The following is a 130,897-nucleotide window of genomic DNA, read 5'->3' on the forward strand; positions in this document are numbered from 1 at the left end:
AGTCAAGAAAATTCCTGACAGATCGCAATGTCCAGGTTTTTGCACTTACGATTCGCACATGATAACCCGGAACATGCGTGGTCCAGACTGGCATCTGTGCACCTCTTACGCACCCGTAGGGGCCGCAAATTTTGAAAAGTAGAAAATAAAATAGTTGAACTATTTCCCAATTAGAATTCTACTTCCTTGCTATTGGTTTTTAACTAACTATGCCCAATCAGTTAAGAGAGTTAAACTAAGTTGCAGTAAATGCGACAATTTTTAGTCAGCTGTCGACTAGGCAATTAAATAATCATTAAGCCTGGTATAAAGTTTTACTTCTTACTTGTTATTATGTAACTATATTAATGTCAACTCCAGGGTCATTCCTACTCCCTAGGCTAGCTGTTTCTTGAAGAAATTTCACTTACCGAGACAGTCACACACACAAGTGCGCACACTTGTACACATGTAGTCAGTGTCCATTCAGTCATTCACCCATCGAAAAAAAAACCCTGTGTAATCTGCGGTTCTTGTTCACTGTTAAGTGGTAATATTAATAGTTATTTTAGTAGAAGCTGTCTAGCTGTTTATGTAAAATTGAAATCTGTTTGAATGCTGCAACATTTTATAGTATATGAAATATTTTAGGTAAAATGAGGAAAATGCAAACGATTTATGGGGTTGAGTTTCACTATATTAATTACACAGAATTACATATAATGTACAGCACAGAAACAGGCCATTTGACCCAAACGGTCCATGCGATGTTTATGCTCCACAAGAGTGTCCTTTCCCCAACTTCATCGAACCCTATCAGCATAACCTTCTATTCCTTTTTCCCTCATGTGTTTATCTAGCTTATTCTGTAACATAAGTATCAAAAGAGAGGAGATTTGGCTGAAGACCACACCGAGAGTACTGCGTACAGTTTTGGTCTCTTTATTTAAGGAGGGATATATTTGCATTGGAGCCAGTTCAGAGAAGGTTCACAAGGTTGATTTCTGGGATGAAGGGGTTGTCTTATGAGGAAAGGTTGAGTAGGTTGTGCTGTACTCATTGGAGTTTAGAAGAATGAGAGGTGATTTTATTGAAACATATAAGATTCTGAGGGGGCTTGACAAGGTAGATGCTGAGAGGATGTTTTCCCTCATGGGGAAATCTAGAACTAGGGGGCATAGTTTCCGAATAAGGGATTGTCCATTTAAGGCAGAGATGAGGAGGAATTTCTTCTCCCAGAGAGTTGTGAAGGCTGGGTCATTGGATTTATTCAAAGCTGAGATAGAAAGATTCTTGAACTACAGGGGAGTCAAGGGTTATGGAGAACAGGCAGAAAAGTGGAGTTGAGGCCAAGATCAGATCATCCATGATCTTATAGCATGGCGGAGCAGGCTCAAGGGGCAAAATGGCCTACTCCTGCTCCTATTTTTTATGTTCTTATAATGCAGGATCATCATCCTGAGCTGTACATAAAAGTTATTTAAAGTTTTTGGTGACATATATGCTTGTTGCGCTTGAGACGATACTAAGAAATTGCATAAATGTCCAGCAAAAAGAGCAAATCATGAAAAAATTGCACATTCATTGAGCAAGCAGGCATGTAAATGGGCAGCAAGTTTGAAAGTGTGCTGCTGAAATCCAATAAAGGTAATGGTTTTTCGCCAGTATTATTTATATTGCCATACCATAAGTCTAGAGGATCAGAATTGCCCTGTTTTCCAGAATAATCTCAAATATTTTCACTATGATCCCAAACAATTAGGCCTGAATCATCCAGGTTCTAAGCAGAAAAGAACTTTGGTGAATCTTAAATAATTATTCAATGTTTTAATAATTCTGAATGAATCAGCATGACAACACTAAACAACATGCACCCATTTGTAATTATTTCACTTTCCTGCCATAATGGGGAAGGAAATTGTCTTTTCTTCAAAGTACTTCTTGAAAGCCTCGGCCTCTCCCAAAAGTCTGAGCTTGGACTTGGTAATGTTACCTAGAGTTGTGACTGTGAGCTGAATTTGGATTGTGCAGTCTGAGCATGTGCAGTGTATCTAATTCCTCAGGATACATCATAGGGGAAGTCATAACGGGGAACAAAGAAATGGCAGGCCAATTGAACAAGTACTTTGGTTCGGTATTCACTAAGGAGGACACAAACAACCTTCCGGAGAAAAAGGAGTCAGAGGGTCTAGTAAGAAGAAGGAACTGAGGGAAATCCTTATGAGTTGGGAAATTGTGTTGGGGAAATTGTTGGGATTGAAGGCCGATAAATCCCCAGGGCCTGATGGACTGCATCCCAGAGTACTTAAGGAGGTGGCCTTGGAAATAGCGGATGCATTGACAGTCATTTTCCAACATTCCATAGACTCTGGATCAGTTCCTATCGAGTGAAGGGTAGCCAATGTAACCCCACTTTTTAAAAAAGGAGGGAGAGAGAAAACAGGGAATTATAGACTGGTCAGCCTGACATCGGTAGTGGGTAAAATGATGGAATCAATTATTAAGAATGTCATAGCAGCGCATTTGGAAAGAGGTGACATGATAGGTCGAAGTCAGCATGGATTTGTGAAAGGGAAATCATGCTTGACAAATCTTCTGGAATTTTCTGAGGATGTTTCCAGTAGAGTGGACAAGGGAGAACCAGTTGATGTGGTGTATTTGGACTTTCAGAAGGCTTTCGACAATGTCCCACACAAGAGAGTAATGTGCAAAGTTAAAGCACATGGGATTGGGGGTAGTGTGCTGAAGTGGATTGAGAACTGGTTTGCAAACAGGAAGCAAAGAGTAGGAGTGAATGGGTACTTTTCAGAATGGCAGGCAGTGACTAGTGGGGTACTGCAAGGTTCTGTGCTGGGGCCCCAGCTGTTTACATTGTACTTTAATGATTTAGACGAGGGGATTAAATGTAGTATCTCCAAATTTGCGGATGACACTAAGTTGGGTGGCAGTGTGAGCTGCGAGGAGGATGCTATTGTAAAGTCCTGTCCCCTCAGTACAGATTCACACGAGGCATGTAGTGAAGTCAAGGTCACTCTGGACCTGCACCTTTATTTCACAGCTCTGGAATGCTGCACTTGCCTGAGACCTGTCCTTATATACCTGTCTCTTGCAAGTGCACCTCTGGTGGTAAGGTATGCTGGTGGTTACAGGTCATATCTTATTATAGTCATGTATAGTATGTTAGGATACATTTATATAATAATGTAAGGTACATGACATCACCCTCCCCCAAGGTCTTATTGTCTTTATAGGTTCAGTCTCTCAGGTGGTCTACACTCTCGCGTGGAGCGTCTGAGTTGTGGTTCAGTTGTTTGCCTTGGTGTCTGTTTTTCTTTGGGTGTGGTTGCTGGTATCTCGCCTGGGCTGTCTGTTTCGATTGGTGTGATTGTTGTTGACTCACCTGGGCTGTCTGTTGGGATTGCCCTTTCCTCAGGTTGTTCCCTCTGTCTGTCCACCAGGTGTTGTGCGAGTTCCACATTGTAGTCTGCCTCTGGTTCCGCAGTGTTGTTGGTAAATCTGCTTTTGACTTGGTCTACATGCCTCCGGCAGGTTTTGCCATTGTCCATTTGTACTACCACTAGCCTGTTTCTTTCCTTGCCCATTACTGTCCCTGCAAGCCATTTGGGACCCCTGCCATAGTTTAGTACAAACACTTTGTCCCCTATCTCATTCCATCTCCCCCTCGAATTTCTGTCATGATAATCAGTCAGCTTACGGCGCTTTGCCTCAATGATTTCATGCAAGTCTGGGAGGATTAATGAGAGCCTTGTTTTTAAAGTCCTTTTCATCAACAGTTGTGCGGGGGGATCCCAGTCAATGAGTGCGGACGAGATCTGTATGCCAGCAGCAGTCGCGACAGGTGACCCTGCAGCGTGGGACCTTGGATTTTAAGCATGCCTTGTTTAATGATTTGCACTGCTCTCTTCGCCTGGCCGTTGGAGGCCGGCTTGAACGGTGCCGTCTTGACGTGATTTATGCCGTGGTCAATTATAAAGTCTTGGAATTCTGCGCTGGTGAAGCACGGACCATTGTCACTGACCAATATATCAGGGATTCCGTGCGTTGCAAACATGGTTGCGAGGCTCTCCACAGTGGTGGAGGTTGTGCTCGAGTTTAAAATGGTGCATTCGATCCACTTTGAAAATGCATCTACAACTACGAGGAAAATTTTGCCCATGAATGGGCCCACATAGTCTACGTGCACCAGCGACCACGGTTTGGTAGACCAGGGCCAGGGGCTCAGTGGAGCCTCCCTGGGGGCATTGCTGAGTTGGGCACAAATGATGCACCTTTGGACGCAGAGCTCCAAGTCTGCGTCAATACCAAGCCTCCAGACGTGGGATCTGGCTATGGCCTACATGAGAACGATCCCCGGGTGCTCGCGGTGGAGCTCCCGGACAAATGCCTCTCTGCCTCACAGAGGCATGACTACTCAGCTGCCACACATCAGGCAGTCTGCTTGTAGTGATAGCTCATGCATGCGCCTGTGAAAGGATCTTAATTCCTCGGGGCAGGCATAGCGGGCCTCTGCCCATCACCGGTTAGGACACATCTTTTTACTGAGGATAACGTGGGGTCACTGGCCATCCAGGCTCTGATTTGGCGAGCCGTCATGGGCGAACCTGTGGACTCAAAGGCATTGATTGCCATGACTATCTCACAGTCCTGTTCATCAGATCCTTCTGTGGTCATCAGGGGTAGTGTTAGATCTCTTAATTTCCAATGAAATACGAACTCCGGTTGTAGTTTTAATGTAACTTTATTCTGGCAGCAGCAACAAGCTTCTGGCTTGAAGCCAGGCCTTTGTCCTTCTGAGACCACATGGCCAAAATGGCTGTACTTATACCTGGTTCAATTTACAGAAAAGAACTCGCCTTCTTTGACCTTATTAGCTCAATTGATAGTCTGTTAACCTTTAATTGGCTCGCTACACAAGGTCCTAAAATGTCAAGTTGATTGATGACTTAATGCAGTGTGGTCTGTGCTTTCTGAAAACTGCAGCCAGGCTGCAGAGCTTGAATTCTCGATCAATCCCCCTTTGATTCTTTCACAAACTGAATCATAAAACATCAGGTATCACTGGTTAAACATTCTACAAAATAATTTCATACATGCTAATAGAGTTTCCTTCTAAAATTTGTTGATGTGTTTCGCCACATGTCCGGACTAGTAACTTCCACACAAATTTACACCAACCCGAGTTCCATCGTGGCCACAATGGAAGTCTGGTTTTAGTAGGTTAATTAACCTTATTCCAATTTAATCCAAATCAATATCTTAATTCAACCACTAAACAACCTTCCCTTAAGCATAACATACCCCTGTGCCACGTACAGACGGTCTGCTGGGGCCTGCAAGGTGTCTCACCTGCGGGACAGCAGCTACAGCCGCCTGGTCGCAACAACATTTAATCAACATAAACAAACAATATAAAAGTAAAATGATTACAACAACTAGAATTAAACCTTCTACCAATGAAGTTCCTATTGAACCTAGCCATTCAGTGGCTCCACTCCACAAAGTGAATGATGGGGGTTGCTTAAGTTTTTCTACCTCCTTTTGGATATGCTCCGCTAAGTGGGTAATTTCTTCGGAGCTATCTGAGATATACGTGCAACACTCAGTTCCGAGTAGGGCGCAAGTACCTCCCTTTTCAGCCAGGATGTAATCAAGGGCCAGTCTATTCTGTAGGGCTACTGTGCGGATTGCGACCATTTCTGCATTGATTTTAATGAGGGCCTCTGAAGTATCATTGGCTACCCGTCCCACAACGGATGCCATGTTAATGGTTTCCCTTGTCAGTCTGGCGGTCCCATACCTGGGGATCAGAATGGCAAAGAACCTCTCTGTTTCTGTGATAGCTCTCTTAGGACGGTGTAAATGTTCCGACAGTGACTTTATATGATACATATAAGGCACAATGTCGGCTAAATAGCAGGATCGCGTCCAATTCTGGGGCAGCCAAGGGTAGGCCTTGTGGCCACACACCCAATAGGTGCCATTATATGCAATGAATGTTAGCTGTTTCTTTGTCAGCAACACTCCGGAGCCTGTCCAGGCTTTTCCATCTGTTTTATTCAGAATCCCTGTTATGTTAAAAATTCCCACATCGGCCCAGTTTGGACGGTTCCGTGGCTTGATTATATTATAATTCTGGGAGCAGTTACTATACCCCATATTTTCGCTGCCTTTGATGTTTCTAATCAGACAGACCGATTCCCCCGGTCTTCCTATTCCCGTTGTATTAGTGATAACAAAAAATGGGGGCCGTTTGGAATTATTGCAGCACGATTGGTATCCCCCTTCAAAGGTAGTCAGATTGTAACCTGCTGACTTCCATTTACGTGCCCAGTTTTCCGTATCCTGAAACGCATTGCCTGTTTTGTTTTGATTAATTATCCACTCAGCCATTTCCGAGATATTCAAGGGAACTGGCCTCAAGGGAATCCCTCCCTTTGAGTGAATAGGAATATGTGCACACACCCAACAACTAGAAATGTTACCTTGTTTGGCATAAATGTATGACATATATAAAAATGTATTTACATGTAATTCCCTTGCTACCCTACTATTTCCCTTTGGTGCAGAGGATCAGCTAGTAAGAAGTAGGCCTATGCCTAGAATACCTACAATCAGTAATACAGTAAATTTATACATTTTGGCAAAAAGTAATTGTCCTTATTAGATTTCAGCTTCAGTTACGGGTGCTCGTTTAATGTGTGAAGCATGGATCCAGGCTTTCTTTCCTTGGACTTTAACAGCTGCCTGGGTGGTCAATAACACTTGATAAGGTCCTTCCCACTTGGCACCCAAAGGTTCTTTATGCAACTTTTTCACATACACCCAGACTCCCGGGATGATGTCATGTCCTCCTTCGGGTGGATTACCCCAAGCTGCCGATACCTGTCGGGAAACAGAACTAATAGCATTGGTTAGGTTCTGACAGTATGATAACAAAGTGTCACTCATTAAGTGAACATCAGCTTTCCTTAAATCGATAGTTCCTGGCAGCGACATGGGTCTTCCTGTTATAATTTCAAATGGGCTTAGACCTGTAGTTCTGTTCGGGGTTGCCCTAATGCTACATGGTAGTGCCTGGGGCTTTGGTGTTCCTTCTTGGTGATATTTGGCAAGCTGTTGTTTCAGAGTTCGATTAATTCGCTCTACTTGTCCTGATGATTGCGGATGATAAGGACAGTGTAAATCCCACGTAATGTTCAGTAACCTACAGACTTCTTGGCAGACAGCACCTGTGAAGTGTGTTCCCTGATCTGAGTCAATGCTACTCGGGACTCCCCATCGGGGAATATAATCCTTACACAAGACCTTTGCAGTGTGATTGGCTGTGGCTCTTTTAGTTGGGACAGCTTCTACCCATCTCGAGAATCTGTCAACCATGACAAGAATGTTAGTGTATCCTTGGCATGAAGGAAGAGATATATAATCAACCTGCAGATGCTGGAATGGTCCGACAGGGGCAGGGGGCCTCAGTTGGGGCATTACCGTGATGGTCCAGAATTATTTTTCTGACAGACCACACAGCAGTCTGCTATCAGCTGAGCATGTTTTTTAAATCCCCGACCCCACCAGCTTTTCTGGAACCGTGCCGTCATCTGTTGTGAGGCCAAGTGTCCCCACGAGTGGATCTGTTGGGCTAAAAAAGGCATAAGCACTTGTGGTGCGACTGGCTTGTCGTAACTCCTTGTCTCCAGCCACCATCTTCGCATAGCTTAATTCCTGCCTCAATCCAGGTCCATTTTTCCTCTCGGGAGCACTCGCCTTGCATTGTTTGAAGGTCTCGTGTCAGAGTCCTGAGTGCTTTCAATCTGCACATCTGTGTTGGTTCTTCTGGGGGAACGCCCTGTGAGGCGGCATCTTTAGCTGCCTGGTCGGCTAGGGCATTTCCCTGTGCTTCTGTGGTATTTTCCTTGGTATGGGCCTTACACTTCAGAATGGACACTTCCTGAGGTAATTGTATGGCCTCTAGTAAGTCTCGGACTTCTTTTCCATTTCGGATAGGTGTACCAGCAGCAGTGAGGAATCCCCTTTTCCGCCATAACAGACCAAAGTCGTGAGCGACTCCAAAAGCATAACGCGAATCTGTGTAGACATTAGCTGTCTGTCCTTCTGCTATTCGACATGCTTCTGACAGGGCCCGTAACTCGGCCTGTTGTGCTGACGTTCCTGAGGGTAAACATCCTTTTGCCACTACCTCATATAAGGTTGTAACTGCCCATCCTGCTTTTCTGGTACCATTGTCAACAAAGGAGGAACCATCTGTAAACAGGATGAGGTCTGGGTTGTGCAGAGGCTCCTCTGCTGCTAAGGCTGCTTCTTCTGTTTCTTTTAAAATCTCCACGCAGTCATGCTCTTCACATTCTCCCCCCTCTTGCTCTCTCGATTCTGACATCGGAAGCATAGTTGCGGGATTAACCGGGCTGGCCCAGACGATATGGAGATTAGGAGCTTCCAAAACTGCTGTCCAGCGAGTCCATCTAGCTGCCATCACCTGAGACATTCTTTTCAAAGACAGAAAGGGTGTACGGTGTGGGGACACTTGACAATCAGCTTTTGGTCGAGGACTAGACCCGCAGTGATCATTACCGCTCGACATGTAGCTTCCATGGCCCTTAGGCAACTTCCCCATCCGAGGTCGACCGCATCCAGTTTTGCCGAATAATAGCCAATAGGTCTTTGCCGATCCCCATGTTCTTGTGTCAGTATAGCTGTCATATATCCTTCTTTCTCATTGACAAACAGGGTAAATGGCTTACCACTGTCGGGGATTCCCAGAGCCGGTGCCGAACACAAAGCCTTTTTCAAACTCAGGAAGGCCTCTTGCTGTTCCTTAGTGAGGGTGATGGCTTCTTTAGAGGCACGTTTCCCTTTAAAATATCATTCAGTGGCTGAGCAAGCTGTGTGAAGGAGTCAATCCAATTTCTGTTAAAGTTACACAATCCCAAAAAAGACCTTAGTTCCTGAATAGTGGTGGGTTTTTTAGCAGCCCGAATGGCTGCAGTTCTATGCTGGGTAAGTTCTCTTTTTCCTTGTGAAATCTTTTGTCCCAGGTATACAACCTCTTCTTGGGATATTTGTGCTTTGTCGATGCTGGCTTTATGTCCTTTCAGCCAAAGGTGGTCCAGCAAAGCTCGTAAATCTTGTTCATGCTGTTCTTCCGTGTTTGAAGCTAGCAGGATATCGTCTACATAATTGGATGACTGTGGATGACATGGGAGGTAATTCTCGCAAATGGCTTTGTAAAGCCATGTGGAATACCGTAGGGCTGCTGTGGAAACCCTGCGGTAACCGGGTCCAAGTATACTGTTGTCCTTGGACCGTGAAAGCAAACCACTGTCAAACCTCCAATGCCAGAGGCACCGACCAAAATCCGTTGGCCATATCTATAACCGAGAAATATTTATGTTCTGGTTTGAGGACATTAAAAATGGTGGAGGGATCTGCGACCAAAGGAGCTTTTTGATCAATACACTGGTTAGCTTTCCTATAATTGACAGTCAAACACCAAGTCTCATTAGATTTCTGTACCGGCCACACGGGGCTATTGGAGGAGCTATGCATTTAAATAAGCACCCCTTGTTTCTCCAATTGCTGAATAACCAGTAAGATTCCCGCGATGGCAGTTGGACTGATGGGATACTGTTTTGTGCATGGAGGCTTGGTCCCGGTAAATGACACAGGCTCCATCTGGAGTAGGTCACAATCGTTCTTATCTTTAGCCCATATCGGGTGTTCCTTCAATTCTTCTTTCTTCAAAGTTCTAATTGACCATGTCACCCGACCATTCTCGAAATGCAACGATGAATCTATTTGGATTAGAACGTCCATTCCCAAAAGGGGTTGATCTATTGGGCCTATCCAGACCGGCATGGTTAGTTCATGTGGAGCCAGCCCTATAAGTACCGGTGTTGTCCTTTTAATTTCCATTTTATGGCCCCCAACTCCAGAGGCTGTACGTGCCCTGCCATCCAACGGCAAAAAGTCTCCATATTGTAGGGGTAAGCATATTAATTCCGCCCCTGTGTCTGAAAGACAGTCCACATCCTTATCGCCCACCCTCACAGTTATATATAGCCCATCTCCCCTTTGTTGTATTAGTGCGAGGAGGTGGGCCAAGGTGGGCTCTAATCGTTTTTTGCTATCCCAAGTAACTCCTTCTGTTGTTGTATTGTCAGTCGCTTAAATGCTTCTATGAGGTCGTTATCTTGTGCCAAGCCTGGTTTGTTGGCTGAATTGTATCCCTGACTGCGTCCTCTTCCCCGGCCACGACCTTGCTGTTTTGCCCTACACGTCTTGGCCCAGTGACCTTCTTTCCCACAATAATGACATTTTCCGGGTAATTTTCCGAATAACTGTTTATCAGAATCCTGGGATTTCCATCCCACAGCCTGTATTGCTCGGACTTTAGCTCCCATATCCCGATCTAATTGGTTACATCGATCCACCAATGCTGCAAAGGTAGTTCCTCTAGCTTCGTAGTCCGGTAACACTACCTTAAGCATTTTGGACAGTTCTGCCTTTAGACCTGTCACGAAAGCTGCTTTCAGAGGTCCAAACATTTGTTCATCCATTTCCTCATCCGTATTATTCATATCCGAATGTTCTAGCCACGTGCATCTAAACCACTCATCATACTCCAGGACCTCCTCTATTCCTTTCTGTTGGCAGGCTGCAATTTTTCCACAGTCTGTCTTAGCTGGACTGAAGGCTTGCAGCCAGTGTTTAATCGCCTCCCAGCCTGCGTTTAATTCTTGCTCATCCTGCCCCAAAGCTTCTTCAACCTTTTCTTCCCTGTGTTTTTGGCACCATTATGGTCAAAATTTGCACTCCGTCCCAGGGATGAAGTTGATATATATTTCTTAAGCGGTCCAATTGGTCCCACGTTTTCACTCCCCCTTTCTTTGGATTGGGCAACTCCATGGACCATTTATCAATTTTCTCTGGGTCTGCCGGATCATGAAATAAGTATTCTGCATACACCCTTTTCCTCGTTTTTTTGGTTCCGCCCTCATCCGCAGTCTCTTCAACTCGTCTTTTTTTAAGCAGGGCAAAGCGCACCCCTAATTTTTCATCCTCCGACCCTGTATTGTCAGAGGATTCAGAATCCGTATCTATTCCTCGGTCGTCCTCGGGTTTGCGCTTTTAATTTATCCAAACATGGTTCCCTGGGAATTGACCGATGAATTTTCCTTTTCCTATTACTGTCTCTTGACCTAATGATTTTTTCCATTCTTTAATTTCACATTTAAGATCTTTAATTTCCGCTTCCGATTTTTCAAGTTCAAGTTTTTTCTGTCGCAGCTGTGCACAAACAGCTTGCAATTGGTCCTTTGTACTGGTCAGTTCTCGATCATGTTGGGAACGCATTATAATTTCATTACGCTTTCGGATCTGTCCCATAATGGCTAGGGACCATCTAGTTCACTCTTTATTTTTCATACGGGTCGTTTTTCCCCAGACCCTTTTAATCTCGTCTAAGGACCATTGTCCTTTGGAGGTTCCGTACTTTTGTTCGATCTTAATACAGGTTTTAGATAAGTTGAATTGTTGCTCTATGTATTCTTTCAACTGTTCGAGGATTTCAGAGGTGGTGCCCGCCCGCTTTTAACAGTTGTAGGCAATTCTTTGCTCTTATCTCCTGCTGCCATAATACTGATTTCTTTACTGGGGTCTCGAGTCACAGGCTTTCCAGCCGATCAGTAGATCGGAGATTAATTAACTAACACACCGCCAAAGTTAGACGTCTATGGGACCTCGAGCCGACTACCAACCGGAGGGTTCGCAAACCGGAGGCTTTCGGAATCGCGTAGAAGGAGAGGCGAATTTAGACTTTTGACCGAGGACTTTTATAAAGAGGAGTCCTTACCTCAGTATGTAGGTCCGATGTCCAAAATTCAGTTTCTTCCCTCAGTGATCGTGTTCGTGACGCCAAAATTGTTAGATCTCTTAATTTCCAATGAAATACGAACTCCGGTTGTAGTTTTAATGTAACTTTATTCTGGCAGCAGTAACAAGCTTCTGGCTTTAAGCCAAGCCTTTGTCCTTCTGAGACCACATGGCCAAAATGGCTGTACTTATACCTTAATCAATTTACAGAAAAGAACTCGCCTTCTTTGACCTTATTGGCTCAATTGATAGTCTGTTAACCTTTAATTGGCTCGCTACCCAAGGTCCGAAAATGTCAAGTTGATTGATGACTTAATGCAATGTGGTCTGTTTTTTCTCAAAACTGCAGCTCGGCTGCAGAGCTTGAATTCTCTATCAGGTAGCCTGCTGAACGCGTCGGCACAGTTGTCTGTGCCTTATGGTATAGTCGTAGGACGCCAGCATGAGTGCCCACCGTTGAATTCGCACCGTGGCGTTGGTGTTTATTGCCTTGCTCTCGGATAGGAGGGACAAGAGGGGCTTGTGGTCGGTTTCTAACGCGAACTTGGCCCCGAAAAGGTATTGGTGCATCTTTTTGACACCGTACACGCACGCGAGCGCCTCCTTCTCAACCATTCCGTACCCGCGCTCTGCCCGCGAAAGTGACCTGGAGGCGTAAGCTATGGGTTGTAATTTGCCCGCACTATTGACATGTTGCAAAACGCATCCTACCCCATACGCTGACACATCGCATGTGAGAACTAGCTTTTTACCTGGATCAAAGAAAGTCAAAACACTGTTGGAACACAGAAAGTTGTGTGCCTTATTGAAGGCGCATTCCTGGGCGTCCCCCCAAAACCAATCGCACCCCTTCCTGAGTAGCACGTGGAGAGGCTCCAGCAGCGTGCTTAAGTTCTGCATAAAGTTCCCAAAGTAATTGAGTAGCCGGAGAAAGGCGCGCAGTTCTGAGATATTACGGGGCCTGGGTGCCAGGCGAATTGCTTCTGTTTTGGACTCTGTTGGGCAGATTCCATCAGCGGCAATCCTTCTGCCCAAAAATTCAACCTCGGGTGCGAGAAACAGGCACTTGGATTTCTTGACTCGTAGGCCTACCCGATCCAACCGCTTTAGTACTTCCTCCAAATTACGGAGATGGGAGTCGGTGTCCCTGCCCGTGATAAGTATGTCGTCTTGAAATACAACCGTACCCGGGATGGACTTGAGCAGACTCTCCAAGTTGCGCTGGAATATGGCAGCTGCCGACCTGATGCCGAATGGGCATCGATTGTACATGAAAAGGCCTCGATGTATGTTGATGGTGGTGAGTAGCTTGGATTCCTCGGTCAATTCTTGCGTCATATACGCAGATGTGAGGTCTTGTTTTGAAAAAAGTTTACCTCCAGCCAATGTGGCAAATAAGTCCTCCGCTCTGGGCAGCGGGTACTGGTCCTGTAGGGAGACTGTTTATGGTAGATTTGTAGTCCCCACAGATTCGTACGGATCCATCAGGCTTCATGACTGAGACGATGGGACTTGCCCAGTCGCTAAATTCCACAGGTGATATAATGCCTTCCCGTAGAAGCCTATCTAGTTCGTGTTCAATCTTTTCCCTCATCACATAGGGTACAGCTCTGGCCTTGTGATGGACCAGTCTAGCATCCGGTGTGATGTAGATTTTGACTTTGGCTCCTTTGAAAGTGCCCACACCTGGCTGAAAGAGATGTTCAAATCGCTTTATAACTGTTGAGCAGGAGGTCCGTTCCTCTAATGACATGGCATGGACATCATCCCATTTCTAGTTTAGTTTTGCCAGCCAGCTTCTCCCCAGCAGTGCTGGGGGGTCTCTGGGGACAATCCACAGGGGAAGTCGGTTCACTGTCCCTTTGTGTGTGACAGGGAGCATGGCGCTGCCGAGGACTGATACGATTTCTTTGGGTGTGGTTGCTGGCATCTCACCTGGGCTGTCTGTTTCGATTGGTGATTGGTGTGATTGTTGTTGACTCGCCTGGGCTGTCTGTTGGGATTGCCCTTTCCTCAGGTTGTTCCCTCTGTCTGTCCACCAGGTGTGGTGCGAGTTCCACATTGTAGTCTGCCTCTGGTTCCGCAGTGTTGTTGGTAAATCTGCTTTTGACTTGGTCTCCATGCCTCCGGCAGGACTGGTACGATTTCTTTGGTATAGGTCCTAAGTTTGGTGTCGACCCTTGTGAGTTTTGGTCTGTCTCTTTTATGCGGCTACAGTTGTTCAAATTGTTGAGCGCCCATGAGAGATTGACTTGCTCCCGTATCCAGCTCCATGTTGACAGATATCCCATTGAGTAGGACCCTCATCATTATAGGAGGTATCCTGTTGTAGGAGCAGCGGCCATTGATCGTGTTGACCCGCTGTACATCGGTGTCCCGGGTACTGTCCCCACCATCTTCTGGTCCGCTTTCCGAACCATCCGATTCATATACCAGCCGAGCTGCCATTTTTTTGCACATGCCGGGCCAAATGCCCTGCATTTTCACAATTTCTGCAAACAGCCTGCTGAAATCGACATCCCCTTGATGAGTGCCCACCCCCACACCTCCAGCATAGACCTGTTCCATTGTTCAAAGTGTTCCCAAAGAATGAGCTGCGTCTGGCTGATCTCTCTTGAGCTTCTCTCAGTTTGTAGTTGATTGCTTGCATTGTGGGTTGATGAGGTGTGAACGGCTGTTCCTGTGGCCCTTGATGGCTTCTGCCTGCTGTCGAGAGCCTGTTCTCCCAGTTTTGTCTGTGTATGGGGGTAGCAGCTTGTTTAGTGCTGTGAACTTCTTCGTTAGTTGTCGTACCTGCATTGTAAATCAACCTCGTTTCTTCTTCCCCGACCAAGAATGTCTGTGCAACCAGTGCTGTTGCCTCTAAGGTCAGGTTCTTGGTCTCTATGAGCTTTCGGAATATGCCTGCGTGGCCTATTCCTTCAATGAAAAAGTCTCTCAGCATTTCTCTCCTCAGTTCATCGGAGAACTCACATAAACTTGCCAACCTCCGAAGTTCCGCCACGAAGTCGGGTATGCTCTGGCCCACACAGCGTCTGTAGTTGTAGAACCTGTGTCTGGCCATGTGTAGGCTGCTCACTGCCTTCAGGTGGTCTCTTACCAGTGTGCTCAATTCTTCAAACGACTTGCTTGCTGGTTTCTCGGGTGCCAACAGATCCTTCATTAAAGCGTATGTTTTTGAGCCACAGCTGATCAAGAGATGGGCTTTTCTCTTGTCTGCCTTATCGTCGCCTAACCAGTCTTTGGTTACAAAGCTTTGCTGGAGCCTTTCTATAAAGTCCTTCCAATTGTCTCCCGCATTGTACTTTTCATCTGATCCATTGTTCGCCATTTTGTGGATTCTGTAATCCTGTAACTCGTTACCACTGTAAAGTCCTGTCCCCTCAGTACAGATTCACAGGAGGCATGTAGTGAAGTCAAGGTCACTCTGGACCTGCACCTTTATTTCACAGCTCTCGAATGCTGCACTTGCCTGAGACCTCTCTTTATATACCTCTCTCTTGCAAGTGCACCCCTGGTGGTAAGGTATACTGGTGGTTACAGGTCATATCTTATTACAGTCATGTATAGCATGTTAGGATACAGTTATATATAATAATGTAAGATACATGACAGCTATGAGGCTGCAGAGTGACTTGGATAGGTTAGGTGAGTGGGCAAATGCATGCAGATCAAGTATAATGTGGATAAATGTGAAGTTATCCACTTTGGTGGTAAAAACAGAGAGACAGACTATTATCTGAATGGTGACAGATTAGGAAAAGGGGAGGTGCAACGAGACTTGGGTGTCATGGTACATCAGTCATTGAAGGTTGGCATGCAGGTACAGCAGGCGGTTAAGAAAGCAAATGGCATGTTGGCCTTCATAGGGAGGGGATTTGAGTACAGGGGCATGGAGGTGTTACTACAGTTGTACAGGGCCTTGGTGAGGCCACACCTGGAATATTGTGTACAGTTTTGGTCTCCTAACTTGAGGAAGGACATTCTTGCTATTGAGGGAGTGCAACGAACGTTCACCAGACTGATTCCTGGGATGGCGGAACTGACATATCAAGAAAGATTGGATCAACTGGGCTTGTATTCACTGGAGTTCAGAAGAATGAGAGGGGATCTCATCGAAACGTTTAAAATTCTGATGGGTTTTTACAGGTTAGATGCAGGAAAAATGTTCCCAATGTTGGGGAAGTCCAGAACCAGGGGTCACAGTCTAAGGATAAGGGGTAAGCCATTTAGGACCGAGATGAGGAGAAACTTCTTCACCCAGAGAGTGGTGAACCTGTGGAATTCTCTACCACAGGAAGTTGTTGAGGCCAATTCACTAAATATATTCAAAAAGGAGTTAGATGTAGTCCTTACTACTAGGGGGATCAAGGGGTATGGCGAGAAAGCAGGAATGGGGTACTGAAGTTGCATGTTCAGCCATGAACTCATTGAATGGCGGTGCAGGCTCTTAGGGCCGAATGGCCTACTCCTGTATCTATTTTCTATGTTTCTATGTTTCTATGTTTCTATGTTACTGTTCAGTTGGCTGTACTGATGGCATATTTACTGATAGCTTCGGTAGATTCTGCTCAAAAGCTTTTCTGTTTTATTTGAAGAATAGGTTGTTAGAAATTAGGGATACCTAAAAATATATGGTTTCGCGAATAAAACTGTGCCATGAATAATACTGTGTTTAAATGATTATATTAGAGCTCGTGACAAGTAAGGGGTTAATGTTTTACTGGAACTGCATAAGTTTTGTTTTCCTGGAAAATGAATATGAGAAACTCTATCCTTGGGAAGACAGGGCCAGATGAGACAAGGGGAAGACAATCCTTAGCCTGATGGAAGGTCATGATTGGTCAGGTACAGAAAACTCCTGAAAGGTGGGAGATAACAGTAGGGTTTGCCTCTTTCCATGGCTTAAACAAAGAACTTGACATACCATTGAGCACCTTGTTTAACGGGGCACCTCTCCACGTTAAATGTTCCTGTCAATATTCTATCCCAGGTCCACTCCTAAAAATAGATTAAAAGCAAGACCCGAAAAGCCCGAAGAGCAGACGGTGGAGTGAAGAGCTTCCAAGAGTGGAACGATAGTCTAATATTCTTCTGAAAGTGGACCCATGCTGACCTTAGTCTAACATGCTTGGGTAGTCCAAGAAGAGAGAGAGAGAGACATGAGACAAGAAGGAGAGCTGTTCACGCACTCCAGTCGTCTGTTCGATCAGGTCTGGTACCACCTTCTTGTCATGGTCGTATATTTTTGTTGTATAACTAGTGTGTTATATTCCATCCTGAACTCCGATTAAACACAATATACCCACCATATTGGTTTGCACTTGATCCTGATTATTTGAAAGATTAGAGATAAGTTAATCTCAACAAGGTTGAGAACAAATTTCAAAATCTTTACTCATGTAAAACATATATTTTTTTTTAAATCGAGAGTGTGTGTAATTAAAGAAAAATGATTATTGATTACACATCTGTTGTAGCTTTGTTTTGTGTTCTATAAACTTCCAACAGTATGTTAGGCTCAGAGAGAGAGAGACAGAAGGGCAAAATTTACACAACTATTCCACAGGAGTGCACTGGCAGGAAGGTTTAATTACAGCTGACAAGCCTACCTCGGAAGTTTCCATTATAAATATGGACATAGGAATTTATAACGGAAATATATAAATAAGGACAGAATACATGACTTTTAAATAGGGACTGAATTATATCCGCACACCCTGGGCCTTCTCACCCACCTTCTTCTGAAGACTGCACTTGGCTTTGACTTCCGTGTGCAACACTATGGGAGACCAACTAATGTTTTAAAAATTTGAAGAAATATCTTGAGGATTTTACTTCACACAAAAACAGAGCACTCTTTCCTTCATCTTTAAATAAGGAAATGTGTCACTCGTAAACAAAGGAAATGTTATCACCACAACACACACACAGTGGACTTTCTACGATGGTGCAAATACTTTTAGTAAAGCAATTTACAAATTACAATGTTTATTCTAGATGTGAAAACAATATTACTGCCATAGTAGCTATTGACATGGTTGACATATTATTGCTAAATAAATGAACAAAGTTCAGAAGTTGCAAGCATAGTTGGGGAACTGTCAAAAACACATCAATGATCTGCAGTGTTCACTGGTGGTGGCCCTATATCCTGCCCACTACACTGTCAGAGCTCTTGGAAGGGAAAACTTCACCCCATACATCAGAGGCTGGACCAACTTGTGGAAGTACTGAAGTATGGGTCCAATCGCATACCTTGGGGCCGTGGATATGGTCAAAAAATTGTTCAATATCATCAACATCATTGTTACATTAGATTGGCTCAGCAGTATGCGTGATACACATAGTTGTGTAACTGAGGACTGAGATCACGTTACTCTCTTTTTCTGATTAAGATCGTTTTCCTCTCCTCTATTTTAGACACATCATTCTCCTCACTATCTCTCCTCTTTGGTCTTCATGGGATTGCTCCCTCCTGGTGCCATTTTTATGTGTCCCAATGCAGCCAACATATCTTCTTGAACAGTTTCACCTCCTAGGCCACAGTTATTAACCTTGTCTCTACCAGATATATATTCTCCTCCAACTTATTGTTTACATGCTAATCTTTAGTGACATCATCCACACGCTCAGGGTCAGTTTTCATATGCATGCTGATGACATCCAATTTTATTTTATGATGATGCCTTCAACTCTAGGGTTGTTGCCGCACTACCCGCTGTCTGTCTGGAATCAAATTATGAATAAGTCAGAATTTCCTTCACCGCAGTGAGTTGTTCAGCTCTTAAAGCATCCACATGTCTCAACCTCCCTGGTTGTCCTCAGGCTAAACTTCATGATGTGCTATTTCAGCATTCTAAATGAGCCTGAGCTGAGCTTTAAACCCCACTTCTAGTTTTTTACTAAGTTAGTCTCCATTTCGCTCCCTCCGCTGCTGAATCGTGCCTTCATCACCTTGAGGATTGATTTCTCAAAACTCCCCTCATCAGCCTCTTTAACATCTCCCTTCACCTAATCTAAAATTCTTCAAACCTCCCATGCACAAAATCTCACACAGCCTTCACCAATTATTCTCACAACGCTCCACTGGCTCTCAGTGGCCTAGGGAATGCAGCAGGAGCGCAGCAGGAGCTCAGAGTGCAAAGGTAAGAGTTTGGTAAGTGGTAGAGTTTGGGCAAGTGGGAGCGGGAGGTGTTGCTTTGTCTTGTTTTCCCCACCAGTGCTGACTCCCCGACCTGGGAGGAAAAGAAAATGAAGTGTGATGTCACAGCCAAGAGGGTAAATGATTGGCTGGCTGATTGGTGAGTAGTTTTTCTTTTTTCCTTATCTTGTCAGTAAGAACCTTTTGGCATTGTTGCCAAATTAGGTTATTTTAAGAGCTAAGTCATGGCAGGAGAGCCCAGACCCGTGCCATGCTCCTCCTGTGCCATGTGGGAAATCAGGGACGCTTCCAGTGTCCCTGACGACTATGTGTGCAGGAAGTGTATCCAGCTGCAGCTCCTGTTAAACTGCATGATGGCACTGGAGCTGCGGATGGATTCACTCTGGAGCACGCGCGATGCTGAGGATGTCATGGATAGCACGTTCAGTGAGTTGGTCACACTGTAGGTAAAGGCTACAAAGGCAGATAGGGAAAGGGTGACCATCAGGCAGAGCAGGAGTAGGAAGGCAGTGCAGGAGTCCCCTGCGGTCATCTCCCTCCAAAACAGATATACCGCTTTGGATATTGTTGGGGGAGATGGCTCACCAGGGGAAGGCAGCAGTAGCCAAGTTCATAGCACCGTGGGTGGCTCTGCTGCACAGGAGGGCAGGATAAAGAGTGGGAGAGCTATAGTGGTAGGGGATTCTATTGTAAGAGGGATAGATAGGCGTTTCTGTGGTCGCAACCGAGACTCCAGGATGGTTTGTTGCCTCCCTGGTGCAAGGGTCAAGGATGTCTCAGAGCGGCTGCAGGGCATTCTGGAGGGGGAGGGTGAACAGCCAATTGTCGTATTCAGATAGGTACCAACGATATAGGTAAAAAGCGGGATGAGGTCCTACAAGCTGAATTTAGGGAGCTAGGAGTTAAATTAAAAAGTAGGACCTCAAAGGTAGTAATCTCAGGATTACTATCAGTGCCACGTGCTAGTCAGATAGGAAATATCAGGATAGCTAAGATGACTACATGGCTTGAGAAGTGGTGCAAGAGCAAGGGATTCAAATTCCTGGGACATTAGAACCGGTTCTGGGGGAGGTGGGACCAGTACAAACCAGACGGTCTGCACCTGGGCAGGACCGGAACCAATGTCCTAGGAGGAGTGTTTGTTAGAACTGTTGGTGAGGGTTTAAACTAATATGACAGGGGGATAGGAACCTATGCAGGGAGACAGAGGACAATAAAATGGGAGCAGAAGCAAAAGATAGAAAGGAGAATAGTAAAAGTGGAGGGCAAAAATCAAAAAGGCCCACATTACAGCAAAATTCTAAAGGGACAAAGAGTGTTAAAAAGACAAGCCTGAAGGCTCTGTGCCTCAATACGAGGAGTATTCATAATAAGGTGGATGAATTAACTGCGCAGGCAGCTATTAACGAATGTGATATAATTGGGATTACGGAGACATGGCTCCAGGGTGACCAAGGCTGGGAGCTCAACATCCAGGGTTATTCAACATTCAGGAAGGATAGACAGAAAGGTAAAGGAGGTGGGGTAGCGTTGCTGGTTAAAGAGGAAATTAATGCAATAGTAAGAAAGGACATTAGCTTGGATGATGTGGATGATGTGGAATCTGTATGGGTAGAGCTGCGGAATACCAAAGGGCAGAAAACGCTAGTGGGAGTTGTGTACGGACCACCAAACAGTAGTAGTGAGGTTGGGGATGGCATCAAACAAGAAATTAGGGATGCGTAAAGGTATAGCAGTTATCATGGGCGACTTTAATCTACATATAGATTGGGCTAACCAAGCTGGTAGCAATGCGGTGGAGGAGGATTTCCTGGAGTGTATTAGAGATGACTTTCTAGACCAATATGTCGAGGAACTAACTAAAGAGTTGGCCATCCTAGACTGGGTGTTGTGTAATGCGAGAGGACTAATTTGCAATCTTGTTGTTCGAGGCCCCTGGGGAAGAGTGACCATAATATGGTAGAATTCTTTATTAAGATGGAGAGTGACAGTGTTAATTCAGAGACTAGGGTCCTGAACTTAAGGAAAGTTAACTTCGATTGTATGATACGTGAATTGGCTAGGATAGACTGGCAAATGATTATTAAAGGGTTAACAGTGGATAGACAATGGCAGACATTTATAGACCACATGGATGAACTTCAACAATTGTACATCCCTATCTAGAGTAAAAATAAAACGGGGAAGGTAGCTCAACCATGACTAACAAGGGGAAAATTAGCGATAGTGTTAAATCCAAGGAAGAGGCATATAAATTGGCCAGAAAAAGCAGCAAACCTGAGGACTGGGAGAAATATAGAATTCAGCAGAGGAGGACAAAGGGTCTAATTAGGAGGGGGGAAAACAGAGTATGAGAGGAAGCTTGCAGGGAACATAAAAACTGACTGCAAAAGCTTCTATAGATATGTGACGAGAAAAAGATTAGTGAAGACCAATGTAGGTCTTTTCAAGTCAGAATCAGGTGAATTTATAATGGGGAACAAAGAAATGGCAGACCAATTGAACAAATACTTTGGTTCTGTCTTCACGAAGGAAGACACAAATAACCTTCCGGAAATTCGAGAGTCTAGCGAAAAGGAGGAACTGAAAGAAATCCTTCTTAGTCAGGAAATTGTGTTAGGGAAATTGATGGGATTGAAGGCCGATAAATCCTCAGGGCCAGATAGGCTGCATCCCAGAGTAATTAAGGAAGTGGCCCTAGAAATAGTGGATGCGTTGGTCATCATTTTCAAACATTCTATAGACTCTGGATCAGTTCCTATGGACTGGAGGGTAGCTAATGTAACACCACTTTTTAAAAAAGGAGGGAGAGAGAAAACAAGGAATTATAGACCGGTTAGCCTGACATCGGTGGTGGGGAAAATGTTGGAATCAATTATTAAAAATGAAATAGCAGCGCATTTGGAAAGCAGTGACAGGTTCGGTCCAAGTCAGCATGGATTTATGAAAGGGAAATCATGCTGGACAAATCTTCTAGAATTTTTAGAGGATGTAATTGGTAGATTGGACAAGGGAGAACCATTGGATGTGATGTATTTGGACTTTCAAAAGGCTTTTGATAAGGTCCCACACAAGAGATCAGTGTGCAAAATTAAAGCACATGGTATTGGGGGTAATGCACTGACCGTGGATAGAAGACTGATTGGCAGACAGGAAGCAGAGAGTTGGTCCTTTTCAGAATGGCAGGCAGTGACCAATGGGGTGCCGCAGGGTTCAGTGCTGGGACCCCAGCTATTTACAATATACATCAATGATTTAGATGAAGGAATTGAATGTAATATCTCCAAGTTTGCAGATGACACTAAGCTGGGTGGCGGTGTGAGCTGTGAGGAGGATGCTAAGAGGTTGCAGGTTGACTTGGACAGGTTAGGTGAGTGGGTAAATGCATGACAGATGCAGTATAATGTGGATAAATGTGAGGTTATCCACTTTGGTGGCAAAAACAGGAAGACAGAATATTATCTGAATGGTGACAGATTAGGAAAAGGGGAGGTGCAATGAGACCTGGGTGTCATGGTACATCAGTCATTGAAGTTTGGCATGCTGGTACCGCAGGCGGTGACGAAGGCAAATGGCATGCTGGCCTTAATAGCTAGAGGATTTGAGAATAGGAGCAAGGAGGTCTTACTGCAGTTGTACAGAGCTTTGGTGAGGCCACACCTAGGATACTGTGTTCAGTTTTGGTCTCCTAATCTGAGGAAGGACATTCTTGCTATTGAGGGAGTGTAGCGAAGGTTCACCAGACTGATTCCCTAGATGGCAGGACTGAATATGAGGAGAGACTGGATCAACTGGGCTTGTATCCACTGGAGTTTAGAAGAATGAGAGGGGATCTCATAGAAATATATAAAATTCTGACGGGATTGGACAGGTTAGAGGCAGAAAGAATGTTCCCATTGCTGGGGAGTTCCAGAACCAGGGGTCACAGAATAAGAATAAGGGGTAAGCCATTTAGGACTGAGATGAGGAGAAACTTCTTCACTTGGACAGTGGTTAACCTGTGGAATTCTCTACCGCAGAAAGTTGTTGAGGCCAATTCATTAGATATATTCAAAAGGGAGTTAGATATGGCCAATGTGGCCAAAGGGATCAAGGGGTATGGAGAGAAAGCAGGAAAGGTGTACTGAGGTTGAATGATCAGCCATGATCTGATTGAATGGCGGTGCAGGCTTGAAGGGCCGAATGGCCTGCTCCTGCACCTAATTTCTATATTTCTATGTTTCTGTGGAATTGATTTCAAGGTCTTTATTCTTGTTTTCAATGTCTGCCGTGGCCTCACTGCACCCTATCTAAGCAATCTTCTCAAGCCATATGCCCAAGCCCTCATTCTCTCTTTCTCCAATTCCAGATTACAGCTCATTTAACTCTGCTCCATCATCGGAGGCCAATCTTAGAAGCATAGGAATTGGTGTATGCCATTTGACCCATTGAGCCTGCTCCCCCATTTTGTTAAACATGACTGCTCTACTTCTGCAATCCTAATCTCAATTTCCTGTTCTGTATCCACATCATAAGAACATAAGAACATAAGAAATAGGAGCAGGAGTAGGTCATTTGGCCCCTCAAGCCTGCTCCGCCTTTCAATAAGATCATGGCTGATCTGATCATGGTCTCAGTTCCACTTCCCTGCCCACTCCCATAACCCTTTACTCACTTATCACTCAAAAATCTGTCTACCTCCGGCTTAAATATATTCAAAGATCCAGCCTCCACAGCTCCTTGCAGCAGAGAATTCCATAGATTTACAACCCTCTGAGAGAAGAAATTCCTCCTCATCTCAGTTTTATTCTGAGACTATGTCCCCTAGTTTTAGATTCCCCTATGAGTGGGAATATCCTCTCTGCATCCACCTTGTCGAGCCCCCTCATTATCTTATATGTTTCGATAAGATCACTTCTCATTCTTCTGAACGCTAATGTTTATGAGCCCAACCTACTCAACCTATCTTCATAAGTCAGCCCCCTCATCTCCGGAATCAACCTCGTGGACCTTCTCTGAACAGCCTCCAATGCAAGGATATCCTTCCTTAAATACGGAGACCAAAACTGCATGCAGTACTCCAGGTGTGGCCTCACCAATACTCTGTATAGTTGCAGCAGGATTTCTCTGATTTGTACTCTATATCCCCCTTGCACTAAAGGCCAACATTCCATTTGCTTTCCTGATTACTTGCTGTACCTGCATACTAACTTTTTGTGTTTCATGCACAAGGACCCCCAGGTCCCTCTGTATTGCAACACTACAACAATTTGCAATATCCTTCCTTCTAGCAACTACCTTTCAGTTGCTTTGCCTTTGTCCTCTGGAATTCTCTTTCAAAAACAGTTTGCCTTGCTGCACCTATCTACCTTCAAAGTTCTCTGAAAAATGTATCTCCTTGACAATGCTGCACCAATCCCACTTCCCCAGATTGCTTCTGCTTTTGCTCTGTCTCCATCTGTCCCCTCTAAAGTGGCCAGAGACTTTATTTTATATGAACATTACATAAGTGTATATTATTATCGCTGTTAAAGGAAAGGGTTTGCATTTATTTAGATGGAACCTTTCCAGACCTCAAGACATCCCAAAGTGCTTTTTATCCAAAGAAGTACTTGTGAAGTGTAGTCACTGTGGTAATGTAGGGAATGTGGCAGCAAATTTGTGTACAATAAGGTCCTAGAAATAGCAATGTGATACATGACCAGACAATCTGTTTTGGTGATGTTGGTTTGGGGATAAACATTGGCCAGGACACAGGGAGAACTCCCCTGCTCTTCTTTAAATAGTGCCATGGAATGTTTTATATTCATGAAGTGGGGCTTTTGAGCTCTGTTATAATTAAAGGGTTAAGAATGGATCTCTGAACTAAAACGAGCTAACATAGGCGTTTGTAGTGTCTAAAGGTGTTTAAAGAGAAATAACATGTTGGAATGATTGATTGTTACAAGCTGTGTAATCTGAGGACAATTACAAATAACCAAACTATTGAACCACAGGAGGCCTAGAGGGGCAGTTAACCAGGGCAAGGGGTCAAAAGTGACACGTTGGAAAAACTCTATTTGGTATGAGATATAGGCGCATGGTTGTGTGACGCGAAAGGAAATTAGTCAAGCAGCAATTGTGCATGTGGGCTTTGGGCCAATTAGATGGCATGGTGGGTGGGGGGTGTGCACGAGGCTGACGTGCATCATTAAGTGTTTAAAAGGTTGCTTGGAATGTTGTATCATTGGAGAGGCCTGGCTATAGACAACCAGCAGGCAAGCTCCCCACCGGTTAAAAATAAAGACGACTTCAATCTTCAAACCTGGTGTTGAGGGTTTATTTCAAATACTCCACTACAATTGGCGTAGTCGGCAGGATCTCAAGTGGATGGTGGACACCAACAGATGGAAGCCATGTCAAAGGTGTGAGTATGTATTAATTACCACGCACAGTTAGGACAAGGGCAGAAATCTGTCTGGTGTCAGCTGCCTGAGAGATTCAAATCTGCAGGTCTGGCCGAGACTTCAAGTAGTCAACGGAAGATCCCAGGTGAAACAATTATGATTGGTTATATAGAAGTGTGTCTGTGTAACGTTGCAATTGATAGTTGGTATAGGTTGCAAGTTACAGTCTCACTCGTGAGGAGTAAGTAAGGGACGTACCACTGACAACCAATATGTTGCAAGTATTGGTCTCACTCAGGGCGAGTAAGTAAGGGATGTACCGCTGACTACCAATAGGTTGCAAGTATCGGTCTCAATCGTGAGGAGTAAGTAAGTAAGGGATGTAATGCTGACAACCAGTAGGTTGCAAGTATTAGTCTCACTCAGGGTGAGTAAGTAAGGGACGTCGCTGACAACCAACAGCCATGGGAAGTGAGAAACTCGAGTTGGGACCAGGGGTCCCTGACATGGTACCTAGCAGACAAAAATCAAAAAGTAATTGAAATAATGTTTAAACAAAATTGGAAACCAGACGACCCACCCGCTGAACAAAGAAAATGGTGGGAGTCGGAAAAGAAAGCAAAGGAGGAGAAAGCCTTCGTTTTAGTCACTTGCGCGTATTATTAATTAAGTAGATGGACTAGACTATAATGAGGAAGTTGGGATGGGATCCAAACTGGACACCATCCCAATATAGAGTATTTTGGGATCAGCTAAAGAAAGGTAGCATCAAGGGCGATGCCGTCAAAATAATCTTGTGCCAGTGTTATGAAAACACCGCCAAGTGTCTGGGAGAAGCCATTAAACAAACCACTGAACTTTGACTGCGGACACTGCTGGAAACACAGATACAGGATTTAAGGATAGAATCAAAAGAAAAGGAGATACTAACAGATCAGTTGGAAAAGGAAGCAGAGCAGTTGAAAGATCAGATGATACGGAAAAATAAAGCTGGTAAATTTGAATGGTAAATAAGGGAGGACGAGCACCCCGGATACAATGAGGAGGAATATAGGGTTAAGCCGAGCGCTCCACCAAGTACGCCCCCATTAAGAGCAGCCCCGGTAGCAATGAGGCGATTTCCACAAAAGGGCAAAGCAGCCCCATTCGTAGTAGAAGATACCATCCATTCTCCCCATCTGAAAAAAATATTGGTAATGAAGGGACTGGGAAAGTTGGCAAGGGAGTCGCCAATTAGGGATTTCTGGAATAACTTGGAGTCCGCAGTACAACTGCATAATATGGCGGAGTTGGATGTGCATGGAATAATTAATATGTGTCCGAAAACAATTTGGGAGGCGTTACCGGCAGCCCTGAGAGGTGGGGCTTGAACGAATGCTCAGGGACGCACCCGAAGTCAAAGGATTAAGGGCCAGACTTTCCATAAAGGATCTCAATGCATGATTGCTTGCTGAGAAGGATCGCTAATGCTCGGCGAAAAAAACGGGCAAGAATTTCCATTTTGAGGGTAAAGGTGTGTGGAACTGATCGCCCGGCGAAAAAAGGCATCATTGCACACTCATTCTCGGTGAGTAAGTGGAAAGTTAGCCAAATGGGCGGTCGTTTCTAGAATGGACGGTAAGTACAAATATTTAGGCCGCGGCTGCGGTTGGGCCTGGAAGCGGAGAAAACCTAAAGAAAAAATTATTATAAAAAAAACACATACAAAACATTCCCAAGACAGTTTTAAGCCTAATCGGCATGGTAAAATTTTAAATAAATAATTAAATAACCTTTCACTTACCTTTCTTTGCAGGGCCGCCCCCGCTTACCGCAGTTTTTACAGGGCGGGTCTCTCGGCAATCTGGACGCCAGCAGATGAGCCCAAACTTACACCCTGGTGGTTATTCTCGGCGTTGCACCTGGGCGGTCTGGTCCCGGTGGGCGACTTCTGATGTGGGCGATACGAAGGAAAAAACTTGCGTGCAAACTCTCGCTGGGCAAAAAAACAGCTGTAATGCTGAGAAAATCACCGACAATGAAGCCGAAAGTCTGCCCCTAAAGCTTTTTGTGAGATCGTGTAACAAAACCTTGGGGGAGAGGAAACTAATGTAGGGATTGATTGTTGCGGTGAAACAAGGTGGGCAGAAGGACCCTGCGGAATCCAAAACGAAGTTCAAAGCATTTGTGTTTACTGTTGTAAGATTGTTTAAAAGACAGAAAAAGTAGAGAAGCATTTCTATGATTCTAAGGTGAACCTGACACTTAAGCTTCTAACTTTAGTGCCGAGAAAAATAAAACATAGAATTTGCCACTATGGATGTTTGAATAGTCATGGAATGTATTGTGTGTGATGTTTCAGTGTGAATGGTAAAGTTAAAAACATGTGGATGTTTATTTGTCTTGGTGTGTCTGTAGTTTTTTTCAACTGCCACTGGTTAGTTTACGATATTGATTTGAATAAATTTGGATATATTCAGGTTAATTAACCTATTAAAAATCAGATTTTATTATGGTCATGATAAAATTCTGGTTGGTGTAAATTGTGTGGAGAGCCTTTCACATCAATAATTGGTATGGTTTAAAAAAGAAATTCTGACCAATGTTTAACTGGGGAGAAAAGGATGAAATGCTATTGTGTGCAAAGTTGTTTTTCTGAATGTTTATTTTGAATGTAAAAGCACAGAGACTTTATAAGAGTAACAGATTTCTAACTGGAGAGTTTAAACTGAAAGGCTGCAGGCTGTGGGACTGAAGTCAACATTGATTGATGGTGTCTGTTTGTCGGCTTTCGAAACAAAGGAAGTTAACAACTTCACAGGCAGCTGTAAATCTGTTTTAACTCAATGGCCGAAACCTTTTGAATGTTGGAAATCTTCTTAATTTGAAGAGAATCACCAGAGATTCTCTGTTTCTTTTGTTTTAAATAGGTGACCATCGAGAAGGGGCAATGTTGTTTAAAGGGGTTATTGGATTGTGCCTGAGGGATCAGGAGGGCACACCACCGTAACCGGCTACATCTGGCCCCAAGTAAATCTCAGGAGTGGGAGGTGGGGGGCCAGGTAATGGAACAAAACTATACCAGGTGTTGGAATTTTTGAACTCCGGTACAAGGGACCATATATCATTGATAAAGCTAGTCCCATGGTATATGCAGCCCTAGAAGAATTAAATGGTTTAATATTAACCAGATTAAAATTTTTTCAGTTCACCAGCAGGCACTAAGACAAGAGCAAACAGTTATGAACATGGGGAGCAGGATTTGTCCTCTCCAGGGGAATGAGGAAGAAGGGATGCCTAATGGGATACCCCCACCTAATCAGGTACAGTATGATCCAAAGGGAAGTGGACAGGACACGGGAGCTGGAAGAATTTGCCCACAGACATACCTCGCAAACCCCACCAATCTCACAAAGTAATAAGAGACATATCGTGATTGGTAGAAGTAGGGACGGCCGAGGGTATAGGATAGGGGTACATTTACAGTGGCAGGGTAATCATACCACTGTAACCGTCCATTATATCAAGGGGTGCAAGGACAAGCAGTAGAGTTTTTTTTTAAAAAGACTCATCCAAAGGCTCCTTCTCCAACGAATAAACAGATTTGTGTGAAAAGCTAATTGTTTGTCATAAACATATCCCAGGGCAAACAAATGGGCTAATGGTAATCTCAACTCAGATGATATTGTACCATGATGTGCATCACGAAGTGGTACCTGTAATATTGAATCTGACCAAAGTGGGACTTCCTTGGTGGTGCAAGCCTAAAATAGCACAGCTACACAGGAGAATAATCAAGGGATTTTGGCAGAGGGCCAGTACAACCTGCACTGAATTCAGGGAGAGTAATCGGCTTGATTGTACCTTGTCAAGAATGGTGCCGAGACTATTAGGGAGAATCATAACAGAAGGCGGTGAGGCCTGATTAATATGTTGCAACCCAGTTTAATGCTAAAAAGTGGGTAAACCAGATTATAGAAGGGGAACAAATCGTCTTCAATGAAACGGCTCCAAGTAATGTATGGATCTTGGTTAGTGGAACAAGCCCAAGGAAACCTGCAGCATATTGCAGAGGGAAAGCTCTCTTCCCGAGTAATTGATCGAGGCCGAAGGCAATGTCCACTTATCAACTTACTAAAACTCTGTGCCAAGTCAGAAGGTTGGTACAGGTGTACCCGGTGGCACGAGTGTCATTTACAGGAACAGAATGACATCACCCTGTTAGAGATAGTACTCAATCACGCCTGAGAAAATTTAGTAGGATACAATGAACACCGGAAATGTAACCCGGTTGGATGGGATAACTTGGAACTGCACCATGAAGGTAATTGCGGGACAGCATTTTCCTATACGGTCTGTATAAAGAGGGAAGGGTGAATATTGTGTCAGCACAAACACCGGGAATACCAGTACGGTACCAATCTGACTTGTCCCATTGCAACAGGAACTTTTTGTATTACCCCAGTCCAAACTGTGAGACTTGGGACGCGGATTTTATAAAGTATTTAATTGCAAAGCTAAGTAAATATCACTGTAAGAAAGGAGTTAAAAGTGTAACTGCCAAAGGGAAGATATAATTAATTTGGATAGTTAATTGGGCCAATTGAGAACCAAGTACAATGGGCATTAAGCGAAATAGGGAACAGAGGATCACAATGGCTCGACGCTGAGGTGATACTTATGATACATATGATCAAGATAGTCCAACAATGAACCATGAGACGATGTGTAGTTTTCATGTTATCTATTGTCTAACAACAACCGACACACACTATCGGTATGCGTCGAGGGTGGCAACTGCTAACACATTTGACATAGCCAATATAGACAAAGAAATTCAAGGCTTAGCACAACATTACTAAAGGGAAACGATCGAACTTCGCAGTTGTCAGAAACAGGGGACGAGGTCGCCAGACAAATGCTGCAAGTCGAGGAAATCCGAGAGTCTCATGCCCAAACTATCAATAAGATAAGTGTGTGACTAAATGATCTAACCCAAGAAACACATAAAGAACTTGTATGTGCAATGTACTGCACATGGTTACGAAGGAACATCCGATACAATGTAAACCAGCTGAAACAGGAAAAAATACCCGCTAGGATAAGAAATGAGCAGTTGCCCAATTGGACTGAGGATGATGGTATTACCCTCTGTGATGTTCGTAAGACAACACAAGTGTTCTTGTCTCCAAGTAATTATATTACCAGATAATTGAAATTGATAGGTATGGTTCCAGCTATCGCACAGATAGAAGGCACGGATGCCGAATCTCTGTGGGCAGTTTGGAACATAGCGAAATACAAGGCCAATCCCAGGTTCAGTTCCATGTTATGCCCCTTTATGCAGTAAAACTCAGTGGCACATTTCAAGGGGTGCATACCGATGGTTGCACTCAATGGGCTCAAATTTCGACCTGAGTTGCTCCTATTTTTTTGGAGCAACTAGTTTAGAATGGAGCATCTTAGAAATTGCAATTCTCGGCATTTAGTTTGCTCCAGTTCTAGTGAGTTAGAATAGTTTCATTTTAGAACAGATTTTTTTTTCAAAAGGGGGCGTGTCCAGCCACTTACGCCTGTTTTGCAAGTTTAGGCAGTGAAAACTTACTCCAAACTAACTTAGAATGGAATAGTGTAGATTTTTGTACGCTCAGAAAAACCTTGCCTACACTTTAGAAATTAGGTGCAGGGAACGAGATATGGGTGGGGGGGGGGGAGGGAAGTTATGGAATTTTACAAGCATTTAACACTTTCACTTCTACAAACATAGGGTCATCCTGAATAATAAATGATAAATAAAGCAAATAAAAAAATATATTGAATTTTCCTACCTGTCTGAAGCAGCAGCAGCAGCAGCCTCCGAGCTGCGAAGACTTAGGCCGTTCGGCCAGGGGACAGGGGCGGCGTCGGGTCACCCACAGCGATGGCCGAGTGCCAATGTTTGTACCACACTGTGCATGCGTGCATGCTCCAACTCTCATGCGCAGTGCTGCCGGCACGAAATCTGCTGCTGTGAGGTAGCCCCGCCCCCCTGCCGGCAGATCTTTGGTGCCACGCTTTGGCCCCCCCCCCCCCCCCGCAGATGCTTGTACACCGCGCCGAGCTGGGACGGGCTCGATTCGGAGCACAGAATGCCGAGGTAGGCATTAGGAGCACTTTTTATTCCACGAAACAGGCATGCCTCTCGGAGGTGCGCCGTTCTGAAGGAGGCCCGAAATATGCCCCCAATATTTGGATGTAGTAGTGTGCGCACACCTCATGGAAGGAGGGAAACATATAGCATGCGGGTTCACACAGACGGTTAATTGCACGTTGGAAATCAGCCCCCTTAATCAGGGAGGGACTGAAGTGGCAGCCCGAGACAAGCATCAAACTCACTGTAAATTTAACCACCTGGGCCATCAGCAGCAGCGGGTGGCTGGGATCCGTCCAATAGATCCCGAATGGGAAACAAAAGGCACCTGGGGAAGTATGTCAGTTATACCATGCCCTATGGGCCCAACACAAACAGGATTGTGGGTTGGTAGGGCCTGAGCCAGTCAAGATTCCAGGCCCAAAACATAAAGCCCACTGGCAATACCCACTGAACCCTGATGCTGAAGCAGCTGTCCTTCAGATAGTGAAAGAATTGGAAAGACAAGGGGTGGTGAGACAAACAATAGCTACAACCAACTCACCAGTATGGCCAGTAAAGAAACCAGATGCCTCATATAGGCTGACTATAGACTATACTGCTTTAAATAAAGTTACACTCCGGGATCACCTGATCGTGGCCAGCCCAACAATGATTTTCAATGGCCTGGGCCCGGAACATAAAATATTCACCGTATTGGATATAGCAAATGGACTTTGGGCCCTACCCTTAGACGAGGAGTCACAAGGGAAGTTCGCCTTCACTGTAAGAGGAAAACAGTATACATGGACTAGAGTGCCCCAAGGATTCCATAACAGCCCGAGTATATTCCACCGGATGTTGGCTGGGGTCCTGGAGCCAATAAATGTAGGGGAAGGAAGTACCCTCTTGCAATATGTGGACGACATTCTTATAGCGTCCACCACGGAGAAACAGCACATGCTGGCATTGACCACAGTGCTTGGGGCCCTACAACAGGCAGTGCTGAAAGCTAACCCAAAAAAGGCCCAGATAGGGAAGGGCCAAGTCACGTATCTAGGATACGTAGTAACACAAGGGAAAAGGCAGATGCCCGAGGATAGGAAGGAGGCCATTAGGACGATGCCAAAGCCAGGGACCGTAAAGGGAGTCAGACCGGTATTAGGACTGTTTAATTACTGTCTGAACTTTATCCCGGGATATGCAGAAATGGCTCAGCCCATACAAGATTTGGTAAAAGGGGGAAAGCCCTCCTAAGAGCCGGTAGACTAGGGTTCCGAACAAGAAGCAGCATTTCAACAGCTGAAACAGGCTCTTATGAGCGCCCCCATCCTGGGACTACCGGACCGGAATAAGCCCTTCCACATTTATAATCACCACAGCAAAAACCACTATAATGTGGTGGTGACCCAGCAACATGGGGACAGGCAATGACCGGTGGCATATTACTCCACTAAGCAACAACCTGTAGCTGCAGGATTATCTAGATGTGTAGCTGCTCTCGACTGCGCAGCCTGGGCAGTCAGAATTAGTGAACCCATAATAATGTGAGGACAAATTATCCTGCGTACACAACATACCCTGGTAGAGCTACTAAACACGGGGAGACTGAGAACAGTGTCAGACGCAAGAAGGGCGATGTGGGAGGCGGTACTAATACCTCCGAGCGGCACAGTAACGATAATAAAAGATAGCGGTAACAACCCCGCAGGATAGATCATTACGGAAGACCAGGATCATGAATGTAACCCGATAGAGGGGGCAGAGTAAAATAGCTCGATAAAGGAAGAGCCACTCGAGGGAGAGGACATGGACCTTTACGTAAATGGGTCCCGTCGGTACATCGATGGAACGTCCCAAACAGGGTGGGCGGTAGTAGATGGTGAAGGGCAAACACGGGGAGTAGGGCAGTTAGAAGGGAGCCTCTCGTCTGAGTGGCCGAATTAGTCTCCCTAACGGAAGCCCTCAAACAGGCAAAAGGTAAAAGAGTAAATATATACACAGACAGCCGATACGCGTTTGGGGTGGTCCACAATGATATGGTATCCTGGAGTCGGTGAGGTTATATGACATCGGGGGGAGGACCAATTCGACACAAGAACATAGTTAAGGAACTGGTAAAGGCTTCCCTCCAGCCCCAGGAATGTGCAATAATAAAGATCAAAGCCCATAAGAAAATCACTGACAGACATCAGCAAGGGAATGCATGGGCGGATGAGGCAGCTAAGCGAGCGTCAGAAGCAGGTGGCCTATGGGCTAAAAGAAATGCCTGCGCGCTTGGGCCGGAAGAAGTTAATATGGTTAAAGTACAGGAGGCAACTCGACAGCAGGAAAAAGATGAATGGAAAAGACAGGGAGCTAAATAAGGCGTGGACGGAATCTGGAGGAAAGATTGTAATGTGGTAGCCCCAGAGTGCATACGACAAAACCTATTGAGTATATACCACGGTATGCGCATACAGGTAAGACCAGCATGACGAGTTCAATGTCCCGATGCTGGTGGTGGAAGGGAATGGGAAGAGATATAGAAAATTATTGTAGGAAGTGCTTAACATGCGCAAAGCATAACCCAGGTGGAAAAATAAAGGTCAGAATGGGACACCAACCCCGACCAAAGGGACCATGGGAAAACCTGCAGATAGACTTCACGGGCCCACTGCCCAATCACCAGGGAAAACGTATTGTTTGGTTATAATAGATCAATTCAGAAGCTTTTGCCTTTTGGCTAAGATCAAGTGTAGTATCTGTTCTTATCAGTTTAATATCCCCTATGGGGACATGATATTGAATTGATTTTTGGACAGGGAGCTGGATCAGGGGCTTGCCCCGTCCACTCCATGCACCGACCTGGTATTGCAATATTTCCAGGAACGGTGCAACTTCGCCTCTCGGCCTTTTGGCCTAAGATCAAATATATTGGCGCAAAGTGATCTTTGGCGTTAGAGTTGATCTGGAAAGAAATTGGATAAAAAAAATTTTAAAAAATTCAGAAGCTTTTGCAACTAGAAATTGCTCAGCTGAGACGTTGGCTAGAATATTAGCAGAAGAAATTATACCTAGGTGGGGAATGCCCCTACAGATAGATTCAGATCAGGGTACACACTTCACGGGTAAAGTAATGAAACAAGCATGCGCCCTACTAGGAATCAGGCAGAAATTCTATATCTCCTATTATCCGGAATCATCCAGATTAGTCGAACGAACAAATAGGACCCTGAAGAACGCATTGGCCAAGGTGATCGACGAGACAGGAAAAGGATGGGTAGATATGCTGCCCCGGATTTTAATGAAGTTAAGGGCGACCCCAAACCGGACTACCGGACTCGCGCCTTTCGAACTAACGACAGGAAGGGCAATGAAATTACCTGAGGTTCTAGTGTCAGGGAGTGATGACGTTGGACCCTACCAGGCCCGAGTAAGGAGATTTGTGATGGAATTATGTAAACAATTACACGATCTGAAGGCACACGCCGGGGATCAGCAAGTGATCAAGGACTTGGAAGCTGGCACCAAGGAACAAAAGACTCAGATACCACAGGTTGGGAGCAAGGTAATGGTAAAAATAAACCCCGAAAAGCCAGGCTTCTCACCAAAATGGACAGGCCCTCAGCAGGTAATAATGGTAAGCGACACGTGCATGTGCGTGGCGATAGGTGGAACCGGACGGTGGAAACATTGGATACAGTTAAAACGTTATGTGTAACATGAGACCCTACCTGACCTGTGATGATCGGGAAAACATGTTGTGTTTTACAGAACCTTAGTCCTAGTAGGAGGAATACTGGGTAACCCCAGCTTATACCACGACCCAGCAGTAAGTTGCCCAGACGGCTATCAGGGAAATATTTCCACTACAAACTCAATCTTTTGCGGAAAATGCCAAAGGGGGCGACTTGAAGTGGAATGGACAAGCCCGGATAAGGGACACTCATGGCAGAACTAATCATGGACATGCATGAATAGCTCGGACCAAGGAAATCCACACAAGTGTGTGTGGGTAAGATGTAACCTCACCAGGGAGGCAGAGGGGATTACCCCCATACCCATCAGGGACTCACAATGCGGTAATGGTTCCTTATAGGGAATGTTTGTGTGTAAGTTAGAGATCCCAACCACCACAATAGCCCCAACCACATGACCCCAGAACCCCCAGGATGCCCAAACATGACATAGGGGGCAAGCAAAGGATTAGTAATAAAAAGAACTAAAGACAAAATCCACTTCGGGGTACGCCAAAGAGTAATTACGGTATTGTTAAACCTAATGGATATAACAATCCCACTGTTTTGCAGTAAGAAAACTATAAGCTTATATAAAAACCTAACCCTAAGAGCCCTTGAGGGGCCCGAATCCAAGACTATGAAGTTCAACGTAAAAAAGCCGAACAAAAACGGGAAAGGTGGGAGGAGAAAGAGGGGAATATTAGAAATGGCGGCCGTTGCGGCGGTTAATACAATAGATCTTCAAACAATAGAAGAGCAGGTCATCACCCTCACACAGACCTTAAAAGGACTGCTGGAAAGGGGAGATGATAACGAGAAAATGCAGGCCCAGTTAGGGGATGGGGTGGAATGGGAACTGCTACAGGTTGCCCATACATTGAGGGACCATGCAAAAACGATAAATTTGGTAAGCCAGGCTGGACAAACTATGAGTAAAAGAATGGCTGCCAAGATAGTTTGTGCGGGATATGGGGCTTGGATGCTCAATACGGTAGAACATAACCTAGAACAACTCCAAAATGGGGAGGTGCCGGATTGGATAACCAATGATGTATTTGCTGAATGGACATTGGGCAAGAATGACACCCAAGCCTGTGAGGTCCGGAGGAATAGCCATGCCTGGGTCCCTAAGAACAGGTGGGTAACCGGACATCAGAATATAATAGGGTTTGTGTTATCAATACCACAATACGACGTGACAAAGGGAAACACATTGTACCAATTAGGCAATATAGGAGAAATAAGGATCAATCCCGTGTGCGGTATTACAAATTGCACCAGTACGTAATTAAAAAGGGAAACAATACCAAAGGTGTCTATATTAAAGATTGTTATAAGAATAATCAAGTTGTTTTATGCCGAGAGCACCCAGACCTCGATAATAACGACTGTGGATGTGACCGAACAGAAGGATGTGTATTGAGTGTCACACCGCTGATACTGGACTCCGAAACAACCGCACTCTCACAAGGAAAGGGAGGATAGTGTGTGAGCACCATAGCGGTCAACATGATGGTGGGGGGAGTTACCCACTGCCCTATCACGACCACCAACTGCTGTCCTGCGCCAAAAGAAGTCGTCAATATTCAGGGATATATCATATATCCGGAATTGAAAGGAGAGTCCATCAATGGGACGGTGGTGGACACTATCAAGGCAGGGTATAAAGGTTTCGAGGAACCACAAGGATGACATATACCCAGACTTAATGAAGAACAAACTAAGTTGGAACAGGACATCCATGAACAAAGGCAGAAGTATATCATCTTGATGAAGAAGATCGACAAACTCCAGAAGGACACTAAAGAAATGTTGGCAAATCAACCCTGGTATGCGAGGCTTTGGAACTCTGGACTAAATGTGCAGGCGCACCCCCGGATAAGAATAATATCCCATGCATTGGTGATCTTGCAATTTGTGGTTTTAATGGTATTGTTGATTGAATTATGTTGGAGATGTAAACAATGGGCGAGGAAAGCCATAGCTCAGGCCCCCATAAAAGCTTTAGAAGAAACTAAACCTTTAGTATCCAAGGAAAAATCTGTAAAACAGGTAAATGGTGTGTAAAGGGAGATATGAGAAGCCATCCGAAAATAAGGGCTTGGCCACCCAGACGGACAGATTAAGTTGACAATATCACTTCCCCTTTGGATGAAATAATGAGCAGACGGTACATTGGCCTATCTTGGGGTATATAGCCAAGGGCCAAAAGGAGGATTGCAAAAGCAAGATTGATTATCAAAGATGTTATCTGGCTACTATGGAGGCCCTGAGCTGGCTAAACAAAAGATATGCTTAAAACCACACGTACACAAGATGACCACTCGTTGACCTCGGGCTCAAGGGAGCAATAAAGAACATCCAAAGAGGAACTAATATAACCATATAAGGCGAGTGACACCTGGAAGAAGGGAACAAATGGATATTTGATCATACGTTGGTACAACCAATCACGTCACTGTTAAGGTCTGTCCACGAGGACACTCATGTGCTTAAACCTGTATAATTAAGGTGCAATTTGAACAGTTCATTGGAGATCTTCTCTCAGGTGGCTGAGAAGTGAGATGCTCCCCCTTCACTTGTTGGAATTAACGTCATTGAAACTTATCTGTTGAATCTAGGCTTGTTAAGAGAGGAGACGGGCGATTCTCCCCATCAGTGATGATCTTAAATTTATACCCTCTAGTTACTGACTCACCAACCAGTTAAAATAGTTCTTCCCTACTTACCTTTTCAGAACCCTGTTAGAGGTGCTGTCTTTTGGTTGAAATGTTAAACTGAAGCCCCGTCTGACCTTTCAGGTGAATATAAAAGAATATTGGAAGAACAGGGGAGATCACCTGATCAACATTGATCCTTCAACCAACACCTAAAATCAGACAATCTGGTCATGTATTTAATTGCCTGTGGGAGCTTGCTGTGCAAAAATTGGCTGCTATGTTTCCTACTCTTACAATGTGACTACACTTGAAAAATACTTTGTTGGCTGTCCTGAGGTCTTGAACGGCACTACATAAATGCAAATTCTTTCTTCTTTCAGAATTTTGAACATCTCTATTAAGGAATGTGGAACGTGCTACCACAGGAGTAGTTGAGGCGAATAGCATAGATGCCTTTCAGGGAACGCTAGATAAGTACAGGAGGAAGAAAGGCACAGAAGGATATGCAGCTAGAGTGAGATGCCGATAGAGAGGTAAAGTAGGGTTGGAGAAGGCTGTTGTGGAGCATAAACACCAGCAGAAACCAGTTGGGCCGAATCTCCTGTTCCTGTGCTGTAAAGTCTATGTAGCCTGTACCCATGATCTATGTAGATCAGTAAGGATGACGTTAAATGCAAACTCACTTTTTAAAAGAGCTACCTACATGAAGATGTTTCAATATTTTAGGCCAAATGAGTGTCACTCAGCAGGAGCTCTCAACCAAACAGCGCATGACAGCAAACACGAGTTGTCAGTCATTCCCTTCCACCAGTGATCGTCCGGAGGCAGGACTTGTCTGTATCACATGTTTGACGGGAAGTGGCAATTTCAGCAGTGCGCGCACATTTGGCTGGTTGGAAAGTTGTACCCTTATTTCGCATATAGAACATTTCAGTGGTGACTTACAGGTGAGTCCAGCGACGGAGGTAGTTGGGTAAAAGGTTCTGATCGATGCCAAGCTCCCAAACAACTCTTGGGGGGGGGGGGGCAAAATAAACATTAGATCAAGTGCCCCCGATCTGTGGGACACTCCAGACACTTAACTGCCCCTTTTCAAGCTCCCAAACATGTCCGACGTTTAACATTCAAGTGGCATGAGTTAAATGCTCAATTATTGCTGATTGCTTAAATCCCTATAACTTCTAAAAGGGAAATGGAGTTTCAGGAAGTGGGGCTGTTTTGTGCTGAGACTGACATCACCGCGAGTTCACTTTCTGTTCTGTTATTCTGACCCTGTGAAACAAGTCCGGGAATGGTTCACGTAACTCACAATGGTTTATGAAACCGTGCCATAATCGTGACGTCCATCCTGCTTATTGCAGCAGTGGAACTAGAATACAAGCACCGAGGCGATAAAACCTCCTAAACTAAGGAACACTTTATTCTGTTGGAGACTAGTGGCTGTAGATTGTAAACTAAAACTACGTTTCCTTCTGGGTGCCAAGTTGTCTGTTACTCATCAGCAGAAAACTCTTGTGCAGGTGTGTTTATAGAGCTGCCAAACAATTCTATTAGTTTTACCATGTACGAATTAGTTTGTTTCAAAGGGTAATAGCTTGGGTTTCCCACATGTTCCAAGTTTAATATCACAGTTGGATCTAATTCTTATTCGTGGGCATGCTTTCTCAGTCACGGCACGTTTTGCATCGTTGGAGACCAGGTTTGCTGAGGGAAACAGCCTTTCTGCCTTGAACACGGGATAGAGTCCGTGAAAGTCCCACTCACCAATATGTTCTCCAGCCCCACAGGACTTTGGAGATAATCTGCAACTTTTTGATGGCGCACAGCAAAAAAACTTCAATCTTTGCAAATATTTGTTCTAAATATTCTTGGGAAGCAGCATCATGAGTTTCATTTTAGTGGCCAGTATAGTCCTTTAAAAAGTATGATTTAGTTAATAGCAATTTGTGTGGAATATTAAATCCAAAAAGGCAATATTTTTTTTTAAATTGTGATCTGACTGGAATTTCAGATGTTCTACTCTTGCAAACCAGCTTGTGTGGCATTGGTAAACATTGTGCTATCTATGGAATGGATAAATAACTGTACAAACAAAATGCTGCATGTTAAAACTTCGAAAGCAGATATTGGTGTATTTATTTTACATGTGTTCCCATAAAATGGGACAAAAGTGTCTCTATGTTTTAAAATTAAGCATCATTTCCATTGCAAACAATATTAGGAAAGCTGTGAACTTTATTTCTAAACCAGCAAGCAGGGACCAGCATTTTGGCTGGCTAGAACTCTGGCTGACCCGCATCAGAAATGGATCTGCTGGGGATTTATGCTCATTTAATTCATGCCTGCTTGTTCTGGGCAGGAGTGTAATGGAGCATGCAGATGAGGGCTTTTAGCAGACATGTTCATATTTCTGATATTATTTGGACAGAGTTTTTTGTTGATGAAAAGTGGGTGTAAACAGGAAGCACCTTAAAGTTCCAATTAATAGCAACTTTTCTATTTTATTTGTTTTAAATCTGTGTAATGTTAAATTGGTAAGTTACCAATATCTCTCTCAAACTGATGTACAAAAACTCTTTCCAAGAGTTGAGCATAATGTATCATATTACCAGTGATCATTTTGTCACAAGGTGTGCCACAGCATATAACTGGGAACTATGCTAAATGCAGTATCCTTTGGCAAGTCACTTATTTATTGCTGGGGGTTGTCCAGATTGCAGTTTTTCATACTTGAAGTGGTGCTAAATGGAGGGGGGAGAAGAGGACATGACTGGGAGATCAGGCACCAGAGCCAGATTGCCAGCATCCATCATTAAGTCACCAACCATATCTGCTAGTCCTGGCACAGCTGCCTGGAGATAACTCTGGGGAGCTAGTTCTTCCCTTAAGCTGTATTGGTACAGTGCCAGAGCATTGGAGTATCACAATAAAGTCAGATTTTCTGCTCCTGTTACTTGGAGTGGGAGAAGGCAGGATTCTGCAAGTTCGTTCAACAGGCCTGCATGTAAGTCTTACTTATGAGCCTCCTAATCTAATAAGTTCCTACTGACTGAAAAGAGCTGATTGAAAGGAATAACCTGCCCTGTCAGTAGAAATTGAAAACCTGCTGTATAGCTAGTTTAATACAAAAATGTTAGGCTAATAGTTCAAAAGACATAACTGTTTGAGATTTAATGGATATATTTTCAAATATAACAGAAGGCCTTAAAGAAGAAAGAAAGACTTGCATTTATTTAAAGACACTGGGGATAACTCTCCTGCTCTTCTTCAAAATATTACCATGGGATCTTTTACGTCCACCTGGGAGAGTAGGTGGGGCCTTGGTTTAACGTCCCATCTGAAAGACAGCAACTCCAACAGTACTGCACCCGAATGTCAGCCTAGATTTATGTGCTCAAGTTCCTGCAGTGGGACTTGAACCCATATTCTTCTGACTCAGGTGAGTGTGCTACTCACTGAGCCACAGCTGATGCTTAATACCAAAACAATTATACACATTTTCAGTGCTGTCTATTTTTATCTCCATTACCTGCTGGATGAATGATTACTAATGTATGTGAAACTGGTTTTCAAATGTTGCTAATGCCCTGTCATTAACAAGATTTTTGTAAGTTGCTTGATTTGAGACAGCTCTGCACTTATATTTATATACAACAAACCCTGATCTCCACTACTTGCCTATAAAAGTTGTAAAAAAAAAAAAAATTCTTGCAACATTTTCAATCCAAGATTTATGCAGCAACTAGCAACCATTTTGTAAGTGGAGTGAGAAAGTATATATGCCATTAACATACTCTCTGAAAAGGAATTTAGTTTCCCCCTCCCCCAATCATCATCATCATAGGCGGTCCCTCGAACGAGAGTTCACAGATGTTTCAATGAAGGACCCGATGTTCCAGCCCTGAACTCCAATTGATGAAAGATGCCTGGGCGTGGATTTTTTTTTTAACGTGCGGTGACTGTTGCACATCAGCCACCACACGGGCTCGACAGAGCTAGGCCTTTATCCAATGGCAAGGGTTGAACCAAGACGTGTCTCAATACAGTACATGTGATTTGGCATAAACTTTAGTACCCAAATATTTTAGACACTATACTGAACAATGCTACTTTCTGGTAATAAGTCACCTACTAGTTGAATTGTAAATAAATGCTTGTATAGCTCCCCTGCAATCTCTAAATTATACAAAAATTATGGAAAGAGTATATATTTAGTACATTTCAAGGCAGTGCAACAAAATATATTCTCGAGTTTTTAATTGGTGAGCATTTCAGTATTTTAAAAAAAAAACAGCATTTTTAATTTTAAAATGATTCAACCTCTTCCCTTCAACACACTTCCCATTTGCTGGCAGCTTAGGTGTTTGAGGCTGACACTTGCCATTTATTGATGTGCAGCAACAAAAATATGAATTGCCTTGGAGCTGGGTTATGAGGGAACCAATCGAAAAGGACTAAATTTGATATCCAAGTGTTTGTCCTAACTAAAGGCTGCATATGCTTGTGTTATTGCCTGTGCTTTTTTTAAATAATAAAATGGGGGATATTAAGGTATTTTCATTAAAGATGGTGTGTTCTGGAAAGCCTTTCCATCTTTCTGTTGGCTTGGTAATTGTCTATTTCAGACATAGCTACCTTTAGTACCATATGGAAGTGATTTAATGGAAACAAATCATAGTCCAGAATTGTATCCTAATAGAATAAATGGTATTGGGCTTTCTTTCTTTCAGAATGAACACTGGACTAAGAAATATCTATGAAAATTATAAGAAATTTTATGAAGATGATCCTTCAGGACATGATGGAATCTGCCATGATAAAGAATTAAAAGGACTAATCAAACAGCAGTTAATAAAAAGGAGTGCATGTTTTCCCACCTTGCTACGGGATGAGATGTTTGAAACTATTTCCAATTCTCTGCACAGGACGCAGAATTACAGAAGTACATTAAAGTTGCTGATTGGGGCTTTTGAATTATTGGAATTGGCTGCTGTCAACCTCTTTCTGTACCCCTGGAGAAAGGAGTTCAAAACAATTAAAGTAAGTCCCTTACTAAACATTGATAGCGTAACTTTAATTGCCATTTATATTGCCTTGTATAGTTTAGAATACGTTGCAACATATTGAGGGAATAAAAATAAAAATCAACTGTTGTTTGCATTATGTTTAACTTCATTGTCATGCCTTGAATATTGCTATACCATATGTGCAAGGCCAAAATCTGGGTACTCTTGATTATCCTCCAATTTCCAACATCCACTGAGGCAAGTAGTGGGGTGTCTTCCCATTTTGGAAGACGGTGACTAGGAGGTGGTCGATTCTGGAGGATGCTATTTTTTTTTCAAACCAAAATTGTTAATCATTAACACTTTTTTTTTTCCTTAGACTTTTTCAGGAGCTTATGTGCACTACCTAAAACCTGCAATCTGTAACGAAGACCTTGTAAGAATTTTTAAGCAAATGGGATATAGACTAAAGGATAATCTCCAACTAGAAATGAAAGACCCTCCACATTCTTTGGAGTCGATCAGGCTGGCATTTGAACTCTTGGTTACAAGAATTGAATGCGAAATCTTGTTGGAGATAGGAGAAAAGTTGGAACACTACAACATTTCAGTTGATGAGTTGCTTCGGGAAAGGAAATTGATGGAAAATATTGATGCCTGTGTAGATAAACTAAAGGTGAGCCGTCCTGCTGCTGATAGAAGCCAGAGAGAACGCCGACTCGAAAGAACACAGTCAACTTCCTCTAGTGGAGAGAATATTGATCTGGATTTAAAAGTGAATTCTAGGCCGAGGAATCTAGCTGGTTCTCCTTCCCAGGGGGAATACGATGGAAGTGCAATCTGTTTATCGCCATGGGGATTACCCAGGCCTGCTACTAGTGACCAATACAAGGATGTGTCTTGCAGCAAACACATTACTGGAATCCCTGGTACAGACTCTGTTCCTTCATTCGAGGATTCCCAAGATCTATCTAGAGACAGACGTGAGTTTAACTTTGAGCTTCGTAGCCCGAACGCAGCTGAAAATTCTTTAGGAGGCATCGGCGCTGAAAACTACAAACGGCATAGCTGCCTCGCTAATGGTGATTCTGCTCTCTACTGTTGTGAAACGTGTTGCACAGTACACACCATTTTGTGTGACGCTATTAAAATGTGTGACGGTCGCCATTCTCTTCGAATTTTTGATGCTGAAAGCTCAACCTATCTACAAAAGGCTGAAGCTTCTAATACTGAGGTGGGGCCACTATCCTATGCAGACATATTAAAAGCCAATCCAAACTGTGGCCTTTGTAGACGTTCATCTGTACAGTTTCGTTGTAAGTGTGGCGTGCGTCTCTGTGGGCATTGTGGTTTTAGAAATGTATTGGTATGCAACAACTGTGGCAGTGAACTTTATAATCCTGATTCTAAAACCCATCACTACTAGCTTAATATTCAATAGTTTAGGATAAAAACATGATTTACAAACATTCATACATAAATGTAATGGGTTGGGAAAATTATGGCTCCTTTTGTGAAAGCTATTACCTACACTGTAAATATTTTGCCTCTTGTGCCAATACACATGTAGGCACAGAACATGTTCTGACTGGGTTATGAACATTTTAGTAACACAGGCATTATATTCAATGGAAATGATCAAATGCCCTATTTTCTGAACATGCACAGTGCCGTTATGGTCATTTTGTAACTACAGTTTGAGCTGTTTGATCAAGAATTTTGTTCAGCTTCAATATTTAGGGCCATGCACACACGACTAAAGCAATTTTACATCTTGTCTTTAAAATAATTAACTCTTTAGCATTGCAAACTCTGGAAAGTTATCTTGAATATACTGCCTGGAAAAAATAAAATCTTAATCAATACCTACAGCTCTTGATTGATTTTTTTTTTTTTGGTTCGTCAATTCTAAAGTTTTGATTCCAAATGCAAATGGGGAGGGTGCTAAATTGGATATCCCCAAAAAACAAGCGCAGGGATTGTGATGTGTAATTAACGCCCACTCGTTGATTGCAATGCTTTTTTGCTGCCTGCTTATTTGACTGATTCCTGCATGCAGCCAGCGCTAATCTCGCTGTTCATTGGTTGCATACATCAATAGGGAACCAATATCGTAACTTGCTTGAACCAGTTAAAGCTAACCTGCATCTCCTAGGGGAGGTGCACTGGGGCTGGAGCAAATGCTGGGAGTAGTGCAGAAAGTGAATCTAATCTAAGGAATGGCATAACATGGGAGAGCGTGGGCTCCAAGCTTTTTGGACGCTGCACCGGAAGCTTTGATGGAGGAGGTGGAAAGTCAGATGTTCTGCATCTGCAGGAGGCCTACCAGACATGCTCAAAAGGCGATGGGAGCAGATAGCCGTTAAGGTAAATGCCCCCAGGACCTGGATGCAGCGCTGCAAAAAGTTCATCAATTACCTCGATGTCCAGGTCAGTGAATGGATCTTCAACTGCCATAGCTTTACCAACTGCACCACTAGTCTCGGACACTCTTCAATTCAATTCTCCCCCACCCCCACCAACCCACCTGCTCAATTCACCACCACCCATCACTCGCCTACCAACAATCTCTACATCAGGACTTGTACCTAACGTTCATATGCTTCACTTCACGCTCACACACTGAGCGCACTCACCGCTTGCACACACTGCCAGCTATTCAGCCATGTCACCCAACAGGTTATAGGACACTCATTGACACACTTCCCTCTCTTGCAGAACAAGGTGGCACACAACCAGAGGCAGCAGGGACTACCCGTAGGGGTACAGATATGCCTGCATGTCCTATCTCCGATGAAGGGGATGATGCTGGACATTATTGGAGTGGCAATTGGTTAGCCAGTGGCGGGGCTGAAAATTAAAGATGACCGTATCCTCACATCTAGTCCTCCTTCTCGCATCCCATTTTCCCCCTCATTCCACAATCTCTTCTGACAAGCTCCAGATGGTTTAAGCATGCACCTCTTACTTTTCCCCTCCCCACAACCTTACCCGAGAGCTTTTCTCCTTTCACATACTCGAAGTGTGACCTAGCCAGGCAGTGGAGGAACAGCAAGAAGACAATGATGATGAAGATGCACCGTCACTTGATTCCACATGCAGCCACCAGCTCAGATACTGGCACTCATTAGAGAATAGCATGGAGGTGGGATCTACATGCGGTGAGATACCAGGCAAGAGTGGCCTGCGGCCAGGGCAGGGGGCAAGGATACTGCCAGTGTTCGCTTGGGTGAGGTCGTACACGGGTTCTGTTACAGAGTACTCCGATGGGGCAGACTACAGAAGGCGGCTGATGGGCGTACACCACAAAATGCTTGGTGCGTTTGAAAGCCTGTGTTCAATGTCAACGAACATTGAGAAGTCCAGCACGAACTTGGCACAGGGCTTTGCGCAGAGCTTGGAGCCCAACCTTTCCAGCATGGAAGTGGTGTCCGACTCCATTCCGAGAGATCGGGAGGTCTGAGGAGTAGGAGGCCCGAAGATCGGTGAGGATTTCAATTCTGACGAGTCGGGAGGTCGGCAACTCGGGAGGTCGGCGAGTCGGTAAGGCCCTGTGAGGTCGGGAGTTCGGATGCCGGGAGACCACAGAGGTCGGTGAGTTTAGGAGGCCACCGAGGTCGGTGAGGTGAGTTGGTAAGTAGCTCTCTTTTCTCTTTTTTTAAGTAGATTTTAAACTAGATAAGGCTAACTAGAGGGATGCCAGTGCAGCTCAGTCCCATGGAGTGCACTTCCTGCGGTATGTGGGAAGTCCTGGACGCTTCACGCAGCCGAGACAACCACGCGTTTCGGAGCTGGAGCAGCAGGTAGAGTCAATAAGGTGCATCGGCGAGGTTGAGATAGCACGTTTCAGGAGGTGGTCACCCCGCAGCTTAAAGGCGTGCAGGTAGAGGGGAAGTGAGTGACCACCAGACATTGTACACATGCTAGGCAGGTAGCGCAGTAGTCCTCCCGTGAGTCCATCTCGCTTTCAAACCAATATTCACTTCTGAGTATCGGTAAGGACGATAGTGCCTCTGGGGAGTGCAGCCAGAGCCAATTCCAAGGTACCATGGGTGGCTCAGCTGCACAGGGGGGAAGGATGAAGAACAAAAGAGCCCTAGTGATCGGGGATTCTATAGTTAGAGGAACAGACAAGTGTTTCTGCGGCCGTAGACGTGACTCCCGAATAGTTTTGTGCCTCGCTGGTGCCAGGGTCAAAGATGTCAGAGCGGACACAGGGCATCCTGAGGGGAGGGGGAGAGAAGAGGGTAAACAGCTAGAGGACGTGGTCCATAGTGGGACCAATGACATAGGTAAAATAAGGGATGAGGTCCTACAGCAAGAATTCAGGGAGCTAGGAAGAAAATTAAAAGCTAGGACCTCCGAAGGTAGTAATCTCCAGGTTACTACCGGTGCCACATGCTAATGAGTATAAGAATAGAAGGATAGTGAGGATGAACACATGGCTGGAAAGTTGGTGTCGGAGGGAGGGCTTTAAATTCTTGAGGCATTGGGACTGCTTCTGAGGGAGATGGGACCTACAAATCGGATGGGTTTCACCTCAACAGCGCCGGGACCAATATCCTCGCGGGGAGTTTTGCTGGTGCTGTTAAGGTGAGTTTAAGCTAGCTTGGCAGGGGGTTGGGAACCTGAGAACGAATTCAAAAGGGAAGTAAAGCTGAAATTGGATAGCAAGAATCCAGAAAGCGAACCTGTAAGACACAGGAATCAGGGTTTAGTGTGTAGTAAGCAAGGAGGTCTTCCTGTGCTGAATGGTATATACTTTAATGCAAGGAGTATAGCAAATAAGGCAGATGAGCTAAGAGCACAGGTAGACACTTGGGAGTATGACATTATAGCCATTACAGAAACATGGCTGAAAGAGGGAGGGGTTTAGCAGATAAATATTCCTGGATTTTTAGACAAGATTAGGCGCGGTACTGATTAAAGAAAATATTACAGCCGTGAGGAGGGATGATATGTTAGAGGGATCATCAAATGAGACCATATGGGTCGATTGGCCCTTTTTTATTTTTCAATCACACTGCTGGACGTGTATAGACCCCCAAACAATGGGAGGGAGATAGAGGAGCAAATATGTAGGCAAATTGCTGTGAAGTCTAAAAATCAGAGGGTAATGATCGTAGGGGATGTTAACTATCCAAATATTGGTTGGGACAAATTTACGGTGTTAAATTCTTGAAATGCATTCAAGAGAACTTTTTTAGTCAGTATGTAGCAAGCCCAACACGAGAGGAGCGGTCTTGGATTTAGTTTTGGGGAATGAAGCTGGGCAGGTTGAAGTGGTATTAATGGGAGAGCACTTGGGTGCCAGTGACCATAATTCAGTCAGATTCAAGTTGCTTATGGATAAGGATAAGAATAGGCCTGGAATAAAAGTTCTGAATTGGGGAAAAGCTAATTTTGCTAAGTTAAGGAGTGATTTGTCCATGGTGGACTGGAACCAGCCAAATGTGGGTAAATCAGTATTGGAACAGTGGGAGGCATTTAAGGAGGAGATCCGGAAGGCTCAGGCCAAACATGTGCCCTTAAAGAAAAAGGGCTGGGAAAAATAATTCTAGAGCCTCCTGGATGTCGAGGGACTTAGACGGGAGGATTAAGAAAAAACAGGATGCTTAGGTCATATATCAACAGCTAAATACTATAGAATCTTTAAAGGAATATAGAAAGTTGAGGCAAAATTAAAAAGGATATTAGGAACGCTAAGACAGAGCATGAGAAATTCATGGCCAGTAAAATTTAGGAAAACCCCAAGATGTTCTATAAATATATTAAGAGAAAGAGGGTAACTAAAGAAAGGGTAGGGCCTATTAGAGACCATGAGGGTAATCTTTGTGTGGAGGCGGAAGATGTTGGGAGGGGTCTTAACGAATACTTTGCATCTGTTTTCACAAAGGAAAGGGGCAATGCAGATACTGCTATCGAGGAGGAGTGTGATATTCTGGATGAAATCAATATGAGAGAGGAAGTATTAAGGAGTTTAGCAGCTTTGAAAGTAGATAAGTCCCCAGGCCCGGAAGAAATGCATCCCAGGCTGTTGAGCGAAGTAAAAGAGGAAATAGCAGAGGCCTTGACCATCATTTTCTAGTCCTCTTTGGATCTGGGCATGGTGCTGGAGGATTGGAGGACTGCTAATGTAGTACCCTTGTTTAAGAAGGGAGAAAGGGACAGGCCAAGTAATTACAGGCCTGTCAGCCTAACGTGAGTGGTGGGAAAATTATTGGAAAAAATCCTGAAAGACAGGATAAATCTGCATTTGGAAAGGCAAGGATTAATTAGGGACAGTCAGCACGGATTTGTTGAGGGAAGATCGTGTCTGACTAAGCTGATTGAATTTTTTTGAGGAGGTAACCAAGAGGGTCGATGCGGGTAGTGCGTACAATGTAGTATATATGGACTTTAGCAAAGCTTTTGATAAGTCCACATGGTAGACTAGACATGAAGGTTAAAGCCCATGGAATACAGGGCAAAGTGTCACGTTGGATCCAAATTTGGTTTGGAGGAAGGAAGCAAAGGGTAATGATTGATGGATGTTTTTGTGTGGAAGAATGTTTCCACTGGGGTTCTGCAGGGCTCAGTACTGGGACCCTTGCTTTTTGTGGTATATATCAACGATTTAGATTTGAATATAGGGAGTATGATTAAGAAGTTTGCAGATGACACTAAAATTGGCTGTGTGGTTGATAATGAAGAGGAAAGTCATGGGCTGCAGGAGGATATCAATCTACTGGTCAGGTGGGCAGAGCAGTGGAAAATGGAATTTAATTCAGAGAAGTGTGAGGTGATGCACTTTGGGAGGGTTAATAAGGAAAGGGTATACACATTAAGCGGTAGGCCACTTAATAGTGTAGATGAACAAAGGGACCTTGGATCGCTTGTTCACAGATCCCTGAAAGTAGCAGACCAGGTGGTGAAGAAGACATATGGAATGCTTGCCTTTATTGGCCGAGGCATAGAATATAAGAGCAGGGAGGTAATGCTTAAATTGTATAATACTTTGGTTAGACCACAGCTGGAGTATTGCGTGCAGTTCTGGTCGCTGTATTATAGGAAGGACGTGATTACACTAGAAAGGGTGCAGAGGAGATTTATTAGGATGCTGCCTGGAATGGAGAATCTTAGTTATTAGGACAGATTGGATAGGCTGGGTTTGTTCTCATTGGAACTGAGGAGGTTGAGGTGTACAAAATATTGAGGAGCCTGGACATAGTGGATAGTAAGGGTCTATTTCCATTGGTGGAGGGGTCAATTACAAGGGGGCATAGTTTTAAGGTGGCTGGGGGAAGGTTTAGAGGGGATTTGATGGGGGGGCTTCTTTACGCAGAGGGTTGTGGGGATCTGGAACTCACTGCCTGGAAGAGTGGTGGATGCAGAAACCCTCACCACTTTTAAGAGATGGTTGGATGAGTACTTAAAGTGCAGTAACCTGCTCGGTTATGGACTAGAGCTGGTAATTGGGATTAGACTGGATAACCTTTTGTTGGACGGAGCAGATATAATGGTAAGTACTGCAGGGAATAGAATACAGCCAGGGTGATCTCCTGGACTAGTTTCGGTCGCCTGGATGGGTCGGAGAGGAATTTTCCCAGATTTTTTCCTCCCTAAATTGGCCTGGGTTTTTATCTGTTTTTTGCCTCTCCCAGGAGATCTCACGGCTTCAGTTGAGGTGGGGTGTAGAATGTTTTAGTATAAGGGGTGTCGCAGTTGTGGTGAGGCGGATTGGTTGGGCTGGGTGCTCTTTGCCTTTCCGTCATTGTTCAGAAGTTTATATGTAACCTTTAGGGCTGCTGACTGAGGGCCGTGTGGCTCTTTGTCAGCTGGCGCAGACACGATGGGCCAGAATGGCTTTCTGCGCTGTAAATTTCTATTCACACACTTGTGGACCCAACCATGATGCAGTGTCTGATGGCCGATGTCACAACTTCTATTGCAGCACAAAGAGCAGCCACCCAACGTCTGAATGCTGCAGTGGAAGCTCAGACTGCTGTCATGCAAGTTCAGCTTGCTGCCTTCATTGCTGTGGATTATAGTGTGGAAAGGGCCTTGCAGGGTGTTGCAGCAGTCTGGGAATCCGTCCTCCAATAGATGACTAGGATTGCTGAGGCACCGCCCTGGGGGAGTGGCGAGGACTCCATGGTGCATGAACCTGCTGTCCTCTCTCTGGAAAATAGCTTTCAATCTCCCACTCCACCAGTGCCCTTGCTGTTGCCTGTTAGCTAGCCAGACCAGAGTGTTGCCGTCCATGCTGAGATGGTGCAGTCTGAGGCCGGGCCTTCTAGGCCCAGAGCTGCTCGAGGTTGTCATCTGCTGTCTCCCCCACTGAAAGTCAGCAGCCTTCCACCAGCCATGCTGCAGCCACTGGGGTAGCACTGCGTAGAAGCACTAGGAGAGGCAAATGCACATGGAATACAGGCACTAAGGTAATTTTAGTTTAGTTGACGTGTATGCAATATGGCGTGATTTAATTCATAAATTTGTTTTGAAATGTTTATTTTGCAGTGGCTTTTATTTTTGCATTGTGGCCAAGTGGATGCTGTAATAGTCAGTGACCGAGAGAAGGTACGATGTGTGACTGTTGGTGAATGGGGAATTGGGGTTGCAGTTACTGGTATTGCACTTCGATGAATTCTTCATGGACAGCCTGGGCAGAAAGGGGCTGTGTAGATTGCCTCCTCCCTTCCTTTTCCTCTTCCTCATGCTCCTCAGCTGCTCACCGTATAGCTAGTGACCAGGGCTGCCCCTAATGATGGTGAGGTTGTGCAACATGCAGCAGACCACTACAAATCATTGAAACCTGCTCTACTGAGTACTGCAGGACTCCGCTTTCATTGTATGCATGGTGCGCACGTATGCATGGGTTGTGCATCAGAGTCTTCAGCCATATTATCAGTGGATAGCCCTTATTTACATGTAGCCACCCTTTAGTTTGCCGTGGTGGTTGAAATGCAGCTGGCACAGTGGACTGCTGCAGAATGAAGGCAGCATCACTGCTACCAGGATACCGGGCACTGATCTGCATGATTCGCTGCATATGGTTGCACACTAACTGGACGTTGAGGGAATGGCAGAAAAAAAATCAAAGAGCAAGTTACTATTTAAATGGAGAAAAATTACAAAGTGCTGCAGTACAATGGGACCTGGGGGTCCTGGTTCATGAAACACAAAATGTTAGTATGTGCAAGTGATCAGGAAGGCCAATGGAATCTTGGCCTTTATTGCAAAGGGGAAGGAGCATAAAAGCAGCAAAGTCTTGCTACAGTTATACAAGGGTATTGGTGAGGCCACACCTGAAATACTGCATACAGTTTTGGTTTCCATATTTACGGAAGGATATACTTGCTTTGGAGGCAGTTCAGAAGGTTCACGAGGTTGATTCCAGAGTTGAGGGGGTTGACATATGAGGAAAGGTTGAGTAGGTTGGGCCTCTACTCTTTGGAATTCAGAAGAATGAGAGGTGATCTTATCGAAACGTATAAGATTGAGGGGGCTTGACAAGGTGGATGCAGAGATGATGTTTCCACTTATAGGGGAGACTAGAACTAGAGGGCATGATCTTAGAATAAGAGGCGTATCATTTAAAACTGAGATGAGGAATTTCTTCTCTCGGACAATTGTAAATCCGTGGAATTAGGGGTCTGAGAGCTGTGGTAGCTGGGTCATTGACTAAATTTAAGACAGAGATAGACAGTTTCTTAACCGATAAGGGAATAAAGGGTTATGGGGAGTGGGCAGGGAAGTGGACCCGAGTCCATGATCGGATGAGTCCATGATCGTATTAAATGGCGGAGTAGGCGCGAGGGGCCGTATGGCCTACTCCTGCTCCTATTTCTTATGGTTTCGGTATATGGCAAAGTTGATAGTGATGTGCATGCAGTCAATGGCACCCTGCGACATGAAGCTTGGAATCCTAGCAAAGTCACGTGCTTGTCTCTGATAAGAGAATGAAATGGGTGAGACGTCCGAGCTTCAGTAAGGACATCCTCACTGAAATTTGTACTCGGCTCTCTTTGACTAGGGAGCCTCAGTGACCTCCTTTACCCAACAGTGAATGGCAAACTGCAAGACCAACAAATATCTCCAGCTCCAGCCTACACGGAGTCAGACGCTTAAAGGTTTGTGGCCACAGTCACTGGCAATGCAGTCCTTGTCCTGCTTGAGGTTGCATGTGGCTGCAGCAGGTGACAGATTTAATTGAGGACGTCCTTACTGAAGCTCAGATGTCTCACACATTGTTCCTTGCTGAGGTCCAGGTAGGAGAATTGCTTCCTGAACACCCTGGGCACATATGGCCTCCTGGTGAGAGCCCTTCTCTCCTCCTCCTCCTCCCCCCCCCCCCCCCCCCCCCGCCTCTTCTAGCAGCTTGTCCTGCTCTGCGTGCCCTCTGTTCATTCCCCAAGTCATGCTGTATTCTAAGGAGGATTCCTACCAATGCACCCATGTCTGGGAGCAATTGGTTTGTGAGAGAGCCTTGAAATCAGCAAAAAGTCCTTCAGCACCTGCCACACAAAGTAGTCTTTTGCAACTTGAAACAATTACAGAAAACGCCTAACACATGTAGAATCATAGCAACAGCCAGAGCAATCAACCAGCAACTAACCTGCAAGTAGTTAATGATTCCTTTAAATAGCACTGGTGGTGGTGGGGGGTGGGCCCTTCTTGCTGGGGGATCTGGCAGTCGGCCGACAAAAAAAAAAATGGAGGCCACAGCAATGCGCCCTCCCCTTTAATGGCAGCTGCACCGTCATTTTACACAAACTGCAAACACAGTACACCGACTGAGAACTGTCGGCACTGCGCAGTGGCAGCAAGATTATTTTTTACGGTGAATTTTGCTTGCGGGGCAGGAGATCGGCAGTGCGCGCTTTGATGACGCACTTAGGATGGTTTGGCATCAGCAGGGCAGATATGGTGACCGCCGGAAATACCACGAGGGAGAATTTTGCAAACGGGCCATTCAACACCACTGTGTGGCCACCACTTTCTGGTGGTAACAGGCTTTATTGGGAGGCTGAATAGAATTGGATGCTGACATACCAACAATGTAATGGTCTGGAATTGTTTTAAACTTTTGGTATTAGTTTCTTTCTGCTTTTAAGTTAGGCTATCAGGATTGTAGTGTACTGTGATCTGATTTGTTTTTGGCACAAGTCTGGGTCTGAGGTACCTGCAGCAGTATTGTGTTGGTACCATTAAACACCAAAAAGAATAGGTTTCAGTGAGTTGTGATGCAGATATTAAAATTATGACTAGGATCCATTTTCTTCTAAAGTCAGGAGTTCAAAACATTTAGAAGTTATGACCAATTACAAATACCACAAGATGAAGTTACTTGTACAAATTTTATTTAAAAGACAAAAGACTTCAACATATTTCTGTGAGCATATAGTGAATTTATTATGGAGATCTGATTACAGTATTATTACATAGCTTAATTGCTGAGATTTTATCTTGTTACTCAATAAATGGAGTAGACTTTTTTTTGGAGCAATGTTCTTGTAGGGACAAAGTCAAAACAGCACAAAAAAAAAATTTTGTCCAGAGCATATGCATCAGAAAAACATCATTACATTTTTCAAAAGAGTCCACAGCAGATGACAATGTAATATTACAATTAAATGGCATTGTACATTGGTGGGTTGCTTCTTAGTTTTTTGTTTGCCAGATGACTGATTAGCAAATGTGGTTAGTTGGTTTTATGACAGTGACAATCTGTTGAAAGTATTTTAAGAGGAAGTGATATTTTGTTCTGTACTAATTTAAATAAAGTGTTTTTTCTGTAGTTGGACACAATCACACCAGCTTGATGAATTCAATGCCTTTTTCCCCTTGGACCCGTGCCACCCATGGACATTAGAGTTGCCGTGTGCTAGGTTTGTTCATTGTAACATCCACCTCAAGCCTGCACAGGTGTGGGATGGAGCACATCAGGAACAGCACATTCTTCTGTCTCTTGAGCATAAATTGAATTAATGGATGCATAACAGATACCTGAAAAAATAAAATTACAATATTTTGGCATTTTCATATTGAAGTTTTCCATGTTAGGCTGTGATCAGTCTGATCTACTAGACATGCTCTTAATTAGAATGTTGCAATGCTATAATAACTTCACTTGTGATCTACCAAAAGTTCATTTACTATTAAATTTAGAGCACTTAATCTAGAACATGAAAAGGTTTTGCATAGAAGTTGACATGCAACATGTAAAATATAGATTAATACCAAAATTACAGTAAACAGCCAGGATTTCTCGTACAAAATATTTTACATTTTTACAAACAAAAGAAATAACAATGCAGGCTTCTTTATGATCCAGGTCAGAAGCGAATAGGGGTAAAATACACTAGCCATGAGAAAAAAACTGCAGTTTAGGTGTGAGTATATTTTCAACTCTGATGATTAACACTTAATACAATATGGACTAAACAATTTATCCAAATGCTTTTGAACAATTTGTATTTATGAATCAGAAACTCACAGATTAGAGGGAAAAATAAGGATATTGGCACTTTTTGAACCAATTCCCTCAGGAACAAAGCACTGTCATCACATTCAAAATGGGGCTGCAGCAAGATAATTATCCTTGCAATATTATTTACAATCCTGAGATTTGTTTCCTACACACTGTGCAGTAAGGATAGAATACACTCACTATGACAAAAGAAAGACACAATCACCATATATACGGATATGAATCAGCCCTGTACCTGAGATGGCCTTCGAGATTAGATTCATTGCATCATACTTTTAGACGTTTTTGCTGATTATCCGCATTAGAGGCAGCTCGCTTGTTACGATGATGGGGGAAGGTGGGCATCAGCTCTGGTTCACATGCTTCAGAGAAACAGAAAAAGGTTTTGATTTGGTTTGTAATAACTCAAATTACTTCCCATTTCAAATTGCTATAAAAGTATTGGCATTTTAAATGTTTCTATCTATTAATCAGCCAAGTTTTTGGATAAAGGTTCTATCCTGAACTGCCAATGATTATGCAGCTTGAGTGCAACACCTTTATCACATTTGGCATTGAAAATGCATTCCAGGGCGTGCACTAGTTTTACAATGGCCCAGATTTTGTGATAAACATAATGGTGAGAAAATCAGGAAGTTACTGTTTAGGTTGCCCTGCTCCTCCAGAAGCTTTGTTATTCGCAAGTTGCTGGTGACTCAGGATGGAAACACATGGAAGGGTGTAAATTTGCTGTAGTTACATGTCAATACTCACAAAACACACCAGAAAAAGTAAGAGCTTGTCCATTCCAGTGTAAGTAAATTTTTAATGCTGGTGATAAGTCTTAGGGCCCAAATTTCCCCAGGAGTTGCTCTATTTTTTTTTGAGCAACTTGATTTTTCTGGGAGTATCCTAAAATCCCCATTCTGCACATTAAATTTGCGCCAGTGTAAGTGAATTAGTTAGGATTTTTGTTTTTTTTCCAAAAGGGGGCGTTACCAGCCACCTACGCCTGCTTTGGCCATTTAAGCCAATTTGGACAGCTAATAGTTGCTCCAAACTCTTAGGCCAGCGTAAGTGGCCACTTGTGGCCGCACAGAAATTCCTTGAGAGTTAATGTTATGATAGGAATGCTAGTTTTAAAAAAAATCCCAAGCAGTGAGACTGGACAGGGTGTCGGTGCCATCAGCCTGATTAAAACTGAGAGTGGGGTTTTTACAAGAGTAAAAATGATTTTGTAATGAAGGCTGAAGTATAGGGGCCATTTAAGCAAAGGCAGGGTTTTCTTTGTAAATAATAGATCAAGAGCACCAACACTCGCCTAATGGATTTGTGTGCAGCATTACCGGGGTGGGGAGGGGGCTCAGTGTTCGTTTCCAGGGGTGGGGGAAGAGGGGCTCAGTGTTCATTACCGGGGGTGGGGGAGAGGTCTCGGTGTTGGGTCCCACGCTGCAGGCATCATTATCACAATCATGGGAGGAGCTACTGCGCATGCACGAACGCTCCAACGCGCATGCGCAACGCTGCTGGCACTCTTAGGATGCTGGGTCCTAGCCCTACACCCCCACCGCCGCCAGCTCTGTTTCAGCAGCACGGCCCTAGCTCCGCCCCACACTGCTTTTGCCATGCCATGCCATGCCAAAGCCTAGGACGGTCCACGGAGTGGGGAAAATGCGGAGCTACATTTTCGGTGCCATTTTGGGAGTAGAAAGTCTGCGCACCTCAGGTAAGTGCACCAAAAAAAAACGGAGGGGGAAATTTGGGCCCTTAATTACAGCCAAAACAAACTCTGACACTGAAATTAACTTTTACAAGCATGGAGTTTCATTCCTTCAGATTTTAATTATTATTATTGGAGATTTAAAAGAATTAAAATGCATTTTTTAAAGTTTTTCTTTGTCTCTATCTCTCAATGCCATATTTCTTTATTTCGCTTTCTGTACATGATTTAGCATTGAATTAACTATGCTAACTGGCACTTCCTGGTTCAGACTCTGCACACCTTTATTAACAATTCTTCAATCTGATTGGTTAAGGAGATACACAATTGCTTTTCCTGTTTAGACTGATCCCAGATCCCATGTAGAGGGTGACGTGCTGAAATGTCAAATACATTTTTTTTAAACTACTTTTTTTTCCCCTCTCTTTAATCCAATCTTTCCCTCTCTCCTTTTCTCTTTTAGTACCTGATTTGACATTGAATTCACCCACTCGAATTTACACTTCCTTCTCAGTCTGTCTACTGTTTTTCTCAATCCTTCAATCTGGTGCTTGTCCTGCTCACTCAGGTCCCAGATGCCCCGTTTCCCTCACTGCGCCGTTATCAGCTCGTATTTTCAGCAACTTGGTGAGCAAAAATATTATTAGCTGAAGGGTGCAGGGAGATGCCCTGCTACAGTAAAATCTGGCAAGTCAGCTATTATTGTGGTTGTTTTGTTTACTGATTGATCAGAAACTAAACTGGACACATTTCTTGACTAGTCCATCATGTCATTGAAATATTAAGGCTAGCAAACCTGTATATTCACATTAGACATTGTTAGTGATTCCTGTTACAGCCAGGCATTGAGAAAAAATAACTCGGCAGTCAATTAAGAAACTGCTATTTATACCGAGTGGGAGAAATGATTAATATTCTGATTATCTTTTCTATTGAGAGAACATCTTTTACCTTCAGAGGAAATCTGCCATTGCGATTCAAAAGGTTGTGTTGGAGGGATGGGTTTTCAGTTCCATGCTGCTCACTGCATTTTCATAAGGGAAAGGGAAGGTCATGTCTGATTAACTTGATTGAATTTTTCAAGAAGGTAACCAGGAGGGTCGATGAGGGCAGTGCGTATGATGTAGTGTATATGGATTTTAGCAAAGCATTCGATAAGGTCCCAAATGGCAGACTGGTCATGAAAGTAAAAGCCCATGGGATCCAGGGAAAAGTGGCAAGTTGGATCCAAAATTGGCTCAGAGGCAGGAAGCGAAGGGTAATGGTTGATGGGTGTTTTTGTGACTGGAAGGATGTTAATAAAGGGGTTCTGCAGGGCTCAGTACTAGGTCCCATGATTTGTGATATACATCAATGAGCTAGACTTGAATATAGAGGGTATGATTAAGAAGTTTGCAGATGATACAAAAACAGGCTGTGTGGTTGATAACGAAGAAGAAAGCTGCGGATTGCAGGAAAATATCAATCAACTGGTCAGAACAGTGGCAAATGGAATTTAATCCAGAGAAATTAATAAAGGGGAGCAGATAGGCGCTTCTGCGGCAGCAAAAGTGACATCAAGATGGTGTGTTGCCTCCCTGGTGCAAGGGTCAATGATGTCACTGAGCGACTGCAGGGCATTCTGGGGAACAGCCAGTGGTTGTGGTCCACATTGGTACCAATGACATAGATAGAAAGAGGGGTGAGGTCCTGAAAGCTGAGTTTAGGGAGCTAGGAGTAAGATTGAAAGCCAGGACTTCAAAGGTGGTAATCTCGGGATTACTGCCAGTGCCACGTACTAGTGAGGGTAGAAGTAGGAAGGCTAGTCAGATAAATATGTGGCTGGAGCATTGGTGTAGGAGGGAGGGCTTTAGTTTCCTGAACAATTGGGACCGCTTCTGGGGTAGGTGGGACCTGTACAAGTCGGACAGCTACACCTCAACAGAGACGGGATCAATGTTCTCGTGGGTGGTTTTGATAGTGCGGTTGGGAAGGCTTTAAACGAGCTTGGCAGGGGGGATGGGAACCCAGGAGAGGGCTCTGAGCTAGTTCGAGTGGGTGAGAACTCAGATGAACAAAACCCCAAGAAAGAATGCAAAAGGAAGGCGGCAACAGAGCAGAGTAGCACTGGGGTAAGTGTAAACCACAAGGTGATAGGAACGGACAATATCTATGAATATAAAGGGGCTGCAGGAGGGGTCAAAACTAAAAATCATGGTTTAAAAATTAGTATTAAAACACTTTACCTAAACGCACGCAGCATTCGAAACAAAGTAAATGATTGGCGGCACAAATCATCACAAATGGGTATGATTTGGTGGCCATTACAGAAACGTGGTTGCAGGGTGGCCAAGACTGGGAATTAAACATACAGGGGTGTCTGACGATTCGGAAAGACAGACAAGAAGGGAAAGGAGGTGGGGTAGCTCTGTTAATAAAGGATGATATCAGGGCAGTTGTGAGAGACGATACTGGCTCTAATGAACAAAAAGTTGAATCATTGTGGGTGGAGATTAGAGATAGTAAGGGGAAAAAGTCACTGGTGGGCGTAGTTTATAGACCCCCAAATAATAACTTCACAGTGGGGCGAACAATAATCAAGGGAATAATTGACGCATGTGAAAAAGGAATGGCAGTAATCATGTGGGATTTTAACCTACATATCGATTGGTCAAATCAAATCGCAAGGAGTAGCCTTGAGGAGGAATTCATAGAATGCATACGGGATTGTTTCTTAGAACAGTATGTTACAGAACCTACAAGGGAGCAAGCTATCTTAGATCTGGTCCTGTGTAATGAGACAGGAATAATAAACGATCTCCTAGTAAAAGATCCTCTCGGAATGAGTGATCACAGTATGGTTGAATTTGAGGGTGAGGAAGTAGTGTCTCAAACGAGCGTACTATGCTTAACAAAGGGGACTACAATGGGATGAGGGCAGAGTTGGCTAAAGTAGACTGGAAACACAGCCTAAACGGTGGCACAATTGAGGAACAGTGGAGGACTTTTAAGGAGCTCTTTCATAGTGCTCAACAAAAATATATTCCAGTGGTAAGAGAAGGGATAACCAGCCGTGGATAACCAAGGAAATAAAGGAGAGTATCAAATTAAAAAGCAATGTGTATAAGGTGGCCAAGGTTAGTGGGAAACTAGAAGATTGGGAAAATTTTAAACGACAGCAAAGAATGATTAAAAAAGCAATAAAGAAAGGAAAGATAGATTACGAAAGTAAACTTGCGCAAAACATAAAAACAGATAGTAAAAGCTTTTACCGATATATAAAACGGAAAAGAGTGACTAAAGTAAATGTTGGTCCCTTAGAAGATGAGAAGGGGAATTTAATAATGGGAAATGTGGAAATGGTTGAGACCATAAACAATTATTTTGCTTCGGTCTTCACAGTGGAAGACACAAAAACCATGCCAAAAATTGCTGGTCATGGGAATGTGGGAAGGGAGGCCCTTGAGACAATCACTATCATAGGGAGGTAGTGCTGGACAGGCTAATGGGACTCAAGGTAGACAAGTCCCCTGGTCCTGATGAAATGCATCCCAGGATATTAAGAGATGGCGGAAGTTATAGCAGATGCATTGGTTATAATCTACCAAAATTCTCTGGATTCTGGGGAGGTGCCATTGGATTGGAAAGCAGCTAATGTAACGTCTCTGTTTAAAAAAGGGGGCAGACAAAAGGCAGGTAACTATAGGCCGGTTAGTTTGAAACATCTGTAGCGGGGAAAATGCTTGAAGCTATCATTAAGGAAGAAATAGCGGGACATCTAGATAGGCACAGTGCAATCAAGCAGACGCAACATGGATTCATGAAGGGGAAATCATGTTTTAACTAATTTACTGGAATTCTTTGAGGATATAACGAGCATGGTGCATAGAGGTGTACCGATGGATGTGGTGTATTTAGATTTCCAAAAGGCATTCGATAAGGTGCCACACAAAAGGTTACTGCAGAAGATAAAGGTACGCGGAGTCAGAGGAAATGTATTAGCATGGATAGAGAATTGGCTAGCTAACAGAAAGCAGAGAGTCGGGATAAATGGGTCCTTTTCAGGTGGTCAGCGGTGTGCCACAGGGATCGGTGCTGGGACCACAACTGTTTACAATATACATAGATGACCTGAAAGAAGGGACAGAGTGTAGTGTAACAAAATTTGCAGATGACACAAAGATTAGTGGAAAAGCGGGTTGTGTAGAGGACACAGAGAGGCTGCAAAGAGATTTAGATAGGTTAAGCGAATGGGCTAAGATTCGGCAGATGGAATACAATGTTGAGGTCATCTACCTTGGGGGGAAAAAAAAAAAACAGTAAAAGGGAATATTATTTGAATGGGGAGAAATTACAACATGCTGCGGTGCAGAGGGACCTGGGGGTCCTTGTGCATGAATCCCAAAAAGTTAGTTTGCAAGTGCAGCAGGTAATCAGGAAGGTGAATGGAATGTTGGCCTTCATTGCGAGAGGGATGGAGTACAAAAGCAGGGAGGTCCTGCTGCAACTGTACAGGGTATTGGTGAGGCTGCACCTGGAGTACTGCGTGCAGTTTTGGTCACCTTACTTAAGGAAGGATATACTAGCTTTGGAGGGGGGTACAGAGACGATTCACTAGGCTGATTCCAGAGATGAGGGGGTTACCTTATGATGATAGATTGAGTAGACTGGGTCTTTACTCGTTCAGAAGGATGAGGGGTGATCTAATAGAAACATTTAAAATAATGAAAGGGATAGACAAGATAGAGGCAGAGAGACTATTTCCACTGGTCGGGGAGACTAGAACTAGGGGGCACAGCCTCAAAATACGTGGGAGCCAATTTAAAACCGAGTTGAGAAGGAATTTCTTCTCCCAGAGGGTTGTGAATCTGTGGAATTCTCTGCCCAAGGAAGCAGTTGAGGCTAGCTCATTGAATGTATTCAAATCACAGCTAGATAGATTTTTAACCAATAAGGGAATTAAGGGTTATGGGGAGCGGGCGGGTGGAGCTGAGTCCACGGCCAGATCAGCCATGATCTTGTTGAATGGCGGAGCAGGCTCGAGGGGCTAGATGGCCTACTCCTGTTCCTAATTCTTATATGAAATGTGAGGTAATGCATTTGGGGAGGGCTAACAAGGAAAGGGAATAAACATTAAATGGTAGGACATTGAGAAGTGTAGAGGAATAAAGGGACCTGGGAGTGCATGTCCACAGATCCCTGAAGGTAGCAGGTCAGATGGATAAGGTGGTTAAGAAGGCATACGGAATGCTTGCCTTTATTAGCCGAGGCATAGAATATAAGAGCAGGTGGGTTATGCTTGAACTGTATAAAACACTGGTTAGGCCACAGCTGGAGTACTGCATGCAGTTCTGGTCACCGCATTACAGGAAGGACATGAATGCACTGGAGAGGGTACAGGAGGAGATTTACGAGAATGTTGCCGGGAGTAGAAAATCTTAGCTATGAGGACAGATTGGATAGGCTAGATTTGTTTTCCTTGGAACAGAGAAGGCTGAAGGGAGACCTCATTGAGGTGTATAAAATTATGAGGGGCCTAGATATAGTGGATAGAAAGGGCCTATTTCCCTTGGCAGAGGGAACAACAACCAGGGGGCATAATTTAAAGTAAAGTAGCAGGTTTAGAGGGGATTTGAGGGGAAATTTCTTCACGAGGAGGGTTGTGGTGGTCTTGAACTCACTGCCTGAAAGGGTGGTAGAGGCAGAAACCCTCACCACATTTAAAAAGTACTTGGATGTGCACTTAAAGTGCCGTGATCTGCAGGATTATGGACCTAGAGCTGGAAAGTGGGATTAGGCTGGATAGCCTCTTGTTGGCTGGCACGACATGATGGGCCAAAATGGTCTCCTTCCGTGCTGTAAACTTCTATGATTCAATACAAGTTTATGAACCGTTACCATGTAATGGTTTGTCAGTGACTCATTGAAGTTTCAGGAAGGAACTAAGATTTTGGACTTAGTTTAAGTATTGTGTAAGTCAATCGGTATACTTCCATTTACTTGGTGTGTTTCTGCATCTGTGTAAATATTCCCCACTTCTAAATAAATGTGACTTTGATTTTGCTTGAACACAAAAGGTCTGACTCTGGTATTTTCTACTGTTCAAAGTGGACCGGAGAACGTGGTGGGCAGCTGACATGACCTCCGGTGCACAATACTGAGGTATAAGAGTAATTGTTAGTCCTGTGGCATACCATCCCATTCATTTCACGGATATACTTGCAAGTTTCAGATCGTAGTGGAAAATGCCATTTTACTGTGGGCTTCAGTTTAAAGTGTTGGGAAATAGCAGAATTACAGCAGTATCTATTCAATCAACTGTTCAGTAATACAATGAAGTTATAATACAGAAACAGACCATTCACCCCAACAAGTTCATATTTGCAACTAATCCTAATCACATGTACCTGCCCTGTTCCGATACCCATCTATCCAATATAATTTTGAATGTTCACATAGTTTCTGCCTCAATCAGTAATCCGAGAAGTATTTTCACAGCCTCACAACTCTCCATGTAAAGAAGTTTCTCTTGCTCTCTGTTCAAGATCTCTAGCATTTAATCTTATATCTACGACTATTCACTGTCGACCCCTCAACTATTTGAAAACAGGTCTCCTATCTACCCTGTCCATCCCTTCATTATTTTAATCATGTCTCATATCACCCCATAATCTGTGTTGTTTTAACAAACAAAACCCCAATCTTTTAAGTATATTTACATATAGTTGTTCCTCTGACTTTAAAGTAAATTTGCTCACTTTTTAATTTTGCTTAGTTCAATAATTCCTGAAAGTAATTTTCTCCCTTTTCCTTGGGTTACCTCTTCTTTGCACCATACCTAACCTAGGCAACATGCTCAGAAGCCTCCACCAATTCTAGTTCAAAGTGATATGAAATTGTGGAGAAGCACCTGATGTCCACTTGGAGCCTTCTCGTATTGATATAGCTGCAAATGACAACATAGCGTATGGACAATTGTGTGACCAAATTACTCAGTGCTGCAGTGTCTAGTTCTGCAATATTTTGGTAGCAGACTACCTTTCACCGAACTACTGTTTACATAAACGAATTCCAATGTCAAGTATGATGGAACTGTGGCCTTTAGGGGCACAAATATTCATGTGCAGTCTGTTTATATGCACTAGCAACAATGCGGTAATAGCTCCCTGGCAAATGTCAATGTAGAACAGTTACATTGTTTAATACCCCCTTTTTATTATTTAACGACTTTTTGTTGCTAAATCTGCCTCTTTAATACAAAGGATGGATTTTGTAACTGTCCAGCTGCTCAGAAGCTGGGTTTGCAATTTTGACAATCTGGACACAAGCAGGGGGAAGATCGGTGCAGGCCACCAATAGAAATGAAACTGTTGCAGAAGGCAACAATAATTAAACATTACTTCACAACTCAAAAGGTATATAGATATTTATAAAAGAGGTAGTAAGGCAGGCAAGGAACAAATAATTTAATTTCAAACAATGAAGGGAATATTTTTATACATTTTGATCAAAATGTTTTTAGAATTAACTTTTCTTTGGTAAAAATAAATTGATTATATGTGAGTTCTACTGTGTAATAATTTTATTTTGTTCAAAAAGAATTGGTAATTCAGAATTAGGTCTGTATTTCTGAACATAATGAAAAATGCAAATTATGGCAAAATATTTTTGAAATGGCTTACGTAATGGTTTTTCTTTAAAATAGGAACTCTCCAGACTGTCCTCTGCTGTAGCCCTTAAACACAGAATAATATCCATCAGCCCCTTGTTTTCCATGTTAAGTATAGAATCACAGTGCTATTAGACACAAGTGCACAATTGCATTAGTTGAGACCTACTAGACCAGTAGAGGTTCTTTGATTGAGAACTCGAGACAAAATTTTACATTCATGTTGCAAAGTTACAGAATCATCTTTTTGACGCAAAACTCAATCCAGCAAACAGAAATACATGTTTAGGGTAAATTAAAGACTGTGTCAGCATTTAAGGTTGTGAAAGTACAGCGGGGTAAAGTTTTACAACTGAGCAGAGCTTCATGTGAAAGGAACGCATTTCAGGGAATTCGGGTGTGGAGGACAGAAAATTGTCTGAGGTGCACTGACCTTAATCAGCAAACCCAATATAGACTAGAAATCAAAACTAACAATTCGTATTCCTCAGAAACCAAGAGGTGGTGGATCGTCTATGATAGAATAAACACAAATGGACTCAGGATGGAGCAGACATGATGAGTCAGATTGCATTTTATCACTCTGGACTTTATGCTCCAATGAGACAACTATCCCAATCTTCACATTTCTAGGCCTAGATTGGCTGAAAAAAAACTGCCTCTCAAGTCAGTTTTCAGCCAATGGCCAACTTTTTGGAATTGGCTCCTTATCTCCACTGGTGGTGTCCAGGAGATAGAAGAAAACGTACTTTTCAACAAAAAGCTGTAGAATAGATTAGATTATATCAAATAGAAAATGTGAAGCTTAAACAAAAATTGAAACAAATAATGGAGGAATAGGAAGTGTGTGTGAGGGGGAGTAAATTTTTAATTTCAACTCTTCACTACAAAAATCAAATTTTTTATTAAGTTATTGCAGTAATAAAAATAATTAAAGGTCAGAAGCAGCATTATTACTTTAAAACTGACCATAGAACTACAAAAATAATGCTACAGTAAAGCTCCCAACATTTGAGTAGGTTTATTACTGTAATATAAATGCTTCTTTCAACATCATGCAAGCTGAAAATTTAAAAGACCAAGCCAGCGAACCTGTAATTTCCCTTGTGTGTCCAACAGTGTAAGGGGTAAGAATCCTTTTAGATTAAAGGACACCACCCAATCACAACTACCTGATCTATGCTGGCTTTTATAGTGTAACCTTATTTTGCTGTACTATCTCAACAAAGATAATGACGTATTACATGGAAACATAGAAAATAGGTTCAGGAGCCGGCCATTCGGCCCTTCGAGCCTGCACCGCCATTCAATATGACCATAGCTGATCATGCAACTTCAGTACCCCACTCCCGCCTTCTCTCCATACCCCCTAATCCCCTTAGCCGTAAGGGCCATATCTAGCTCCCTCTTGAATATATCCAACGAACTGGACTCAACAACTTTCTGTGGTAGAGAATTCCACAGGTTCACCACTCTCTGGGTGAAAAAGTTTCTCCTCATCTCGGTCCTAAATGGCTTACCCCTTATCCTTAGACTGTGACCCCTGGTTCTGGACTTCCCCAACATCGGGAACATTCTTCCTGCATCTAACCTGTCCAGTCCGTCATAATTTTATATGTTTCTATGAGATCCCCTCTCATTCTTCTAAATTCCAGTGAATATAAGCCTAGCTGATTCAGTCTTTCTTGTATGTTAGTCCTGCCATCCCAGGAATTAGTCTGGTGAATCTTCGCTGCATTCTCTCAATAGCAAGCACATCTTTCGTCAGGTTAGGAGACCAAAACTGCACACGATACTCAAGGTATGGTCTCACCAAGGCCCTGTACAACTGCAGTAAGACCTCCCTGCTCCTATACTCAAATCCTCTCGCTATGAAGGCCAGCATGCCATTTGCTTTCTTTACTGCCTTCTGTACCTGCATGCTTACCTTCAGTGACTGATGTATCATGACACCCAGGTCTCGTTGCACCTCCCCTTTTACTAATCGGTCACCATTCGGATAATAATCTGCCTGCCTGTTTTTGCCACCAAAGTGGATAACCTCACATTTACCCACATTATATTGCATCTGCATGCATTTGCCCATTCACCTAACCTGTCCAAGTCACCCTGCAGCCTCCTAGCATCCTCCTCACAGCTCACACCGCCACCCAGCTTAGTGTCATCTGCAAACTTGGAGATATTACATTCAATTCCTTTGTCTAAATCATTAATGTATATTGTAAATAGCTGGGGTCACAGCATTGAACCTTGCGGCACTCCACTAGTCACTGCCTGCCAGTCTGAAAAGGATCCGTTTATTCCCACTCTTGTTTTCTGTCTGGCAACCAGTTCTCTATCCACATCAATACATTACCCTCAATACCATGTGCTTTAATTTTGCACACTAATCTCATTTGTGGGACCTTGTCAAAAACCTTTTGAAAGTCCAAACACACCACATCCACTGGTTCTCCCTTATCCACTCTACTAGTTACATCCTCAAAAAACTCTAGAAGATTTGTCAAGCATGATTTCCCTTTCATAAATACATGCTGACTTGGACCGATCCTGTCACCGCTTTTCAAATGCGCTGCTATTACATCTTTAATAATTGATTCCAGCATTTTTCCCACCACTGATGTCAGGCTAACCGGTCTATAATTCTCCATTTTCTCTCTCCCTCCTTTTTTTAAAAGTGGGTTTACATTAGCTACCCTCCAATCCATAGGTACTGATCCAGATTCCATGGAATTTTGAAAAATGACCACCAATGCATCTACTATTTCTAGGGCCACTTCCTTAAGTACTCTGGGATGCAGACTATCAGGCCCTGGGGATTTATCGGCCTTCAGTCCCATCAGTTTCCCGAACACCATTTCCTGACTAATAAGGATTTCCTTCAGTTCCTCCTTCTCGCTAGACCCTCGGTCTCCTAGTATTTTCGGGAGGTTATTCGTTTCTTCCTTAGTGAAGACAGAACCAAAGTATTTGTTCAATTGGTCTGCCATTTCCTTGTTCCCATTATGAATTCACCGGATTCTGACTACAAGGGACCTACATTAATCTTCACTAATCTTTTTCTCTTCACATATCTATAGAAGCTTTTGCAGTCAGTTTTTATGTTCCCTGCAAGCTTACTCTCATCTCTATTTTCCCCCTCCTAATTAAACCCTTAGTCCTCCTCTGCTGAATTCTAAATTTCTCCTAGTAACCTCAGGTTTGCTGCTTTTTCTGGCCAATTTATATGCCTCTTTCTTGGATTTAACACCATCACTAATTTCCCTTGTTAGCCACGGTTGAGCCACCTCCCCTGTTTCATTTTTACGCCAGACAGGGATGTACAATAGTTGTAGTTCATCCATGTGATCTTTAATTGTCTGCCATTGCCTATCCACCGCCAACCCTTTAAATATAATTCGCCAGTCTGTCCTAGCCAAATCACATCTCATACCATCAAAGTTTCCTTTCTTTAAATTCAGGACCCTAGTCTCTGAATTAACTGTGTGGTTCTCCATCTTAAATAAAGAATTCTACCATATCATGGTCACTCTTCCCGAAGGGGCCATGTACGACCCGTAGAAACTATTTCCATCAGAACAAAAACTTCTCACCAGATAGAAAACAATGGATGTTAAAATACCTCTTTTTTGGGTCATACATGAAGAGGAAGTTGAGAAGTCGGAGGCCTGCTTCTGACAGCCATGGAAACTTGTGCTTCAGGTTATTGTAAGGTTGTTTTCTCAGAGTGTACTGACCCACTAATGGCAGCTTGGAAAACCCCTAGATCACATCATAAATACAGATAAATAACTATTTGATAAAATGGGAGCAGCATCAGAAGCAGCGTGACACTATCTGTGTGACACCACCTATTCAGGCGATTACTATTTCTAACTGTTTCAAGACATAACATGACCAAATTGTTGCCACTCTTCTTAATAATAACTGACTGCAACTGCCAAGCTACTCCTTGACGATCACTAAAAAGTATTAAAGGTACTTGTCCCCGTTATAAATGGACCACCAAATGTGCTATCAGACTGTGATCCAGGTAGAATTCTCTACCTGCAATATATTTGACACATTCACAAAACATGTTTTTATGTCTATCTGAAAGAGATATGCTCTTCAAAGTTACATGTTCCATTTTGTTCCATGAGCAACTAGTTAGAAGTAATGGTCACTGGTACAAGAGAAGGATTTTGAATTGTTGCTTGTATCTGAACCCATCTTGTCAACAAAGCATTGATTTTGATTGCAGAAGGACTACTTAAAAGCTAATAAAAATGAATTTACACTTAAAGTTTCATGCCTTACAGCATTTATTATACCTCAATAAATATGATATTCTGTACTTGTAGTAAGGTAGCAGACCTCTCATAAGTTCACACTATGACTTACTGGCCATATATTCTCATTAGGAGTCCCTAATAACTGAACGATCAGGTCAATCTGATGGATCTCAGAGCTTCCTGGAAGCAAAGGTTTGTGGGCCAGCAGCTCTGCAAGGATACAACCCACTGCCCTGTGAATAGCAAAAAGAACAGATTGTGAGAAAACCGAAAGAAAAATGCTGAGAAAGGCCATGTGCAAGAGGAAAAATAGATTTGGCATTAGGGTTATACACAAAATGTTTTAAGTTAGTTAGCCATAAAAGGTGTATAGCTGAAATCCTTGGCATTCAAAGTAAAGGTACAATTCGGACACGCCTATCTCCAGTACTCCATAAACCTCACTGTGTCAACGGTTTATTAGCACATTCGAATGTTATCTTATCTCTCTTGCCATGACCAGTTGGAGCCTTTCCATTGTCACTTTTGACCCCTTGCACTGTTTATCTGCCCCTCTGGGTTGCCTGTGATGGGGCCTGCTGCAATTAATCATTCTGATACGTTATTTCCTTTACACACCCTTATAAAAGTGACCATTACAAAGGCCTATGTTCGAGGTCCATTCTAACCCTGTAATTATAACAAAGCTCGATAACCCCAATAACCAACCCGAGCCGAAGGCCGCCAGGTCAGCACATCCTAACAAGATGAGCTCACCCTAGAGAAGGCCTGAAACTGCCTTAAGACACTGGTCTATCAATCCACGGTAGTACTGATAAGGTAACCAATCGGGAGTTGTGGGAGGTTGTATTGGGGAAGTAAAGGGGTCTTTGAAATTGTATAAAAGATGTATGAATTTGCTGTTCGCAAAGCATTTCCACTCACAGGCGGCTGTGTCGAGAAATTTCTCCTGGACCATTTGTGATTAAAGATCATTGAACCTTGCCTTCCGTCTCCGTCTATTAACTTTGAGGGTTGCTACACGGATTGGGACGAGTGTCGACCCCTTATATCAGGGGATCCCGCTCGTGGAAAGAGAAGCCTTTCTGCTATCCCCCTACACCATGTAAATAAGATACCTACCACATATCAATAGCTGTAGTCTGGGTCTTTGTTCCCAATAGTAATTCTGGTGCTCTGTACCTAGAATGTAAGAATGAGAAATCCAATCAGGAATTCAAAGCCCCCAAACACAAAGGTCCGGAATTTGCGGTGGGTGATAACTTATGACTGCTTTGAAACTGGCCGCAACGTCAGGATTTAGCGCATGCGCATCCCAACACGGAAATCCTGAAGTTGCAGTCAGTCATTTGTTGCTCCAACACTGGCTGTGCTGTGAACATTCCCCTCCCCCCACCTGGAAATCAGTGAAATCAGAGAAACTGACAAAAACTTCAGCTTTTCCGCAGTAATATCGCTGTTAAATGCCCCATTAAAAGTTAAGATCTTTTTGGATTAGATGTAACTATGGTTTTAACAGCATGTTGACTGCTAAACAAAGGTTATGGTCATGAAAAACTAATTTTAACTTTGTGGAGTGTTAATTTTTAATAAGATTACAATTTATAAGAAACTTAAAAATATATTTATTTTTTAAGTTTGTTCCTATTTATTTCAGGCTTACCTTTCCCCATGTGAAAGCCCCAATCTTTGTTTTGCTCTAACATTTTTTTAAAGTCAGAATAGGTTTCCTATCTGAGAATTCTGCATTGTAATTGGCTGCTTAGACAGCTTGTTGCCATCACTGCAGCACTACACTCGGGATTCCAAACATTGTGCACTGATCTCAACTCAACGTCAAAAAAACTAAACTTCTCGCCATAGAGATCGCAAGATCTTTGTGGGAAGCTTTCTTCAGGGCCAGTGGCGAATGCCTTTGCTTCACCACTGATCGCAAATTATGGGCCATAAAGGCAACCTCCGTTTTTAAATGTTGCACAAGTCAAAATATTCAATATAATTGTTTTAAATAAAGTAACTCATCGGGCCTTGGGTTTTCAAAAATGAAGGCTGTTGGAACATGGCAGGAGTTGCAAATGTCAAAGAAGCATATTTTTGCAGGTTTCTAGTTTTCAAAAGACTTGAGAAATTGTCAGTTTCATCTCTATGACTCATTGATGAGTAGTGATGTCACTGATATGAATAGGGACATTGCAGCCACATTATTATGTACAAACACACTGGGGCCGAAATTGCCCCTTTCGATAAGGCCTCTGACCGCTGGAAAGCGGCGGCCACGGGGCGACGTGGAATGGCAGCTGATTTTCCTTGGATGGGTCGCCATTTTAGAAATTGTTCTTCCTCCGGAGCGGAGCAGTGATGGGACCGCTCCGCCCGCTTTCCCGCCACGGCATGAACGCGCCAACCCCCTACCGTCCGGTGGGGACCCCCTCGCGAAATCGCCCCTTTCCCAAAATTGCCCCGTGGGAGCAGCCCCGCCACCGGCCGGTGCCCCTGACAGCTTTTGCTGTCGGTACACTCTCTATCAAATGGCGGCACGTCCGCCCTTAAAGGGGAGGGCGCACTGCTGTGACCATGTTATTTTTTTTGGCGGCCAACTGCCAGGTCTCCCCGACAATAATGCCCCGGGTTCGGCCGAGCCGCCAACAGGCAGCCTGACACCCCCTCTTGGGTGCCAGGCCGCTGGCCCGGCTAAAGCCCTTGCTGGTGGCCCAGTAGGTGCAACTGAAATGGCTGCAGAGTTTGCAGTGGCTCTCCCCTTTAACTGAAGGGGAGAGACATTGTGATGCATCAGTGCGATGCGGCACATTCACATAAAATAAATGCTGAATTTTCCCGGTATCTCCACCCCATGGATTAAAAAACAGTAGGTGCGCCCCGTCTCTGGCGGAGGGCAATTTCTACCCCATTGGCTTTACAAAGAAATAAGTTTGCAAGTTCTGGATATCATTGCACTACAACTACAGGCCAAGAAAGCTTGAAAATCTTGAAAGTGATCCAGAAACTGGTAGTATCATGTGATGCCTGAAAAGAGGCTGGGATTGGAGTGTTGAAAATACATGCATCTCTCGCTCTGGAGATTGGAGTGTCACACATTGATCAAGATATGACTACACATTGCAAGGATGTATTGTGACCCATTTGTAACTGGAAAGTAACCACATAGCATTAAAAATTAGGTCAGATCTGTGGCTTTGTAGCTCCCTTTTGACAGTCAATGTGAACAAAAATACCACAAAGTTGCAATACATCCGTCACAAAAAAATGACTGAAAGAATGAGATTATTGTAAACTAGTTTAACTTGAATGTGTCTCAGAGGACAACAAAATGAGCACAAAATGCTTTTAAACCCCTTTTTTCACCCAAGAATCTGAGGGGGATCCAATATCGTGCGTTTCATCAAAGTTGGCCTCCAATGTTTAAACAAATTTGCAAGGCAACAATCATGTTGGGTTTTTGAATTGAATCCTGGAGTCAATTGCAAACATGATCTGCAAATTATTTGGACAATTTATACAGCTCAATTAATGGAGGCAGGACTTACCATAGCGTTACTACTTTTGGAGTCATGGGCTTAAGAGGCACTCCATATGCACGTGCCAGCCCAAAATCTGCTGCAATGAAGAATAATACATTTAAAAGGTTTAAAATAGGAAAGCTATGTCACGTACAATCAGTACAACAAAAGCAACATGTATTTAAATAGCACCTTTAACATAGTAAAATGTCCCAAGGCGCTTCACAGTATTATAAGACAAAAAAATTGACAGGCACACAAGGAGAAATTAGGGCAGGTGACCAAAAGCTTGGTCAAAGAGGTAGGTTTTAAGCAGCATCTTGAAGGAGGAGAGAGGGGTAGAGGGGCGGAGAGGTTTAGGCAGGGGAATTCCAGAGCTTAGGGCCTAGGCAACAGAAGGCACAGTATAATCAGGGATGCTTAAGAGGGCAGAATTAGAGGAGCGCATACATCTCAGGGAGGTTGTGGGCTGGAGGAGATTACAGAGATAGGGAGGAGCGAGGCCATGGAGGGATTTGAAAACAAGGATGAGAATTTTGAAATAGAGGTGTTGCTTAACTGGGAGCCGATGTAGGTCAGCGAGCACAGGGGAGATAGGTGAGCGGGCTTAGTGTGAGTTAGGACACAGGCAGATGAGTTTTGGATCGCCTCTAGTTTACGTAAGGTAGAATGTGGAAGGCCAGCCAGGAGTGTGTTGGAATAGTCAAGTCGAGAAGTAACAAAGGCATGGATGAGGGTTTCAGCAGCGGATGAGCTGAGGCAAGGGCGGTGATGGCCGATGTTATGGAGGTGGATATAGGTAGTCCTAGATATTTTGCGGATATGTGGTCGAAAGCTCATTTCAGGGTCAAATATGACACCAAGGTTGCGAACAGTCCGGTTCAGCCTCAGACTGAAGTTGCGAAAAGGGATAGAGTCAGTGGCTAAGGAACGGAGTTAGTGGCGGGGACTGAAAATGATGGCTTCGGTTTTCCCAATATTCAATTGGAGAAAGTTTCTGCTCATCCAGAACTGGATGTCAGACAAGCAGTCTGACAATTTAGAGAATATGGAGGGGTCGAGAGAAGTGGTAGCAAATTATAATTTAAATGGAGAAAAATTGCAAAGTGCTGCAGTACAGAGGGACCTGGGGGTCCTTGTGCATGAAACACAAAAAGTTAGTATGCAGGTACAGCAAGTAATCAGGAAGGCAAATGGATGTTAGCCTTTATTGCAAGGGGTATAGAGTATAAAAGCAGGGAAGTCCTGCTACAAGGGTATTGGTGAGACCACACCTAGAGTGCTGCGTTCAGTTTTGGTCTCCGTATTTAAGGAAGGATATACTTGCACTGGAGGCAGTTCAGAGAACTGATTCTGGAGATGAGGGGGTTGACATATAAAGATAGGTTGAGCCTATACACATTGGAGTTCAGAAGAATGAGAGGTGATCTTATCGAAACATGTAAAATAGTGAGGGGGCTCAACAAGGTGGATGCAGAGAGGATATTTCCACTCATATGGGAACTAGGGGACATAGTCTCAGAATAAGGGGCCGGCCATTTAAAACTGAGGTGAGGAGGAATTTCTTCTCTCGGAGGATGGTAAATCTATGGAATTCTCTGCCCCAGAGAGCTGTGGAGGCTGGGTCATTGAATATATTTAAGTTGGAGATAGAGGCAGATTTTTGAGCAATAAGGGAATAAAGTGTTATGGGGAGTGGGCAGGGAAGTGGAGCTGAGTCCATGATCAGATTAGCCATGATCTTATTAAATGGCGGAGCAGGCTCGAGGAACCAGGTGGCCTACTCCTGCTCCTATTTCTTATGTTCTTATGTAGCGAGGTAAAGGCAAGAAAGAATGAACTTGTATTTATATAGCACCTTCCACAACCTCAAGACATCCCAAAGCGATTACTTTTGACATATAGTCACTATTGCGGCAGCCAATATGAGCACAGCAAGGTCCCATAAACAGCAATGTCATAAATGAAGAACAGATAGTGTGTGGGTGCGAAATATCTATAAAGCAGGGAGGAAAATAGTGAAAAGATTTACAAATTAAAAATTACATTAAAAGCTGCTGCTGAATTTACAACCCAAAGCACAGTCCATATTAATATGTAGAAGGCCTACTGTAATTTTTTTTAAATATGGAATTGATGAAAAGTATTATTGGGCCCAAGTTTCCACATGATTTGCACCTGATTTTTAGGAGCAACTGGTGGAGAACGGACTATCTTAGAAATCGCAATTCTCCACAGTTTTTTTTCTGCCGTTCTAGGCAGGTAGAACAGTTCCACTTTGGAACAGAATTTTTTCTTCAAAAGGGGGCGTGTCCGGCCACTGACGCCTGATTTCAAAGTTTCCACAGTGAAAACGTACTCCAAACTAACTTAGAATGGAGCAAGTGAAGATTTTTGTAGAACTGAAAAAAACCTTGTCTACACATTAAAAAATCAGGCGCAGGTTACAAATTAGGCGTCCAGAACGAGGTGGGGGGGGGGGGGGGGGGGGAGGGAAGTCATTAAATTCTATAATAAATCCTTATTTATACTTATACAAATATTATACAAATAAATCCAATCTGAATAAACATTTATAAGCAAAGAAAAGATTAAATAAACCATCTTCCTACCTGTGTGAAAGTGCTTCAGCCATCGTTCGTTCCCGCTGGGGGGGGGGGGGAGCCGTTCCATTCGTTCCCGCTGGGGGGGGGAGGAGGAAGCCGTTCCATTCATTCCCGCGGGGGGGGGGGAAAGAGGGCGGGAGCTGTTCTGTTCGTTCCCGCGGGGGGGGAAGCCGTTCCGTTCGTTCCCGCAGGGGGGGCGGGGGGGGAGCCGTTCCGTTCGTTCCCGACGGCAGGCGGGGGTGGGGAGGGAAACGGCTGCCTCAACTTTCTGAGGCTTCCTGCACCTTCTCACTGCTGCAAGAAGCCTCCGTGCTGATCATGGAAGGGCAATGTGCATTTATTAAAAAATGTTCAAAAATTAAACAGCTACAAAGAACTACAAAAATGGCCGAGTGCCAATATTTCCTTCACACTGGAAAAAAACTAATTTAAATGGTACCCGCCCCCTCCCACTTACAAAATCGGCACGAGTGTAGGCTCCGCCACCCTGGGCGCCGCGCCAGGCAGACAAAGAGCTGCAGGGCGCTCGAGAATAGCGAGTTTTTTTTTTTAGGCGCCGTTTTAGGCGTGAAAAACGGGCGCCCAGCTCGGAGGGGCACCCGTTTTTTATCGTGTGGAAACTTGGGCCCTTTGTGTCATCATCATCATCATCATAGGCAGTCCCTCGAAATTGAGGAAGACTTGCTTCCACTCTAAAAGTAAGTTCTCAGGTGACTGAACAGTCCAATATGGGAATTACAGTCACATGTCACATGTGGGGCAGAGTGGTTGAAGGAAAGGGTGGGTGGGGAGTCTGGTTTGCCGCACGCCCCTTCCGCTGCTTGCGCTTCTTTTCTGCATGCTCTCGGCAACGAGACTCGAGGTGCTCAGTGCCCTCCCGGATGCTCTTCCTCCACTTAGGGTGGTCTTTGGCCAGGGACTTCCAGGTGCCAGTGGGGTTGTTGCACTTTATCAAGTGTGTAACTTTATTAGTGTGTAACTATTGCTGACTCGAGCAATTTTACAAGGCCAAAAGCTAATTGCACCATTGAAAATAAATACAAATAGGAGGTTACAAATCTTACCTATCTTCACACACCCTTTATCGGTCATCAGCAAGTTGGACACCTTAAGGTCTCTGCAGAAAAGAAAAGCAGTTATTACCAATCTGAAGCTTTGTGTTTAAAAGCTAAAAACAAAGCTTTGTAATTTGTTGGCCAGCTAGTTCCACGGTCATAATGTAACTATCTTAAATCACCTGCGACAAGCTTGTAGAGTTTGATGCATTGATATGAGAGAAGGTTACAGCTGCTACAGGATCTACTTTTTGACAAATCACAGGACGTCAAAAGAGTCTGGAATTTCCTGTCTCATATTCACCAATATTTGCGTTCGGTTCTGTGCAAATCTTGTTGACGGGAACTTGGATCCAAATTACCTGCAGCAATGCACTCAAACGTATTCTCTTACATTTTAGTCTTTATGTTCCAAATGGCTGGACAGAGCTTACATGGCTTACATTTATGGTTGTTTTAGTCATTCCCTAATAAAGTTGATCAAAACTATACATGTGTATGCTAACATTTTTATTTGATTTTTCTTGAAATAATCAAACTTGCTAATAAATTAAACTTTGCTCAAAATCTCACCATAGAAAACTATAAAAAAAACAAATTCAGTAAATCTAGTCATCTGTGGGCCAGCACCAGAAAAATAAACATGGAAGCTGAAGGATTGTTGTAAAGATCCAATTGGTTCATTAATAATCATCATCATCATCATCATAGACATTCCCTCGAAATGAGGATGACTTGCTTCCACGCCAAAGAGGGATGAGTTCACAGGTATTTCAATGAAGGACCTAATATTCTGGATCCCGAACTACATCTTGAAGAATGGAAGATGCCTGTGCGTGGATTCTTTTAACATGTGGTGGCCGTTGCACCCCAGCCACCGCACGGGCTTAGAGCTAGGTATTGGTCCAGTGGCAAGGATTAACCAAGACGACTGGAGACCAGCTCTGCTGCACGGATCTAGTGCACACACATATTGCAGTGTGGGCTGGCCCGTGCTGCCTCTGGGCCCTCGCCTCTTCTGGGCCCCGATCATATCCCTTTATGAACTCTTGCCGTTCCTTCGCCCTGACCTCACCACTCCTGCTGTACCTGCCCGCACTGCAATCAGCTGTCGCCCTCCTGCAGCAGCACGTGCTGCTCCCTGCAGTGGCCCACCACCGTTCGCCACTCCTTCTAATGGCCCCGGCCTGCTGATGGTCTTGTCCTTCAGGGAATAACTCGGTCATCCCTGAAATGGCCTACTCATGACTCCAGTCCCACTAAGTAGTTAACTCTTTAGCTTCGCAGTTGTTAAGATAACTAGGGATAGGCCAGTGTTGGACACATCTGCAGATCACATACAAAGCAAGAACCTTTAATTGTTGTGTTGAACTTATTCTATGTTCTTAAAGTCTAGGTCATCAGGTACAAAGTGATCAATGAACATTTAGGTTTGAATTTAATGTGCAAAGTGCAAGAGCAAGTCTAACTCCACAACCAACACATTAAGGTTTGATTATATTTCATGTTTAGAAAGCTGAAAGATAAAAGAAACCAGTCCATTTGTGAAGGTTGGTGTGTTTAATGCTCTAGCTTCAATCCCTCAATGACTGTTTATTTATTTTCTTGCTGCATCAGATTATTATGGCCTATTGTAGCTATTTCTTCTTCTACTACTCAAGTGTCAAAATGTTTTTTCTATGTATGATAAATGGACCAAATGTTTGAAATTACGGTTTCCAGTCACCTTACATCACTGTCTGGGTTAAAGGTAATTCTGGCACTTTCTTTTTCAATTCACTCACCTGTGAATAATGAAGTTTTCGTGTAGATATCGCAGTCCCTTCAGTAACTGCAGACTTATACATTTCACCTTAAGAAAAATGAAACCAATTTTAGAAAGCCAAGGGAATAGTGACTTTAAAGTCCTGTATAAAACTGAGAATATAAAAGAACAAAAATGAGAATGTGGTGTTTTTATTTGGGAATAAAGGTTACCAAGCTGGGCTTTGAATTTCTTTTGACAAACAACTACTATAAACTTGGACAGTTCTATGTTTACCTGAGCTTCTGAGAACGGTGACTGCATATTTTCCAGAAGACTAGCAAGGTCCTGTTCACAGTATCCCATTACCAGGAAAATACTGTGGGAAAAAATTTGAGATAGAAATGACAAATTCATCTGTCTCCCAATTATCTTCATATACTATCTTAGTAGTTGCATCACTTGATAATACAGGCCAACGGAGTAACAATACATTATCCCAAAGAGTATTTCAAATCTTTTACAGAGGCCTAGATTTTTAACATCCAGTTAGATGAGGCCTTACTTTGAAACCAGGGCACTTCTGATAATGGAGTACTCTCTCAGTACTGCACTGGAGTAACATCAGCACAAACCAGGAATGATGCATTTGATGTGGCAGGAAATAAATTAAGCTTCACTGAGTGTAAACTTTTAATTAAAAAAGAATAATGGTAGTCACATATCAACAATAATCATACAAACTTCTGGTTAGTTTAAATCTTACTGGTTGCAGATGAAAAGACGACATGTTTGTGTTATGATTCAAATCACTAACCTGTCCAAGTGATTTCCTACCACTACTTCTTTTAACTCCACAATATTAGGGTGCCGCAGTTTAAGGAGCAGATTAATCTCTCTCAAACTACTGATAGGGATTCCTGCAAATGAAGAAAAGAAACATAGAAACTTGTATGTGCAGCTGATGCAATTTTATTGTATCCATTTCTATTGGTGCTTATACTTACATTACAACATTACATTCCAACAGTGACAACACTTCAAAAAGTACTTCGTTGGTTGTAAAGCACTTTGGGAGATCCGGAGTTCGTGAAAGGCACTATATAAATGCAAGTCTTTCTTTTTTTTTAATTTCATTGTACCCAGTTCTATTTGTGTTTATACTTATTTTCTGTTTCTCCCTACATGAGTGGACCTGGAGGCTTGGAAGGAGCTGTTTTTAGTGTTGTTGCGTAATTGGTGGACAAATCAGAAATTAAGATTTGTTAATATCAACAACTTGAGATTGTTGAAAACTGATTCAAATTTGATATGTAGTCTCCAAGGTTCCATGTCACACACATATAAGGCCCACAAAGAGAAAAAGCTTGGAAACTCCTATGTTAATACATTGTTTTCATTATGTTTTAATCCACATTAGCAATCCAGTTTGCAGAGTGATGCCAGTAAGCATCGTGTTCAATGATGATGAGTGAACACACATAATTAGTGATAAAACTAATGCTTAGTAGGATAATAATAGTGACTGCCATTTTAGGCTACAAGTTATCATGTAAAGGACATCAACTGGGACATTGACCCAGGCGTTACAACAACCTATCGATCATTTCCATAAACAAATTGGTTCACTACTGTAACCCTTTACCCCCACCCCCACAATTAGTTTCTCATTGAAAAGAACCAATTGCATTGTGACACCAATAGGAGCATTGTGTCAGCCGTGGCTCAGCGGGTCAGAAGGCTGTGGGGTTCAAGCCCCACTCCAGAGACTGGAGCACAAAAGTCTAGTCTGACACCACAAGGCCCCCATCTGCTCTCAGGTGGACGTAAAAAATCCCATAAAGAAAGAATTGGAATTATATAGTGCCTTTCACGACCACCGGACGTCTCAAAGCATTTTGCAGCCAATGAAGTACTTTTGGAGTGTAGTCACTGTTGTAATGCGGGAAATGCGGCAGCCAATTTGCGCACAAGCAAGCTCCCACAACCAGCAATGTGATAATGATCAGATAATCTGTTTTTTTGTATGCTGATTGTTGAACTAGTGCCATGGGATCTTTTATGTTCATCCAAAAGACAGCACCTCCAACAGTGCAGCACTCCCTCAGTACTGCACTGTCAGCCTAGATTTTTGTGCTGCAAGTTCCTGAACCCACAACCTTCTGACTCAGAGGCGAGAGTGCTAACCACTAAGCCACAGCTGACACTGTGTGGCAATCTTTCAAAGAGGAGCAGGGGAGTTAACCCCAGTGTCCTGGCCAATATTTATCCCTCAATCAACATCACTAAAACAGATTATCATTATCACATTGCTGTTGTGGGAGCTTGCTGTGTGTAAATTGGCTGCCGTGTTTCCATCACATCAAAAAGTATGTGTAAAGAACTTTGGGAAGTCCGGAGTTCATGAAATGCGCAAGTCTTTCTTATTTTTCTTTTATCAATAACTGGAGTAACTGGCAAAATAAGCTCATCAAATAAGACCAAAGTAATAGTGGTTTAAAAAATACACTCAGTATGCAATCAATTTCAGACATTATTGTTAAACGGTCTAGCAAGTTTTAAAAAAGTGAATTCAGTTAGTTGCAGCAAGTTAAACAAGCCATTGGTTTTAATTTTGATATTCCTGACTTACCATCCCTCTCTTTATCCATTCGAACCTTCTTAAGGGCAACAATTTCATCACTTTTTGTATCATGGGCTCGATCTAAAGCAAAATGAACAGTTAATGTAGAAACTACTACCTTGCAACTTATCCAAGATCAACACAATAAGGTCAAATTATCATAGTTGAATTAAAAAAGGCTGGTATTCAGAGTTTCATCGGAGCCAGACTTGAGGAACTCAACAACAAACAAATGTTTCTGTAGTGCTCATTACATATAAAAGAGACATCTCAAAATGCTTTGCATGGCAGTGGACATCTGGTACGGAGGTAGGGTGAGTGGGAGAGAATGGAAGAGGATCAGGCGGGGGCAAAAACACAGTGAAGAAAGAGAGTCTTAAAGAGATTCTTGAAGGCACGTTAGGAGCTAGTAAAGTGGAGATGCTGAGGGAATGGGTTCCGGGTGGCAGAGGAAAGGCGGCTTAAGAAGCATCCACTAATGGTCAAGTGGAGGGAATGAGGAAGGAGAAGTCGGCTAGTGTCGGGGGACAGAAGGTGCACACAGCGACATAGGACTGGAAGAGATTATAAAAGTAATGAAGAGTGAGATGAGAACTGATCTGGCCGAGGTAAACTGGAATCAAAGATTGGCAGACAAAACTGTAATGGAACAATGAGCTGCCTTTAAAGAGGAAATAGTTCAGGTAGAGTTGAGGTATATTCCCACTAGGGGGAAAGGCAGCGCAACTAAAGTCAGGGCTCCCTGGATGATGAAACAAATAGAGAATATGATGAAGCAGAAAAAAAGCACTTACCTCAGATGTCGGGTTGCAAATACATCCGAGAATAAAGCTATATATAGAAAGGTCAGAGGAGAAGAAGTAAAAAGAAAATAAGAGGGGCAAAGAGAGGGTATGTGAATAGATTGGTGGTAGCTGGTGTGCAACGGCCACCCCAAATTAAAAGAATTCCCGCACAGGCATCTTCCACCCTCTAGAATGAAGTTCGGGACCTGGAACGTCAGGGATCTTAGAACTCATATTAGTGTGGAAGCAAGTCATCCTAGACTCCGAGGGACTGCCTCAAAGAGAGAGAGCCAGCATAAAAGGTAATCCAAAAGTCTTCTACAGGCATATAAACAGTAAAAGGGTAGTAAGACGAGGGGTGAGGCCGATTAGGGACCAAAAAGGAGACCTATGCATGGAGGCAAAGGGTATGACTGAGGTACTTAATGAGTACTTTGCATTTGTCTTCGCCAAGGAAGAGGATGCTGCCATAGACATAGTGAAGGAGGAGGTAGTGGTGACACTTGATAGGATAAAAATTGATAAAGAAGACGTATTAGAAAGGCTGGCTGTACTTAAAGTAGATACATCACCAGGAGCAGATGGGATGCATCCTCAGGTGCTAAGCGAATCGAGGGCAGAAATCGCGGAGGTACTGGTAATAATATTCCAATCCTACATAGATACAGGGGTGGTGCCAGAGGACTGGAAAATTGCAAATGTTACACCATTGTTCACAAAAGGGTGTAAAGATAAACCCAGCAACTACAGGCCAGGCAGTTTAACCTTAGTCGTGGGGAAGCTTTTAGAAACAGTGATCAGGGACAAAATTGTCACTTGGATAGGTGTGGATTAATTAAGGAAAGCCAGCACAGATGTGTTAAAGGCAAATCGTGTTTAACCAACTTGATCAAGTTTTTTGATGAGGTAACAGAGAGACTTGATGAGGGCAAAGCAGCCGAGGTGGTGTACATGGATTTCCAAAAGGCATTCGACAAAGTGCCACATAATATGCTTGCCAGCAAAGTTGAAGCCCATGGAATAAAAGGGATAATGGCAGTATGGAAATGAAATTGGCTAAGTGACAGAAAAGAGAGAGTAGTGGTGAACGGTTGTTTTTCGGACTGGAGGAAGATATACAGTAGTGTTCCCCAAGGGTCGGTACTAGGACCACTGCTTTTCTTGATATATATTAATGACTTGGATATGGGTGCACAGGGCACAATTTCAAAATGTGAAGATGACACAAAACTTGAAAGTATAGTGAACAGCAAGGAGGATAGTGATAGACTTCAAGAGGACAGAGACAGGCTGGTAGAATTGGCGGAGACGTGGCAGATGAAATTTAACGCAAAAAAGTGTGACGTGATACATTTTGGTAGAAAGAATGAGGAGAGGAAATATAAACTAAAGGGTACAATCCTAAAGGGGGTGCATGAACAGAGAGACCTAGGGATATATGTGCACACATCATTGAAGGTGGCAGGGCAGGTTGAGAAAGAAGTTTTAAAAAGCTTACAGGATCCTGGGCTTCATGAATAGAGGTATAGAGTACAAAAGTGTGGAAATGATGATGAACTTGTATAAAATACTGGTTCGGCCTCAACTGGAGTATTGTGTCCAATTCTGGGCACCGCATTTTAGGAAGGATGTGAAGACCTTAAAGAGGGTACTGAAAAGATTTACGAGAATGATTCCAGGGATGAGGGACTTCAGATACTTGGGATAGACTAGAGAAGCTGGGGTTGTTCTGCTTACAGCAGAGAAGATTGAAAGGCAATTTGACAGAAGTATTCAAGATCATGAGGGGTCTGGGCAGAATAGATAGAGAGAAACTGTTCCCATTAAAAGAAGGCGTCGAGAACCAGAGGACACAGATTTAAGGTGATTGGCAAAAGAACCAAAACTGACATGAAAAATAAATTTACACAGCGAGTGGTTAGGATCTGAAATGTACTGCCCGAAAGGGTGATGGAGGCAGACTTAATCACTGCTTTCAAAGGGGAGTTGGATAACACCTGAAAGATAATAAATTGCAGGGCTACGGGGAAAGGGACTAGCTGAAGCACTCTTGCTCAACGGGCTGAATGTAACCATTTTATGATTCTATGAGGTCATGGAGGCTTTTGAAATTGAAAACGGAAATCCGTTTGATTTTATAAGGCATGAGAGAGGCCTTCAGCGACCGGTGGGCACCACAGGAACTGGTGGATAGTGCAGATAATTTAATTTAGGTTTCCTTTGTTTTTGCTTAAGTTCTTTATCTGATGAGCCCCTATAAACAGGGGGCACTTTTGTTATTTTTTTTTTTCTGTTTGATGACACTGGGACAACCCAGTGTCTCCTTATAGTTTAATTAAGAAAAGGCATATAATTCTGGAATTCCTTAGTAAGCACGGTCTGGTTGCTGCCATTGCCACAGGAACCAAGACAGGTTGCCTGAATGAGTATCGATAGGAAATTTTATATGTATGTATATTTTATTTAATGTATATTTCTGTATGTGTGTGTGATAAATATATATACATACATACACACACACACAATATCAATTTCATGTACAAGAGTTAAATCATTGATAAGATAACAAAGTGAGTTATAAAGTGAGTTATACTGATCTTGTTATCCCAATGGAAAATTAACTCGTTAGTAAAGAAGCCAATTTATTATAAAAGTACAAGTCTAATTAGATGCTCCTCTTAATTTAACCTTTGGTATAATCATATAATGCATAAATGTGTGAATTCACAGAGTCAGGGTGAGAGAAATGTATAAAAAGTGTCCCAACTAAAATGGGTATTTTGATTAACAGAATGATCAGCCTGAAATACTGAGCTCAGAACTGTAAAGCACGAGTCCATCAGGTGTGGTTGTAAGTACTATCTTTTAAGTGTATGTTTAAATAAGATTGTTTGTACTATATGCTTAATAGATTTATGAACATTTCAAGAATCTAGTTGATTTTGAAAAGATAGAACATCTAAATCACACATAAAAACCATCCTCTAACACAAATATAAAAGTTTATTAAACTGGACTTACACACAATGCCATAGGTTCCTTCACCGATACGATTTAACTTTACAAATTCTTTCACACTTCTGCCTCTTCCCAGCTGCAAAGTAAAAACATAAACAATCCATTTCACACAAATGAGTTTCAGTCCAGGGAATTTGTATTATGGCTATAAGTAACTTCTTCCATCTTAAAAGATCCTTCCAGCAGATAACAGACAAATTCAAGCACATGAAGCGGGAGTTGCTCAGGTACCTCAAATCGCTCAGTTCCTCCAGAAGCCAATGATACTCCACAAGCCACAGTGATAACTGTCCTCCTCAGACATCCTCAAGCCAAAAGACATGCATAAACATATCACTGCTATGTCCTTGCTCTCATTTTCACACTGAAATACTTCCCAAAAAGTCTAAGGGTGAAACCTAGGGCTCTAAACAAGAAGAATAATGGAAGAAAATTTGTGATTAAACTATCATAACTGCACCTTACTGCAAAAATGTAGGTGTCCTAACTTGGATACTGAATATAATGCTTAAGGTTCACGAAGTCCACTTCTCCCTGTGAGTTCAATGCTGGAAAGGATACAACCAGACTTGCATGCTTCTGTACATTTTTTGTTCCTGCCCCAGATCCAACTATTCTGGACAGGGATCCAGAATGTCACAAAACTATGACAAATAATGAGATGCCTTGAGACCTGACTGCTGGGCCTATTCCTGGATCCACAAGTCAGCACAACTGTTATTGCTAGAAACAAACAGATGCACTTCCCCTGCTATGTCAAAGCTGTACCTCCCCTGCCCCACAAACATATAGGACCCGAAATCGGTCATTGCATAAGGTCCGCCCATTTATCGGCGGTATGCCAGCGGTGCGTCATTTCAAACTGCTGGCATACCACCAAGACCGAAGAGCGCAATTTTGGTCAATTTTTTTTCGGCGGTATGCGAAAGGTCTGCAGCGGACAGTAGGTAACATTGGAGTCGATCCAGATTGACTTCCTTTTCGATGGATGGTGTGGCACTGAGCTGCGCATGCGCAATTTTTTTTTCTTCCGTTTTTTTCACAGAAGCTTTTTAACCGCAATTTCGGGGGTCAGGGGTCACCCGCGCATGCACAGAGAGTTGAAGTCGAGGGAGAGAAAATGAGAAGGAGCAGCAAGCTCATCAAGGGTCAGTTGGTTTAAAAATACATTGCAGAGTTAAAAGATATTCATAACAAATAATTATACGGTTTGAACAATAGTAAGACATATTTTACAAAGCAAAAATCATAACGTAAATATAATGAAAATGTTTTTTTTTTTAAGTCGAAGGGCAGGAACATTGAAAAGGATGGGAGGTTGAGAGTGTCCACCTTCGACGAGACGGAGTTACCTGCCCTTCGAGAATATTACAGAGAGGTACTCCGAGCTAACGAAGGGTGGTCATGGAAACCCTCCCCAAAGGAGTACAACAGGATATGGACGAGATTGGGAAGACTGTGTCCTCCACAAGTACTATGGTACGCACTGGGGGAAGGTGCCATAAGAGGTGGAACGACCTGATGAGGGTAGCAAAAGTAAGTAATGATTTTATTTATGCACCCACCATGTGCCATGTAAATGTAGGTTCAGTGTCACATGGATGATGTTATTTATCTTAAGGTTACGGCGATGTATTCGTGCTTTCAGGCAAGGACGAGAGGATCAACACAGTGTTTTAATGCGTGTGTGTGTATGACCTGGTCTGTCTGATGTTAAATGTATTGACTTTCATTTACTTCACTCTCTGCAGAAGACGTCTGCAATAGCAGCCGAGTGGCGTATGGGCCGGGGGGGGGAACGAGGGGGGAGGTGGACCCACAATCCAAGAACCATTGACAGAAATAAAGATCCGTGCCCTGTCCCTGGCCGGGGATAGCAACCGTGCCAACACCAGTATTGGAGCTGACACACCCACACAGAATGGTCAGTTTAATACAATCCCCGGTCCATGTTGTGGTCCTGTCATGTCATGTAATGTAACTGTAATGATGGCCTCATGTAATGTTGGCCTCATGTGATGTACTGCAATGTTAGGGGCATGTAACGCAATGCATATATGTATTGTCTGTCTGCGATATGTAATACAGCAGTGGTGGACATTTAAGTAAGACTGCGATAAGTCACTGTATTATGTACTCATGTAATCCTGACCCCTCCCCTGGTGCCAAGCATTTTTAATTGTTTTGTACTTCCAGATTCGGACGATTCAGACCACATCTCCACAGAGAGACCAGACAACAGACCTACTGCCTCCATCTCTTTCGTTACCCATCCCTCTCCCGACTTCACCACTGGCAGAGATGATGAAGATGAAGAGGAGGAGCCGCTGATCCTGGAGCCAGTAGGTGGCGGTGGAGACGGAGGAGAATACACCAGTTCCATGTGGGCCACCACCGAGGCTGTATTCAGGGGGTTCCCCCATGGCGCCTCTGATTCTACGGGGCTGTGCAGCAACGCACCCCCAGTGTTGCAGTGCCTTTGCCTAAGCGATGGAGGTTGGTGCAGAAAAGGTCAGTTGCTGCATGACAGACAGGAGTGTACCAGGACATGGTGCGCCTGTCACAGGCCAGTGTCGACATAGTTCGAGAGCTGCTCAAGGCCATGGCTCCGATAGCCACAAACATTGCGGCTCTATCAGAGCGGCAGTCGGAGGATATGTCGAGTCTGATCACCGCAATGGAGCGGACTGCCAATGCCATCGAAGTCATGCGGCAATCGACAGGATCAGGACATAGCGCGCAATCCCCCCTGTGCCATAGTAGTCGGGTCAACAGCACCCGAGGATGGGGAGCTGCCAATATCTTCTAGCCCTGAAGCCATGCCTTCCAGATCACGAGCTTCTCCCGAGGCCCCATTTATTGCACCTGCAAAGTCCGATCTCCAATGAAAGCAACAGCACTTGGGGTGCGATGCTGCACGCCGGCTTGGTACCACCACGGGGAGGTCCGGTCTCAGGGGGCAGTGGGAAAGGGAAGGGCGGGAGTAAGAAAGGGGGGGGGGAGAAATAGTCCAAGGGTGGTGTAGCACGCAGTCAAGGTTGAGGTCATGGTCAAGGACAGTAATGGATCTTTTGTTGTACTTGTTCATTTAATAATTGAAGTTTGATTTTTAAAAGTTTATTCAAGTTGTGATTAAAGTTGTTAGTTATAAGTTTTAAAATTGTTGTATATTTTTTACATGTTTACATAAATGTTTGAATTGAATTTAAGCACTCTTGTACAGTGTCAAACTTTTGGGGCAACAGTCATCAGGGTCCCAAAACGCAGCTCTCCACATAGAAAATAGGTGCAGGAGTAGGCCATTCAGCCCTTCGAGCCTGCAAAGCAAAGCAAAGCATCCATTTATGAGCTGCTGACATAACAATTTTGCAGTGGCATACTGTGCCCTCCGCTGTGGTGTTGGGAGGCGGGTGGGTGGGTGCCATGGGTTCATCTGGAAGCTCCTCCTCCCTCGTTTCCTCTTCTTCCTCCCAGTCTCCTCCATTCACTTCCCAGGTGGTCCCGCAGTTCCCCGCATGATTGCTAAATTATGCAGCATGTAGCACACTACTGTGAACTGAACAACCTGCTCAGGGTGGTATTGTAGCCTGTCAGGCTAGAGTACCACACAAACTCAATGTCGAACAAACCTCAACAGATCCTCCCTCTGGCTAGTTACTGATCATATTTAACTAAGTATTAGAAATAACAGTGTATACAATCTCCAACTATTTAATCCATTCAGGAATAAATAGTATACTTTATTTCAAATCCATATATTTTTTTCTCTTCTTAATCAATTCAAATGATATAAATCTAGAATAAAATACCTTAAAAACTCGCGTCCTGTACCACCTAGAAGGACAAGGGCAGCAGGCGTATGGGACCACCACCACCTCCAAGTTACACACCATCCTGACGTAGAAATATATCGCCGTTTTTTCAGTGTTGCTGGATCAAAATCCTGGAACTCCCTAACAGCACTGTGGGAGTACCTTCACCACACGGACTGCAGCGGTTCAAGGCGGTGGCTCACCACAACCTTCTCATGGGCAATAAATGCTGGTCTTGCCAGCGATGTTCACATCCAGTGAATGAATTTTAAAAAGTCATATTATATTCAGTATGCCTGTTCTAACAGACTGTACACCAAGAAATTGGTCTTAAATTCACGGTTGGCAGTGTAGCTAAGGTGGACGCCGCCGAGATCGGAACGAAATCCGCACTTACCTCGTGCGGATCCCCTTCGAGAAGTTGCTTTCAAATGCTGCAGAGTTGTGTGCAACGTGGTGCCCCACGGACCCCAGGGACGCGCCTTTGTGCGTATGCGAACCTCGGATCACGTGGGGCACTGTTCCTTTCACTTCTTGACTCTTAGCCAATCAGAAAACAGAGGAGATTGCTGATTTACCCACAACTCATTTTTAATAATTTAATAGCCACAAATGCTATTTTATTAATAAATTACAAGAGTGTGATGTCTGAAATCCAGAAACCTCGGGACCGAGGCCGTTTCAGGACGTCTTTGCCTGGACCGAGGTAGGTCGGTGGGGGATGGGGGGGGCGTTGGGCAAGGCAGGGGTGAGTCGGGCAGGGCAGGGGGGCGGCTGGCCGAGGTAAGGGGGATGGGGGGAGGAAAAGGGGAGATTGGGGCCGGAGGTCGGACTTGAGCCGGCGTTCAGGCCGGGGCCGAGAGGAGGCCGGGGGAGGGGGGGAAGGAAGGAGGTCTGGCCGAGGCCGGGGAGGGGGGGGGGAGGTCGGGCGGCTGATGCGGGGGGCCGAGGTGGAGGAGTCTGAATTTCGGAACATTTTCCGGTTTCCGGGTGACACCGCCATGGATCAGCCCGATTCCGGATTCCGGAACATTCTGAATTTCAGAACTCTGGACGTTCAACCTGTATCATTGCAATAGTATTTAATACAGAAACCAAGATTTAAACATTAATAGAATTCAATCATTCAATCAAATACTGAAAAGTCTTGAAATACTTTTAAGTGAAAATGTCCTTAAAACCATAAAACTTGATTAGGATGCTTTTTATACAAAGCATGCAGCTGAATTAATTTTGACCCTTTAATTCTGGGTCATGTCAACATAAACCTATAATTACGGTCTTATGGTCTTATCAAATTTGTTTCTCCTCTATTAGACTAACTTTTGATTAATTTAAATAATCTAAAATCGAGAGTTTAAATGACTGATAACATGAGCAAATCATGAAAGTGAACTGAATCCTATCTAAATAGAAGTTGGGAAATAATTAAACCAAAACTACAAAAGGCTTTTGGGCAGCAAAGACGGTGGCTCAACATTCATACAATTTTCTCACCCCCACCACATCATAGGCGGTTCCTCGAACGAGGATGACTTGCTTCCACATGGGTTCACAGATGTTTCAATGAAGGACCCGATATTCGAGTCCTGAACTCTAATTGAAGGTGTGGAAGATGCCTGTGCATGGAATTTTTTTTTAAACTCGTGGTGACCGTTGCACATCAGCCACCACATGGGCTTGACAGAGCTAGGCCTTTATCCAGTGGCAAGGGTTAACCAGGGCGACTGGAGGCCTGCTCTGCTGCACGGATCTAGTGCGCACACATAATCGTTGTGTGGGCTGGCCTATGCTGCCCCTGGGTCCACGCCTCTCCTGGGCCCCGATCACATCGCTCCACGATCACTCGCCGCTCCTTCGCCCCAACCTTGCCGCTCCTGCTGTACCTGCCCATGCTCCAATCACCAAGCTGGACCTTAGTGAATTCCAATCCAGTCGCCCTCTTCACTGCCATCGTCCTCTTGCACCAGCTTGCGCTGCTCCCTGAAGTGGTATGCCACCATGCTGTCCAGGGACCGCTCGCCGTTTATGGCCCCGACCTGCTGCTGGTGTTCTACCCTTACATTGTTTGCACCAAAGGTTTTCAGAGTAATTAATATGCAATAGGTGGCCAAACTTATCGCCAGCAGGTTCATTTGAATGAAAAGGTGAAATGTACAGTCGGAACGTGACAGATCACAAGTTCGGGATTTAGCGCATGCCCGAATTTGCGGTCAATTTTAAAGCCGGTATGACGGCGCACTCAGAGTACAGTCGTACCGACCGCAAAATTAGGGCCATTATTTATTCTCCAGAGGTGCAGAACATTGGGTGAACTTTCACCCAGCGAAGAACATACAATACCTGCCGATTCATTTTCAATGCATGTTATTACCTAAAACATTCATAAGAACATAAGAAATAGGAGCAGGAGCATTTGGCCACTCAAGCCAGCTCAATATCATGGCCGATCTGATCCTGGCCTCAACTCCACTTCCCCACCCGCTCCCCATAACGCTTGACTCCCTTATCATTCAAAAATCCGTCTACCTCCACCTTAAATATATTCAAAGACCCAGCCTCCATAGCTCTGTGGGGTAAAGAATTCCAAAGATTCATGATCTTCAGAGAAGAAATTCCTTCTCATTTCTGTTTTAAATGGGCGACCCCTTATTCTGAAATTTATGTCCCCTAGTTCTAGATGCCCTCATGAAGGGAAACATCATCTCTGCATCTACCCTGTCAAGCACCCTCAGAATCATGTTTCAATAAGATCACCTCTCATTCTTCTAAACTCCAAGGAGTATAGCCCCTACCTGCTCAACCTTTCTTATGACAATTCAATTCATATTCAATGAAGATTCCCCTACTGGCCACCTGATTAACTGAAAGATTGAGGTGAAATTGCTCTGTGTGCATCATGTATTCATTATTCGAGTGGTTTGTGACAAGCACATGACCATTGTTAGCAGTCATGTGATTGCCATAGACCATTCTCCCTACTCTCCAGTCTGTGCCCCATGGGCATCGGAGCCTAAACCTAGATTCTTGGTTGGGCTTCCATTTCCCCCTCGATGCCCAGTGTGGGGCTCCCATATCCTCTCAGGCAAAGCAAAGGCTTGTGCTGTCAGTCCGCACCAGAAGGTTAACTCCTCTGCTCTCCCCCCACGGATGCAGAGTGATTGCAGCAGCATCTGACTCGGTGTCCCGGATTTAGACCTGTGCAGTAGCGTCAGCTGTGGCTCAGTGGGGAGCACTCTCACCTCGGAGTCAGAAGATGGGCTTCAAGTCCCACTCCAGGAGCCGAGGTTGGAGTGGTGAATTAAGGTGACAGGTGACCAGAAGCTCAGGGTCACACTTGCAGACTGAACGGAGGTGTTCTGCAAAGTGGTCACCCAATGTGCATCAACAAAAAAACATTATCTGGTCATTATCACATTGTCCCCTAATGCCCTCTTGAGCATCCCTGATTTATAATCGCTCAAACATTGGCCCCAAGCTCTGGAACTCCCTGCCTAAACCTCTCCGCCTCTCTTTCTTCCTTTAAGACGCTCCTTAAAACCTCTGTCTTTGACCAAGCTTTTGCTCATCCGCCCATAGTTTCTCCTTATGTGGTTCAGTGACACTCCTGTGAAGTGCCTTGGGACAACTTACTACTTTAAAGGCGCTATATAAATACAGGATGATGTTGCTTTGTGAGGACTTGCTGTGCGCAAATCGGCTGCCACGTTTCCGGCATTACAACACATGAAAAAAAAAGTACTTTCATTGGCTGTAAGGCGCTTTGGGACGTCCGGTGGCGGTGACAGGCGCCATATCAACGCAGGTCATTCTTTTATAACCGTCATGGAACGTCCGCTGCACGGCCAACGGTCGCCTGTTCCACCGACTTCCGGTTAAACGGGCGCGAGTAGCGCTCCGGTCACTGCTCCCGCTTACAGTCAAGTTAAAGCCCTCACCTTGTCCTCCGGCGGCACGCTGAAGGTCCCCTCGTATTTCAGAGATTTCAGCCGGATCTGATCCTGTTCGTCGTTGCAATCGCCCATGGTCCCGGAGCAGCCCGACAACCGGCCCCGCAGGTGGCCAACTGCTTGCTTCCCCGTTGGCTTTGCACCGTGATGGCCGACCATTGCCGCCTGGCAGGCAAAAAGTACATGGGCGTAACTAATGGCAACGCGGCAGCCCGGCAACGTCGATGCTGTTCCAATAACTTGACAACGCAACGCGTACGCGCGCGCGCGTTGGGGTTTGTGATGAGGCGTTATTAGAGGTTATTCGGTGTTGGTGCTTAGGGTTGTCAGTGCAAACAATATGCCAAACGTCGTTTTGCAATTTAGACTTTTTTTAAAAAAGTCTTTTTTTTTCAGTTTGCCTTGGAACTCGTTGGAACTGCGGTAATTTTTTCTGGAGAGTTGCGCTTTAAAGATATTTGCAAGGAACTACAATGCATACAAAATTAGTGCTTGCATAGTGTAGCTGGGGGCGGGGAGATCCCGATTGGTTAAGGCCTTGTGGGGGCAAAATTGCCCTTTTCCAATAGCCCTATTAGTGCTTCCGGGGAGATGGGGATATTAATAGGGTGCAACAAGGTTATCGCCCGGGGGAAGGGGTCGACAGCACCTCCGGGGAAATTGTCCCGGAGATTTGGGGGGGGCATTGTGCCGGTAGCGCTGCGCCCCGTGATTTGCGCCTGGGCTGGCGCACGCATGGCATTGACATCATTGCCATGTGTGCTGACCCCTCACCGCCCTGTGCCGACCCCTTTTGCGGGGGAAATTGCCCTGCGGGCAGCAAGGAAGATACCAGTGATGTTACCGCTAACTTAGTGGGTCACAAAGCTGAAGGACATCCGCTGCCGGGGTGCCCCTTAAAGGGGAGACTGCGCCATGGGCTGCCATATTTTTCTGTCGGCCACTCTTCAGTCGGCCCAACAGTGGCGGCCCTCGCTTCAACTGGGCCTCCATCCTGCAGCCTGGCACTCCGTTTTGGATGCCAGGCTGTTGTCCCGGTTGAGGACATCTCTGGTAGCCCAGTGGCGGCCGCCAACGGGACTGCAGCGTGCAGTGACCCTCCCCTTTAATGGAAGGGGAGGGGTATTCTGCCGCATAGCAGTGATGTTGCTGGCAATGCGCTGGGCTTATGTGTGCAATGCTGGGCCCAGGGCCGCCCTATCGCCCCGAGAGCAGCGCTCGCCTCCGACATCACTCTGCTTCCGTTGAGGGGTGGAACTTCCGAGCTGGGCCGCGGGACATTTTCGCTCCCCGTGATTTTTTTGCACTTAAATGCAAGTCTTTCTTTTTCTTTAATTATGTAGTGCCTTTCACGACCACAAGAAGTCCCAAAGTGCTTCACAGCCATTGAAGTAATTTTTTTGAAGTGTAGTCAGTGTTGTTGTAGTGTCTCTGCACCTTGTTACAAACTCACACGAGGCATGTATATATCAGACACGGTCACTCTGTGACCTTCACTTTATTCCCAGGACCAAGGAGTGCTGACCCTGGGTGGGACCTCCCCTGTTATACCTGGAAACCCAGGTGAGGAGTGTCTCCCGCAAGCTCACCCCCTGTGGTCAGGGTGTGCATTTCAAGGGTACAGGTACAGTGTGCATAAGTTACAGTTACATAACTATTGTCATTGCAAGATGGTGAAATACATGACATCACCTCCCCCCTTAAGTCTTTTAGAAACAGAAACAGAGAAAATAGGTGTAGGAGTAGGCCATTCGGCCCTTCGAGCCTACACCGCCATTCAATGAGTTCATGGCTGAACATACAACTTCAGTACCCCATTCCTGCTTTCTCACCATACCCCTTGATCCCCCTAGTAGTAACGACTACATCTAACTCCTTTTTGAATATATTTAGTGAATTGGCCTCAACAACTTTCTGTGGTAGAGAATTCCACAGATTCACCACTCTCTGGGTGAAGAACTTTCTCCTCATCTCGGTCCTAAATGGCTTACCCCTTATCCTTAGACTGTGACCCCTGGTTCTGAGGTTGAGTCTATCTGGTGGTCGACGCTCTCTCGTGGAGCGCCGCAGTTGTGGCTCTGGTGGCTGAGCCTCAGCACGTGTCTCTGTCACTTGAGGTGATTCCGGCCTGTCCAGGCTGGCCGCAGGGACTGTGCATGCTGAGGGCTGTCTTTGTTGCTCGTCCGCTGGCAGTGGTGTGGGTGCTATCTCATCATGCTCTTCTTCCAGTTCCTCCGTGTCTATGCTGAACCTTGTTTTTACTTGGTCCAAGTGTTTGCGGCATATCTGCCCATTGTTAGTCTGATCACCATGACCCTGTTTCCTTCTTTGCCGATTACAGTGCCCTCAAGCCATTTGGGTCCCAAAGCATGGTTAAGAACAAATACCGGGTCATCTATTTCTATACACCTCCCCCTTGAGCCTTGATCATGGAGCTCGGTTTGGGACTGGCGCTTGCCCTCAACAATGTCTGCCAGGTCTGGGTGAATGAGGGACAGCCGCGTCTTGAGCGTGCGTTTCATGAGGAGTTCCGCTGGCGGGACTCCCATGCGCGAGTGCGGCCGGGACCTGTAGGCCAGCAGGAGGCGCGATAGGCGGTACTGAAGGGAGGGTCCTTGGATGCGTAGCATGCCCTGCTTTATGACTTGGACCACCCATTCTGCCTGGCCATTGGAAGCCGGCTTGAACGGCGCTGTCCGGACATGATTGATCCCATTGCCCGACATAAACTCCTGGAATTCATGGCTCGTAAAACACAAGCCATTGTCGCTGACCAGGATGTCCGGCAAGCCGTGGGTCGCGAAAACCATACGCAGACTCTCCACAGTGATGGATGTCATGCACGAGTTCAATATGATGCACTCGATCCACTTCGAGTATGCATCAACAATGATCAGGAACATTTTCCCCATGAACGAGCCCACATAATCTACGTGAATACGTGACCATGGCCTGGTGGGCCAGGGCCACAGGCTGAGTGGAGCCTCCCTGGCGGCATTGCCCAGCTGGGCACACATCATGCACCTGCGAACCCAGTGTTCCAGGTCTGCGTCAATCCCCGGCCACCATACATGTGACTGGGCAATGGCCTTCATTAACAGGATGCCAGGGTGCTCGCTGTGGAGTTCCCTGATGAACACTTCCCTTCCTTTCTGGGACATGACTACCCGGCTGCCCCATAATAGGCAGTCGGCTTGGATGGAGAGTTCATCCATCCATCTCTGAAACGACCTGACTTCCTCGGGGCACGCCCTGTGTGTGGGCGCGCAATTCCCAGTCAGGACACATTTCTTTATCATGGATAGGAGGGGGTCCCTGTTGGTCCAGAGTTTAATCTGTCGGACTGTAATGGGGGAGCCCGCAGTGTCAAAAGCCTCAACGGACTTGATCATCTCGGCGCTCTGCTCCGACGCCCCCTCGGTGGTGGCCAGTGGGAGCCTGCTGAGTGCGTCAACGCAATTTTAGGTGCCTGGCCGGTGCTGTATAGTGTAGTCATACGCAGCCAGCGTGAGGGCCCATCGCTGTATGCGAGCTGACGCGTTAGCATTGACAGCCTTGCTGTCAGACAACAGGGATGTTAATGGCTTGTGGTCCATCTCTAGCTCGAACTGTCTACCGAAAAGGTACTAGTGCATCTTTTTCACACTGTACACACATGCGAGTGCCTCCTTCTCGACCATGCCGTGTCCACGCTCTGCCTGGGAGAGCGACCTGGAGGCGTAAGCCACCGGTTGGAGTCGGCCGTCGTCGTTACCCTGCTGCAACACACACCTAACCCCGTAGGATGACTCATTACATGTTAAAAACAGTTTTTTACAGGGGTCATACAAAGTCAACAGTTTGTTGGAACACAGCAGGTTCCTCGCCTTATTGAAAGCCCGTTCTTGACAATCCCCCCAAACCATTCACAACCTTTACGGAGGAGCATGTGTAACGGCTCCAACAATGTGCTTAAGTTCGGCAGAAAGTTCCCAAAATAGTTCAAAAGTCCCAGGAATGATCGCAACTCCGACATGTTGCCGGGCCTGGGTGCCCGGTGAATCGCCTCAGTTTTTGATTCAGTAGGTTGGATCCCATCTGCGGCAACCCTCCTGCCCAGGAACTCGACCTCTGGGGCCAAAAACACGCATTTGGCCTTTTTCAGCCGCAAGCCTACCCGATCCAATCGGCGTAGCACCTCCTCCAGGTTGCGGAGGTGTTCCTCGGTGTCTCGACCCGTTATAAGGATGCCGTCTTGGAATACGACCATTCCAGGGATGGACTTGAGCAAGCTTTCCATGTTTCGCTGAAAGATAGCCGCTGCCGAACGAATGCCAAACGGGCACCTGTTGTAGACAAATAATCCTTTGTGCGTCGTGATGGTGGTCAGAAGCTTGGAATCTTCCGCCAGTTCCTGGGTCATGTAGGCCGAAGTGAGGTCCAGCTTCGTGAACAGCTTTCCACCTGCCAGTGTGGCAAAGAGGTCCTCCGCTCTCGGAAGCGGGTATTGGTCTTGCAGCGACACTCGGTTGATGGTGGCTTTGTAGTCGCCACAAATCCGAACCGAGCCATCTGCTTTGAGGACGGGAACGATGGGACTTGCCCAGTGGCTGAATTCAATGGCCGAAATTATGCCCTCTCCGAGCAGCTTGTCCAGTTCACTTTCAATTTTCTCACGCATCACGTAGGGCACCACTCTGGCTTTGTGGTGCACTGGTCTGGCATTTGGAGTGATGCGTATCACTACTTTGGTGCCTTTGAACGTTCCGACACCGGGTTGAAAGAGTGACTCGAATTTTTGCAATACCTGCGAGCATGAACTTCACTCCACGGATGAAATGGCGTGCACATCCCCCCCATTTCCAATTCATCTCAGCTAGCCAACTCCTCCCCAAAAGCACGGGGCCATTTCCCGGAACAATCCAGAGTGGCAGCTGGTTCTGTAATCCATTGTGCGTTACCACCAATTTTGCACTGCCCAGCACTGGGATGATCTCTTTGCTGTATATACGTAGCTGTGTCTCAATGCGTTCCAGTTTGGGCCTGCTAGCTCTCTGTGGCCATAGTCTCTCAAATTGTTGGGCGCTCATGAGTGACTGGCTAGCTCCCATATCCAGCTTCATGTGCACCGGGATGCCATTCAGTAATACTTTCATCATCATGGATGGCGTTTTAGTGTATGAGCTGTGGACATCAGCCACATGAACTCTCTGAACTTCAGCATCCATGGTTGTTCCCCAGGCGCAAGAGTTTCTTAGACCTCCCACTACATGCCCTTTTTTCTTTTTTAATGTTTCTTTCCATTACTTGACTAAGATGATCAGGTACATCAAGCAACAATCTTTCCACTGATATTTTTCTCTGGTTTTCACCCCTCCTCTTATTTTTTCATTCTGAAGGGTGAACCTAAATCATCATCCCTTTGTTGGGCATACTTTATTTGCACAAGTTTCATTATAAAGAAACATTGGGCCGAACATTGTGGCCTCGCCGGGTGCGTACGAAGTGCGTGCACACCCACGAGGCCTCGCAAAAGCTGGTTCTCGCCGCGCAATGCACATGCGCTGAGAACTGGCTTTTCTGATCTGTCAAAATTTCTTTTGACAGATCCAAAGCATCCCCGCAGAAATTGCCCAACTCTTGCTCAGCGAATGTCCTTCAAACTCTAACACCTGGTATAGCCTACTTTCACCAGCATAAGAGTTTTAAAACTTTAATAAAAGAAATGGCAATTTGTTATGTTTTATCTTTTCCCCTTTGCCTCACTCTGCTCCTTATGTTCATCTGTAATATTTTAAGATTGTGATGAAGGAATATACCTTAAACATTAATATTTTCCTTTCTTTACAGATGCTCCATGACTATCAGTTTTTACTCAGGTTTCCAACATCTGCAATATTTTGTCAGTACCTTGTCGCATCTTGGCTGAACTCCAAGCTGTAAAGTCCTGTCCCTTCAGTACAGATTCACACGAGGCATGTAGTGAAGTCAAGGTCACTCTGGACCTGCACCTTTGTTTCACAGCTCTGGAATGCTGCACTTGCCTGAGACCTGTCCTTATATACCTGTCTCTTGCAAGTGCACCCCTGGTGGTAAGGTATGCTGGTGGTTACAGGTCATATCTTATTACAGTCATGTATAGCATGTTAGGATACAGTTATATATAATAATGTAAGATACATGACACAAGCCATTGTCAACATCGTCACCGAGGCGTATGAAAGCATGGGCCTTATACTAAACATCCGTAAGACAAAGGTCCTCCACCAACCTGACCCCGCCACACAGCACTGCCCCCCGGTCATCAAAATCCACAGCACGGCCTTGGACAATGTGGACCATTTTCCATACCTCGGGAGCCTACTATCAGCAAGGGCAGACATCGATGACGAGGTCCAACACCATCTCCAGTGCGCCAGTGCAGTCTTCGGTCGCCTGAGGAACAGAGTGTTCGAAGATCAGGCCCTCAAATCTGGCACCAAGCTTATGGCCTACAGGGCTGTTGTGATACCCGCCCTCCTGTATGGCTCAGAGACGTGGACCATATACAGTAGACACCTCAAATCACTGGAGAAATACCACCAACAATGTCTCCGCAAGAACCTACAAATCCCCTGGGAGGATAGACGCACCAACGTCAGCATTCTCGATCAGGCCAACATCCCCATCATCGAAGCAGTGACCACACTCGACCAGCTCCGTTGGGCGGGCCACATTGTCCCAAAGCAAACGCTCTACTCGGAACTCCTATACGGCAAGCAAGCCCCAGGTGGGCAGAGGAAACGTTTCAAGGACACCCTCAAAGCCTCCTTGATAAAGTGCAACATCCCCACCGACACCTGGGAATCCCTGGCCAAAGACCGCCCTAAGTGGGTAAGAGCATCGGGAGGGCATTGAGCACCTCGAGTCTCGTCGCCGAGAGCATGCAGAAAATAAGTGCAGGCAGCAGAAAGAGCGTGCGGCAAACCAGACTCCCCACCAACCCTTTCCTCCCACCTGTGACAGATCATAATTCCCGTATTGGACGGTACAGTCACCTGAGAACTCACTTTTAGAGTGAATGCAAGTCTTCCTCGATTTTGAGGGACTGCCTATGAATGATGATATCTTAAAGCTCTTTTGAAATGCACTGAGTTATATAGATAACCACTCCAGGAATTCAGAGCAAAGAAAAACATGGCTTTTCCCTTCTATGTTAATTATCTTTTAATATTTGTATTTAAATGTTAAAATTTATAAAAGATTATGAAGTTAGATCACAAAAATGCCACTCAGCCTATTGCACCTGCACTGGTGCCACTTCTTGAACACTAATCCCATAACCTCACCCTATTTGATTTCTCCCCCCCCCAAATATTATTCAATTCCATTTTAAATGATAAGTATCTGCTCAAAACCCACTTGTAATAAAACATCCCAATGTTTGAATAACCGGTGTTCTGGTTACTGATCCAGGTTAGTATCTCGTTGAATCACAATATACCAGTTTAAATGCCTAGTCCTTGACAAATATTTCTAACTATGACTCAATTTAAAAAAAATATATATATTTTTAAACAAAGGTTTGGATCACCTCTCCCCATCGCACTTCAGCTCAGCATCAGTACTTTAATCGATTTTCTCCCTTCCTGCCCCTGCACTCCCCCCGCCCCCTTCAGTCTGTAATGTGCCTCGAGGTGCTTCCTATATTAAAATGGTGCTATAAAGAAACAAACTGCAATTTTTTTATAGCACCGGTAATAGACCTCAAAACGTTCCATACACCCAATTACCAACATAGCAAAAACAGATTATCTGGTCATTATCACATTGCTGTTTGTGGGAGCTTGCTGTGTGCATATTGGCTGTCACGTTTCCTACATTACAACTGTCATGTATTTCACCATCTTGCAATGACAATAGTTATGTAACTAACCCATGCACACTGTACCTGTACCCTTGAAATGCACACCCTGACCACAGGGGGTGAGCTTGCAGGAGACACTCTTCACCTGGTTTCCAGGTATAACAGGGGAGGTCCCAACCAGGGTCAGCACTCCTTGGTCCTGGGAATAAAGTGAAGGTCATAGAGTGACCGTGTCTGATATATACATGCCTCGTTTGAGTTTGTAACAAGGTGCAGAGACACGACATTTGGCGACGAGAAACGGGAATCACCGAACCACGAGGATGGCCACCGGTGGCACAGAGCAACGCTACTGAATGGGTGAGGACTGGGACGACTTTGTGGAAAGACTCCAGCAGAGCTTTGTCACAAAGGACTGGGTGGAAGAGACAGCGGCTGACAAGCGGAGAGCGCATCTACTGACCAGCTGTGGTCCATAGATGTATGCGCTGATGAAAGACCTGCTCGCACCCCAAAAGCCAGCGGACAAGTCCTTCGAAGAGCTCAGCTAGCTGATCAGTGAGCATCTCAAGCCGGCAAGTAGCGTACACATGGTCCGGCACCGGTTCTACTCTCACCGGCGTCGGGAGGGTCAAAACGTCTCAGACTTCGTGGCGGAACTGCGGTGTTTGGCCAGTCTCTGTAAGTTCTCCGATGCCTGCAGGGGGGAGATGTTAAGGGACTTTTTCATCGAGGGCATTAATCATGCCAGCATTTTCAGGAAGCTCATAAAGACTAAGGACTTGACTTTAGAAGAGGCAGCGTTGATAGCTCAGACCTTTATGGCAGAGGAAGAGGAGACCAAGCTAATTTACGCACGCAGCCCTGGTTTTAACGTTGCGATGAACCAGGGAGTTAATGTTGTAAAAGTGATACAGAACCCTGCAGGCAGGCAAGGGCAATTCGACACCGCCCAGGCAGGCAGGCAAGGGGAATTCGACACCGCCCAGGCAGCAACAAGCTCCAGGGTGGGTCCACAACAGGGACAATGGAAAGGGGATCGGCAATTCACGCCATCACGAGGATGGAACCAATAACACCCTCCATCAGAGTGCTTAGTAACAGCCAAATGGGCCATCAGAGAGTAATGCCTGGGAATAGTCCTTTTGTTAACAGCAATTTCAGCTCATGTTGGAGGTGTGGGGGTAGACACACTGCCAAAAGCTGCAGGTTCCAGCTTTATACCTGTAGGATTTGTAATGTCAGTGGACACTTGGCCAGGATGTGCAAAAAGGCAGTAGCGAGGCTAGTCTGCGAGACAGAGGACAAAAGGACATGTAGTGGGAGGTCCCCAGGCGCAAGAGTTTTAAGGACATTCGCTGGGCAAGAGTTGGCCAAATAGTGCAATCTCGCCCATGCGAATGTCCTTGCTGCGGAGATGCTAAAACTTGCCAGCTTGGAAAAGCTGGTTTTCGGCGCATGCACATTGCGCGCTGGAAACCGGCTTTTGCGGGGCCTCGCTGGGTCTGTATGTATTCTGCACGGATCTGGCGAGGCCGGAATTTCAGCCCCAATATCTTGTCAAACTAATTTTAGTGCCATTATAATGCACTAGTACTGACTGGGTTGGAGTCACAACTGCAGTACATTTTATTGAGAATGAATTGCAGAACCGATCTTATGATTAAAATTGAATTAAAAGGCAATGTTAAATATATAACAATTTTAAGCTTGGAAAAAGTATCTATTCATGTTGCTGGAAAATTCATACTCTAGCTAGGAAATATGAGCAGGTTTCTGGAGGTTTTAAGGCTGTAGTTACGGTGAAGTAATTATCCTATAAATTGACACAAATGGTTCATTTAGAGGAATCTGGATTAACAGCATTTTAATAGGTACAAAGTTGGAATGAGAACCAACCCTAAAGCTTTAGGGGGTGAAATTGGATTACACCCCGTTTGGGGGTGGTTACCAAGTCGGGGTGGGACTTCTTGCGCCTGGCACATGTTGGGGTAAAAAGACTTCTCTTCTTCTAGGTGGACTCCCTGATATAAGGAGTCGACACCCGCCCGTTAATGCGACCACGGAATCACTCAGACAAAACCTCGGTTCAACCGGTCTTTATGCAAGCATGCAGGGGAAGAGTTCACGAATGAACCTTCAAAGTACAAAGATTTCTACAAGCACATTTCTACAGATTTTCGAGGTGTGCAACCCTCCTACAAAATTTCTATTGGCCTGCAGCTTATCAGCGGAACTTCATTGATTCGTAGACCCTTACCAGACTGGATGCTGAGTGATTTCCCAACCTGTCCATCTCCCATCACATGTCACCCTTCTGGAATGTGTTGTTCAGTGGTGTCAACTTTACCTCAGTTCCTCATGACATGGTGATTAACCTTGTTTCCCAGGGTTTGCTATATTGTTCCCAAACACCTGATTTCTTATCCCTTCCCCAAGAGAACTCCAGTCAAAACTTTCTTGTCCTCATGGATCTACTGATGCTACAATCTATGTTTCTAGACTGCTGACTCCCTACTGTCCTTGGTAGAAATTGTTCTGTACTGAATATGTAAGTTTCCATTTTCAATCTGTCAGCACGAAAGGTTAACCCAATTGATGGTTAATTTACTATCAAGTTTTGCTGCTTAGCAAGCTTCAAAAAACCCATTGTAAGTGAGTGTTATAAGCATGCTTTACATACATAAGCGAGTTTTACATGCAATCTGTCAATAAGTAATATATTACAATCCCTACCATGAGGTGGAGGGACTCTCGATTCCTCACAACCTAATATTGATAAGCCCTATAATCTGGACCATTTTATGTGTCAGATCAATTCACTACCTTCAGTATCCACTTTAGTAACCATCTGTCTGTCTATTTCCACTTTGGTGACATCTTTATCCTCTTACAATACTCTACCCCCCTTACAATCCCCCCTTATGGCCCTTGGCTATATGCCCAAGATAGGCCATTTCCCAATCTATTCCTCATGGGTGAGCCTCCAGAGTTTTCCTTTCGCTTGGGTAACGCTACTTCCCGAACTGCAGGACCCACCTGTCAGCTTTCCCACCACGGTTATACAAAATAAGTCCTTTCGGCCGGACTGCCTATTTTCCCTTTATTCAGTGTCTTAACTATTGTTCGTGATATGGCCTGCCTCTTACATCGGTTACACTTTTTACAGACTAACAATAGCAAGATGATCAATATGATCCCTTGTACCACAACCAGTACATGTGACATTATCCGTATCCACGGATGCACTTGCACATTGAGACCAGCATTCCAAAACTTCATGTACCTAGGCTGATTAGCCAACATTTCTTCAGTATCCTTTCGCAGTTTGTTCCATCAGGACTATATACTTCAGTCTTTGCCTCCAAATATCCTGCTCCAATCGAGTTTGTTCCTCATTCAGTTCGGGTATTGGTTCTCCTTGCGGCCCGATGGCCTTCTCATACCCTTCTCGGATAATGACTATCATTGTCCTGTTGATGGATTTCTTCCTTTAGTTCAGGGTTTATAACGTACCCATTTAAATGTATCTCGTCAAGCGGGGTAAAGCAGAAGTCAGTATTCATCATGGCGCATGAGGTATCTCCTCCCTTATTTGTGACCGTCATTTCAGTCGCTGTGGTGCTCCCCATTTCCTCGTGGAACAGCGACAGTTTCGTAGTCCCGTGCTGGGGGGGGTGATACTCGAGGTGCACCCGTCCATTTGGCCATATCCACAGTCATCTTTGATCATTAGTAGTGGATCTCGACATAAAACAACTTGGTTATTTTTATAACAATTATCTATGCTGAGACTCTTAGTACTGTTGTTCTCTTTAATTACATGTCTGGATAGGTCATGGTAACGCACGCGAGTTTGATTTCCCCTATATTGTCTGTTTGGTATAGGGGATCTCCCTTTGTCACATCATACTGTGGTATTGATAGTGCAAAAGCTATTATCTGACCTTTGGGACCCAAGCATGACTGTTTTTCCGCACCTTGCATGCATGAGTCATGTTTTTATCCAAGGTCCAGTTGGTAAATACATCAAGTGTTATCAAATCCGGCACCTTTCCATTTTGGAGCTGCTCTAGGTTATGTTGTATACCACTGAGTAACCAGGCTCTGTACCCTGCGCAAACTATTTCTGTCTGCTCAAGTTTCTTTCCGCTCGATCAAATTTATAGTTCTGGTGTGGTCTCGCAACGTATGGGCCACTTGTAATAATTCCCTCTCCGTGCCACTACCCAGTTGTGCCCGTACCCTTGCATTATCCTCATCCCTATCCAACAATCTGTAAGGTTCGTGTTAGGGCGTCAACCTGATCATCTATCGTGTGCAGTTCTATAGTGTTTACCTTCTCAACTCCCGCCGCGTATCCCGCACCTACCATTTCTAACATCCCTCTTTTTCCCCGATCCCGCCTTTTTATCCGACCCTCTTTCCACATTAAACTTCATGATTTTTGATTCAGGGCCTTCAAGTGCTCGCAGGGTCAGGTTTTTATACAGGCTTATAGTTTTTGACCTGCAGAAGCTGGGGATGGTTAGAAACATAGAAACATAGAAAATAGGTGCAGGAGTAGGCCATTCAGCCCTTCTAGCCTGCACCGCCATTCAATGAGTTCATGGCTGAACATGCAACTTCAGTACCCCATTCCTGCTTTCTCACCATACCTCTTGATCCCCTTAGTAGTAAGGACTACATCTAACTCCTTTTTGAATATACTTAGTGAATTGGCCTCAACAACTTTCTGTGGCAGAGAATTCCACAGGTTCACCACTCTCTGGGTGAAGAAGTTCCTCCTCATCTCGGTCTTAAATGGCTTACCCCTGATCCTTAGACTGTGACCCCTGGTTCTGGACTTCCCCAACATTGGGAACATTCTTCCTACATCTAACCTGTCTAAACCCATCAGAATTTTAAACGTTTCTATGAGGTCCCCTCTCATTCTTCTGAACTCCAGTGAATACAAGCCCAGTTGATCCAGTCTTTCTTGATAGGTCAGTCCCGCCATCCCGGGAATCAGTCTGGTGAACCTTCACTGCACTCCCTCAATAGCAAGAATGTCCTTCCTTAGGTTAGGAGACCAAAACTGTACACAATACTCCAGGTGCGGCCTCACCAATGCCCCGTACAACTGTAGCAACACCTCCCTGCCCCTGTACTCAAATCCCCTCGCTATGAAGGCCAATGTGCCATTTGCTTTCTTAACCGCCTGCTGTACTTGCATGCCAACCTTCAATGACTGATGTACCATGACACCCAGGTCTCATTGCACCTCCCCTTTTGCTAATCTGTCACCATTCAGATAATAGTCTGTCTCTCTGTTTCTACCACCAAAGTGGATAACCTCACATTTATCCACATTATACTTCATCTGCCATGCATTTGCCCACTCACCTAAGCTATCCAAGTCGCTCTGCAGCCTCATAGCATCCTCCTCGCAGCTCACAATGCCACCTAACTTAGTGTCATCCGCAAATTTGGAGATACTACATTTAATCCCCTCGTCTAAATCATTAATGTACAGTGTAAACAGCTGGGGCCCCAGCACAGAACCTTGCGGTACCCCACTAATCACCGCCTGCCATTCTGAAAAGTACCCATTTACTCCTAATTTTTGCATCCTGTCTGACAACCAGTTCTCAATCCATGTCAGCACATTACCCCCAATCCCATGTGCTTTAACTTTGCAAATTAATCTCTTGTGTGGGACCTTGTCGAAAGCCTTCTGAAAGTCCAAATATACCACATCAACTGGTTCTCCCTTGTCCACTCTACTGGAAACATCCTCAAAAAATTCTAGAAGATTTGTCAAGCATGATTTCCCTTTCACAAATCCATGCTGACTTGGACCTATCATGTCACCTCTTTCCAAATGCGCTGCTATGACATCCTTAATAATTGATTCCTTCATCTTACCCACTACCGATGTCAGGCTGACCGGTCTATAATTCCCTGTTTTCGCTCCCTCCTTTTTTTAAAAAGTGGGGTTACATTGGCTACCCTCCACTCGATAGAAACTGATCCAGAGTCAATGGAATGTTGGAAAATGACTGTCAATGCATCCGCTATTTCCAAGGCCACCTCCTTAAGTACTCTGGGATGCAGTCCATCAGGCCCTGGGGATTTATCGGCCTTCAATCCCATTAATTTCCCCAACACAATTTCCTGACTAATAAGGATTTCCCTCAGTTCCTCCTCCTTACTAGACCCTCTGACCCCTCTTATATCCGGAAGGTTGTTAGTGTCCTCCTTAGTGAATACCGAACCAAAGTACTTGTTCAATTGGTCCGCCATTTCTTTGTTTCCCGTTATCACTTCCCCTGATTCTGACTGCAGGGGACCTACGTTTGTCTTTACTAACCTTTTTCTCTTTACATATCTATAGAAACTTTTGCAATCCGTCTTAATGTTCCCTGCAAACTTCTTCTCGTACTCCATTTTCCCTGCCCTAATCAAACCCTTTGTCCTCCTCTGCTGAGTTCTAAATTTCTCCCAGTCTCCGGGTTCACTGCTATTTCTGGCCAATTTGTATGCCACTTCCTTGGCTTTAATACTATCCCTGATTTCCCTTGATAGCCACGGTTGAGCCACCTTCCCTTTTTTTATTTTTACGCCAGACAGGAATGTACAATTGTTGTAGTTCATCCATGCGGTCTCTAAATGTCTGCCATTGCCCATCCACAGTCAACCCCTTAAGTATCATTCGCCAATCAATCCTAGCCAATCCACGCCTCATACCTTCAAAGTTACCCTTCTTTAAGTTCTGGACCATGGTCTTTGAATTAACTGTTTCATTCTCCATCCTAATGCAGAATTCCACCATATTATGGTCACTCTTCCCCAAGGGGTCTCGCCCAACGAGATTGCTAATTAATCCTCTCTCATTACCACAACACCCAGTCTAAGATGGCCTCCCCCCTGGTTGGTTCCTTGACATATTGGTGTAGAAAACCATCCCTTATGCACTCCAGGAAATCCTCCTCCACCGTATTGCTTCCAGTTTGGTTAGCCCAATCTATGTGCATATTAAAGTCACCCATTATAACTGCTGCACCCTTATTGCATGCACCCCTAATTTCCTGTTTGATGCCCTCCCCAACATCACTACTACTATTTGGAGGTCTGTACACAACTCCCACTAACGTTTTTTGCCCTTTTGTATTCTGCAGCTCTACCCATATAGATTCCACATCATCCAAGCTAATGTCCATTCTAACTATTGCATTTATCTCCTCTTTAACCAGCAATGCTACCCCACCTCCTTTTCCTTTTATTCTATCCTTCCTGAATGTTGAATACCCCTGGATGTTGCGTTCCCAGCCCTGATCATCCTGGAGCCACGTCTCCGTAATCCCAATCACATCATATTTGTTAACATCTATTTGCACAATTAATTCATCCACCATATTACGGATACTCCTTGCATTAAGACACAAAGCCTTCAGGCTTGTTTTTTTAACACCCTTTGTCCTTTTAGAATTTTGCTGTACAGTGGCCCTTTTTGTTTTTTGTCTTGGGTTTCTCTGACCTCCACTTTTCCTCATCTCCTTTCTGTCTTTTGCTTTTGTCTCCTTTTTGTTTCCCTCTGTCTCCCTGCATTGGTTCCCATCCCCTTGCCATATTAGTTTAACTCCTCCCCAACAGCACTAGCAAACACTCCCCCAAGGACATTGGTTCCGGTCCTGCCCAGGTGCAGACAGTCCGCTTTGTACTGGTCCCACCTTCTCCAGAACCGGTTCCAATGCCCCAGGAATTTGAATCCCTCCTTGCTGCACCACTGCTCAAGCCACATATTCACCTGCGCTATCCTGCAATTCCTACTCTGACTAGCACGTGGAACCGGTAGCAATCCCGAGATTACTACTTTTGAGGTCCTACTTTTTAATTTAGCTCCTAGCTCCTTAAATTCGTTTCGTAGGACCTCATCCTTTTTTTACCTATGTCGTTGGTACCAATGTGCACCACGACAACTGGCTGTTCTCCCTCTCTTTTTAGAATGTCCTGCACCCGCTCCGAGACATCCTTGACCCTTGCACCAGGGAGGCAACATACCATCCTGGAGTCTCGGTTGCGGCCGCAGAAACGCCTATCTATTCCCCTTACAATTGAATCCCCTATCACTATCGCTCTCCCACTCTTTTTCCTGCCCTCCTGTGCAACAGAGCCAGCTACGGTGCCATGAACTTGGCTGCTGCTGCCCTCCCCTGATGAGTCATCCCCCCCAACAGTACTCAAAGCAGTGTATCTGTTTTGCAGGGGGATGACCACAGGGGACCCCTGCACTACCTTCCTTGCAGTGCTCTTTCTGATGGTCTTCCATTCCTTATCTGGCTGTGGACCCTTCACCTGCGGTAAGACCAACTCGCTACACGTGATACTCACGTCATTCTCAGCATCGTGGATGCTCCAGAGTGAATCCACCCTCAGCTCTAACTCCACAATGCGGTCCATCAGGAGCTGGAGGCGGATACACTTCCCGCACACGTAGTCGTCAGGGACACTGGAGTCGTCCCTGAGTTCCCACATGGTACAGGAGGAGCATAACACCCGACCGAGCTCTCCTGCCATGACTTAACCCTTAGATAGGCAACAACAATGCTAAAGTTTACTCACTGTTATAGAAGAGAAGAAAGAAAAACTACTCACCAATCACCAGCCAATCACTTACCCCTTTGGCTGTGACGTCACCTTTCTGTTTCTTTCTACTTCTTTTTTGCCTTCTCCCTGTTGCTGCACAAGTACGCCTCTCGCTGCCGCTGGGCCTTTTATAGGCCTCCGATCCCGGACTCACGCCTCACCAACTGCCGCCGCCTCTCGCCGACGCTGGGCCTTTTATAGGCTGAACATTATTAATTTGGATTTCTTAATAGAATAAAGACTCCCCTGTTGCTTGATTGTTGGTTGCTTTAACCTTTGTTGTAAAGTCATGATGGCAAGGTTAGCAAATCCTCTTGTGGCCATGGGCTCCCGGGTTATGATCCAGCAAACTAAAGACCTACTCGACAAGGGGGATCAGGAAAGAGAGTGCGAACGGCTGAATGCGATACTCCTGGAATAATCCCTCAGCCCCCGGGGACACTGACCCTCAGCGGCTTCCATCTCCCTCCGCTGACTTTCCGCCATTTGCTTTTCTTTCACCAACCGTCAAGGTTAAGTCTGTTAAGTTTAGGAATACTGTAATTATTCGCTGACATACCCCGAAGTGTATCTTATCCTTGGTTTGCCTTATTTTCAACTCATCTGCACCCATCTTTCCTGGGTGCAGGCTCCTTTAGTACAAAACATACCGCATGCTTATTCACCCTAAGCGTTATTCTCTTATCCGACCCCTCGCTATGTTGTCTTATGCCCGTTAGTCCGACGCTGCAATTTAAGTCCACTGTTGCTCCGACCATCACCGTCAGTGTTCCTGATTCTTTATCACAACTAATGTCGCCCAAGGCCCTGCAATACAGGCCTTGCCATCCCTCAGCCTGTTGTCCTTGATATGAGGCTGCGTTACCCCAAATTGTTCCCACGAGCACCAGAGTCCTGCAAAAAACAATATTTCCCGGTTGTCACCGGTTAATTAATGACTATGTTTTTTCAACTGGGCCCAGTGTTTCCACTTGCCGATACCCCTTATAACTACGCAGGAGCACATGTCACTTACTATTATTACCTGATGGGGTCCGATCCATTTTGGTGCGAGCCTGGACCTCTCTGGGTTAATCCTTACCATCACCTGACTGCCTACTTGGGGTATTTGGACTTTCTGTTCTTTAGTGTCGTTCTCTAAGTCCTTGATTACTTGTTGATCTCTAGCCTGTGCTTTTAAGTCATATAACTGCTTACAGAGTTCCATCACAAATCTCTGTATGGTCCTACGTCCTCGCTTCCTGTAACCAAGACTTCTGGCAGTCTCATAGCCATTCCGGTCATTAGTTCAAAGGGTGTCAGTCCTGTCGTCCGACTAGGGGTTGCCCTGCGTTTCATCATTACTCGGGGTAACATGTCTATTCATCCCTTTCCAGTTTCTTCAATTGCCTTGGCTAGGGCCGCTTTTAAGGTCCTATTCATTCGTTCCACCAATCCGGAAGATTCCGGATGGTATGGGATATGGAATTTTTGCCTGATCCCTAGTAAAGCACAGGCCTGTTTCATTATCTTCCCTATGATCTGAGTCCAGCTGTAGTGGCATTCCCCATCGGGGTATTATTTCCTCTGCTAGGAGCCTGGCCACGGTTTCTGCTGAACAATTTCTAATGGCGAAAGCTGTTACCCACTTCGTAAACTGGTCTATTATAACTAAGCAGTATGTCTTCCCCTTGTTGCTGGGTAACGGTCCAGTAAAATTTATCTAAGTTTTCCCAGGGTCCTTTCAGTCGGGGCTGATGTCCCAATCTGACCTTTACTTTCCCCCTGGGTTGTATTTTGCGCATGTCACGTATCTTCTACAGTGGTTCTCTATATCTCTACCCATTCCCTTCCACCACCAACATCATGGCCGATCATGTTGGTTCTATCTGTATGGACATACCCGTGGTATAAATTTAGTCGGTTCCCCTGGATGCATTCCGGGGCCACCACATTCCCGTCTTTCCTCCATACCCTATCGGTCCCTTGTTAGGCTCTCCTCTGCTTCCATCCCTCCTTTTCCTGTGGAGTGGCTTCTCCCTGTACCTTAAGCATGTTTACTTTCTCAGGCCCGATTGTACATGCTTCGACCTGGGCTTCCCCAGCCAATGTACCTGTCTCCACCACCTGCTTGGCTGCCTCGATTGTCCATGCGTTTCCCTGTTGATGTTGATTTTTATGTGCGCTTTGACTTTTATTATCGCACACTCTTGGGGTAGAAGGGAGGCTTCCACTAATGTATCCCGTCTACTCCAGGCTATCATATAATCATGCACTACTTCAAAAGCATACCGACTGTCTGTATAGATGTTTACTCTTTTTCCCTTAACCATCCTCAGAGCCTCGGTGAGAGCCACCAATTCAGCCACTTGAGCCGATAGGCCCCCTTCTAGCCGTCCTTCCCTTCTAACCTGTCCTCTGCTATCTACCACTGCCCATCCCGTCTGTGATGCCCTGTTGATATAGCGCCTGGATCCATCTATGTATAGATCCATGTCTACCTCCTGAAGCAGGGTTTCTCTAGCGTGACTACTTCCCCCGTCTTCTCCTGTTGGTCTACACTGATGCTCCTCTCCCTCCGTAATGATCCATCCTGCAGGGTTGTTATTGTTGTCTTTTATTATTGTTACCATCCCGTTGGGGGGTAAGAGCATTGCTTCCCACCTAGCCCTTCGCACATCGGATACCATTTTTTGGCCTTTCTGTGTTAAGCAATTCTACTAAGGTATGCTGGGTATGTAGGATAACGTGTCCCGACAATACTATTGGTTCACTAACTCTGATGGCCCACGCAACACAGTCGAGAGCAGCAACGCACCTCAACAGTCCTGCGGTTGCGGTTTACCTGAGTAATATGCCACTGGCCTATGCCTGTCCCCATATAATTGAGTCACCACTGCGTTATAATTGTCTTTACTGTGGTAGGTATAGATGTGGAAGGGCCTATTCTGGTCGGGTAATCCTAAGACTGGAGCACTTGTGAGGGCTTGTTTTAACTTTACAAACGCCGTTTCCTGATCAGGGCCCCAGTCCACTGGTTCTTGGGAGGGTTTCCCCTCTTTGACCAGGTCTTGTATAAGCTGGGCCATCTTGGCATATTTGGGGATAAAATTTCTGCAGTAGTTGAATAGCCCTAGTACCTGCCTGACCCCTTTCACGGTCCCCAGCTTTGGTATCGATCTAATAGCCTCCTTTCTGTCCTTGGGCATTTGTCTTTTCCCTTGTGTTATTTTTTTTTCCTTCTGGCACGTGGGAAAACATTCACTTCCAATTAAGAAACCCCAATTAATAATGTCCAGCACTTTTTTTTAAATTCCATGCAGCGATGCTAAAGTTGTTTGGTGAACTAAATAAAACTGCTGTCCGTGGAAAGGGTTAACTTCTTTGCAGGCTTATAATAAGGCATGACGTCATTACGTAACTTCACGTAATTCTTTTTTTAAACCTTTCCCGATATGAGAGACAAGTGCTCGCAATTCATCTTGATCATCAGAGAATATGGCATTTTAGATTGCCTTTAAACTCTCGAGCCTTATTTCCAAGCTGTCCAGTATTATCCATTTTAAAAAGGTTTTCAACCTGAAATTTAAATCTCCTTTACTGAAGAAGAAACTTTCCCGTAATTTAAAATAACATTTTCCAAACAACCAAACGGTAACTTTTATTTTTCCTAGCAAAAATCATTATCAACATAGAGTGTCTTTTTATCTCTTTTTCAATGTGGTGAAAGTTTCATATCTGGAACTAGGGACATTCACACTTTGGGAAAAAAAACAGAATTTCATTGTGGGCACAATGAAAGTCCGGTTTTCATTGGTTAATTACCCTCAATAATCCAATTAAACCAATATCTTTTTTATAGCCAATATGTTATTAACTAAACACAATACAGAGCAGACAAAATAAAATAAAATAGCACACAGTAAGTTATGTCAGTTTCTATTTTCTCCTTTCTTCAGATGCCTTTCCAATGAACTGTGAAAATACTGAATTAGTTTTTGTATCTAACAAACATTTTAAACAGAAGGCTTGTAGCTCAGAAATTTATGCAGGCTTTTTCAAAAAGGACACTAAGGAGATGGTGCCTTTTAAACATTCAAATTGATAACCGAATTGAAAAGACAGTGCTTTGTTAAAATTTTTAATTCATTTAAAACAAGACCACACATTGTTAATTTAAACTACATAAGACAATTGCATTTTTTTGTACTCCAATTAAAACGTTCAATTTGTTTTTCTTTTAGCAACTGGCACTTCAAGGTAGAAGTTTTATCTTTTGTGAAATAACCTGTCTTTTGTGCGTTTCATGGCTCCTAAATCAAATTAACTCCGCACCTGCGTTTCTAATTTAAAATCTAATTCAATTCCATGAACATTTTAACACTTAAGGGTTGAAAAAGCTTTCATCACCATATCCAAAATGTGGGGAGCTAGAACAAACATACAGACTCATTTATCTTTTAAAAGACCGGCTTTCAGACACATGAAGTGACCTTCCTGATTGCAGTTAAAACATATCGGGGAGCTTCGCGGGGTTGTTCCCCCTCCATCTCTGCTGCTACCATCACTGCCGCCATTTTAGCTATCTTTCCTTTTGTTCTGCTTTTAATTCCTCTATGTTTTCTGCTCATTCCAGAGTTTCATCGTAGTCATTCCTCACCCCCCCGCGTCCCCCTTTGAATCCTAACTCAATAATCTTTGATGGGCTTCACCCAGTCCATCCTTAAACATTTTTGTTTTCTCTTTGTTCCTCGGCATCGTGTCAGTTTTAACTTGCAAGTTTTTTTTTGATTATTTTCACATTCTTTTCTGCTAGCATATATACCCAAGACCCTTCTGGTCCATATATCAGAGACTCCTCTGGTCCTCATTCCACCCCACTGGCCAGTTTTTTCTAAAGATCCTGGGGTCGGCACCCACCACTCCTTTAAGTTGTACTCCTTCGTGTTTGCGCTGCGCACGATCAATACAGGTTTCTCCCTGTTTTATTTGGAAAGCAGTGTCAGGATCGGTCCCAGTTAGCCTGGATTTATGAAAGGGAAATCATGCTTGACAAATCTTCTGGAATTTTTTTGAGGATGTAACGAGTAGAGTGGACAAGGGAGAACCAGTGGATGTGGTGTATTTGGACTTTCAAAAGGCCTTTGACAAGGTCCCACACAAGAGATTGGTGTGCAAAATCAAAGCACATGGTATTGGGGGTAATGTACTGGCGTGGATAGGGAACTGGTTGGCAGACAGGAAGCAGAGAGTCGGGATAAACGGATCCTTTTCGGAATGAGAACCAGTGACTAGTGGAGTGCCACAGGGCTCAGTGCTGGGACCCCAGCTCTTTACAATATACATTAATGATTTGGATGAAGGAATTGAGTGTAATATCTCCAAGTTTGCAGATGACACTAAACTGGGTGGCAGTGTGAGCTGTGAGGAGGATGCTAAGAGGCTGCAGGGTGATTTGGACAGGTTAGGTAAGTGGGCAAATGCATGGCAGATTCAGTATAATGTGGATAAATGTGAGGTTATCTACTTTGGTGAACACAAAGGCAGAATATTATCTGAATGGCGGCAGATTAGGAAAAGGGGAGGTGCAACGGGACCTGGGTGTCATGGTTCACCAGTCATTGAAAGTTGGCATGCAGGTACAGCAGGCGGTGAAGAAGGCAAATGGCATGTTGGCCTTCATAGCAAGGGGATTTGAGTATAGGAGCAGGGAGGTCTTACTGCAATTGTACAGGGCCTTGGTGAGGCCTCACCTGGAATATTGTGTTCAGTTTTGGTTTCCTAATCTGAGGAAGGACATTCTTGCTATTGAGGGAGTGCAGCGAAGGTTCACCAGACTGATTCCCGGGATAGCAGGACTGACATATGAGGAGAGACTGGATCAACTGGGACTTTACACACTGGAGTTTAGAAGGATGAGAGGGGATCTCATAGAAACATGTAAGATTCTGATGGGACGGGACAGGTTAGATGCGGGAAGAATGTTCCCGATGTTGGGGAAGTCCAGAACCAGGTAGGCCGTGTAGGACTGAGATGAGGAGAAACTTCTTCACTCAGAAAGTTGTTAACCTGTGGAATTCCCTGCCGCAAAAAGTTGTTGATGCCAGTTCATTGGATATATTCAAGAGGGAGTTAGATATGGCCCTTACGGCTAAAGAGATCAAGGGGTATGGAGAGAAAGCAGGAAAGGGGTACTGAGGTGACTGATCTTATTGAATGGTGGTGCAGGCTCGAAGGGCCGAATGGCCTACTCCTGCACCTATTTTCTATGTTTCTAACTCTGCAGGCCCTCTGAGCCTCCACTGGGCAACCAGGAGTGATGGGTTGCACAATCGCGGCCTGGACCACGCGACGTCACTGGAGCACAGGCCGACCAGTGAGGCGGCTGAAGAAAAAAAAATGGAGCGGGGCGCTAGGCAATTTCCACCATGGGGCGCAAAGGGGTTGCTGTCCAAGCCAATGATGTCATCACTGTAGGCGCAGTGGGCTGGGGCACTACTAATGAGGCGCCATGCTAGCGTTTTCACGCCTCTGCCAATTCCCGTGCAATTTCGCGGAAGCCGGTAGCAACCTCCCCACCTCCCCCCCCCCCCCCCGGGTGAAAACAGTTACACAACCCATTAGCGCCACCCGGAGGCGCTAACAGGGCAATTTCGGCCCCTAGTGTCTATTCAGTACCTTTCACTTGTATAGGTAATTGTTTTAGTGATTTCAATTACACATGGACACAAAATGAAGTTATCAGCTGCTTTTTGTATAACTTTATAAAGAACTACATTTTCAAATAACTTACTTTGTTCACATAGTCTGCAAGGAACAATTGTTTATCATTACAAGTTAATTTTCTTTCAAAACTGACAGTCTTAATTTGGTTTCTGACGAACCCTTGTCCGTGTTTCTTTGCTGGTCTCTCTTTGAGTAGATGTATTTTCAGATGTATCACTTTTCTCAGTAACCGAGTTCGTTGCAGATGTAACTACAATTGTAGGAATGCTTGAAGACTTGCCTTTCTTTTCATCCTTTGTCAGCTGGCGATTAGCTAAACAGTTTATTAAAAAAGTAATCAAACCCCAAGTACTACAAAATAAAAGGTTTAACAGAAGTTCCTAATAATTTGTGGCCTCTGATTTTATTTGCATTTTATATTTCTTAGTTTATGTTTTGTTCAATGTACTGTACTCATCATCATTATAGGCGGTCCCTCGAACGAGGATGACTTGCTTCCATGAGAGTTCACAGATGCTTCAATGAAGGACCCGATGTTCCAGTCCTGTACTCCAGTTGAGGGGGCAGAAGATGCCTGTGCGTGAATTTTTTTTTAACGTGTGGTGACCATTGCACATCAGCCACCATAGGGGCTTGACAGAGCTAGGTCTTTATCCAGTGGCAAGGTTTAACCAGGACGACTGGAGACCTGCTCTGCTGCACGGACCTAGTGTGCACACATATCGAAGTGTGGGCAGGTTGGTGCTGCCCCTGGCCCTTCTGGGCCCCGTACCCTCATTCGCCGCACCTCCGCCATGATGATCCAGGGCCCGGCGCTCCAGCTCTATTTATAGCCCCGAAGTGCGGTGGTGTTCTCACACAGGTCGGGGCGGCCCATATAACCTTAATGATAGATGAAATACCACTCATTAATTACCATCCCAATATTATTTCTATTCTTATTTACCCATTTGAAAATTTGAGTTTGACAAAAGGTCACACAGCCATCAAAGTTAATCCCTCTTCTACTTGAACTCTTCCAGCCTAGCATCCAACTACATTTTGAAAGCTTTCAAACTTTCCTACTTGAAACAGTTATTACCCTTTGCTGATTCAAATGTGATTTTCACTAGTATGCACTTGTGATATCTGGTCCTGATATAATTTAAAGAAGTAGTCTGAATTTACTTTACAATGCATTTAGTACATCGTACTTCAAAAAGGTCCCCCTTAATTGTCTTCACTCTAGATTGTGGAGATTAAACTTTATTGAACCTTTCCTTAAGGCACATCCCCTTTAGACTTGGAATAATTCTTGTTGTTCTTCTCTGCATTTGGCCAGTATTTTCACATCTCTTTTTTTAGAACTGAACAGATTGCTCCAAATATGGTCTGATCAGTGCAGTGTACATACTCAACATAAGTGCAGTAAACTAGTACTCTGCTATTCTGGTGATGGATCTCTGCATTGTACTAGCTATTTTAATTAACTCACTCCATTGTCTAGACATTAACCAGGACAAGACCACAATGATTCTGAGGTCCTTTTCTGTTTCTTCCTGTGTTAATTTTCTTCCATTCCTTCTTGTGTCTCTAATTATTTCACCAATTGTGCAATATATTGGACAATATTACATTTCATTTGTCATCGGTCTGTTTGCATAAATATTACAAATCTTAAACTGCAGTCTCACTTTTGTGCCACCTGCAAATTGGGCAGTTTTACACTTGGCTTCAGTGTACAGACCATTTTCCATCAATGAGAAACAACAGCGGTCCAAGTACTGACCCCTGCGGGAAACCATTCAACACCTTTTCTTCCCCCTCCACTCCAACAGTACATCTTTCACTAGTAATCTCTGTTTCCTATCCTTCAAGAAACTGAAAATACAGTCCCATAATCCACCTTGGATACCCAAGACTTGGTTTAAGTAGATGTCTGTCATGCAGAACTTTATCAAAGCCTCTAAAAGACAAATAAATTATCATAGTAATTGCCATGTTCATAGGTTGGATGATAGATTCTGAGGTCTCATTTAAAAAAAAACAACCCGACGGACGGGAGAGGATTGGAGGGGTTGGGGTATAAAATTTCAGGAGTGGGCAACCCAAACCCATTTCTGCTACTTTAAATTTGGAAGTGCAGAAATTGGGCCAAGGATGAGGCTTCCACAAAAGGCAGACAGGTGCCTAATGAACGTACCAAAGTTGTGACCTGATGACATCACCAGCACCGTGACTTAGTACGCAAGGGGAATGCACAACCTGTGGGATTCCCAGCAGCTGATCCGAGGCTGGAGCTGCCGCCTACCCAAGGTAAATGACTCTTTTAGCACTCCTTGTGGGCCAGGAGGAGTAGGAGTGCTCCTCCCGGACCTCTCAAGGAAGCCTTCAGCTTCCCGCAGCCTCGTTCTACAGCACTCTTTTCCTCCTCCAGCCCTCCCGATCGTTGGCCGAAACTGTCCCCAAGGTTCTTTGGCTGCGACCTCCAGTGCTAGTGTTCTCACCTGCCCACCGACCAATCAGTCCATTTGGCTGGCTTGTGGGTGGGAGGCAAACCCGCAATATGTTAATGAGGCACTACAAGGCCTCTATGTTCCTGGCCTTGCTGGGTACTTAGGCGGATTTTGGCCTCCCCACACGCTCCCCATATGTTTCTTCAAGCTATTTCTCGAAGAACCATAGTGCTCATTTTGCTTTGGGGTGGGGGCAGGGGGGGAACTTGAAAAGGGACTTTGTGAACTCTACTCACCATTTCAAACGATGGGTTAGCCAGTGGGCTAAGGTGGATGGTGTGCCCAGGAATGATCAGCCATGATCTTATTGAATGGCGGTGCAGGTTCGAAGGGCCGAATGGCCTACTCCTGCACCTATTTTCTATGTTTCTATGTATTGGCTTTGTACCACTTGAGAGGATCTGAAACTTAGGTATGGAAATATGCGGTGGGTAAGGAGCCGCTAAAATCCTTTAAAAGAGAATATGACCTGCTTATGAGAGGTCAATTATAGTTGCAACTGTGAAGAATTACAGGTTGCCATTTTTCCTGGAGTTAGAGGAATTTCCCAGGATTTTTCCTGAATCGACTTCAGTTTTATTTTTTCTTCACTCACCAGTGGGTAGCATGTTTAGAGGGTGATTGAATGGTGTAGGAGATCGGACCATGGGTCGGGTTTAGTCGTCTTGTATTGTCCCCCAATATTCATATTGATCGGAAGATTTAAGGCGTGCCAGTCCTATTTGTTTATTTATATCAGTATCATGACTTAATGGCTGCCAACTTCAGTTTCAACACAATTTTTCAGAACTATGATGAGAAGGGATAAAAGGCTTGTTGATTTTTTTTGTCTTTCTTCTAGGATACCAAAGTCACAATGCAGGTTGGGCTTGTGTCTAAACAAAAACAATGGGGGTGAAATTCGAAAAAGCTCAATAACGGGCACAGGAATCATGATGCGCAATCTGCCCCCGCCCGTTAAAAGGAGTTCAGGCAGCACATAAAATTTGCGCTGCCTGCTACTTTACAAGATTGCAGCACAGAGACCAACGCTGAATGCGGTGCTGACAGGTTGCGCGTTCAGCTGGGGGCCGATGTTCGCATGAGGCGAGTTTTATTTAAAGCTAGCCTGCGCCTCTTAAAGGCAGTCTGCACTTCTTAAAAGTGAGCTGCCTTCTGGTGATGAAAAATGTTAAGTGCTTCAGCACAAATCCAAATGGCTCAACAGGCCAGGGGTCTCAAACGCAGCACTCAAGGCCTTTAAGAACATAAGAAATAGGAGCAGAAGTAGGTCATTTGGCTCCTCGAGCCGCTCTGCCATTTAATAAGATCATGGCTGATCTGATCATGGACTCAGCTCCACTTCCCTCCCCACTGCCCATAACCCTTTATTCCCTTATCGCTCAAAAAGTCTGTCTATCGCCACCTTAAATATATTCAATGACCCAGCCTCCACAGCTCTTTGGGGCAGAGAATTACATAGATTTACAACTCTCAGAGAAGAAATTCCTCCTCATCTGTTTTAAATGGGTGACCCCTTATTCTGAGACTATGTCCCCTAGTTTTAGTTTCCTCCCTGAGTGGAAATATCCTCTCTGCATCCACCTTGTCGAGCCCCCTCATTATCTTATATGTTTCAAAAAGATTACCACTCATTCTTCTGAACTCCAATGAGTACAGGCCCAACCCACTCAACCTATCTTCATAAGTCAACCCCCTCATCTCCAGAATCAACCTAGTGAACCTTCAATGAGCAGCTTCCAATGCAAGTATATCCTTCCTTAAATAAGGAGACCAAAACTGTAGTCAGTACTCTAGGTGTGGCCTCACCAATACTCTGTACAGTTAGAGCAGGACTTCTCTGCTTTTACACTCTACCCCCCTTGCAATAAAGGCCAACATTCCATTTGCCTTCCTGATTACTTGCTGTACCTGCATACTAACTTTTTGTGTTTCATGCACAAGGACCCCTCAGGTCCCTCTGTACTGCAGCAGTTTGCAATTTTTCTCCATTTAAATTATAATTTGCTTTTCTATTTTTTTCTGCCAAAGTGGATGACCTCACATTTTCCCACATTATACTCCATCTACCAAATTTTTGCCCACTCACTGAGCCTGTCTAAATCCCATTGCAGATTTTTTGTGTCCTCCTCACAATTTGCTTTCCCACCCATCTTTGTTTCATCAGCAAACTTGGCTACATTACACTCAGTCCCTTCATCCAAGTCATTAATATAGATTGTAAATAGTTGAGGCCCCAGCACTTTGTGCCGGGGATGAATACTCGAAGAGCGGTCCTCTATCTTTAGGGGACCAGGAGGCCCTCTACAAAGAAGGATTGCCGAGGTGGTCACTGCCAGCAGTGTCACCCCCAGGACCTGGCTCCCATGCCCAAGGAAGCTTCATGTTCTCAAATGAGTGGTCAAGGTCAGTGAATGCATCTTCAAAAGCCATACAAACATAGAAATTTACAGTCAGAAGGAAGCCATTTCAGCCCATCGTGTCCGCACCGGCTGACAAAGGGCTGCACGGTCCTCAGTCTACATATAATCCTATGAACAATGGCAGAAAGATAAAGAGCATCCGGCCCAACCAGTCTGCCCCACACAACTGCGACACCCTTTACACTAAAACATTCTACATTCCACCCCAACCGGAGCCATGTGAGCTCCTGGGAGAGGGAAAAACCAGATTAAAAACCCAGGCCAACTGGGGAAAAAAAAAAATCTGGGAAAATTCCTCTCCGACCTATCCAGGCGATCGAAACTAGTCCAGGAGATCATCGTGGCCGTATTCAATTCCCTGCAGTACTTACCATCGTATCTGCACCAGTCTAATCCCACTTACGAGCTCTAGGTCCGTAATCCTGCAGCTTACCGCACTTCAAGTGCCCATCCAAGCACCTTTTGAATGTGGTGAGGGTTTCTGCATCCACCACCCTTCCAGGCAGTGAGTTCCAGATCCCCACAACCCTCTGCGAGAAGAAGCCCCTCCTTAAATCCCCTCTGAACTTTCTACCAACCACCTTAAACTATGCTCCCTCGTAATTGACCCCTCCACCAATGGAAATAGACACTTGCTATCCACTATATCTAGGCCCCTCAAAATTTTGTACATCTCAATGAGGTCTCCTCTCAACCTCCTCTGTTCCAATGAGAACAAACCCAGCCTATCCAATCTGTCCTCATAGCTAAGATTCTCCATTCCAGGCAGCATCCTAGTAAATCTCCTCTGCGCCCTGGTGCAATCACATCCTTCCTATAATACGGTGAACAGAACTGCATGCAGTACTCCAGCTGTGGCCTAACCAGAGTATTATACAATTTAAGCATAACCTCCCTGCTCTTGTATTCTATGCCTCAGCCAATAAAGGCAAGCATTCAATGTGCCTTCTTAACCATCTTATCCACCTGGCCTGCTATTTTCAGGGATCTGTGGACAAGCACTACATTGTTCATCTACACTATTTAGTGGCCTACCGCTTAATGTGTATACCCTTTCCTTATTAGCCCTCCCAAAGTGCATTACCTCAAATTTCTCCAAATTAAATTTTATTTGCCACTGCTCTGCCCACCTGACCGGTAGATTGATATCTCTTACCAACTCCACTACTAGCCTCACACACTGCTTAATGTATGATCCCCCATCACTCACCTACTAACAATCTCTACGAGGCACACCTCATATTCCGAGCTTCACTTCACCCCCTTGGAATCAATCTTGGCAGGGGCATGGCTGAGCCCGTGACCAGCGAATATAAGATGCCAGTATCCTCATAAGTTATCCTCCTTCTTACATCCCTTGATCCCACAATTTCTTCTGATTTACATGCTGCATATGGTGCAAGCATGCATCTCTTGCGATGCTCCCCCACCCCCATCTCATCACAACGCCTTCCTCATTTCAGACACTCAATAAATCCAACCTGCCCAGCCCGTGGTTGAACAAGAGGGAGAGGAAAGTGAAGAAGAAACATTATCACTTGATTTCGCACTCCCAGCCACCAGCTCCTCGAGGTCATCCTGCAAGGTCACCTGCAGGCTCCTCCCACTGAAAGTCAGCCATGCTGCAGCCACTGGGTTCGCACTGCGTGGAAGCACTAGGATAGGCAAAGGCACATGCAAAACAGTCACTAAACGAATGCACAAGGGTGATTAGTTGATTTTTTGATGTAATATTGGATTCATATATGGATAAAATTAGATTGGAAAGTTTGCTTTGTGGTGGCTTTTATTCCAGCATTGTGTCCAAAAAGGTACTGTGATTGTCAGCAACAGAGGGAAGGGAAGATGTCGGACAAATGTTGAAAGCGTAATTGGGGTTGTGTTCACTGGTATCGCAGGCAGATGCTTTGATCACAGATATCTCAGCCAGAAAGTGGCTTCCGCTTCCTCCTCTGCCGCTTCCTCTGTGAACAGCTCGTCCCTTTTGCTGCCTCTGCTCCATCTCCATGTCATGCCACAGCCCAAGGGGTCTGCAACTAAAGCCCCCAGGACTGGGAGCAAGTGGTGTTCTCAGAGGCCTTCTTTTAAAAGCCAAAGCCTTGCAAATGTCCAACAGCACTACCTGCACATTTTAACAACTTTTTAAATGTCTTACACCAAGCCACTACTCAAAAACTGTTCATGAACCAGTACAAAAGCAAAAATCAAAACTTACCTGAAAGTTGCATGTGTCCCTTTTAAGAAGTGCTGTTGGGGAGTCCCTCGTGCAGCTGTATGCACGTTCAGCTGTGCGTGCTTTGAAGAGGATGTACTTTCGAGCAGCGTCATTGAAAATAGCAGATCGTGCATCAAATCAGCATTGCATGCTGATTAACATCACGATCTGCCTCTTTACCATTTTTCTAGCGAGCTCAGGCAATGGACTTGCCCAAAATGGCGGCCACTGCGGGCTATGCCGGAAGTGGGGCGGATGGCATTTTTGGGGTGAAACTGGCCTTAGCAGCCAGCGCTAAGGTGCTGAATTTCACAACTAACTTGTTTGAATATAGCACCTAATGAAGAAGAGCATCCCAAAGAGTTTCAGAGGTGCAATTTAAAAAAAAAAAATGGATGCTGAATGATAGATTCTTAGAAGTGGTCATCAAAACCCCAGTCAGAGTTGTGTTTTAAGGGAGGGTCTTAAATGATAAAAGGGAAGTAGAAAGGCGAAGGGGTTTAGGAAAGGAATTCCCGAGAGACCTAAGCAACAAGGTACGACCATCAATGGTGGAATGAAGGGAAAGAGAGATAAGCTAGGGAGGGGGTTGGAAGGTCGGAGGAGGAGGTTAGAGATAAAGAGAGGCAAGACCAAGTATAAGAATTTAAAATTTGACTTGTTGGGGCACTGGAAGCCAATGTAGGACAGTGGGGACAGGGATAATGGGTGAGCAGGATATAGGGCTAGATTTTCCACTTTTTTTGCATTCTTAACGCTCACTTAACGCCCATTTTTGCCGCTGAAATGACGTATAACGTCCATATATTGCCTATTTAGCCACAAAATGGAAACTGACAGCATTTTTCGGGAACTTATCACCGTGCGTTATTTGCCTCATGTGCTTAATGCCAGGAAAAAATACCGCCTGCCCACTTTTTGGGGGCGGAATCATCAGAATGGGCAAAACTAACGCCCAGATCGGCCACCGTCACTTTCACCACCTCGCACACATATCGCCCACAATATCATTTGCCCCCAAAAAATGCCCAGAAAAATGGAACTGTTCTGAACTAAAGCCAGCGGTGTGGCTGCCATTTTTAAAATCGCAGGTCGCTTCATTCAAAAGACTGCTTCAACTTTGGGGGAGTTTGCATTGACTCTGGAGTTCTTCTCAGATGAAGTGACCATCTCAACAGACATATTTTCAGACTCTGGACTATTGAGGGTTTACGCTAGGTGTATTTTAGTGAGGAAATTATTGCTTCTGATTAATCGTTACTATACTTTCATTGCAATGGGGTCAGCCATTTCTTAGCTTGCATCGATTAATACGCAGATTCTGCAGAGTGAGATGGTTCAATGTGTGATGCACATCATTATGTCCCCAATTTAAGACATGCAAGAATGAAGAGGAGGGCCAGACCATAGACACCCCACACGTACAGGGAAAAGAGGTTCTTACCCTACCTCGATGTCTCTGACCACACCTGCCTGCTTCCACAAGGTGGTGATCAATGAAATATATGAGCTCATCAGGCCACATATGCAGCCTGCCATCAGGCATCAGTGTCAGTCGAGGTCAAGGTCACCGCGGCACTGCCTTTCTATGCGTCCGGTTCTTTTCGGGCCTCCGCAGTCGAGATTTTCACTCTGTCTCACCATGCAACCCATCGTTGCATTAGATAGGTCACGGAAGCCCTATACGCGAGAAGGATGGACTTTATCAGCTTCCCCATGACCATGGAGGCTCAGATTGACAGGGCTGGAGCATTCTACCGCATTGCTAAGTTCCCCAGGGTGCAGGGAGCTATACAGTGCACTCACATTGCCATGCGGCCACTTTCTTAGGACCCGGAGCATTTTCATAACAGAAAAGGATTTCACTCCCTGAAGGTCCAACTAGTTGTCAACCACAGCCAGATCATACTGGCAGTGAATGCCAAATGACCGGGCGCCTTCGATGAGGCTCACATCCTGCGTGAGAGCGCTGTCTCTGACATTTTTAAGAGTCAGCCACAAGGACAATGCTGGATGCTTGGTGATAACCGATGTGGCCTAGCCACCTGGCTGATGACCCCCCCTGCGTGACACCCACACCAAGGCCAAGAAGCGATACAACCGGAACCACAGAGACACATGCAATGTGGTCCAGAAAACAATAACTGTGCTTAAGCAGCGCTTCAGATGTCTGGATCACTCAGGAGGGGAGCTACAATACAATCCTGAGCAAATAGGTAAATTCGTGGTAGTGTGCTCCATGCTGCACAACCTGGCTATCAGGAGGGGCCAACAATTGCCAGAAGGTATTGATGCTCCACCTCAGGAGAGACAGGAAGAGGACGACAAGGGGCTGGATGCTGACCTCGGGCCAGACAATCAGGCTGACTATGCAACCATGCTCATGACCCCCTCCAGACAGCAGGAAAGGGCCCGTGGTGGCTACATAGCTGCAAGACTCTTACATGAGGAGATGATATCTGAACAATTTGCCTGAAAGAGTATTGATGTGTGTGACAACGCTGACACAATGCTGTGTGTATGCAGCCCAGACATTAATGGTGCCCATCACTTTGGTGCCAGTTAAAGTTTACGCTAATTGAAGTTAAGTGTTATTTAACCCTGTCATGTTCAGGAATCACCAGTGTGAACAGTCCAGCTAACTGAGACAATGCACAACAAGGTTATGTTCAATAAAAAAAATTATACCAACATTGGTCTGAAATCACAAGTATCGCAGGCAATAACAACCAACCCCCGCCCACACCGCAATTTTTCTACCATTGACATCAATCAAATGTTCAAGATGTCCAGCAACACAGAATACAAAGGCAAAGCAGGAGAGTGGTCCCCTCCCCCCATACATTGCAACAGATTGCATACACCCAGATGGAGATGTAACACAGCCATCACCTGCGGACATGCACCTCACTTTCCTTCCCCCCTCCCCTTCTTCTCCCCATCTCTACCCCTTCCCCTCCTCGCTCCATGGTACCTGGCCGAGGAGCTCCTCAGGCGGTGCCTCATTGGGGGGGGATGAAGGCACAGGCGGTGGTTGCATAGGTACAGGAGCGGGGGGTGCCGAGGAGGCAAAATTCTCTGATGCAGAAACAGGATCTTGGTCCTTGCTTTCATCTGTCATTTGCAGTGGTGGTGCGGAACCTAGGGGTGGAGTGCCGCGCTCTGGGATCACTGGGAGGCCTGTGCCAGCAATGTTCCTGGCTATCGAATCCCTGGCCTCCGCCATCCGTGGAATGTACTCAGTCATGGTGGTCAGCTGTCGGGATATGCCCCCCAATGCTTCGATGAGCTGGTCACCAATGTCTACAGTCCTCCTGGACAAGTGTACCATCTCTCCGCTCTCATGTGGCGCTCGTGGAACAGACCTGCCGCATCCACAAGGCCTCCGCGCATTCGGCGGCGTCCTGGGGACAAATGGGGTGCCCTGTGGCGAGGTGCTTAGGGCCGGTACCTCCAGAGTGGAGGCGGGAATGACCGGAGGTCCACTAGATGGCTTCTGGAACGTGGCGATGCAGGTTCCTCGAAGTCCATGCTCTCATCCATGGAGAACAGACCCAGCAGATTGACGGGTGAGAATCAGAGCTCCTCAGCACCAGATGTAGGATCGTCCAGAGAGTCGGGCCCCGCACCCCCACCTTCTGGCCTCTGTGGTCTTGCCTGGGGCCGCGCTGCTGGCTGAGCTGCAAAACACAAATGAGGTTATTAGAGGAAAAGGGGTGCTAGGGTCACAAGGTAAGTCCAGCGGTACACACAGCATATGCATGACAAAAGCACCACCGCTCTCAAAATCATCACAGACATCACATTTCATGACCATCAACACATTTGCATTGCAATGATTATCATTAGGCCAGCATTATTTCTATGACACTTTTATCTATCATATATAATTGTTCGGATATGAGTGGGTGTGGCATCTATTGACTTTATATCACGCAATGGTGTAAGCTTTACTCACGTGGCATCACTTTAGGGTCTGCAGATGCTTCCGTGGCTGTCCGGGGGTGCTTCCCCACGAGTGCGAGCACCCACTCATCCACCTCGGTGATGTCGCTGGGGACTGGTGGCCCCCCCACTCGTTTGCCTTTGCACGGACCTCATCGTTAATAGCTTCTTCTGTAAAAGGTGACAGGACGACATGGCATGAGATCATTGCGTGATATCATAGATTGATGCAACACATAACTGACAGATTTAATCATGATTATTATGATAATTATCATTCTTGACCTAAAGACGTGCACCGTGACCGCAGGCTTTGAGTAAAACATTCCCGGTAAAAGTGCAAGACCTCACATCTGCTGATAGTCACTCATGACTGTTACAAATCAAATTATATAAATACATAAGTACATGTAAATCAATGTTATACTTACTCTTGCGGCTCCCACAAGGTCGTTCCATCGTTTTCAGCATTGGTTGCCCTCACGCACCTCATTGGTCGCTGACGAGACCACCTCTGATATTTCGGTCCATATCTTCTGGTAGGCCTTTGGGGTGGGCTTCCCACGCCCTCCCTGTCTCAAATCACCCCAGCGTAACTCGACCTCCTGCAGGAGGGAGGCATTTGCCTTGTCCGTGAACCTCCTCGCTCTTTTGCGCCCTCCAATGTGCTCCTCTCCCACCTCACTGCTCTTTCCAGCATCAGTCTCCACAGCGTGCTGTGATGCCTCCTCCTCTCCCTCCATTATAGGCTAAATTCGGGCAAATATGCGGCTGGTAACAGCTCATTTTTGTTTCCCTATTTGCTGTGAAGCTCTAAAGTCTCCCTCCTTCTTCCTAAAACAGCCACACCACACCCAGACACGCCTTCAGTCCTTCTCAGCTCCCTCTCTCTCTGCCTCCTCTTCTGCGCATGTCATGATGACCCTTGACCTACTGAATCGCGGGAATCGAGTTTTGCCATGCTGTTGTTAAGGACGGCGACACTTTACGGCAGAAGGTCAGCGAGATTTAACGCTACCACCCATTTCATAATCGCTCGCAGTAATGCCCATTTTAAATAATGGAGACTAGGTGCTTTGAGAATAGGCGAGAAGCCGGCGATCTGAAAACCCATTTTTACCGCCCACGTCGGAAATAATGCCCATTTTTGGGCAATAAGCACAAAAGTGGAAAATCTAGCCCATAGTGTGGGATGGGATATGGGCAGCAGAGTTTTGGGTGAGCTGAGGTTTATGATGGGTGAAGGATGATCATGGCATTGATGAGGATTTCAGTGGCAGATAGGTTGTGGTAGGGGTGGAAATAGACGATCTTTGTGATGGAGATTTGTGATCGGAAGCTCTGCTTAGGGGCCAATAGAATGCCAAGATTGCAAACAGCCCAGTTCAACCAAGAGGGGTTTGCTAGTGCTGTTAGGGAGGGTTTAAACTAGCTTGGTAAGAGGAGGAGAACCTGAGAGTAGATTCAGAAGGGAGTGAAGAAAAACTGGAAATGGAAAGCAGAAAATTAGTAAACAAGTTTGGAAGGCAAAGGAAACAAAGGCTGGAAAATAGACAACAAGGGAGTTTGGCAGTGCTAAATGGTATATACTTCAATGCAAGGAGTCTAGGGGATACGGCAGATGAGCTGAGGGCACAGATAGACACATGAGAGTATGATATTATAGCTATTACTGAGACATGGCTGAAAGAAGGGCAGTAATGACAGCTCAACATTCCTGGTTACAGGGTTTTCTGACGAGATAGAGACAGGGATCAAAAAGGAGGGGGATGTCACAATATTGATTAAAGAAACAATTACAGCTGTGAGGAGGGATGCTATGTTAGACAGGTCATCAAATGAGGCCATATGGGTTGAACTGAAGAACAAAAAAGGGCAATCACACTACTGGATGACCCCCAAACAGAGGGAGATAGATAGCAAATATGTAGGCAAATTTCTGAGAAGTGCAAAAACAATAGTGCAATAATAGTAGGGGATTTCAACTATACTACTATTAACTGGGATAGAATTAAAGGTATAGATGGAGCAGAATTCTTTAAATGCATTCAGGAGAACATTTTTAGCCAGTACGTAGCAAGCCCAACAAGAGAGGGGGCGGTTCTGGATTTAGTTTTAGGGAATAAAGCTGGGCAGGTGGAAGAGGTATCAGTAGGAGAGCATTTTGGTGGCACAGGTTGAACCTCCCTTATCCAGAACCCTCAGGACCTGGCCTGTTCTGGATAAGGGATTTTTCTGGACGAGGGGTGGTCACGTTAAATTGGATGGTACAGGTACTGAGCAAGGGGATGTCAGGGCTGGCTGGCTTGGGGCTGGGAGTGCGGCAGAGAGATCATGGGGTGGGGAGGCAGTGGATCACGGGGTCAGGCCAGCGATTGCGGGAGTTGGCAGCGAGCAAGGACTTCATTTGTTCATGTTGGAGTTCTGCGCATGTGCCACACGGTGGCCGGGAATGGTTCTGGACGAGGGGTAGTTCTGGATAAGGGAGTTCTGGATAAGGGAGGTTCGACCTGTAGTAATCATGATTCAGTTAGATTTAGGGTAGTTATGGAAAAGAACAAAGATAAACCGGGAATAAAAGTTCTCAATTGGGAAAAAGCTAATTTTACTAAGTTTAGATGTGATTTAGCTAAAGTGGACTGGAAACAGCTTCTTGAGGTAAATCGGTGTCAGTACAGTGGGAGACATTCAAGGAGGAGACAGTGAGAGTTCAGAGCAAGTATGTTCCCTTCAAGAAAAAGGGTGGGACTAATAAATCTAGAGCCCTTTGGATGTCAAGGGACATATAGGGTACGATTAAAAAAAAGGAGGCTTATGACAGATACCGAGGGCTCAATACAGCCGAAGCTGTAGGAGAGTATAGAAAGTGCAGAAGGGTATAAAAAGTGCAGGGGTGCAATTAAAAAGTATATTTGGAAAGCAAAGAGAGATCATGAAAAAATGTTGGGAAGTAAAATAAAGGAAAACCCAAAGATATCTTATAAATACATTAAGAGCAAGAGGGTAACTAGAGAAAGAGTGGGGCCTATTAGAGACCATAAAGGTAAAATGTGTGTGGAGGCAGAAGACGTGGGTATGGTTCTTAATGAATACTTTGCATCTGTTTTCACAAAAGAGAGGGGTGATGCAGACAATGCAATCAGGGGGGAGGGGTGCGAAACATTAGATGAAATAATGAGAGAGGAAGTATTAAAGGGCTTAGCAGCTTTGAAAGTGGATAAATCCTCAGGCCTGGATGACATGCATCCCAGGCTGTTAAGAGATGCAAAAGAGGAAATAGCAGAGGCTCTGACCATCATTTTCCAAACCTCTCTGCTACAGGTGTGGTGCTAGAGGACTGCTAATGTTACACCTTTATTTAAAAAAGGGAGAAAGAATTAGTCCAAGTAATTACAGGCCAGTCAGCTTAACAGTGCCTCAGCTGCAGGAAAAATGCAGGGAGCGGCGTCAGCTCTTACACACGGCCTTTTTCGATCTTACAAAGGGCTTTGACACTGTCAACCGTGAGGGCTTATGGAGCGTCCTCCTCCGTTTTGGATGCCCCCAAAAGTTTGTCAACACCCTTCGCCTGCTCCACGATGACATGCAGGCTGTGATCCTTACCAGCAGTTCCATTACAGACCCAATCCACATCCGGACCGGGGTCAAACAGGGCTGCGTCATCGCTCCAACCTTCTTAATCTTCCTCACTGCCATGCTCCACACCACACTCGATCAGCTTCGTTGGACAGGCCGCATAATTCTCATGCCAGACACGAGGCTCCCTAAGCAATTGCTCTATGTGGAGCTCCTTCATGGCAAACAAGCTAAAGGTGGGCAGCGGAAACGTTACAAGGACGCACTCAAAGCCTCCCTGGGAAAGTGCGACATCACCACTGACACCTGGGAGTCCATGGCCGAAGACCGCCCTAGGTGGAGAAAGTACATCCGGGAGAGCGTTGAGCTCTTCGAATCTCAACGCCGCGAGCGTGAAGAGGTCAGGCGCAGGCAGTGGAACGAGCATGCAGCAAATCAATCCCACCCTCTCTTCCCCCGATGAATGTCTGTCCCACCTGTGACAGGGTCTATGGGTCTTGCATTGGACTGTTCAGCCACCAAAGGACTCACTTTAGGAGTGGAAGCAAGTCTTCCTCGATTCCGAGGGACTGCCTATGATGATGATGATGATGATGATGATATTCCTTCTTAAATAAGACTGTACGCAGTTCTCCAGGTGTGGTCTCACCAATGCCCTGTACAGTTGTAGCAGGATTTCCCTACTTTTATACACCATCCCCTTTGCAATAAAGGCCAACATTCCAAAAAAAGAAATTCAAATTACATTGTAAATAATACAGTAAGGAGTATACAATAGTACAATCAGTATAATAAAGATTAATTATAATTAAATAAAATTAAATATATACCATAATTCTAAATTAAGTTTAAAAGTAGAAAATCAGCAATTGATGCAAATTAAATCAGTTATTAGCTTTCTTTAAGATTAATTCTCTGTCCAAAAGGGGAAAGAATTTTAAATTAATGTGTTATACATATAACAGAAATCAACTGATTACTAACTCGTTTAC

At 44.7% G+C, this 130,897-nt stretch overlaps 2 protein-coding genes and 1 pseudogene across 5 annotated transcripts; 2 read left to right on the plus strand and 1 right to left on the minus strand.

Moving 5' to 3' along the window:
- The first annotated feature begins 34,210 nt into the window (after positions 1–34,210).
- Positions 34,211–34,385, plus strand: LOC139279070 (U2 spliceosomal RNA; annotated as a pseudogene).
- Positions 34,386–38,741: 4,356 nt separating this feature from the next.
- spata2l (spermatogenesis associated 2-like) lies at positions 38,742–44,726 on the plus strand. Its single transcript, XM_070897003.1, has 3 exons — positions 38,742–38,830; positions 42,614–42,923; positions 43,269–44,726. Exons 2-3 carry the CDS (start codon positions 42,615–42,617, stop codon positions 44,313–44,315), a joined length of 1,356 nt encoding a protein of 451 aa, XP_070753104.1. The 5' UTR covers positions 38,742–38,830; position 42,614; the 3' UTR covers positions 44,316–44,726.
- Positions 44,727–54,268: 9,542 nt separating this feature from the next.
- Positions 54,269–92,258, minus strand: cdk10 (cyclin dependent kinase 10). 4 transcript variants are annotated; one of them, XM_070898225.1, is made up of 14 exons: positions 92,082–92,258; positions 84,335–84,407; positions 80,538–80,609; positions 78,723–78,825; positions 78,203–78,284; positions 77,946–78,013; positions 76,171–76,223; positions 72,528–72,594; positions 70,105–70,164; positions 69,092–69,215; positions 68,331–68,470; positions 64,722–64,774; positions 55,597–55,723; positions 54,269–54,877 (listed from the first exon to the last, which is right to left on the minus strand). In XM_070898225.1, the coding sequence occupies exons 1-13, from the start codon at positions 92,250–92,252 to the stop codon at positions 55,629–55,631; spliced, it is 1,161 nt and encodes a 386-aa protein (XP_070754326.1). In that variant the 5' UTR covers positions 92,253–92,258; the 3' UTR covers positions 54,269–54,877; positions 55,597–55,628. The 4 variants fall into 4 exon arrangements, with proteins under 4 accessions (XP_070754326.1, XP_070754325.1, XP_070754328.1 ...); XM_070898224.1 differs by having other exon boundaries at positions 72,528–72,597; XM_070898227.1 differs by lacking the exon at positions 92,082–92,258 and adding an exon at positions 91,777–91,859 and having other exon boundaries at positions 72,528–72,597.
- Positions 92,259–130,897: the final 38,639 nt, after the last annotated feature.

This window comes from Pristiophorus japonicus, chromosome 13 (genome assembly GCF_044704955.1).
Source record: "Pristiophorus japonicus isolate sPriJap1 chromosome 13, sPriJap1.hap1, whole genome shotgun sequence".
NCBI lineage: Eukaryota > Metazoa > Chordata > Chondrichthyes > Pristiophoridae > Pristiophorus > Pristiophorus japonicus.

Bases quoted from the DNA above. Each gene is read 5' to 3' on its own strand.
- spata2l (XM_070897003.1), top strand. From the start codon at position 42,615: ATGAACACTGGACTAAGAAATATCTATGAAAATTATAAGAAATTTTAT. The intron at 42,924-43,268 runs GTAAGTCCCTTA...TTTTTTCCTTAG, and splicing joins AGGAGTTCAAAACAATTAAA to ACTTTTTCAGGAGCTTATGT.
- cdk10 (XM_070898224.1), bottom strand. From the start codon at position 92,252: ATGGTCGGCCATCACGGTGCAAAGCCAACGGGGAAGCAAGCAGTTGGC. The intron at 84,408-92,081 runs GTGAGGGCTTTA...TTTACTTTGCAG, and splicing joins GCGTGCCGCCGGAGGACAAG to CTGGGAAGAGGCAGAAGTGT. The intron at 78,014-78,202 runs GTAAACATAGAA...ATTTTTCTTAAG, and splicing joins CACCGTTCTCAGAAGCTCAG to GTGAAATGTATAAGTCTGCA.